The sequence below is a fragment of the Equus asinus genome, chromosome 2 (assembly GCF_041296235.1).
Source record: "Equus asinus isolate D_3611 breed Donkey chromosome 2, EquAss-T2T_v2, whole genome shotgun sequence".
Lineage (NCBI taxonomy): Eukaryota > Metazoa > Chordata > Mammalia > Perissodactyla > Equidae > Equus > Equus asinus.
In genome coordinates this window covers 51,467,547-51,611,725 of record NC_091791.1, presented here as the reverse complement: position 1 = coordinate 51,611,725, position 144,179 = coordinate 51,467,547, and the positions used below count along the sequence as shown (strand labels likewise).

General features: G+C 37.3%; 1 protein-coding gene and 2 long non-coding RNA genes across 9 annotated transcripts; 2 read left to right on the top strand and 1 right to left on the bottom strand.

Annotated features, from left to right (window-relative positions):
- Positions 1-38,737: 38,737 nt before the first annotated feature.
- Positions 38,738-87,610, top strand: LOC123279776 (uncharacterized). Of its 5 annotated transcripts, XR_011495254.1 has the most exons (6): positions 38,738-38,923; positions 49,765-49,880; positions 55,406-55,499; positions 72,983-73,083; positions 73,753-73,894; positions 84,224-87,610. It is a non-coding gene; the product is annotated as an uncharacterized lncRNA (long non-coding RNA). The 5 variants fall into 5 exon arrangements; XR_011495256.1 differs by lacking the exon at positions 49,765-49,880; XR_011495252.1 differs by having other exon boundaries at positions 55,406-73,083; positions 84,224-87,606.
- On the bottom strand, positions 73,788-115,093 carry LOC123279773 (uncharacterized). Of its 3 annotated transcripts, none has more exons than XR_006518043.2 (5): positions 99,668-115,093; positions 98,470-98,640; positions 92,412-92,577; positions 84,212-84,311; positions 73,788-73,926 (listed from the first exon to the last, which is right to left on the bottom strand). It is a non-coding gene; the product is annotated as an uncharacterized lncRNA (long non-coding RNA). The 3 variants fall into 3 exon arrangements; XR_011495259.1 differs by having other exon boundaries at positions 84,212-84,308; XR_011495261.1 differs by lacking the exon at positions 92,412-92,577.
- Positions 98,701-137,361, top strand: TMEM26 (transmembrane protein 26). The gene is made up of 6 exons (XM_014833407.3): positions 98,701-99,361; positions 115,102-115,180; positions 119,266-119,376; positions 121,378-121,598; positions 131,003-131,079; positions 134,059-137,361. The coding sequence occupies exons 1-6, from the start codon at positions 99,171-99,173 to the stop codon at positions 134,481-134,483; spliced, it is 1,104 nt and encodes a 367-aa protein (XP_014688893.3). The 5' UTR covers positions 98,701-99,170; the 3' UTR covers positions 134,484-137,361.
- The last annotated feature ends 6,818 nt before the right edge of the window (positions 137,362-144,179 follow it).

Below are 144,179 nucleotides of genomic sequence, written 5' to 3'. Positions count from 1 at the left end.
ACCAAACTCTGGAGCCAGCTCTGATGGCCTAGTGGCTAAAGTTCAGCACACTCAGCTTCAGCAGCCCGGGTTCTGTTCCCAGGCTTGAAACACCACTCATCTGGCAGTAGACATGCTGTGGTGGTGGCTCACATAGAAGAACTAGAAGGACTTACAACTAGAATATACAACTACATAATGGGGTTTTGGGGAGGGAAAAAAAAGAGAAAGGAAGATTGACAACAGATGTTAGCTCAGGACAAATCTTTCCGAGAAAAAAAGAAAAAGAAAAAAAAATCTAAAAAAAAAATCCAAAGAACCAAAATTTGGGCACAATGCCTGCTTGTGATATATATATATATATACACGTATATGTATATATGGACGCGTATATCTATATATATAAGATTTTTATTTTAACAGGATTTAGTACATAGTATGTAGTAAGCTAACAGGAATAAAGTTCTAATTATGGGATTTTTAGCATTAAGGGAACAAGTGGCAGAATTTTTAGGGTGTGGTCCTTGGAGCTAACTGTCGTCCTCAGTCACATTGTGAAAACAGTTACTTATTCATACTAGAACTTAATATTAACGTTTCTTTGAGCCACAAACCCCTTTTGAGATGCTGACAAAAAGTCAACAGACCTTTTGACCGAGAAAGAAATATATAAATAAACAAATATGAAGTTTAGTCCAGGACTCCTGAGGTTCATGAGCTCCTCGAAGTTCTGACTGATGGCATCAGTGACCCGTGGTTAGGGAACCTTGATGCTAGAGGAAGGGCCAGGAAGTCCACATGCCCTGTTGCTGCTTTTCTCAAGCCCCACTTCCATTGTGACCTCTTTCCTGGCCAAGAAAATGGTGTCATTTAGCAAAGAAATCAGAAAAATGTGATCCAATAATACGGTTTCTTCATCAGTTAATTACAAACATTTTATCTTAAGCTGCTCCCTTTTATGTGAAATCATGATGGAGTTGCTGGAGTTCTTTTTTGGTTACTATGATTTAAAGAAAAAATCAGACTTAATTTGCATGAGTTCCTTAATTCATATCTCCTTCAATTTTGTTTGTCACTTCCCCTTCGCATTAATGGTTCCTATTTAAAAATGGTACAGTGGGAAGGAAGGTGTATTTAGCATAATGTTGTGTCTGTGAAAACTGACTTAGGTGTAGGACTGAAAGAGTTAATTGAGTTAAATCTCAGTACATTTTTCTGAAGCTGTGTTTAACACTGATTATTTCAAGGTGGTTTTTATAATCACTTCCAAATGTTTTAATGATGCTGTTTTTCATTTTTCTAGAGACTTCTTTTTAAAAATTTTTTCCTTTCCATATTGATTTTCCAGCCACTTTCCTTGATGTCACCATTGGCAGGCCCAGTTATGCACTCTTACGGTTTGTTCCGGAAGCTCCCCTCCACCTCCCAGCCCCATCTCTCTTCTTGTCTCCTGGGTGCTCTTCATCTGAGGAGAAAGCTCTTCTGGTCTGATTGTTCTCAGTTTCTCTTGCAGCTCACACCCCAGGCCGGGTACAGTTTTTATTTCAATCTGCCAGTCTTTGTCATAGCTACCTCCTGTTGTCATCTTATTTCTTTAAGATCCTTCTGGAATAGAATCTGCAAGATTTTTTATGTTGTCAAATTCACTGATGATAAGCACTGGAAATCTGTTTAATTCAAGTTTGCGTTCCTTTGGTTTCAGACTCCACCTTAGAAGCACTTCCCTTTCCCCCTCTGGGTCTCTCCAGTCTGGAGGGGCCCCTTCCCTACTGTATCACGTAGTGATAGGCAATTAGGCTGCCCAAGGAAGGCAGGGCCATGACATTCGTCACCAGCCACAGCTTTCGGACAGCTCTGTGTAAACACACGTTACCAGCCAGCCCAGGTTGATGTCAGAGATTAGAGTCAGAATACGCCTGCCATTTCTCCAGGCAGAGGTCTTGTTAGGTCAGGACAAACAGCCACAAGATTTATGGCTTCCCAAAGAGGAAAACCAATTCCCTAGACTATTGCTGAGAGTGCTCTTGGTATGCCGGACCCTCTCTTTGCAAACATCATGACACAGAAACAAGATCACTCATCAAAAGTGCTCTTATATCTTGGTGTGAAGGGTGTTGGGTATTTTCTAAAAGGTAATGATAATAAATGGGCCTGTTTCCCCTATTTCCTTTGCCTTATTTGTCTATTTGAGTCCGGAAGCCTATTCTCAACTTAGCCCCATCGTTATAAATATGACTTTTCCCCCTGAACTATATTACTCACACAAGCTTACTGAGTGATTTTGCATTTCTATTTCAAAGTTGAAGTGGTCAGGGTACATCTGTTTTCAATGGAGAGAGAAGGTGTGTCCCAGGTTGATGTCAAGATCTCTGCCAAGGTTAACAGAATTGAAAGCATTAATATAGTGTCCCCTATGTATATGCTTGGATATTGAAGCTTGCTCATTGGCTATTCCTCCAGGACGAGGAAATATTTCTGCATGAATGATATTAAGGTAGCTCTAGCATTCAGTGGGGAGAAGGCAAATTAGGTAACTTGGTTGAGAAAAGCTTTTTAAAATTTGGATTGTGGTACAAAGCTAACATTAATTTTCAAGACTAAACTGCCATTTTTCAATGCAGTAATATTAAAATAATAAATTATGGACAAATAAGAACACATATTTTTCTAGGACCATTCAAATGGAATATTTTCAAGTGAAGATTGCCAAGTCATTTGGATAAACACTGTCCCAAAAACCCAGATGTGGGGCTGGCCCGGTGGCATAGTGGTTAATTCGTGCACTCTGCTTCGGCAGCCCGGGGTTCACAGGTTCAGATCCCAGACGTGGACCTACACACTGCTTATCAAACCATGCTGTGGCGGCATCCCACATACAAAATAGTGGAAGTTTGGCACAGATCTTAGCTCAGTGATAATCTTCCTCACAAAAACAAAAAACAAAAAACAAAAAAAACCCCAGATGTCTTCTCTACACATACCTAAACATCTGAGTATTTGGAAATGTCAGTTTGGGGCTAACATTTTCTCCTCTCAACCAGGGTTTGGCAGCCTTTGAAGAGGCCAGTGTATCTGGCTGTGAGTATTAAGCAAATTCATCAGCATCAGAAGTCGAAGGACAAAGGTCCTTGTGAGAAAATCTTTGGAAACTCATAGTATCAGGGTATCTGTAACATGAACTGAGTTCCCAGGCAACACCCTTTCCTGATATCTTCATTAATGTCTGTGGAAGTGATTGATTTGACTCTAGTCTTTGTCTGCTTGAGCTATTCCAAACCCAAGAAAAAAACGTTACTTGAATCTGGGATCTTTTATTATTAAGATTAATTGGCATAAAATTTAATAATTGAGAAAGAATACCAAAAAGGAAGATAAAGTAAAGGTTTTAATGAGAAACAGATATCCATCCTCAAGGAAATAAATGTGAGTACAGATGTACATTAATATAAAGAAAAGGAAAAAATATGTAGCTGCTGCATATAGTGGCAAGCTCCCTCCTAGGGCTACATACTGGCTTCCAATTCTGTTCCCCCTATTCTCCCCAACTCAGAAAAATTCTGCTTTTGGAGTTGAAATTCTCCATGCTTTGTTTTACCCTTAGGGAATGCATTCAGTTTTTCTGGAAGTTTTTATTTTGTGAAAGCTAAATCTCTTTTGCTTTTATCTACGCAATGATGTATTTTAACAAACAAAGGGCTGGCAGTCCCAGCAACAATTAGTCTAGTCCCTGCGTTGCCCCATGAGGAGACGGGAAACACCATCTCACTCCCACTGGCATTTGTATCCTTGTTCATGTTTTATCTTTCCTGGCATGCCTTTCCTTCTTTTTGTTTCTCTGACTGTGACCAATCGCAGGGTCATCCTGAGTTTCATTTGTCCGGTAAAGTCTGTTTCCCTTGATCTCCCTTTCCTTCAGTGCTGATTGACGCTGACTCATGATTTAGCCCTTGGTTATAGACTATCTTCTATTTCTCCCTCTCACTTGATGTGTTAGCCTCATCAGCTAGTCTCCTGAGCTGTTAGTCTCATCATGTTAGTCTCATCGGCTAGACTCTAATCTGCTTAAGAGACCAGATACATGTCCCACGAGGGTCTCTTCTAATAGCAAGTGTGATGCTGGGCATGCGGTGTTGTACTATACACTGCATCTCCACTTGGGGGTTTGATGGACTTGAGTAACCAGGAGAGTTCCTCCTTCATGAGAGGAAGGAGCACCCTGAAGAATATATTTGAAAATATTTTCTAATTACATTGTTAATGGATTATAAAACATAACTGAAGTTCCTCTTATAATAAGTTTATAAGAAAGTTGTCATAAGGTAATGATTGGCTACTTATTGTGAATAAATTTCAAAAATGCTTAAGGCCAATTATTTCAGACAAGCTATTCCTAACATCATTGTTGCAGCAAGGTATCTGACAAATGCTGTTTTTCATAATCTCTTGGGATGCTCAAACTGAATCAGATTAGCACTTTACAGATTGTTTTTCCATGTGTTAAAATCATTTATACCTGCATTTTAAACATATGACAAAGTTATTCATAGTGCTATTTTCCCAGTTGGGACAGATCCCATCTTGCACTAAACCAGTGTTTTTCTAGAAATGGTTCTCACATTTCTGGGGTAAGGTGGATAAAAAGTTTGAGGGAGGTATACCAATGGACATTTCAGATTTTAATAATATATTTTAGTATATAGTAGAAAATATATAGCAGGTATATCAAACCTCATTCACTGATATTATTGCTTAGAATAAAGTATGTAAATATTGTAAGCCAAGGTAAAGGAAAACTATCAATTATTTAAGTACTTACTCTTTGTATGTTGGTGCATGGATATGGCAAAGATTGTGAATTTGGTAGAGAGATCGAGTTAGAGGAAACACAGCTTCAAATTAAGACTCGACCTTCTACTAAGAGAGAAGAGAAGGCAAGAATTTATTAGCACTCATCCAGTGAGGCAGACATGTTCTTAACATGGCACGGCCCCCATTGCCCTCCATGCATTTCTAACGAGGTCACTCTGCATGAACGCACCCATAGTGCTTATTACAAGTTGAACAGAGCCTGAATCTGCTGATGAGTGAGCTGTCCACCTGGCAGTATGATTTGAAGAAGGAATGAACATGTTTCCAAGTCCTAAACCTTGGTGTTACCACACTCTGGTGTGTCCTATGAATGATAGCACAATCTGCTAATGAGAAGCATTTATACTACCAAAGTGGACAAGATTTTCTTTTGGTTATAAACTAAAGCAGATCTTATGTCATCTCTATAAATGTTATTACTTTCACATGCATCTAATACTTTTTCTAGAGTGGGAGAGAAAAGTTGGGGAGATACTGAAGAGAGTTGGAATTGCATCTATCTCTGGGTCCAACCTTGGGTTGGTGCCATACTTGGATGCATTGTCCATCCTATGTGGCCATCATTTTGAAGCATCTTATCATAAACCTTATCTCTTCCTCAGCTATGTCTAGAAGCATGACATATTTCTATACTTCAAACTAAAATGTATTTTTAGAAGTTGACAGCAGCTAAACCCTATCTTTGGCTTTTTTTCCAATGGTCATAAAATGTGGGAAATTAAAGGAATATCCCTTGCTCTTTCCAAGTATCACTTTGAATGGCTAAGAATTCAAGATGTTGATAAAGAGCAAGTCACACCCGGCAAGTGACTTGGCCACTGTGACACAAGGTAGCCATCTTTTCCAAGGGATAGAATTCAGTGGCCATTTTGTTGGAGACTAGAGATTCATTATAGATTTTGTTGTTTGTTTTCAGAATATCCTTTCAGAGTAGCTGTATGAAGAATTAAGGCCTGCTATTCTCTTGTTCTAATGAAACTGATTGTAAGGAATCGGTCCTTAGTGGGGATTGTCAACTCTCAGCTCCTCCAACGAAGTGCCGTATCTTATTCACAGAGCAATCCTTTGTACTTAACACTGAGTCTGGCCTACAGAAGTACATTGTTATTGTGACTGATGACTTGTATATTTTTCCATTCATGCACTTCTGAACTTATTATAGTCAATATTACCAAAGACTAATTTTATATTGATAGGTGGTCATGCTGGTAATTAAAAAGGGGGGGGGGAGGGGGGAGGAAGACGAATTTGAGGGGCAGAGAAAATTATGACAATCTAATTTATGCCTTATCTATTATATGATGCAAATATACTTTTTATTACTGAAAAGTAATCTCTAAGAATTAAACAAAAGTTAAAAAAGCTGTTTAATAATTGTTTAAAGTTGGTTTCTTTTTGCTGGCTTTAGTAGATTGTAATTATGTTCCATAACTCTGATGCTAAAGGGGAACATTTACGCAATATTTTAGAAACTTTTTAAGCAAAGAAAAACATTGATTGAGGCTGAAACAAGAATCCTTATCATTCCCATTCACTATGAGCTCTCCATTAAGCACAATTGGATAATAATGTAGTGTGACCACTGCTGATCTCTATCTCCCTTTGCTTCCACATCAAGACAGTAGTTCTCATGATTACAAACATGTTCATTTGAAATCAAGAATGCTACAGAATCACTAAAACTAACAGTTTTAAAGTTTACAGATCATTAATGTGACTGGAATTGATTTACTGGCGCCAATATTGCAATTATCCTCTAATAAACCCCTCAGTGGGGAATTTGAAAATATTGTAAACTAAAGTGCTGATTTAGCACTGGAACCCAACATGGTGATCTTCTTTTTCCTCCCTCCTTCCATTTATTCCTCTTTCCCTCCCCTCCTTCTCTGCTTCTTTCCTTTCATTCCCCTTTCCTCCCTCCTTTCCTTATATTTTTCTTTCTATCTTTCAGCTGAACTAGACTCAGCATTCCTCTCACCCACATTCTGCTCTGGCTTCAACATTGGAGGAAATGAAAACAATATTTCTGGCTACTGTTCTTCATAATAAAAGGACTGGGTATATAATGACAAACATTTCTTCTAATGAAAAACATTCTGCATTAAATGTTTATTAAATTACCTACGAGCTTTAAATCTTAATTTATATGTACAAAATTGAAACAATACAAAGGAAAAGCAAAGGAATTTGATTATGAAGATACATTTCAATTTATGAAAACTCCCAGAAACTAACCAATGATGTCTGTGTTAAAGGTTATTTTATTTACTACTGTATTACCTGAGTGAATTTAATGCATCAGTAATTCAGATACCTGGATTGCTCTAAGACTGTGATTTGGGGAGTTCTCATTACATGTAAAAGCATCCTGCAGAGCTCTTTGCTCAGGGGGTCCAACCTGCATCTATAAACCTGCACAAGGTTTTCTTGGTTCACCGCTGGGGGCTGAAACAAGAAAGCAGATGGGGATGTTTTAAAATGAAAAGGAAGAATAAAACATTCTGTCATAATGACAATTCTATATACTTCCAGGGAACAATGGTAATGATCAACACTGGCTATAGAGATGAGGATTTGGGGTGTGTGTGTGAGCGTGTGTACGTGTGTGTGTGTGTGTGTTTGTGTTATGTTTGCAAAGGCATTTAATAACTGTGCAGTAGTGACCTGAAAAAACAGAAATATTGAGATCAGTATGTAAAGTAATGCTTCTCCCCACCCTGGCTGGTTCTGGGGCAGCCTGGTGATGCAGACCTTCTGACATAGAATTGGCAGGGCTCACACCCACGGAGATTCTCTAGGGATGGTCAGGAACTCCCTACCCACAGCCTTCCACCTCACTGGTTTTTCTTTGTGTTTGTCTTTTTAAAATTTAAAATAATAGAACGCTCTTTCCCTTCTTAAATCTTATCCAAAATTCCAACATGAAAGCAAGAAAAAGTAGATCATCTGCTTTTGAAATGGTGGCAAGAGCGTTGGAGCTCTGGCCACTAAAGCTCTCTTTTGTTCAAGGCTCCATCTAAAATCAGTTCCTCTATGACTCTTACAGAGTATGGGGAATATTCTAGTGATTCATTCATTTGGGTTAAGACTCTGAAGACCTTAGCTACAAAGTAACCATCTGGGAAGGCTGTCACGCTCTGTCATTACTTGTCAGCCATTCCTACCTTCATTCTCTTTTGTTAGCTGGTAACTAGCAGATCCCAGAGTGGTCTGGACAAAGAAGAAGTGAGCTCTAATTTGAGGAGAGATTGAGGAGAAAAGTAAAACATATTGGGCCACGTCAGAGAGAACATTAAAAGGCTAAGGTAGTAAGAAGAGCTGAGCATTTGGGAAGGAGTCTTAGAACACTGGTTGTCTGGTAGAAGGACATAAGTAGGCCAAAGGGAGGGAAGTATTGTGGAAAGGGAGAAAATAGGTTATGAATGAAGACTGGTACCAGCCTTTATGTTTAGGCATTCCCTAAGCTTGCCAATCTGGTATAATGTTTGCTCCATTTGGTGAAAGGCCTCATTAAAACTGAAGATCGTCTAAGAGTTTATTTTGCCTGGGCAATAGCCTAGAAGACCAATAGAGTGTTTCAGAAAGGAAGAAAAATTGGCCCAAACTTCCCAATGTAGATCCCAGATGCAGATGTTGGCTTCAAGGGCACCTTTGCTTTGGGGTTCTAGTAGGCAATATTCTGGAGGTCAATCTGGTATCTGAATCCTTTCTTGGCTTAGTTCTCTATCCCTGAAGATGCCTCAGAGACAAAGAGGAGCAGGAAAGCCTTCTGTCTTCAATTTACTCGAATCTCTGCTGGATCTTCAAATTCTTTCCTTAGCTCATTGCATGAGTTGGATGAAAATTTTGAAAAGTTACTCCCTTTTGCCAAAGGTGGTGGTGAAGAAGGGTGGGATACGTGTAAAGGAATTCAAGGAAGGAAATCTGTAGTGAGCCAGTGATTGATTTTGCTTAGAATTTATGTATAAATTAAAAGGAATAGCAAATAAAGAGATTGAAAATCATAGTCAGCCAGTTTCCCCCACACCATCTACTAAATAATTTCTGTTTTCCCTTGTTTACTTGTCTTGTTTGTTTGACACATTTTTGAGTGACTCAGTAACCTCTAGGTGCATCCATTCTCCTTAAGGTATTTACCTTGAGTGCTTCTGTATATGATATCTTCAACTTGGTGTTTGTATGCAATTTTCACATATGGTTTGTATTTTGGGGGTTTAGTTTAAGACATAAAAATGTTTTTCAACACTATGTATCAACTTTTTCTTTAAATATTTTTTCTGTTCCATTTTCTCTCTCCTCTCCTTCTAAAACTCCAAATATACACCTATCAGACCATTTGATATTGTCCTACTAGTCCTTAATTTCTTTTCCCTAAATTTTTCTCTCCCCTTCAGATTGAACAATTTCTGTTTACCAATCTTTTCCTCTGTCATTTCCATTCCAATGCTAAGCCAGCCAGTGAAATTTTATTTTAGATATTATATTTTTCCTTTCCAGAATTTTCATTAATTTCTTTCTATAATTTCCATTTCTGTGCTGAGAATTTCTCTTTTCATTCATTGTGAGTATATTTTTCTTTACATCATTGAGCAAAGATATAATAGATATTTTTAAATCCTTCTCTGATAATTCTGAGTCATCTCAGGTTTGGTGTCCACTGATGATATTTTCTATTGAGAATTAGTAGCATTATTTTGTTTCTTTTTAAAGTGATTTTGAACTGTATCCTGGATATTGTGAATGATATGTTGTAGGGACTCTGGGTTCTGTTATATTCCTCCAAAGAAGGAATGTTCATGGACAAAAAGATTCAATATTGTCATATGTCAGTTCTTCCCAGCCTGATGTATAGATTCAATGCAATCACAATAAAAATCCCAGAAAATTATTTTATGGATATTGAAAAACTCTTTCTAAAATTTATGTGGAGAGGCAAAAGACCCAGAACAACCAACACAATGTTGAAAGAGAACAAAATTGGGTGACTGGCACTACCTGACTTCAAGACTTACTATAAAGCTACAGTAATCAAGACAGTGTGATATTGGAGAAAGAATGGACAAATAGATCATTGGAATAGAATAGGGAACCCAGAAATAGACCCACATAAATATAGTCAAGTAATCTTTGACAAAGGGGAAAAAGTAATGCAGTAGAGCAAAGATAATCTTTTCAACAAATTACGTTTGAACAACAGGACATCCATGTGAAAAAAAAAATCTAGACATTACATCTTTCATAGGAGAAAACCAAGATGACCTTGTATATGGCAAAGATTCTTTACATACAATATGATGGCACAGTCCATGAATGATAAGCTGGACTTTATTAAAACCAAAATCTTCTGTTGTGCAGGAAACACTGTTAAGAGAAGGAACAGACAAGCCGAAGTCCAGCAGAAAACTTTTACAAAGGCACATCTGAAAAAGGACGGTTAGCCAAAATACACAAAAAACTTTTAAAGCTCAACAGTAAGAAAACAACTTGATTAAGAAATGAGCCAAACGCCTTAACAAACATCTCACTAAAGGCAAACAAGCATACAAAGAGATGTTCCACATCATACATCATTAGGGAAAGATAAAGTCAAACAATAGTGGGATACCTCTGCACACGTATTAGAATGGCCAAAATCCAGGTTAGTGAAATCAACAAATGCTGGCAAGGATGTTACGTACCAGGAATTCTCATTCATTGCTTGTTGAAAGGCAAAATGGTACAGCCACTTTGGCACTTTCTTACAAAATGAAATGCCCCTTATCATATGATCCAGCAATCACGCTCCTTGTTATTCACCCAAATGAATGAAAACTTATGTTCACACTAAAACCCACAAGTTCCACTTGTTCATTGCTGGTATATGGGAAAGTAATTGACTTTTGTATCCTTTTTCATATTAACTTTATACTCTGCAACCTCACTATAATTGCTTTTTAGTTCCAGGAGGTCTTTTGGTCAATTCTTTTGGATTTTCTACATAGACAAACATGTCATCTAGGAACAAAGACAATTTTATTTCCACCTTCCAAGTCTGTATGCCTTTTATTTCCTTTTCTTATTGCATTACCTAAAACTTCCAGTACAACATTGAAAACAAGTGGTAAAAGGAAATATCCTTGCCTTGTACCTGATCTTAGTGGGAAAACTTTGAATTTCTCACCATTAAGTATGATGTTAACTTTATGTTTTTTGTAGATATTCTTTATCAAGTTGAGGAGGTTCCCCTCTATTCCTGGTTAACTGAGAGTTTTTATTACAAATGGGTGTTGGATTTTGTCAAATGCTTTTCCTGCATGTGATTTTTCTTCTTTAGCCTGTTGATATGATGGATTACATTAATTGATTTTTGAATGTTTAACAAGCCTTGCATACCCAGGACAAATCCCACTTGGATGTGTTGTGTAATTCTTTTTATACATTGTTGGATTTGACTTGCTAATATTTTGTTTGAGATTTTTACATCTATATTCATGAGAGATATTGGTGTGTAGTTTTCTTTTCTTGTAATATCTTTGTCAAATTTTGGTCTTAAGATAATGCTAGCCTCACAGAATAAGTTAGAAAGTATTCCCTCTGCTTTTATCTTCTGAAAGAGATTGTAGAGAACTGGTATCATTTCTTCCTTAAATCTTTGGTAGAATTTGCCAGTGGACCCATCTGGGCCTGTTCTTTCTGTTTTAGATTGTTATTATTTATTCAATTTTTAAAATAGATACAGGTCTATTCAGCTGGTCTATTTCTTCTTTCTGAGTTTTGGAAAATTGTGTCCTTTAAGGAATTGGTCCATTTAATCTAGGTTATCAAATTTGTGGGCAAGAGTTGTTCATAATATTCTTTTATTATGCTTTTAATGTCCATAGGATCTGTAGTGATGACCTTTCTTTCATTTCTGATGTTAGTAATTTGTGCCCTCTCTCTTTTTTTCTTAGGTAGTCTTAGCTAGAAGTTTATCAGTTTTATTAATATTTTCAAAGAACCACCTTTTTGTTTCATTGATTTTTCTCTATTGATTTCCTATTTTTAATTTTATTGATTTCTGCTCTAATTCTTATTATTTCTTTGCTCCTGCTTACTTTGGATTTAATTTGTTCTTCTTTGTCTAGGTTCCTAATGTAGAAACTTGGAAAAACTTAGAAACTACTGATTTTGGATCTTTCTTCTTTTGTAGTATATACATTCATTGCTATAAATTTCCCTCTAAGCACTGCTTTCACTGTGGCCCACAAATTTTGATAAATATATTTTCATTTTTGTTTAGTTCAAAATATTTAAATTTCTCTTGAGATTTCTTCTTTGATACATGTGTTATTTATAAATGTGTTGTTTAATCTCCACATATTTGGGGATTTTTCCAGTTGTCTTTCTGTTATTAATTTCTAGTTTAATTCCATTGTGGTCTGAGAGAAGACATTGTATGATTTCTATTTTTTTTTAATTTGTTAAGATGTGTTTTATGGGCCATAATGTGGTCTATCTTGATGAATGTTACATGTGAGCTTGAGAAGAAAGTGTATTCTGCTGTTGTCAGATGAACTGGTCGATAGACGTCAATTATATACAGTTGATTGATGGTATTGTTGAGTTCAACTATGTCCTTATTGATTTCCCGCCAGCTGGATCTGTCCATTTCTGAGAGAGGAGTGTTGAAGTCTCCTACTATAATAGTGGATTCATCTATTTCTCTTTGCAATTATATTAGTTTTTGCCTCTTGTAGCTTGATGCTCTGTTGTTATATGCACACATATTAAGGATTGTTGTTTTCTTAGAGAATTGACCCCTTTATCATTATGTAATACCCGTCTTTACAAGGATAAATTTCCTGGCCTTGAAGTCTACTCTGTCTGGAATTAATATAGCTACTCCTGCCTCTTTTGATTAGTGTTAGCATGTTTTACTTTTCCTCCATCCACTTATTTTTAATCTATATCTGTCTTACATTTAAAGTGGATTTCTTGTAGACAACATAAAATTGGGTCTTGTTTTTTTGATTCATTCTGACATCTGTCTTTTAATTGATACATTTAGATCATTGACTTTCAAAGTGTTTTTTTATATAGTTGGATTAATATCTACCATATTTGTTACTGTTTTCTATTTATCGTCTTTGTTCTTTTTTCCTATTTTTGTGTCCCATTCTTTTTTTAGCCTTTATGGTTTTAACTGAGAATTTTATATGGTTCCATTTTCTCTCCTTTCTTAGAATATTGATTATACTGCTCTTTTTTTTAACTTTTTTTAATTGCTTGCCATAGAGTTTGTAATATACATTTACAGATAATGCAAATCTACTTTCAAATAACATATATTGTTTCACAGGTAGTGTGAGTATCTTATAACAACAAAGTAGTCCTAATTCCTCCTTCCCATCTCTTGTATCATTGCTGTCATTCCCTTTACTTATATATAAGCAAACATAAAGCATATATATATATTTGAGTACAATATTGGAAATATTTTTTGAACAAACTGCTACCTTTAGATCAAGCAAGAATAATAACAAGTGAAAGATTTTATTTTTCCTTCACTTATTTCTTCTCTGATGCTCTTCCTTACTTTATGTAGATCAAGTTTCTGATCTTTATTATTTTCCTTTTCTCTAAAGAATGTCTGTCTCTTCAAATTGCATTTTTTGCCTTTTGGTATGCCTTGTTATTTTTTCTTGACTGCTGGACATCATGTGCCAGGTAAAAGGAACTGCTGTAAATAGGCTTTAGTAATGTGGTGGTGAGGTACGGGGGGAGAGGAAGTAGTCTGTAGTCCTCTGAATAGGTCTCAGATGTTCAGCTAACCTATGCCTCTGGACTGTGAACTTCCCATGAGTTTCTCAGGGTTTTTCACCCCTTAGGTAGGACAGGATGGCTAAAGTGGACTGGAGTTGAGTATTTCCCTTTGTTCAAGTCAGTTAAGCTCTGATAATATCCTAGGAAGTTAGGCTCTGGTTAACTAGTTTTCCTTAAGGACACGCCTTGTTAAGAATAACAGAGTGCTCTGGCATATTTCAAAATGGTTCCTTTTCCCTGCCTCCTACTAGAAGCATAAGGGGATTTTTCTCCCATATTTACCATGGGAACCTGGGTGAGCTCCTGAAGGTAAATCTCACAATATTGTGGAGGTCCCCATATGACCGAGTCCCCCAGAGCCTTTAACTCTCAGAGTTGTGCACACAGAGCCTCCAGGGATTTGTCAGTTACAGTTCCGGTTTTCCTACCATGGCACTGGTTCCTAAAGTGGTTTCCACTTGTAAGTCTCTGCTCTGGTAAGCCATTACTGCCTCTGTTTGCTTGTCTCTCCAACCTTGGGGGCAACTGTTTGCCCTGTGTCCCCCCCATCTTACAGATCCAAGAAGAGTTGTTGATTTTTCAGTCTGTTTAGCTTTTTGCTTGTTAGGACAGATGGTGACTTCCAAGCTTCTTATATGTGGACTCCGTTCCTTTGCTTTCCATTTTTAGATTTTATTTGGCTATTTGTTTACATTTGTTTTTCTATATGAATTATAAAGTAAATTTATCATCTCCTTCAAAAAAAATCAGGGAACCTGGATTTCTTTATATTAGTACGTTATTACAATGAAGGGTAGGGAATGTCTCCCCATGTATTCAAATCAATGTTTATGTCCTCTTACAATTTTAAAATTTTATCCTTAAAAGTCCTGTGTATTCTCTGTTAACTCTTAGAATTTTATAGCATTTTTTTTGGAACAGTGTGAATTCTGTCTTTCATTTATTCTATTTTCTATTACATTATTGCTTATGTAAAAAGATGTTACTGATCATTGTTACTCTTTAATGGGGGCCTAAGTTACAGATAGTAAATTATATAAATCTTAAAAGTACAGCCTGATGCATTTTTATTTTTGTATATAGCCATACAACTATCACTGAGATCAACATAAGGAATCTTTCCAGGATTCCAAAGGCTCCTTCGCATCTTCTACCATTTAGCTGAGTTTCATACAAGTGGAACTGTATGTTATGTAGTCCTTTATGTCTGCATTCTTTTGTTCAACATCGCGTCTTGAGATTTATCTATGATGGTTTATTCTTTTATTCTTGAGTATTATTTCAGTGCATAAATATGCCACAATTTGTTTCCTCATCTTCCTATTAATGAACACTTGGATTGGTTGATTTGGGGCCATTGAGAATAAAGTTGCTATGAACATTCTTAGACATGTTTTTGATGGACATAAATATCCCTGAAAAAATGCTTTAGATTTTCACAAATTGATCTTTTATCTAGTTAACCTTACTGAATTTTCTTATTAATTTTAAGATTTGTTAAATCTGTTCATGTTTTAGATGATTATATAATCTGAAAATAAAAAGAGGTTTAACTCTTTCCTTCCAATCCTTATGCTTTCTATTTATTTTTCTTTCCTTAAAACATTCATCAGGTCCTCTAGTACTTTGTTAAATAACAGAGGTAAAAGTGGTATCTATGTGGTTTTCCCAATCTGAAAGAGATCATACCTGAAGTTTTCCAATACAGTTATGTATTTCTCTATTAAGTATAAAATTGCTATAGACTTTTGGTATATGATCCTTGTCAAATAAAGATAGTTTTTGACTGTTCCTTGTAGGCCTACAGTATTTTTATAATGTTATAAAATTTTCTTTTTTCTGAAATGTTCTTTTCTTCTCTTCTTTTGTCTTCCCTTAGCTTCTCTTTTCTCTCCTCTTTTCCTTTTCCTATTTTGGAAAGGTTATGCTAGCCTCATAAAGTGAGTCAGACAGATTTATCTCTTGTTTAATTTTCTGGAATTTGTAGGAATTACTTGATTGCTGAAAGCTTGGTAGAATTTACCTCTATAACTGTGTGGGTGCAGGACATTTTGGGAAAAATCTTTTATTACAATTTCAGTTTCTTTAATGCTTATGTGTTTATTCATGTCTGATTTTTCTCATACAAATCTTTTTTATGATAACAGAAATTTATCAATTTTATATAAATTTTATAATTTATGCATGCATAGTTTTTTTCATAATACTTTAAAAATTTTCTCTTTTTTCACATTAGATTTTTTTGTAACAGCTTTCTCACTTTCCCTTTTTTCTCCATTGGGGGATATAATCTGTCCTTATCATTGTTATTTGATTTCTGTGGGTTAGCTCTGTTGCCTTTTCCCCCAACTTCTTAAAATAAATGCTTAGTTCATTTGTTCTCAACCTTTCTTGCTTTCTGATATATATATTTAAAGCTATATTTTTCCTCTAAATATTGTATTAGCTTTGTCCAACAAAACCTGACATGTGCTATTTAATTTTAACTTTGTAATACACCCTCTCATTTCTAATTATCCTGTCATAAATTAACATATTAATTTTCTTAAATTTGGTTTTTAGCAATGTTTTTCTTGATATTTTCTAATTTTATTGCATTATGGTCAGAAAACATAGCCTGTAAGGTATTGCTTCTTCAGATTTTTTTAGGCTTACTTTGTGGAAGAAATGTAAATATAAATGTTCTATATACCCATATGGAGGACAGTGTTCTCCCTCTCAAGTGTAGATTTTTCTGTATAGCTAATAACTGAAGCATAGAAATTGTATTATTCAATCAAATAGCTCAAGAAACTATCACGAAACCTACATACTTATTTTTTATCTGTTTATCTATCAATTTCTGAAAGAGATGTGTTAAAAATATCCAACTTCTAGCAATTGTCACTTTATATAATTTGAGGCTATATTTTAGGAGTATATTCTCTACTGTTTTCCTTTTTTCTCCAGCATCAAGAGATACTATTGTGCATTATGATCATTTTTGTCTTCACTTTATTTTAACAGAATTTGAGATTGCTGTCACAACTTCTAGTCCATACCATTTTCTGTGTAACTTTTCAATTGTTTAAATTTTGACTCTTTTTGATTCTTTTTGCTTAAATCTGTCTCCTGTAGGAAATATGTTACTGATTTTTTAAAAATCTGAGAATCTGACTTTAATTGGTGAGTTTGATCCACTTATTTGTGTTATATTAGGATTTCTTTCTGCTGTATTATGTAATGTTTTTTATTTCTTTTACTTTCATTTTTCTTCTTTCCTGTTTCCCATTGGACAGATCAGGTTTCCTGTTGCTGGTTTAAAGTTTAAGCTAGGCATTGTTTTTGTTTATTAACATGTTTGTTTGTTTTTACAGTGCTTGCTTTAACCTAAGAATCATACTTATGTTTATGTATCCCTAGTGATATTTATAAAACTCTTTTTATTGCATAAAATTTCCATCAAGTTAAAAACGGAGAAAATAATATAATAAAACCAATGCAGCACCATCCTACTTCAACTATTGGCAACACATTGCCAACACTGTGTCATCTCTAACTTCTTCACACCGTCACCCACAACTCCCAAGATCATTTTGAAGCAAATCTAGGATTTCATATCATTTTACCCATAAATATTTCAGAATGTATCTCTAAAAGATAAAGACTCAAAAAACACAAACACAATGCAATTATCAAAAGCTAAAAAATCAAATAATTATTTTATACAAATATTCAGTATTCACATTTTCCGAGTTGTCTACAAACTTTTTCTTGACAATATGTTTATTTGAATCGGAATCAAAATTATGCACTCACATTTGACAAGTTATTAGTCTCTTAATCCTTTTGGCCATTGTCCTTCGAGCAGCAGCAGGCTCAGTGTCATCTGGAAGTTAGCAGAATTGCAGAATCTTAGGCTCCACATAAGATCTACCAAATCTGATTCGGGGAGGTCCAGTTGTGGCAAATACATATTAAAATATGAGAAGCACAGTGTTATCAGTCCCTCTTGCCTCTCTCTCCCTCAATATTTTTTTAGTTGAAGTAACTGGGTCATCTGCCCCATAGATTTATTTTTAGTCTAGATTTTGATGATTGCTCCCTGTGGTATCCTTAATATGTCTTTCTGTAAACATTTCTGATCCCATTTTATGAAAATTGATAGTTATATCTGGGGTTTGGATTACATTAAGGTACATATTTCTTTTTAAATATTTTCATAAATGATGCTATATACTACCGTTAGGAGATACACAATGTCTGATTGTCTTTGTTTTTGTGATGTTTGTCAACTCTTTGTTATCCTGAGATCACATTGGAAAAATTAGAATAAATTCTTGATTCTATAACTTTATTTACCAGTTTTCAAAATAGTGAAATTGATCAATAGCATCCTCTGAAAAGGACCATGAAATTTTTGTTTTGTATTGTTTTCTTTGCTCTTATTTAATTCAATCATTTATTTATTCATACATTTTGGCATCATTGTAAATTCTTGGATTTAAAGACACGATGCATTTCAACAGATTTCCATTACTATACTTATTAATGCTCAAATTTTCCCACCTTAGAATAGATTGGCTTCTCAATCCTTTTGGCTTAAATTTATTAAGCTTTTGTAACTGCTCTGCTTTTTGCTATGATAAGCTTTCTGGTATGTTAATCTTGTATCCTCCCTATCCCAAACCACTAGCCATTTCTACAATGAATCTGGTTCCTTTCAGCGTAAGTGGGTTCAAGACTACAATCTGAGTATTAGAGAGACTCACTGATACTATCATTGTTGTCTAATGTAGGGAATCCCCATGAAACACAGGAAAGACCCACAAGATTTTTGAGACTGTTATACCAGCAGCTTAGTATTTCCAGCTTGGAATTAAAGAGACAAAGAGAAGACAAAATGAAAGGAAACTGTTGGACTGTTAAAATTCTACAGGCAGGAAACAGGCTGATAAAATTACTTAGCTGCAAACAGGTGTCACCCTTCATGAGAAAGGAAGGATGACCATGAGGGCAGAGCTGTGAGTTTGGAGGGTGGAGCTATGGGCCACAGAGGATAATTCCCAGGACTTAAAAACTAAAGGAGTTTGCCAAGTTGGAGTTCAAAATTGCTTGGGACCAATAACTCCCTTTTTGTCTATCATTTTCTCCCTTTTTAAATGGGAATATCTATTATCTAATGCCTGTACCACAACTGTATTTTGGGAGAGAATAGCTTGTTTCTTGAGCTTCACAGGTTCACAGAGAGGAATTTTGCTACAAGCTAGGCCATACCCAGAGTCTCACCCATACCTAATTTAGCTGATGAGATGTTTGACTTTTGAACTGATGAGACTTAGACAAGATTCTGGATTCTAGTTGATGCTGTAATAGGTTGAAACTTTTGGTGACCTTGGAATGGGGGTGTATGCATTTTGCATATGGGAGCGTTGTGAATCTTTAGGGGCTAGAGTGCAGACTATAACTGGCTGAGTAAAGGCCCCTTGAAGATAGCCACACCATAATCCCTGTAAATATATTATCTTAGATAGTAAAAGGAACTTTGCAGATGTAATTAAGTTAATGACCTTGAGATGATATGATCCTGGATTATGCACCTGGGCCCAATATAATCACAAGGGTCTTTATAAAAGGGAAGCAAGATGATCAGAATCAGTAGTAGATGTGATAATGAAAGCAAGAGGTTGGAATGATGCCAAGGAACCACAAACCTAATTATGCAGGCAGCCTCCAGAAGTGGGAAAAGGCCGGGAAATGGTTCCTCTCCTGAGCCTCTAGAAGGAACCAGCCTTGCTAACACTTTCAATTTAGCTCAGTCAAACTGATTTTGGACTTCTGACATCCAGAACTGTAAGAGAATACATTTGTGCTATTTTTAAGTCACTAAGTTTGCAGTAATTTGTTACAGCAGCAATTGGAATCTAAACTTGCTGATACTGGTCATTGTTTCCGGGACATTCCAAGGCTAGAGCAGGGAAATACATACATTTCAGGAAGACAAAGTACAATATATGTGTGTGCTCTTACTTCCAAGTCAAATTCAGAAGTACTGAGTATTTATTTCTCCTCATTAAACTTATATCAGAATCTATTTTCTCCTATGCTCAGAATATTGGTTCTCAGTAACATAATTACTCATTTACTCCATCCCAGATTACAAATACGCCAGTTTTAGAATGATAATACCACTACTGCCACCAAAAATATTACTACCAAAAACGATTTATTCTTAGATTATTTCCTACTGAGAGTGTAAAATGAAATTGCTCTGTCCTAAAGTCATTTGGAATAGATCTTCTCTGCGTGATCATGCCACCAACTGGAGTTAGAGTAGCTTCATTTGTTTCATTTTTAGATTTTTAACGACTTCTTTTTGATTGAATTTTATTTTATAATCATGTAAAATATTTTTATGGCTCCAATGGTAAATCTACAAATCAAGGAATTTTGGCTTCTCTGCCTGTCTTTTCCACTATTCTTTTCCTCTTTCATAAGTACATATATTTTTTAAATCACTGGACAAACGTTATTGATTTATTTTAAAAAATATCTCAGAGAACACTTGCTCTTTAGGATGCATTGGTAATATAAATAAAAATGTATGATCATGGAAATTTTAAAACATATTAAAAGCACACAGAACAAAATTTATGAAGTGCCCTGGAGTCACCACCAACCTTACAATTATTTGCTCATGGCTCCTGTCTTTGCATCTATACCCCCGACTCATTTTTCATCTTTTTGCATTATTTTGAAGTAAAACCCAAAATACTAAATCATTTTATCCATAAATATCTTAATAAGTATCTCTAAAAAATAAGGAATCTCAAAAAATAAACACAGTTATTATATCAGCAAATATAAGGAGTTTAAACTTGCAGATCATTATTTTTATAGTTCCCTTTTTTGAACTAGAATCCAAATAGGGTCCACCTATTGCAATTTTTTCTTTAAAAATCTTTTAAATTTATAGGTTCTCTTCTCTTAAATTTATATATATATATATATATATATATATATATACACATGAGAAAGAGAGCTTTTTGTTGGAAAAGCTATACTGGTTATCCTGTAGATTTTCTCATAGTTGTCATTTTACACATTGTATCCCTGTGATTCCATTTAATGTGTTTCTCTGGTCAATGGTCAATGTATCCTGTAGATTGATATTTGGATCTAGCATCTTTTTTTTTTTGAGGAAGATTAGCCCTGAGCTAACATCTGCCACCAATCCTCCTCCTTTTGCCGAGGAAGACTGGCCCTGAGCTAATGTCCGTGGCCATCTTCCTCTACTTTATATGTGGGACACTTGCCACAGCATGGCGTGCCAAGCAATGCCATGTCCACACCCGGAATCCGAACCAGTGAACCCGTGGCTGCCAAAGCGGAATGTGCGCACTTAACCACTAAGCCACCGGGCGGGCCCCTGGATCTAAGATCTTGATAAGACCTTTTTCAAAGGTGGTATTTTATTCTTCAAACAAGAGGCACATGCTACATGGCTCTTCTCTCTCTAGGGATCAATTCCTAGACCCATAAGTCATTAGGGAGTGCAAAATGATGATACTCTAATTCTATCATTATTTTATTCATGTTTAGCTGGAATTCTTTCATAAGTGAAACAAACTTCTCATCTGCTATTTGATTACACAGTGATGCCATTCATCTAGAAAAGCAGGCTAAATCTTTGATTCTTTCTTTTTATTTACAAGTTTTCAAAAAATAGTGAGATTGTTCCCTGGTGTCAGGGAATGTGTATCTATGTGTTTAAGAGATTTATTTTAAGGAGCTGGCTCATATGATTATGGAGGCAAAATCCCAAGATCTGCACACAGCAAGATGGAGACCCAGGAGTGTCAGTGTCAGTGGTGTAGTTCCAGTCTGAGTCTGAAGGCCTGGGAACCAAGAGAATTGATGGCGTAAATTCCAGTCCAAGGGCAGGAGAAGACTAATGTCTCAGGTCAGCAGTCAGACAGGTGAAGTTCCTTCTTATTCACGGGAGGGTGAGCCTTTTTGTTCCATTCAGGCCTTCAACTGATTGGATGAAGGTCATCCACATCAGGGAGGGCAATCTGCTTTAGTCAGTCTCCCAATTCAAATGTTAATCTCATCCAAAAATACCCTCTCAGGCACACCCACAAGAATGTTTGACCAAATATCAGGGAACTCCATGGCCCATTTAAGTTTGCCCATAAAACTAAACATAGCATCTGACATCCTCCAATAGCAATGGTTTCCTTTTTCCTTTTCATTCCTTTTTCAAAAAAGTCATCATAAACTCATGGATTCAAATATATTTGATGTGTTTCCAGCCATTGAAATTACTTTCATTATTGATACTCAAATTGTTCCATCCTAGGACTCTTCAGTTTGGCTCCTGAACCATTTTGACACTATTATAGTAGTTTTTTTATAGCTTCCTTCCTTTTGGTGTGATACTCACACTTATTATGTACATTTCTTGCCCTAACCTTGAATCAGTCATTTCTTGAAGGAGCCCTGCGTCTTTTTAAAAGAGCAAAATGCTATTTCAAGGCAATAATCTGGGTGCTAAGGGTGCACATTACTTACTACTGGGTTGATTATTATTTTTAAAAATCTTTTCCATAGATGAAGCTGGGAATATGCAATTAATTCTTATTATTCTAATTCAGAACCACAGAATGTTTTGCTTGGCTTTTACTAAACCTTTTTTATATTACATTATATGTTCCCACTGGCACTAAGAGAATCTCAGTTACCAATAACACTGGGCCTGATAGAATTAATATATTAAATAATGACTAGTTGCTGGATCCCACATTACACACACAACAGTATCATAAGAACAATATCCACATTACCACCAACAATATGATTATTAAAACAACTTAAGATTTTTTTGGCTGTTCTTTTATCCTTATGATTTCTTCACTAGGAATATGTAGTCAAATTACTATATTTTAAAGCCACTTGGAGCAGTGTCTCTATGTGTGATGATGCTGCTAGCTGGATACATATATACGTTTGTTTCATTTTATTTTATTTTTTAAAATAATTCATAAAAGTCCAACATGGTGAACTACCATATGCTGCAGCAATTCCACTTGTGGGTATACACCCAAAGGAAAAGAAATAGCCCTCCTGAAGAGATATCTGCACCCCATATTCGTTGCAGCATTATTTCCAATAGCCAAGGCGTGGAAACCACCTATGTCCATCAATGGATAAGTGGACTAATTCTATCAGGCCCAGTCTTATTTGTAACTGAGATTCTCTTAGTGTGAGAGAAAACAAATGGATGCAATATAAAAAAGGTTTAGTAGGAAACAAACAAAAATTTTGGCCATGAAAAAAAGGAAATCCTGTCATTTGTGACAACATGGAGGAACCTTGGAGCCTTACGCTAAGTGAAATAAGTCAGAGAAAGACAAATACTGTGAGATCTCACTTATATGTGGAATTTGAAAAAATCGAACTCTTATAAACATAGAACAGGTTGGTGGTTGCCATAGGCAGGGGCTAGGAGGTAGGGGATGTGGGGGAAGGTGGTCAAAAGGTAGAAACTTCCAGTTGTAAGGTAAATAAGTTCTGGGGGATGTAATGTACAGCATGGTGACTATAGTTAACTATACTGTATTGCATATTTGAAAATAGCTAGGAGAGTAGATCTTAAAAGTTCTTATCACAAGAAAAAGTTGTAAATGTGTGAGGTGATGGATGTTAACTAAACTTATTGTGGTAATCATTTTGTAATATACACATATATCAAATCATTGTGTTGTACTCCTTAAGCTTATATAACATGCCAATTATATCTCAAAACACTGGAAAAAATCATTAGATTTTTTTAGTACATTCTTGATTTACAGAATAATATAGCATATAGTACAGATTCCATATGCCCACCCACCCCCATTCTCACCCAGCTTCCACTATTATTAAGATCTTGCATTAGTGTGGTACGTTACAATTAAAGAAACAATATCGATATGTTATCATTCACTATATTCCATAATTTACATTAAGATTCACTCTTTGTGTTGTACAGTGCTATGACTTTTGACAAATGCATAATAACATATATTCACCATTAAAGTTTCATACAGAATAGTTTTACCACCTTAAAATCTCATGCTCTACCTTTCATCCCCTCTCTCTCCTCCAAACCCTGGCAACCACTGATCTGTGACTGTCCATATAGTTTTGCATTTTCCAAAATGTCATATTGTTGAAATCATACAGTATGTGGCCTTTTCAGGCTGGCTTCTTAACTATAGCAATACGCATTTCAGGTTCCTCCATTTCTTTTCACGACTTGATAGCTCGTTTCTTTTTATCACTGAATAATATTCCACTGTATCTATTATCAGTTTGCTTATCCATTCACTTACTGAAGGACACCTTGATTGCTTTCAGTTTTTGACAATTATGAATAAAGCTACCATAAACATTCATGTGCCAATTTTTGTGTGTACATAAACTTTCAACTCATTTGGGTAAATGAGTAGGAGTGCAATTGCTGGATTGCATGGTAAAACCAAGTTTAGTTAATTCATGTGAAAGGTGTGTGGATTGTGTTCAGATTCATCTGTTTGCATAAGGATGTCCAATTATACTGGCACCATTTGTTGAAAAGAGTATCTTTCCTCCATTGAATTGCATTTGCTTCTTTGTCAAAGATCACTTGCTTATATTTGTGTGGGTCTACTTTTTTATCTCTATCCCTCCATCCTGTTCCCTCAATTCTCTTGTAGTTAATTATTTTAAAAAATTATGTATCCACCCACTTTATTATATACAAGGCAGCATACTATACATACTGTCTCAGTCAGTTTAGGCTGTTAGAACAGGATACTACAGACTGGGTGGCATAAACAACAGAAATCTATTCTCACAGTTCTGGAGGCTGGGAAGTCCAAGATCAAGGTGCCAGTCAATTTGGTTCCTGTGAGGGCCCTCTTCCAGGTTATGTCCTCACATGGTGGAGAAAGAGAGGGCAAGCAACTCTCTTCTGCCCTTCTTATAAGGACACTAATCCCATCATGAGACATTAATCCTAAAGGCGCTTCACCTTCATGACTTAATTACCCCCCCAAAGGCCCCATCTTCACATATCACACTAGGGATTAGAACTTCAACATATGAATTTTGGGGGGACACATTCAGTCCATAGGGCATACTTAATCTTGTCCAGCTGCATTGGTCCATAACTCCAAGACAGTGTTTAATAGCAGAGGAACTAGAGGCTGGCCTTTTCTATTCCTGACTTTTGTAGGACAGCCTTTAATGTTTCCTTACTAAGTAAGATACCAGCTTAAGGACGGACAGATATATAGATAGGTAGTAGGTAGGCAGATAAAATCATGTTAAGAATTTCTCTATAAATTCTTATTTTATTGAGTACTTTTAAAATGAATAGATATTAAATTTTGCCAAGTGCCTTTCTTGTGTCTATGGAGATGATAATATAATTTTTTTCCTTTACTTGATTATAACGATGAGTTATATTAATTTCCTAATGTTGAAACACACATGTAGTCCTTGAAGGAACCCTACTTAGCCACAATAATCATGCTTTAATGTGTTGTTGGATTCTGTTTGCTAATATATCATTTCTATAAAAGTTCTGCAGCATTATTTATAAGTGAAATTAGTCTGTATTTTTCTGTGGCAATTTTTGTCAGATTTTGAGATTATGCTATAATTGTTTCATAAAAGTAGAGTTGGGACAATTCTCTTGTGAAATCTTCTGGGCCTAGTGCTTTTGTGTGGGGGATTCTCTTTAACTACTATTTTTATTTCTTCTATGGAAAGTGATCTGTTTAGATCCTCCATCTCCTCTGGAGTTATTTTTGGTAAGCTGTAGTTTTCTCAAAAACTATTCATTTTATATTGATTTCTTGAACATCTTTATCTTCCTTCCAGAAGATAAATATTCTCTCATGCATTGTTTCTTCTCTTGTTGATTTTTCTGGAATTTTAGTTCCAGATTGTTTAGACGTATTTTTATTTATGTTGTTTTTATTTTTTTTAGACAACACCACATTATAAAAAGTGATTTGACTACATTTACTTCCTGATGTCTTAAGTTATCCTCCTGGGTTTGGGTCTGTTGTATGAGTACTTTCCCTAAAGACGGGTTTGAAGGTCAGACTCTGTCTGGCAAAACTTGTGAGGTCTGTTAAGTTAAAGGATATTTTTTTCATCAGATTTAAATGACATATTGGCAAATATAAAATTTTACAATCACAGACTTTTTCCTTCCACAGCCTAGAAATAATACTATATTATCTTAATGCTTCTTCTTTTTCTTATATCTGTGCTTTCATTCTGGAAGCTTCTAGAATTTTCTTTTTTTGATGTTATTACATTTTACTACAGTGTGTCCAGGAGTAGAGTTTTATCTATTAAATTGTGCTCTATAAAGACCTTTTTTCAATTTTTTCATCTTTCTTTAAATTTGGCAAATTTATTTTCCTTATTTTATCAAATATTTCTTTATCTATATTTTTAAAACTATCCATCCATTATTTCCATTATCCATATGTTTTTGCTTATATTTCTAATCTCCACAAGACCTATTTTCTTTCTATGCCCCATTTTATTTTCCTGTTTCCTGTTTGGAAAGTTCCTCAATCTGACATTTCAGCTCACTAGTTTGCTTTACAAACTGGTGTTCTTTATGTCCCTGTCAGACTTTTCACACCTCATATCTCACCTTGTTCTTTTTTCTTTCTTGCTGGTACAACTTAATAACACTAAGATCCTCCAGTCTCTGTTTGAGAATATTTGCTTTGCTTATTTGGATTATCTGTTCCAACAGTTCTTCATCATATAGTTATGTACTGTTTTCAGTTTATTATCTTTATTTGGTAGTTTGCATCTCTCAGCTGACTGTGAAGTCATGTTTCCTTGGGGATAACAGACATGTAGAACTTTTTTGACCTTATTCTACACTAAGAAATACATTGTTACCTGGTGACCCACTTGATATCTGTTTATAAAATGGTATTTTTAAACATATTTTGTATATATTGCAAAATAATGTTTACTTTATGATGAGAAACGCACTCTGATATTTCCTAGTCATTTGATTTTGTTGAAAAATACTAGTCACTCTTCACTATGTTAATTTGATCATCCACTAATGAGTCAAGATTCACAATTTGAAAACTCTATGATATATGAGAGAAGGTCCGAAGGTCAGGTAATAGTTAAGAAGGAAGGATTAGAGGAATAAATTCTAGAACCCTAGGCACCACAGAATCCCTCAGATTAATCTAGTTTGCTTCACCCCATTGGGCAATAGCTCTGTTTGGGCATTCCCTTCTAAACTCTAAGACAGGAGCAGTGCTATGAGGTGGCTATCCCTCTGGGTTATACCTTACCTGCCATGGAAGTTTGATGAGGAGGGGTTGGATCGATGAATATCCAAGGGTGACTGGTCAGCTTACACCTGCATCAGCTCCTCACCCTCAAAAGGCTGCTCTAAGAATATCTATACCCAAGGGCCTTGGTAGTTCCTGCTGATTTCTGATGCAAAGGAGCAGGCAATGATGACCCCAAAGGAACGAGGCACCGGTGAGATAAGAGCAGAATTTACAAAATCTGCACCAATCTGTATACTTCGCTGCTGCTGTCAGGCTGCCTCCTTGTTCCTAACGGGATTCCCGAGTCCTCCCGGACCAATTCACCACAGCCTTTAGTCTCCCTGAGATTTCTCACTGTTTTTATATAATTTCCTTAATAATTCCTTCCACAGTTTCTGCAGAGTGGATTCCATTTGGGGAAACCCAGCAGCCCTGGGTTAAGTCTTTTCAGGAATCTTCAAAATATACAGGCTCAAAAATCATACTTTTTCATGGCAAAGACCTCAGTGATCAATCTGATATGAATCTGTCTCACAATAGGGATCAGGGTGATTGAAGGAAGATATAGAGCTTTACTTTTTTCAAGGCTGCCTTTGCATCTATTTCCTCCTGTGTTGCCCAGGTAGCATTCATTCTTACAAGTTCCTGGTTAGGCTTCAGTGGTGCATTTCGGCCGTGTCTGCACAACCAAAGCCAAGCAGGGGCCTTCAGTCACTAATGCACTGGGAGTGCAGTCAATCAGAATAGCTCAGGAAAAACAGTCTTTGCATTTGTGCTCATTAAAGATAATTCAGGTCACTGCTTTTTCCGCGGGTACATTATGGCCCATATGTGGGTATAAGTATACACTGGGGGGTATCCAACAAGTAGATGGGGTGGGTCTCTAACTCTGGAGTATGATAGGAGAGCTTCAAAAATCACCTCTCCCTCCAAAAGTACCTCCATACCTGCTCTGACCTTTTCTTTAGGTTGGTCTGAAATTTTCCATCCTGCTTTCGAATTTCTGTTATTTATATTTCCTTTGAGTTAGACAACAAAGAGCATAGAATTGTGACTAAGCCCCCCTGATAAAAGCTCTTTCAAGAATAGCACACATCATAGTGTTAGTGTTGATTGGTGAGCACTTCTCCGTTCCAGTGAAACAGGTAACCTCTTCTGTATCTGACTTCATCATCCTTCTCCACAAGATGCTTCCCCCCCATATTCCCCAGATCTGTATCTGCAGTACATCCATGCAGTTGCCCCTAGTGTTCCTCATCTCTTTCCTTGTTCTCCTCCACAACCAACTCCTGTTACTTTTAACTTTTATGTTTCTCTAGAATCCACGCATTTCTCTTCATCCCTGCTGCCACTGTCCTAGGCATCTCTCACTAGATGTTTCCTACAACGTTCAAGTTATCTCCTTCTCTTCAATCTTATTTTTGTCTAATCCTTTCTCAACATGGCAGCTGTAACATTTTGACCATGTCGGTACTTTCCTGAAACTCTTCAGTGTTGCCCAATTGCCCATAGAGTGGTTTGCAAATATTTTTCCCACTAAAACATAGCCAAGAAATACAATGCAGTTCCATTAGAATCAGCAACTAAGGCAGTTGAGTTCATGATCTTGTCACATGCCAAAGTGAGTAGAGGAAGATATATGGGGACATAGCTGAATCTCTGGAATGAGAACCATATTCCTATAACATTGTAGGTATTCAATGAACATTTCTTGACTGAGTAATGATGAATAAAACACAAGACAGGTAAATTTGGCAGCAAGAAGCAGTTGAAGAGAAGTTCAGAGCATAAAATTGTGTGAGTGGAGTGCAAGAGAAAGTACTGGGAGTCTGTAAAAACTTGGTCTTGTGAGTGTGTGTGTATGCACTGACACACGTGCACCCATATGAGATAACTAATGTTCTCTTCACATAGAAGGCCCTCTATCACTAGTTGTTGAATAGGAAAAAGGTTTTAAGGATAAAACTGTAAAACAGTTTTGCCTGTGTCAACCTAACTTCTTCCCTGGATTTTGGGGACAACTGTTAATAAGTGAATAATTCAATCCAATGCATAATTTAATACAATGATTTCTAATTTATTATTTGTGGGATGATTTTAAAGAAAAAAGTCTTTGATGGTATATTAGTTTTCTGTGGTTGATGTAACAAATTACCACAAATTTATTGGCCTAAAACAACACAAATTTATTAGTTAACCATTCTGGAGGTCAGAAATCTGATATGATATCACTGAGCTATAATCAACATGTGGGCAGGGCTGTATTCCCTCTGGAGGCCTGAAAGGAAAATCCCTTTCCTTTCCCTTCCTGTCTTTTAGAAGCTACCCACATTCCTTGGCTCAGGGTCCCCTTCCATCTTCAAAGCCAGCAATGGCCAGTTGAGTCTTTTTCATGCTGCGTCACTCTAACACTGACTCTCCTGCCTCCCTCTTCCATTTATAAGGACCCTTAGAATACATGGGCACAGCTGGATAATTCAGGATAATCTCCTCATTTTAAAGTCATCTGATTACCAATCTAAATTTAAATTACACCTGCAATGTTAATTCCCCTTTGCCATGTAACAGAACATACTCACAGATCTGGGGGATTAGGATGTAGACATCTTGCAGGGAAAACATTATTCTGCCTACCATATATGGTCACACTCCCTCATAGAGATTCTCAGAAATTACAATGCACATTAGCATAGCAAACCCTAAAGTACAACTGCCACATGTGATTGTTCTAATTGCACCCTACGTAAGGGTGCCCAGCAGGGGAGATGCAAGAAAAGAGACCAAGTCCTGGCTCAGCTCCATGTGATAACCTCTACTAGATATTAAAATTACAGTAATTAAAACACTGTGGTACGAGCACAGAGTAGATGGTGTAATGGGACATAATAGAAAGTCTGAAAATAGATCCATTTTTAAGAACTTAACATAGTCAGTTTTCAACTTTCATGCAACACATTTTTCTCTACTTTGTGCACTGACATCCCTAAGGTACTCTGCATCAGACAAATTTGGGTTTTTATGTATATGCTAATGACCAACTATTTTGATCTAGAGCTTACCTCTAGCTCATAGTATGATTTGGGAACACTGTCATCATATTTTCTTGTGAAACTTTTGGTATTCGAAATGTTTTAAAAAAATTTGTCCTTAGGTTATTATAATGAGGTAAAAAATAGAAAAACAGAAGTGCTGGTATTAGTGGTCGTATTTAAGGTATGATTGGTAATTATCAGACAAGCCAAAAGTGTTGCATCTTTATTTTCTATGGCATAATTATTGGGCTTAAGCTCATCAATTGTCCGTTTAGTTGTTGAGTTAATATAGTAAAATAATATAGTGAGTTATGGAACTATATTATAGAACGTGATTTTTTTCTTCTTAAAAACAAGGTATAATGGAGAAATGGAAAATAATAAGGAGATCTTTAAAATTATAAATTGGGTATCAAAAACTGTTTTCACTTCCATCTTTTTTCATATGACTTCTTATGCCAATACTTTTCCTGTACACCATATTAATTTCTAAATGAGTCAGAGATACAAATGAATAAATGTGGGAGAATCAAAAAGAAGGAGAACTATATAACATTACACATACTAGAAGAAAACATGAGTGAATTTCTCTATAACCTGGAATTTGGGAAAATAATTCTAAATATGACACAAAATCTAGAATCAATAAAAGAAAAGAGCAATAAATTCGATTCCAAAAAACTAAAAAAGTTTGCACGGCTAATTAAACACAGCCAAAAGACAAATTAAAAACTAGGAAAATATTTGCAATTTATCATAGACAAGGACTAATAATCCCTAAAATATAAAGAGTTTCTGAAAATAGAGAAAACTGCCCCATAGAAAAATATGCTAGCGATGTAAACAGAAACTTCAGAGAGATAGAAAATCAAGTGGCTCTTAAGCATATGGAAAGATACTTAACCTCATTTATAGTAAAAGAAATGCAAATTAAATGTACTGTTAGAAACATTTCTCACCCATCAGATGGGCAAAAATCCAAAGTCTGATAGCATCCTTGGTGGAAAAGGCTGTGGATAAACAGACACTTTTATATATTGCTGGTAAGAATTAAATGCTATAGCCCCTATGGAGGGAGATTTTCCAATATCTAGCAAAATTGCATATGTATTCACCCTTTGATCCAGCAATTACACTTGTAGGAATCTATTACAACCAAAACACTGGCAAACATTTGAAAAGATGCACAGGAATATTTACTACAGCATTAGGGATAATAAAATAACTAGAAACAATCGCGTGTCTATCAATAAGGGATTAGTTGAATAAACTACTCTACATCCATACAATGGACTACTGTAAAATAGAATGAGGAATATCTTTCTACACGATTAAAGAACCGTCTCCAGGATATATTGATGAGGACAAAAACAAGGTAGTAAAAGCATGCTAATATCTTAAAAAGAGGAGATATGGATGTTTATTAATAAAACAATGAAAGGATAACCATAAAATCAAAATTAAATAAATAAAGCTTACCTGTAGTGGGAGGGAGTAGAGTAGAGAGACAGACCTCTTCAAATATACCTTGTTTTGAAGGTATATTGAAGGTATACTTTGACTTTGGAAGTTTATACATTTTTATCTTATTATAAAAGAAAGTTAAATAAAAAAGCAATCTCTTAAAAATCTAAACAAAATGGAACAAATGAACAGAACTCTAAATCCAATTGACCTAATCTCATAGGGAGAACTTTCCAAGTGATTTTGCAACTCAGTAATTTGACCGTGTATCGCTAGTTGGGTGTACTCTAAGGAGAGAAAGAACTGTAAAAAATATTTTAAAACTATTTTCAATGATCCCAGTATTGGCGGCAGTGGTGCTATAGTTATTCTGAGAGTTTTATGTGTGGTGTGGGATAGAGCAAATAAGTCGTTCTATTGACATTGAAAACAGAGCTTTTCATCATGGAGGAAAGAAGATGCAGATGTAAACCTATGGTCCTGAATTTGAAATGGAATCACCAGTATGACCTAGGTATTTCCTAGGTGATCCTCTGAAAAAGTCAAGAACAATGGTCAACCCAGTTGAACCTCATCAGCACTCAGATTGGGACTTGAAATACCATTTTCAACCTAAAGAAACTAGGGTTTTTAGGGAAATGACTGAATTCTGAATGTGGATTAGGACACGTGCAGGGGAAATTGGCACATCTTGTACCAGATAGAAAGGAAGCTACCCATAGGCTCTGTTCAAAAAGACTCAACAGTTAACCTGAATTAGGTGGACAAAGGTGGGGCCATCAACTGGAATGGAAACATTTAAAATATAAAATATTCAAAAATCAGAATTCATTGTGATTTCTGGATGCTAGAGAATAGCTCCTTGTTTTAAAAACTAGTAAACAAAGAGAAAGAGACAAATATTTACCCTGACTTTTCAATATGATCTTTACGTCATGGTACCCAAATTATTGATGAAGCCAAGTTTCTCTTTATTTATGTATTCCAGCTAATAAAGGAAGAAGAAATGATAGAATTAGAAAATTACCAGAATTGAATTGGTAATGATCATCAATGGCTACTAACATTAAAAAATGAGAGAGAACAGATATCATGTATCTCCTGTTGGAAATAAGCAAAATCTTCTATAAAATAGTCCTGCCACACGAAAAATTTAAATCTGAATCTTATCATTTTTCTATATCTTATTGTGGAGATGCATCAAGAAAATTCAGACTGTGGGGGTATTCTGTATGGCTAAAAAGCCACTTTCTTTAGCAACCATGGAAAAAATACAAAGATAAAATCCAGGATATCAAAGGAGAATCTATAAAGAAACAAGACGTCCGTCTATCAATGAACTGTGATGTATGCACCTTATTTGAATTGCAAATAAAGCAGGCAAATTTTAGAAAGGGAAAAGAAGACAATTGAGGACCTGTGAAGAATGGTGAATGTTTAAAGTTTTAAGAAAGTGTTTTACATTATTTTGAGGTGATGGTGGTTTTGTGTTTAAGGTAAACACAAGAGCCCTAACCAAGAGTTTAAAATTTGTTGAGGCTGGGAGGTGGGTATATCAGGTTTATCATATTCTGTCTACTTCTGTTTATGTTTTTAATTTCCGTAATTAAAGGTTAAAAATGTTTCCATTAATTCAGATTTCTGTAGTTACTAACAGCAACAATGAAAACTGTTTTATCAAGAGAAGAAATTTGATGCTCGACTTTTCTTGATTAATATTTCAGGGAAGTTAATAAGATACTATTAAAGTTAGAAACTCAATTACCTGCTCAAGCTTAACACTGGCAAATTTTCTTCCCAATCAATTTTCTCTGCTTCATAAAAGTTGTTTCAAGAAAACTGAGGGAATTAGAAATTATAACTGAAAGATAAGAAATAACTTTGGAAATTTATTTTATGGTTTAATTTCAAATTTAATCTAGGCTTTTAGTAATTGCATATACATTGCCTAACACTCAGTTTTAGAAAAAATAAACCTATGCATCATATTTAGAGATCTTTCCAGTATTTTTAGCCTTCTGTTAAGGTATCCTTCCCTTTAATTCAGTCCTGTATTACTTCACTGAGTAGAACGTTTTCTATATAATAAAGTTGGAAAATCACGTCAGTGAACAAAGAATTGATTATTCTAATCAGTATGTTGTTCTAATTGGCTAACTATTTGACAAACAATCAGAGTCTATCTTTACCTTATACCAAACTTATGTGTATATGGATTAAATACTTAAATATTAAAAAAGGAAACATGAAAGTAATATAATAGAAAATATTAATGAATGCTTATATAGCTTGTGTTGAGAAATGACTGGCTCATGTGATATTTAGACAGAAGCTACATAAAAAGATTGATAGACTTAAAGATATAAAAAGTTAAACCAAAATATCACAAAAGACTCCCTCTCCCCCAGTTAATGACCAACTGATAAATATTTAAAACATGTGTTATTAGGAGTTAATATTCTTAATATATTAGAGCACTTATGGATGAGAAAAGGATGCTCTTTCTAAGAGAAAAATGGACTAAAGACTTGAATAAATGATGCACAAAGAAAGAAATACAAATCACCAATAAAAAGTTCACCCAGACATCCTAGTAATAAAATAAATACAAATTAATATGAAGATGAGAGGACGCTTTCTCATCTATCAAATTGGCAAAGACAAAGAGTTTGACGGGACAAGTGCGTGGGTTTTGGCATTCTAGTATCGTACACTGAGGAGAGAAGTAGAAGTCAGAACAATCTTTCCCAAAGCAGTTTGTCTGTATTAAGATGAACATTTGCATAACCTTTAACATGGACATTTTTTTCTCTAGAAATTTGTTCTTTTAAAAAAACAAAACAAGTGAGTAAACACTGACATGAATGTTTATTGCATTGCTGTTTATAACAGCAAAAGAGCTGTAAGCAATCTGAAATCCAGGGATTCAGAATTTACTCAACGGCTTGGTAAATATGTACCAATGCCAAAAAGTGCCTTATTAACAAAGATGGTGACAGCTATTGTAAAGAGGGAAAAGAAGAGTTCAAAGCAACTTATATTGTGTCATCCCATTTTATTTACTGATACATATTTAATCTATCTGCATTTTTCTAAGAAACCTATAACGTCTGTAATAAATTTTAAAAAGATGTTTTGTTTCCTATCTGTATTTGAAAAGTTTCTGGTGAGGAACTATGCTGTAAAATGCAACAGTAGGAAAGACCATTCAACACATTGTAGTGCTTGTTCTTGTTGAGGTACCGCGACTGACGGGTGGACCCTGGCTCTGGAGGCAGAGCCCAGAGTGATCAGGAAATCTGCGTGATGTAACCTCATGTCTGGTTTTAACACGTCACAAAGGAAAGAAATGCAATACCTTTTGTATTTGGTAAGTGGAACACGGATAGATTTTTTAGTCTAGAATACACACACATACACACAAATATACATATATAAACGGAGCAAAAAACTTAGTGCCAAGGAAGCTTGGGGCAGATGATAAGGCAAGACTAATACCTTCATACTGATAAATATTAGCACCCACTAACTAAGGGACTTTTAACTCAGTGATACATAATGATTGCAAGTTGAAACGATCTATTGGGTTAAATAAAACATAGCATTAAAATTAATTTTACCCATTTCTTTTTACCTTTTTTAAAAATAAAGATACTAGAAAATTTAATATCAGGTATGTGGCATGTATTGTCCTTCCATTGGACAGTACTGCTGCATACTGTAATAAAAATCTAATTATGTCATAGCCCTGCTTACAATCTTTAAGTGTCTTCCTGTTACTCTTGCTTAGGATAAAGACCAAAGTCCTTAACATGGCCCGTCCATCTCTGAAGAGCCTTACCCCTGCCTCCCTCATCATTTCTACCTCTTCCCAATCTTCCCCCTGGTTTCTGAGTGCCAATCTGCGGTCTTCTCTCAGGTCCTTCAGCACAGCAATTTTCCTATCTGCAGATTGAGACCCAAAAAGTGTTTCATGAAATAAATTTAGTGGATTGAGACCAGCATTGAAAGTAGAATGGAATAGAGTACACGACAAACAAAAGGGTAAATATTATCTTATGTAGATGCTTTTTATTTCGTGTGTTTGTTTACTAGGTTATGCTGTAAAATACATTTCTTACTGAAGTAAAAAATGTGTAAGAGGCAATGCTCTAACCTAAGGTTTCTCAACTTTGGCATAACTGACATTTTGATTGCACAATTCTTTATCATGGAGAGCTGTCCTGTCCTTTACAGAACATTTAGCAGCATCTCTGGCCTCTGCCTGCTAGATGCCAGCAGCACAGCCCTCCTCCATTATGACAACTCAAAACACCTCCAGCGTTTGCCAAATATTCCCAGTTGAAGACTATTTTTCTAACTCATCATGATTGATCTCACAACAAACCTTTTTCTCAAGCCGTTCTCCCTTACTAGAGGTGCTTCTCATCTCTCGTCTCCTGGTAACTCTTACCCTTCAGCTCCCAGCTCAGTTGCACTCTCTCTGGGAAGTCTTTCCTGGGTCTTCTAGGCAGGTCTCATCCTTCTGTATATGCTCTCATAAAATCATGTGCTCTATTTCAAGCACTTATCAATTTATAATTTTCATTTACCTCTGTGACTATTTGATTAATATCTGCCTCTCTCACTAGGCTGTTGGTTCCATGAAATCAGGAATCGTGTATTGCCTACAGTACAACAATAAACAAGTCCTTTGTGCAGTGTCTACTATGTATTGGCTCCATACTAGATGCTAGGTGTACAGTAGGTAGCCAAAGGAACAAAATTCCTGTCCTTGAGTGGCTGACAGTCTTGTTGAGGAGCCCTAAAATACAGGAACAGACCAATATTTAAGCACAAATTAAAAATGGAAATGATGCTAAAATAAAGATGTGTTCTGAGTTGGGAAGACCAATTTAGATAGAGTTTTCAGGAGAAGGATGCACTGAGGATGTGAACGTTAGGTAGAATTCGAAGTATTAGAAGGATACGGCAACATCAAAGCAGCGAAAGAACATTCCAAGAACAAATATCCTCTTACTTAAAGGCCTTATAACATGTTCCCAGTAGGTTTTAAACAATCATTCTTCTGTGAAGAAAATGCATCAGAGAAAATTAAAAGGAAGTAGGGGAAGCCACTTAGAAAGGTATTCAGTCCAAGGAGGAGGTCGTTGGTGTCTTGGACCAGGGGTTGTCCTAAGGGAAATGGAAAGAAGTGTGTGTAATACAAGTATTTACTAGGTATCTCGTGTGTCAATTTTCAGATTCAACACACTAGTTACTTAGTAAATATTTGCTGATGTATTATCTACTGAGTGAATTCATTCAACATTTACTAACACAATTAGATCAAAGCTTTAAGAAATTAAGATAACTTTGGAGTAAGTTTTGAATGATTGCCTTTTATTTTTGTCACCACATCTGCCTTTTAAAGTCCAGTTCAAATTCTATATTGTCTACGAAAAAGTCCCCTCTACTCTCAGACAAATCAATCTCCGTTTTCTCTCCTGGCAAATTTGGTCTAGCTCCACTGTAGCATTTATCACTGTCTACCTTAGATAAGATACTTGTGACATCAAGATATTGTGACTACTGTGATCACCTGCCCAACTATGTTATGGGTGCTGTGGAGGCTGATAATTTTCTTTTCTATCGTTTGAACTCTGATACGATAGACTGTACAGAGGAGACGTTAAATAATGTTGGTTGAATAGAATGAACCCCATGAAAAATTACTTGGGAAAAATTCAGTCTTTTAAAACTTTGCTTTGATGACTCTTTCAGTCAGAAATCTCCCAATGGGCGGGAAATTATTTACACTGCTTATTTCAAGCAAAATTTATTTTGAAAAAGGAGTGTTTTAAAAGGTGCTTCAATCTCAGACATACCAAAGGCAGGCTTCGTTAATACACACAGTTCTTGATGATGCATTTCACCAGGGGAGCTAAGGGAACATATGTTTTCACTTCTCTACGATGATTAGCTGGCAATGGAACTGCTGGGTCCCAGGGAAAGCGATGTTTAACTCTAATCTTTTTCCAAAGAGATTTATCATTTTATGTCCTCATCAGCTATGTATGAAGGTTCTGTTTCTCTATATCCTTGTCAGCTTTTGCTATGCCAGTCATTTTAACTTCAGCCATTTTACTGGGTGTGAAATAGTGTCTCATTGAAGTTTTAATTTGAGGTTTCCTGATGACTAATGATGTTGAACACTTCATCACATGCTTATTGGCCATTCATTTATCTTCCTTTTTGAAGTGTCTGTTTCAGTTCTTCGCTGAAATAAAAAAAAATTTTTTCCAGCTTTATTGAGATATAATTGACAATAACATTCTGTAAGTATAAGATGTACGACATGATGATTTGATACACTTATATATTGCAAAATGATTACCACAATAAGATTAGTTAAGACATCCTTCACCTCACATAGTTACCATTTTGTTGTTGATGTTGTGGTGAGGACATTTAAGATCTACTTTCTTGGTAACTTTCAAATATACAATACAATATGTTTAACTATAGTTACTGTGCTATAAATTAAATCTGTAGAACTTATTTATCTTAAAACTGGAAGTTTGTTCCCTTCGACATATGTCTCCTCATTTCCCCCATCCCATAGCCCCTGGCAACCACCAATCTATTTCTAGGAGTTCAGCATTTTTATTTTTTATTTTTGATGAGGAAGATTGGCTCTGGGCTAACATCTGTTGCCAATCTTCCTCTTTTTGCTTGGGGAAGATTGTCACTGAGCTAACATCCACACCAATCTTCCTCTGTTTTGTATGTGGGACACTGCCACAGCATGGTTTGATGAGCCATGTAGGTCCACGCCCTGGATCCAAACCCACCAACCCCGGGCCCCCAAAGCAAAGCACACACACTTAACCACTATGCCACCAGGCCGGCCCCCAAGTTCAGCTTTTATAGATTTCACATGTAAGTGAGATCAAAAAGTATTTACCTTTCTCTTTCTGACATTTTACTTTGTATAATCCCCTCAAGGTTCATCCATGTTGTCCAAATGGCTGAATTTCCTTCTTTTTTATGGCTGAATAATATTTCATTATGTATCTTTATCTATATTTATATTTATATGTATCACATTTTCTTTTTGCATTCATCTCTTGATAGACAGTTAGATTGTTTCCAGGTCTTGGCTGTGGTGAATAACGCGTCAGTGAACATGGGGGTGCAGATATCTCTGTGAGACAGTGTTTTCGTTTCCTTCGAATACATACCAGGAAGTGGAACTGCTGGATCATATGGCAGATCTATTTTTAATTTTGAGGAAAATCTGTATACTGTTCTCCATAGTGGCTGAACCAGTTTACAATCCCAACAACAGTGCACAATAGTTCCTTTCCTCCACATCCTCACCAACACCTGTTAGCTCTTGTCTTCTTATGACAGCCGTTCGTACAGGCATGAGGTGACAGCTCATTGTGGATTTGGTTTGCACTTCCCTGATGATTAGTGATGGTGAGTACCCTTTCAGGTACTTGTTGGACATTTGTATGTCTTCTTTGGAATAATGTCTATCCAGGTCCTTTGCTCTTTTTAAAAATTGGATTCTTTGTTTTTTTGCTATTGAATTGTATAAGCTTCCTATATATTTTGAATATTAACCCCTTATCTGATACATGATTTGCCAATATTTTCTCTCATTTGGTAGGTTGTCTTTTCATTTTATTGATTGTTTCTTTTGCTATACATCTTTTTAGTTTGATTTAGTCCCATTTGTTTATTTTTGCTTTTGTTTCTTGTGTTTTTGGCGTCGTATCCAAAAAATCATTGCCAGGACCAATGCCAAGGAGCTTTTTCCCTGTGTTTTCTTCCAGGAGTTGTATGGTTTCGGGTCTTATATTTACATCCTTAATCCATTTTGAGTTAATTTTTGTGAGTGGTATAAGATAGGGGTCCAGTTTCATTCTTTTACATGTGGATATCTTTTCACTAAATTTTTAAAAATTATGTTGCAATGCCTTTTTATTATTGAATTTTAGGTATTCTTTACATATTATAGATAGATGCATTTGTGAGATATATATTTTGTGACTACTTTTCCCCAGTATGTGATTTGCCTATTCACTTTCTTAATGGTCGTTTTTAATGAGCAGAAATTTTTAATTTTGATAAAGTTCAATTTCATAAGTATTTCTTTTTGTGGTTAATGTTTCTGTGACCTGTCTAAGAAATCTTTGCTGACTTCAACTCATGGAGATACTCTATGTTTACTTCTAAAACCTTTATGATTCTAGCTTTGATGTTTAAGTCTATGGTTCACCTGAAGTTAGTCTCTGTTTGTGATGTGACGTAGCGATAGTGGTTGATTTTTTTCCTTACGGACAACCAGGTTTCCCAAAACTGTTTGCTGAAAAGACTTTTTTTTTCTCCTATTCAATTGCTGTGCTGTTTTAAAAAAATGTTTATTTGACTACACATCGATAAGTGAATTTCTGGACTCTAGATTCCATTACTTTGATCGATTTGTCTATCTTTAAATCAGTACCACACTGACTTGATTACTGCGACGTTATCCTAAGTGTTGAAATCAAGACTATGTAATTCACTCAACTGCGTTCTTCTTATTAAAAATCACTTGGCTATTCTAGGTCTTTTACATTTTCATATACATTTTAGAATTTGCTTGACAATTTCTACAACAAATTTTTGCTAGGATTTTGAGTGAGACTGTGGGGAATCTTTAGATCAGTTTGGGGAAAATTAATATCTTAATGATATTGAGTCTTCTAATCCATGAACATGATATATCTTACCATTTATTCAGATCTGCTTTAATCTTTTTTTAACAACGTTATGTAGTTTTCAATGTTTCACAGTTTTCATGAAGACTTCATGTGTAGAGGTCTTACACATTTATTGTTAAATTTATGACTAAGCATTTTTAATGCTATATCCATTAAATTTTCCTATTATCTTTTAAAAAGTTATTTCTAGGGTCTGTAGTGACAGTCCTTCTTTTATTCCTGATATTGATAATTTGTGTGAACTTTCTCTCTCTCTCTCCTAATCATTCTAGTTAGAGTTTAATCAATTATATTAATTTTTTGGCAGAATCAACTTTTGTGCTTATTGATTATTGTTTTATTTATAATTTCCTTTATCTCTGCAAGCTTTATTATTTCCATTCTTTTGCTTGCTTTGTGTTTTATTTTGAAAAAAGTCCAATCAAACTTCTTTTCTCCTGTCCCTCCCCCATTAGATAAGAAGTTGATTGAAGGCAGGGACAATATCTAATACCTGCATGTAAAAACCTCAACAACTATTTGTTAAATCAACTGTGGGAAGCAGGTAGGGGAACATTCCAGTTCTCTAGCATGTCACTTGGTTAATATTTGTATTAGTTATGTATTGATGAATAATAAATTATCACAAAGATTCTTGGCTCATGGGGAAGGGGAAGAAATATAAGATAAAGATTAAAAATAAAAGTCCGGGGGGCGGCCTGGTGGCACAGCAGTTAAGTTCGCATGTTCTGCTTTGGCGGCCCGGGGTTTGCTGGTTCGGATCCTAGGTGCTCACATGGCACCACTTGTCAAGCCATGCTGTGGTAGTTGTCCCACATATAAAGTAGAGGAAGATGGGCACATATGTTAGCTCAGGGCCAGTCTTCCTCGGCAAAAAGAGGAGGATTGGTGGCAGATGTTAGCTCAGGGCTAATCTTCCTCGAGAAAAATAAATAAAAATAAAATAAATAAATAAAAATCTGGGGCCAGCCATGTGGCATAATAAGTTCATGCACTCCGCTTCAGCAGCCTGGGGTTCACCAGTTTGGATCCCTGGCACAGACCTACACACTGCTTATCAAGCCAGGCTGTGGCAGGTGTCCCATATATAAAATGGAGGAAGATGGGCACAGATGTTAGCTGAGGGCCAGTCTTCTTCAGCAAAAAGAGGAGGATTGGTGGTGGATGTTAGCTCAGAGCTAATCTTCCTCAAAAAAAAAAAAAAATTTTTAAAAATCCATCCTAAAATGCTGAAGGAATGCAGTAAGGGAGAAGGAACAGAGACATGAACCAGTCAGAGTGCGTTAAATTTGAGTTTCTAAATTTCAGGTAAATAACTTCTCTGAGCTTCAATTTCTTCATCTGAAAATATAGTAACACTACCACTCAAACGTTTGTCGGATTAGATGAAATATAATCCTGTAGCAATACCTGGCACATATTAGGGGCTCAATGAATGACATTTCTATGAGTCTCAGAGTCCTTATTTGTAAAGTATGCTCTCAGAGTAGGGTTGTTGGGTGTGTGGAAAAAGATTTGTAAATAACGTGCTTAGCACAGGGCACGATCCATTTTAGATGCACCCAGAATATAAACTCCTTTGGGTGTCTGTAGAAACTATAAATCATGTTATGGTTATAGGAGATGGAAAAGAATCTATGGACAACTTTTTGGGGTTCTAATTATTGCTTAAAATCTACATCTTGCTTCTCCAATTGAGGATTTAGTTTTTTCAAAAAGCCTAGGTGTGAGCCAGGGCAATATTAAAGAGAGATGGCAAAGAAGGACAAGGCTGGATACTTGAAACCGCCTTTTGACCGCCATTTTCAACAAAAGAGGGTGAAAGCTGGTACCTGGAGATGAGGAATTGTGAATTCTCCCTTTGTATCTGAGTGACCACCAAATGCAGGGATCAAATAGTTTCAGTCTCTCACGAATTTTATATATAAAGTAAATAAATGGTTCTCTAACATAATAAGTGATTACAGAACCCTCACAGCTCCATTACAACATCAAAGGTTAGTGTTCATTATGATTTTCCTAGGATTTGATGAGTACTTATAACCATTAATATTGGAAAGACCCACTATCACACCTGTCACCTCTGCTCACACATTGTTGGCCAAAACAGTCATGTCTGTGGGTAATGTCAAGTGGGTAGAGCAGTGCAATCCTCCTGTGAGTAGCAGTATCTACCACAAAATTTAAAAATCTATTTCGAGTAGAATACAGAAGCATAGGTACTAATCCTCCATTCTCTTTACTTACGGGCCATAAAAGAACTTCCAGCTCAGAATACAGGCTGAGAATCAGTTGATATGAATTCATTCAACACATACTTTCCTAACTATGTGCCAGTGTTTCTAAGCGCTTTACACATACTCATTCATTTATTTCTCAAGATAATCTTAAGAGGTTGATATTATTATCCCTACTTACAGATGAGGAAGTGAAGGTCAGAGCGGTCAAGCTGTTTGCCCAATGTCACGCAACTGGGATTCATCCCCAGACAGTCTGGCTCCAGAATCCATGCATGTAACCAGTGTACACGGCCTCTCAGAGTAGGCCAGAATGACTATTTTTGGGTAAGAACTAGGTGCCAGGCTTTGAGCTGGGTGTGTCCCACAAGTATTGTCAATCCTTGTGAATTGTTTGTGTCAGAATGCAGCCATCAGGCAGGATGACCACTGCTGGACTTCAGAAAATTCTTCATAATGCACAAGAATGTTTCAATACTGCACACATTAGAAAAGAGTGTTCTGTTCATTTTATGACTTTTTACCATGTTTCTACAGAGGGCACCAACATATAAGTAACTTCTGTTGCTCAGTGTTTGACCTTTGTCCAACAAAATTTGACTCAAAAACTCAAGAACGTATTATTTTCCTCTTTTGAGAAGAGCAAAATGTTAACTTTGTGTAGTTGCATGGGACAAGAAGAATGAAAATATACAAATTAGTTGCATATTTAGTTAACTGCTTTGTCCTATATATATAGCTTCCTAATTTTTGATCTTTTGCACCTTTACACTAATAGCAAATAAGAATTAATTTATAAAAAAGACAGAATGGGAAATCAAAAGTAATTTCTTATCTTCTGAAAATAATTTAACTTCCTCAATTTTATTTTTTCAGGAACCAATTCTATATCAGGTGTCATCTGCTAATTGAATGATTTGATCATCTCTGCTGGGGTTGGAAGATTATAGCTTGAAAGCCAATTTTAACGTGTTACCTATTTTTATAAATAAAGTTTTATTGAAGCACAGCCACACCCCTTCATTTATGTATTGTCTCTGGCTGCTTTTGCACAACAATGGCAGAGTTAAATAGTTGTGACTATTTAACTGCAGCCTAAATTATTTACTACGTGGCCCTTTCCAGGAAAAAAAATTACCAACCTCAGGCCTGTGAAGATGATATCAGTTGCTGAATCATTGATAATAAGTCGGTGATTTTGAATGTTCTTTATCCTGTGCCCGGTGTTTTGGTTCACCTTGCAAATCACTATCATGCGTGCTCAGAGAAGGGCCAACTGGAAAGACAGTGAACTGGGTGCCTAGCCCCATTAGATCATCAAAGCCCACATCCATGATATAATTGACCCGATTCTCAAACGATGACCATGAGTGTAAGACTTACTATTCAGGTTCTCTGTTTGATGGTGCTCTGCCAAGCACTAGTCTTATTTCTACGTATCCCTGCTCCAGACTAGGTCTCAATCTAAGACACAAAATACTGAGACAGTTCCAGGTTACAGTCAAAATGAGATTAATATTTAAACTTCTAATAACTAAAAAAAAAATCAGAATTCCTTTTCAGCTAGAAATTTCGATATCTCTTTGCTCTGAAAATTTTGATGGAAATTACAAATAGCGAAACTTTAAGGAAGAGAATTAAAGTGAAACTTGCTTACCAGGAAGTTGTGTTGAAGTGCTTGTTTTAAAAGACATCCTGTTTAATTTTGGGGGGGAGGGGTGAATAATTTTAGACATTCTTTTCTTAACAGTCACAAGACAAGCTTACTTAAGAAGACAAAATATCAGTTTGCAAAGGCAAATAGAATAGATGCCGGATGTTATCTTTTTTCTTTTTTGCTCTGAGTTCAACATACCAGCTGGCTTGAGCTGTGGATGACAAACACAATTAAGACTGAGTAAAAAACCAGAATCTTACTTATCTGGCTTCCTATTCCTTTTTATGCTGCCCAAATCATAACGCTGCCATCATTCCTGCATAATAAATCCAGAAGAAATTCCTGTTGATATGATTTTATTTTTTCAGATATGGCCATTGCTGTATCATCTACAAGTATAAGGGTAAATTAATGAAGCAAGTCACTAAAAATAGTGTGTCCTATTAACTAATTAGATGATCATAGAGAAAAGAAAATTCAGTATCTAAAGTTGGCATGCTATCATTTTAGCCATTTTGATGGAAGAGATCAATTTCCAATCAAGGCGATACTGTCAAACAACTGGATTGGTTTTCTTCTAACTTTTTCATTAGGAAAAATTTTAAACACACAGAAAAATCGAACAAAAATGAATATCCATCATCAAGATTCTGCAATGGATAATGACCATTTTTGTATTTGCTTGCTTTATCACTAGTTTTTTAAAATCTAGAATAGTCTCCTAGCTTTTCATTTGTTTGTGTATTTAATTAGATTGGCTTTCAAAAAAGACCAAGTCAATTTTCTCATAGATTGCCCCGCATTTTGAATGTGTCCGATTGTTTCCTGTTGGTGTTTTTACCTTTTTTCTCTATCCTCTATTTCCGAAAAACTGGAAGGTTAGTCTAAGGACTAGATTCACAGGAAACATGTTGGGAAACAATATTTCATAGGTGATCCTGTGTGCTTTGCTTTGCATCATATCAAAAGGCACACGATGTCAGGTTATCCCAATATTAGTGATGCTGAGTTTGGTCACTCAATTGCTTCGATGACCAGCAGCCCTCTCCATTGTCAGGGACGTATCCTTTTGGCAACATGTGTATATCTTATATTCCAGCAACATTTTACCTAATGCTTTTAACCTTTATTACAAAGGATCTTTGCCTGAATTACTGATTTTATAGGAGGGTCAGAAAACTATGATTTTATAATACTATTATCCTTTCTATGTTTGTTAACTGATGCTCTTTTGTGAAAAAAGTACTTTTCCTCCTAAAAATTGCTCACCTCCTTCCCTTTAGTTATCAGCTATCAGAATAAGGAATTAGTGCGATGGTAAGATCACTATACATTCAGTTTGTCCAAGACAGTCCTGGTTATGTCTCTTTCTGCAGCATAAATATTATTATTATTATTAAATAAATTTAACAGATTGGGCAATAAATTATAAGATTTTTCCATGTATTAATCACCTCAAATTTCTTTCTCTTTTCCTCTCTCTTTAATTTTCAGAATCCTAAGTGTTTATCTATTTAATGTTTCACAAGCAATTTATTATACCTTTTGATATCCAAATCTTTTATATGTAACCAATTGGAATAATTATCCATTTTGATACTCAAATCTCAATACTCATGTGCTCTAGTCTTAAAACTGGCTACCGTCGGTCCCTTAAAAAATGTCTCTGTGTCCTTTTGGTATATTTCCAATGGTTTTTGAATAAATTTTTGCTTTATAGCATAGTAAGATGTTACAGCTTCACCTTGTATTTTTTATGCACCAGATCCAAATTCAATCATTTCCTCAAAGACTTCTGATTTCTTTTAGTAGGAACTGGTAGTTAGAAACCAAGATCTGTATGTCAGGAATATTCATTTTTACTGAGGTATTATTGCTCCCAGAACATTTCAGATAAAACTAGGATCTATGTAAATATAAACACACTTAAATATTGAGTTTGTATTGTTATTTCCAATTCAAATTAAATATTACAGTGCTTTTCTTAATTTCTTTGATTTCATATTTCTGTTGTTTGTTCTATACTGAAATCCTTGGTTTCTAATTAGGACATTTACTTTATTCTATGATATGCATAAAATTGTTACAAAACAAAAAATTCCCATATGTCTACCAACAATAGAACTCCAAGTACGGTTTAAAGTTTTGTTTCAGTTCCTTTTTCCCTTTAGGATGTGGTCTAAGGATATACAGCCAGAATACTGCGTCAAAAGTAATCTAAATATTTGTCTGACAAACAACACCACAAACCAAATAGACGATTAACTTAAAAAAAAAAGTGCTTTCAGTTTTTATCACAGACAAATGGTTAACATCCCAGACACAAAGAGCTACTGAAAAAAGAACATATAAAAAAGAATAAAATCATAGTACAGATACAAACAGTTCACATAAAAAAGAAGAGCATGAAAATAACGTATGACTCGATGGCAAAAAGTTAAATATAAATTAAAACTCTGTTGAGGTACAAATTCTGACTTATGCACACTGACAAAAATCCAAACTTGGCTCTATTGACAAGGCTGTGGGGATAGACACAATCACATATATTGTTAGTGACAATGCAAAATAGTATAATTCTTTATGGAGAGGAATGGGCGATATCTAGCAGAAATCTACATGGATTTATACTTTCACACAAATAATCCAGAATCTCCTCATCTTGAGATTTTTAATTTAATCACCTCTGCAAAATCCCTTCTGCTCAGTAAGCTTCTGGGGATTCATAGGTGCTGGAGATTCTGATGTGGACATCTTGGGGGGCCATTTTCCATCTATCCCATTGGGGCATAAAAAAGTAGATAAATTTAATAATAAATTTGAAGGGATTGAAGTCACACAGAATATCCTCTTTAGTCATAATAGAATTTAGCAAAAGATCAATGAGTGAAAGGTAACTGGAAAATCCGCAAGTATTTAGAAAATAATTGGCACACTTCTATATTGTCCTTAGATCAAAGGAGAAATCACAAGGGAAATTAGAAAATGTTTGGAACTAAATGTAAAGAAAAAACTACATTTCAAAATTTGTGGGATACAGTTAAAGCACTGTTTAGAGAGAAATTCATATCTTATAAGGCTTATACTAATAAAGTGTAATAGTATAAACTCAATCATCTAAGCTTCCATCATAAGAAGCTAAAAATAGAGCAAATCTAAGTTAAATTAAACTTATAATGAAGATGAGAGCAAACATAAATAAAAGAGAAAACAGACAAAAAATAGAGATCAACAAAATTCAAAGCTGATTCTTTGCAAAGTTTTACAAAACTGATAAACTTTTAGCAGATGGATCAAGAAAACAAAAAGAGAAGACACAAGTTATCATTATCTGGAATGAAATTTAAAAAGTCACTATTGATCCAACAGTCATTAAAAGGATAATAAGAGAATATAATGAACTTTATTCAATAAATTTGAGGACTTAAATGAATTGGACAAATTTCTTGAAAGGCATAAATTATAAAACTGACCCTCCGAGAAACAGACACCTCAAAAGTTCTATATTTATTAAAGAAATTGAGTTCGTTACTTAAAAGCTCTCCCAAAAGAAAACTCTAGGCCCAGATGGCTTCACAGGAGAGTTATATTGACTATTTAAGGAAGAAATTATACCAATCCTACACAAATTCTTTTAGAAAATAGAGGAGGATTAAACATTTTCTAAAGCAATTTATGAGTCCAGCATTCACCTGATATCACATCCAGTCAAAGACATTATAAGAAAACAAAGCTAAAGAGCAATATCTCTCGTAAAACTGGATGCAAAATTCTTAAATGTTAGATGGGACCATACCTTTAATATTAGTTATAAGAATAACTAAAAATTGACTAAAGTAAAGGCTACCATTTTGAGGGCAGAAAAAAATTTTGAGTGTTTATTTTAACCTCCCACTTTAAAAATATTTGTACATTCACTGAACTTATACCCTAGGTAATAGTGTCTCAGCTTCTTCTTCATGATTGCATCTGAAGGCCAACTTCAGGTACTCTTACGTGGAAATTTGACATATTTTTTCAAGACAGGAAAAAATACAGAAGGAAAGCCTTGTTTTCTGTTAGTTTCCTCTGTTTCATTTTCCTCTATTTCTCTTTTTTACTTTCTATGGGTTATTAGAATAATGACAGAATAATTAATAGAATAGTTAATGGAATAATTTTTAAGGATTCCCTCTCATTTTTATAGATAGTATTTTTAGTTTTACTAGTGGTTGTCCTGAGTATAACCATATGCATATGTGATTTACCACAGTCTGATGTTAACTGAGTGAAGTTTAGAAAGTTTTCTTCCGTGGCTGGCCTGGTGGTGTAGTGGTTAAGTTCACACACTCCACTTCGGTGGCCTGGAGTTCATGGGCCTGGATCCTAAGTGCAGACCTACGCATCGCTCATCAAGCCATGCTGTGGCAGCATCCCACATACAACATAGAGGAAGATGGGCACAGATGTTAGCTCAGGGACAATCTTCCTCATCAAAAAAAAAAAAAGAACGTTTACTTCCATTTAAGTCCTTTTACCCTCCTCACCTTTTAAAGATAATAATCTTAAGTATTTACTCCACAGAGTTGCACATTGTGCTATACATGGTGCTATAATTTTGCTTTAATCATCGAAAATGATATAAGAACCTCAAGAGAAACAGAATTGCCTATTATATTCACCCCTATTTTTACCCATTCTGATATTTCCTTCTGAAATTCAAAGCCTTCTTCTAATATCATTTGCTTTCTGTTTAAAGAACTGCTTTTAGTCATTCTTTAACACTAGATTTGCTAACAAAAAATTGTCCAAGTTTTCTTTCTTCTGAGAATGTTTTTATTTCTCCTTGATTTTTAAAGGATATTTTCACCAAGTTGGAATTTGCATTTGAGTTCTTTTCTTCTAGTACTTGGAAAATGTTGTGTCACTTTCTTCTGTCCTCCGTGGTTTTAGATGAGAAAAGGGCTTTCATTCTACCTGTTGTTTTCCTGTAAGTAATGTGTCATTTCTCTCTGGCTGCTCTGAGGATTTCTTCTCTGTCTTCAGTTTTCAAATGTTTAATTATGATGTGTCTTGTGTCTTGGCATGGATTTCTTTGGTTTATTCTATTTGAATTTGTATGTTTACGTGGGTTACTATCCCACAGACCTGAGACTCTGTTTATTTTATTTTCAGTCGATTTCCTCACTGATCAGACTGGGTAAATTCCATTGATCTGTCCTCAAGTTCGCTGAGTCTATTCTCTATGGTCCTCATTCTACTATTGAGAACATTCGGTGAGGTTCTTAATTTCACCTATTGTATTTTTCAGTTCTGCAATTTCCATTTAGTTCATTTTCCTAAAATAGCTTCTATTTCTTTGCTGAGGTTTTTAATTTTTTCATTTGTTTCAAGAGAATTTGTAACTGCTCATTGAAACATTTTTATGGAGGTTGCTTTACAATCCTTTTCAAATTGTTCCAACATCTGATTAATCTTGGCGCTGGCATCTGTTGACTGCTTTTCTAATTCATGTCGGTGATGTTCTGGTTCTTGGTATGATGCATAATTTTCTATTGTGCCCTAGACATTTTGGGTATTATATTATGAGACTGTGGTTCCTATTTCATCACTTTATTTTGTGCAGACCATGACCGTGTTAAAGTGCACTTCAAGGTCTGGGTGATTTTATATGTTCAGCTTCTTGCAGGGCCTATTCTACCCGATGTGGCAAAAGTGGGCACCAACTCACGCTGCTTTGTTACTGCAGTGCATGGCTGGAAGCTTGGGTCTACACTGGGCCACCCTAACACCAGGTGAGGAGAAGCAGAGTTCCAATTATCCCCGATTCCCACTACCTCTCTGCCTCTTTGATGCCAGGTGAAGGTGGAGGCTCAGTTCCCCACTGAGTCTTGCTTACTCCAGGGGTGGCATGAAACCGGAGCACTTATTAGGTCCAACTGGTACCTCATTGTTCTGTCTCCTTGATGTTGGGTGGGGCAGTGGATGCTTAGCTCCCCAGTGGACCCCACTACCCTCATGGGGAAATTGGAGCACTGTCCACTTCCATCAGACAGAGGATGGAAGATCAGCTCCCTAGTCAGTCTCTCAGACATCAAACAATGACGGGGAAATTTGAGTCCTTCCTGTTTTTGCCTGGGCGGGGGACTGGGGTAGAAGGTCAACTTCCCACTCCACATCTGAACCTGTGGGACTGCAAAGAGTGATTTTTAAATTTTTTCCCCTTGATGTTTAGCTAAAGTAGGGCGGGTAGTGCTCAGAAGGTTTTTTAATATTAGGCCACATGTTTTCTGGCCCCTAGGCTTGGAATGAGCACGCTTTTCTTGGAGTTTCTGGTCTGTGCCTGTTAGAGGCTCTGCATTGCCTTATGTGGGATATGTAGGTAGAATAAGGAGATCCAGCAAACTCACCACCAGGTTGTTCCTCAAATCTTGAGGTCCCTTTGCAGCCAAGCTCCTTCTTTTCACCTTTCGGAGAATTCCTATGCTTGCTTGGTGTGTTACGTGCAGAGTTTCTTAATTGTGAAGGGGAGGGCCTGGGAGGAATGGGGCTACCCCACCTTGGAAGAACCAGAACTCCCTATCCTAGAAAAATTTAAAATTTGTGCAAACCACAATCAACTTTTATTATTTTTTACTTCACGTGTTGCATACTAACCTGGTCAGGGATTCATGTGGCTGCCCAATCCTCCTTGTCAAATCAGACCCTAGAAGATCAAGGGCAGGCCAGGTTTAAGCCATCATTAATCTGTTAAAAGAAAGTGAGGGGAGAAACCTTTTCCCTGAGTAACTAAGGCAGAATTTTTTAATATGTCTTTAGATGATAAATGATAAGTGAGAATATTTGATCTAGGACAAGTGTAATATTTCCCCTGGATTTATATCTACCATTTAGCACCACCAAGTTCAGTTCATGAACACATTTAATGATAAATATCCCTTTTAGGTTAATTTTTCTATACCTAAAATAGTGGCCCAGTGGGATGCAATGACCAATCCATTCCCCAGTGGCTCCAGGTAGGGAAATTACTGAGTTCATCATCAATCTTACCCTTCAGTTCTCCAGGGAAGATTATCTTCACAGAACATTGTAAAGCTAAATAAATTTAAAAGATTATCAAAGAGAGATTATAAATCTAAGCAGAAGTTCTCAATTCTGGGCACCCATTAGAATCACTTGAGGAATTAGAAAAAATAATACTAATGGATTGGCATTGCCCCAGAACAATTAAATAAGAATATCTTGAGTGAGGCTTGGGCATCAGTAGTTTTTAAAGCTGTCCAGGTGATTCTAATGTGCAGCCAAGATTGAAAATAACTCATATAGGCAGGTGTTGTTTTCCTTGACAAGAGAATTTATCTGTGATAACAAATTGCATCTCCCATACCAGATAAAAACTCACACTGAATAGATGTTATATGAGATAGGCAGCTGAAAAGCAGTCCCTTTAAGATTGCTCCTCCCAACTTTGCCAGCGGCTTATTTTGCTACCAGAAAGTCCTTTCAAATCATGAAAAAGGATGGACAATACTCTAAAAATACTTTTCCCCAACAGATAAACAATCAAATGCTATAGTTCTGGAGAGAAGGATGCTTTAAAGTTTAGATCTCTTGTACAGAAATTGAGTTAATAACCATCAAGTTCAGTTCACTGGATTCCTTAACTTTGGGACTCAGAACATTCTGACCTACATAAGAGAAGCTTTACCTGTCAAGAAGTACCTGCAGGGGCTGGCCCAGTGGTGTAGTGGTTGAGTTCGCAAGCTCTGCTTTGGCAGCCTGGGGTTCACGGGTTCGGATCCCTGATTCGACCTACTCCACTCATCAGCCATGCTGTGGAGGTGTCTCACATACAAAGTAGCAGATGATTGACACAGATGTTAGCTCAGGGCCAATCTTCCTTGCAAAAAAGCCCCAAAAAAACTGAAGTATGTGCAAGCAAGCCTACTGGGCAAAAAGTATTGAAACTGTTGGATTTACTGCATAACGAGCATTCCCTGAATCCACTGGTCCTGGTAGAGACCTCATCTTGGACCTAGCAAACCAATCTCATTTTGTCCATGCAGAATATTTCTAAGCAAGAGTTTTCATTTTGGAAACTTCAGGGCTTCTGGGATGGTTCCCTATCCTATACTGGTGTGTTAGTCACACCTGGAAAACGATGAAGGACTTTTACCCAGGGGAGTTGTGTTGGACTGCAAGGGATGACAGCAAAAATATCCAATTCCCCAATTTGGAAAAGAATAGGGAGGGTACCAGTTCCTGAATGTAGACATAGAATATACACAAAGGATTGGAGAACACCAGCCATAGCCATTTCCTTCTCCTAAGGGAGGGGAGTCTGTTGACTGTGATAAAATAGGTCTTTCCTCCTTAAGTTTTGATAGTCATGTTTCCCTGAGTGGCCCATCAGGGGCTCTGACAAATTAAGAGGGTCTCCACAACTGATCTCATTTACAAAATTATGCTAGGGTAGCCTTAGTTGTTATTAATACTGCTGAGGCACCTGCAGCATGGCCCTGGTGTCTTGGTATTTTTGAGAATACCATATTTATCTTGACTCGGGGTTTAAGATTTGGGATTTTCTATTTAAATAGGTCATTTTTGTAGGTTGAAGAAAAGAAATGGGAAGGCTCAAGGGTGGCACATGATTAACCAAACTAGCTCCTAGAAACTTCACAGGTAAATTTAGCAATCAGTTAGCAACCACGTAAGTAATCCATACAGTTAAACCTAGTTGTGCATGTAGATGCAAGTAGAAGATTCCTTGGAAGCTGTGCAATCCTTAGATTTTGGAGAATGACTAACAGCTGACAATATTCTGGAGACAAAGTTGGTTCAGTTAACAAAAATTCATTAAATACCTACTGCATGCTAACATATATAGAAATGGATAAAATAGGGTGTCTATCTTTTAGAAGTTTATAACTGATCACAATCTTTCTATTTTCAGCCAAACTTTGCCATGAGAAGTGCCTCCGGTTTTAGAAAGTGTTAGAAGAAAATTTAACTTCTGCTTCAATAGTTCAACAATGATTACATAACTCACTAAGTTCGTTCATTCTAGCCTTGAATAAATTACTGCTGGTTGACTTATCTTACTTTTTACATATTTATTATTAAAGCTTTTCTATATAAAGAACTCACAGACGTGCAAATTATGTGAAGATGGCTCACCAGACCAAAGGCATAATTATAGGTGGTGCTCTTTAAAGTCTTAGGAGGCAGCCACCCACATTTTCAATATTTATCGGCCACCTCTTACATGTTTGTAACCAAAAGGGATAAGAGACTCATTGTCTAAATCTATGAAGAGCTACTTCACGTAAGCAGCACATACAGCTTGCTGCATGATTAATTAGGTCTCCAAAAATATTGCGTGAAAGTAAAATGAAAATAAAAGTTTGTGATGGGTACATATAATACTTGAAAATATTGGATTCCTTTTCACTTAACGATAGTTGCAAAATTTCTCTAAAATGAAGACGATTACCTCAATGTATATTAGATGCTAAAGCAGAAATTGAGGAGAAGAAATTCCATTTGAACTGCATAAGCAAATGACTGGTGAAGGGATGTCAGCTGCATTACATTACTACTTCCCATATTGGCTAACTAAATTATGTGCTCATTAGTTTATTGGGTTAATAAATGAGGGGCTAAAAAATGTACACGCTCTTACAAGTGAAATATTTTCACAGAGCCGAAGGAAGCCTGACTAATTTGAGTTAGATTTAAATCTCCTGTCTTCTGTAATGATTAATACCATGAGACAATGAAAGAATAATCAGCTTCTAATTCTGACTTGGCCAGTGACTCACCAAGAGAACGTGAGAAATTCTCTTAACCCCGTAGGTCTGCATCTCTTTATCTGTAAAAGGATAAAATGAAACTGATTCTTGGGGCTCTACCTAGTTTCATGATTCTGTACCATCAGATAAAGATTCTAAGAGTTTTTATATTTGTAAGTTAATCTTATATATAATAAAATTGGTCTGGTGTTATTAAAGCATAGTCTTATAGGATCATGGTCATTTAAGGACTGAAGTACATCCTAGGCTGAGAAACACTCCAGGGCCAAGACCCATGATATAGCTGCAGTAATTAAATTGCTGAGCTCTCAGAGGAGAATGGGGCTGATGACATATTATCCTGAGATGTGATAATGTAAATGAAAACACTTTGCAAACTATTTGGGTCTATATAAATGCCAAGTATTAGGCATTATTATTATCTTCTCCATTTATTGAAGGACCAACTTACAGAAGTGACTTCAACAAGGCCATGTAATAAGTCAGGGACAGTTTGGAAGAAAATGCATTTTTTATTCTGACGTTCCTTCCATTCCTTCATCCCACCTATATTTATGGAGCTGCCTCTACTTCTAAAGTACCAATGGGGGAGTCAAAGAGCTGTCTAAAACACTCTTACTAGCCTCAACAAGTTTGCGATCTAGTAAATACGTATGAAACTGCATCATCTATTTTTCTTTAATGATCTAATGTGTAGAAGATTATTTTTCCTGACTAGGTTTTAAGTTCTTTGAGGCCCAAAGTAGACTTTTATTTCTTTTGACCTCCTTTGCTATGTTTAATGGACTACTGGGCATATTGATCCTAAAAAAATGATTTGGTGAAAAAATAAAAAATAACCTCTGTAATGGGGTTTAGACCCTCTAAAGGGCTAAACAAATGTAAGTTATTACCATTATTTATGTTTGAAAATTTCTCTAGTGCAACTCAAGAAGACAGCTAGGCTCTTAGGATTCCATAGCTTTAGAAATTATATTGGGCCAATAATAGCCAAAAATAATAGTACAAAAATAACAACTTGTATTGAGGATTAATTATATGCCAGACACTGTTTTATGTGTTTATATTTATTATCTTATTTACTCCCCACAATAATTATATTAAGTTGGAACTTATTATTATCTTCATTTTATAGATGAACAGACTAAGGTTTAGAGATGATAACCAAAGTCACACAGATAGTGAGAGTCAGAACTAAAAACTGAATCCAGGCAGTCTAGCTGCCGACATCTGAAAGCAGCCGTCATTACTGGGAGCTGATTTGCCGCATTAAAAAATGTCTAGAATTTTAGATGAGTCTAGACCAGTGGGTCTCAATGAAGGACAATTTTGCCACTCAGGAAATATTTGACAATGTCTGGAGACATCTGCGGAAGTCACGACTGCAGAGGTGCTAAAGAGGCCAGGGATGCTGCTTAACATCCTCCACTGCAGAGAGCCCCCCACAACAAAGAGGGATCCGGCGCAAAATGTGATAGAGAAACCCTCATCTATACCTGTCTTTCCAGGCCAGGACGGTTCTGTTGTAAACCAGTGACTTCCTTCTAATGGCTCAGACAGTCATGAGCAAACGTGACATGAAAGGCCAGCACAAGAGCTCAGGTAAGCATGCGGATGCAGTTCGTGATCCAAGAGCTTCTGTTGAAGGCGATACAACATGGGGTACTTTTTTCCCTGAAGGTAAGAAGAGCATTCTCCTTTGATATTTACGACTTTTTGGTTGAATTTGGAATTTGTGAAGGTTTGGTCTCAGGTTCATCTCCCCCTGCCAACTATCCCGCATACTTCTTGTTGATTTAGGACAATGTGCTACAGTTTTTGAAAATATAAAATACAGCTGAAGTCTTTCCTATATTTGAGACTCTTCCCATCTAACAGTTATATGGCTTTATCTTTGAGTAGCTAAGATAAATAGCTATAGTAATTTCATGGTACTTAAAGTCACATTTCTTGATAATCTCTGGATTTTCAGGGACCATTAGAGATCCCTGTGTGAATCTTGGAATAATGAAAAGTACATTCTGGCAAATACTTTAGGTACTCTGCTATCGCTGCATTGATTTAGAAACACATCTCCAAATCAATTTTTTTTTCAATTTTAACTTGTAATAAAATGAGTCTTAACAAAAATGCCCTTTGCAATCTAAATGGTTAGGTTGAGAACAACAGGCCAAATTGAGAATTAATTAACATTTCAAAGCCATAGTGCCATATTGCTTAATCCTAAATCGTACTTCAAGTGGAGATTGATTTCTACACCATAGCAAAACAACTTTTCCCTCTTCTCATACTATTTTTTAATAAAAAATACGGATGGTGTATATTTAGAGAATAAGATTAAGTAATGCAATCATTAAATGTTTTTGATGAAGCTGTAATAATATCCTATTACAGAATCCACATTCTCCAAGTCATCTTTAAAACTTTGATAAAACAATTATTACTGAATAAGGAAGACAGAAAACCAACCAATGCTGAACACATTAGTATAATTTATGTATTCATAAAACTGATAATAGACATTTATTTCTAAAAATCCTTAAAGCACAGGTAATAATGGAGCCAGTCAGCAATTTACCACTTGCAATTAATCACTCTCTTCATATTCACAACATTCAGTTTTTCTTGCTATTTGAGAGTAATGATTAATTGATAAAAGTTTAACAAGTGCACTAATAGCAGGTGCTCCTAATTGCGGTCTTCAGAATGATTCTCCCCAAACCTACTTTATGCTAATTTGTACAGCATTAGTCATAACACTTTATGATTTTACTTTTAAAATGACTTTTCTTCTAGTCATCCTAATTTAATTAAGGATTTTAACTAGTTACATGTATCAAGAACACCAATGAATTTTAAATTTGTGAGTTTGATTACCATAAGAGATTAACAAGAAGACTCATAAAAATGCACGGCTGCCAATTAGAAGCATCAACACTGCGTAAATTAGAATTTGTTAATTGGTTTAGCAAATGTAAATTCAATTTTTTGAAATTTTATGAACTGAAAAATTGATTATATTTTTGTGAGCCTCCAGAAATCTCTTATTAGGGATGAAATTTGTTTCAGTGGTTCCTGAGATGATCCTTGTATTTTAGCCCCGAATATTTGTATTTCATTTATTTCAAAAATATCTCATTCTAGCTGTCATTTTTCAACCACACGTTTGCCCCTTACCATCCACACTATTAAATGAATAGTTAAGTACACATTTTTCTTTCATCTGTCTTTCCTCTTAGCAGGGAAGATAAAATATGCATTCTAGGTAAGGTTTGTTATTTTGTATTTTCAATATTAAAGTGCATGCAATTCATTTAGTTTCCTATACATTTATGACAAAAAGTACAGACGATTTTGCAAAGATGAACATTGAAACAGCATCTCAGGTAGGCAGATTAATACTGTTTGCCTCTAGGAAATAGACCCAGCAATCTTACAATTTATAATTATAAGAGGAGCAGAAGCTATGTTTCAGAATGCATTGTGGAATGGGGAGGTCTCTTAGCAATGTACGATCAAACTCTATTCCCAGCAAAGTACCTATACAGTCTGAGCACTAACCTTCCATTGGTTATTCCCATGCTGAGTTGCAGTCAAGAAACCAAGGGCAGAATTGCGAACAGGCCTAAAATGTTCTTATGGCTTCGTCTGCATACTGTAAACGAGGAGCTGGGGAAATGGGATATTGGACTGGATTGTTCCATGAACTCAACACTCTTCTTTCCAGCTAATGTGACTCATTCGATAGTATCCATGAACACCCTTACTCTGCCCTCTGACTTCTCTGCCCCTCCCGGAACTGCTTTTCAAAATCACAGAGCTTGATAATCTCTCCTAAAGGCTCAAAATTCAGCAGATAATTATTTGGCCATTCAAAAACCTCTTGCATTAATGCATTATTCTGAACTAGTGTAGTTAGATTACTCTGTCCATAATTAGCTCCCAAAGGGATGTCTTATCAAAGGGATAAGACACAGGTAAGACCACAGGGTAAAGGAATCTTGAACTTAGCGGCTTCCCCTTTGATCAGTGGGGCTAGGAAGGAACTTGACATTTATAGAGAACATGCTTCATGCATATAGCTCCTCCATACCTCGTCATCTTTAAGCAGGAACTGGGGCCCAGACAACTAGTCTTGGACACCAAGTAGCAGCAGGAAGGCGTCTGATCTGCAAGGGTTGCTGCAGGAACTCAGGGTTGAAAGTCACTAGCAATTGGCTGGGTCACAGGAAGCAGAGTATCCTCTGACTACCAAGAAACAGTGGCTTTGTTTCTTCACCCTGATCCCTTCCTCCTTATTACACTCTCCCCTTCCTAACGTGATCTTCATGCTATACTAGTTTAAAAGAAAAAATGTGGAAACAACCTCAATTTCCAAAACCAAAGGATTGTTCAGTAAATACAGACATTAGTGAAATATTCTGCAACTATGAATATAATAATGAAGGTATATATAAACATCAGCATGGAAATATGTTCACAATTTACTAATTCACTGATTCACTGAATATTGTTGCCTGCCTGTTATTTGTCAGACTCTGATCTAAGTGCTTCAGCAGTAAGTAAAACAGACCTGTCCTCATGAAGTTTGCATTCTAGCAAGAAAGTCAGAAAATTAAAACTTAACTAAATAAATAGATAATGTAATTTCAGGAGTGATCATTGCTATGAAGAAATATAAAGCAGAGTAAGGGATGGGATGGGAATGACGTCTGAGTAGATACAGGGATGAGATCAAGGAATAAGAACATTCCCAGCAGAGAAAAAGTCGGTGTAAAAGTTCTCAATTGAGAGTCAGAAGACCAGACACAGGGGTGGAAAGAAGGGCCAAGGCTAAAAAGGAAGGAAAATAAGAGTTGAGATATAGAATGGAGGGAAAAGATTGTAACGATGGCAGCAAATTGGAGATGCTCCAGTGCCCTCACGCAGCTATCCTTTCCGAGGATGGCCCCAAAGAAGGAAGCATCATCTGCCTGGAGCTGCTGGTAGTTCTGCGTGAAGAAGACAAATGGCGTATTCTACACGTGTTAATAACCAGCGGGGTCGAATGTATTGTCTCGTATCCAATGGAGAGAGTACAAGCGTGCCTGCACCCTAAATATGTTTAATTAAAAATGAAATACTACAGGTTTGGAATCTGTGGGCTGTATGTGGCCTTTGGGCTGGAAGCTTTTGCTCCCATTATAAACCCATTTAGTGAACACTCCAGAAATGACTGTGCTGGAGGAATTGAGAAAACATGCATTGTGGTCCTAGGAAACTCCTTGAGCAGAAGACTTTCTCCGGGAGCACACCAAATTTCTGATTCGTTACCCCTTTTCCTCTTTTCTAGACGTAACCTAGGACATTTTCTCTAGTAACAGAAGCCCTATGTAAGTTTCACCACTTTGAACCTCCTCACACAATGTGGTACTCATAACCTTTATGGTCTGCTCCTAGTCAGCACAGGGACTCTAATTCTCTAGTATCTAGTTGGAATACTTTGGGGAAGTTCTGGGCAAAACCATACCACTTGAAGCCACAATTTCTTAGGCTATTAATGAAGAGAATAATATTTATCTTCCCAAAGTGTGGTGTGATGGTTGATTAATAAATGCTTAGAGGAAGGGGCCAGCCTGGTGGCATAGTGGTTAAGTTCATGCACTCCACTTCAGCTGGCCCAGGGTTCTCAGGTTCAGATTCTGGGCATGGACCTGCACACCACTCATCAAGCCATGCTGTGATGGCATCCCACATAAAATAGAGGAAGATTGGCACAGATATTAGCTTAGCAACAATCTTCCTCAAGCAAAAAGAGGAAAATTGGCAACAGATGTTAGCTCAGGGCCAATCTTCTTCAACAAAAATAAATTAAAAAATGCTTAAAGGATGTTTTGAAGATTAGAGGCATCAGTTATTATTGTGATTATTATGAGTTGGTCCTACAATCCAGAATTAGAATGAGCACCAGCTTACGGCTGACTCTTTCATCTTCTGTATATACATTCTACCCACTGGAGGTATTAAATTTAAGCCTGGTATAATTAATTAATGTTTACCAAGCATGTTGTGAGTTTCAACCACTCCAAGTGCCAAGTACAGTTATGAGAAAGACCAGAGCTTTGGTTGAACCTTGTAGTAATATCACATTCTGATTGGCTTCATTTACATCACAGATCAAGCGCTCAGGGTCTCATTTCTATGTTCTGCGTCGTGCCCAGTAGCCTGTTGACATATCATAACAATCCAATAAAAGCAGTAATAAAGTTGTAATCTCCTTTCCTTTTCCCTTGATTTGCCTCCATATTTTTTTTTAAAAAGTTGACTAGACAGGAAGAAAAATGCGCTCTTATTTTTGGCAAAAGATGATTCAAAATCTCTGCTAATGGGAATATGAAATCTTCTTGCTTCTTCTTATCAATCAGGAAAATAAAAACTATTTGCTCTGGGAAATCTGCTTGCATTACTCTTAAATCATTTATAGTCCACTAAGAGCTTTGAATAATGGAGAAGCTAGGAGGGCCCCTGATTTAATTTTGTCTCCTGTGTTTCTTTAGTATCTTTGTGCTTTCTTGCATTTAGGGGAATGGCACAGAAGAGAGAGTTAAGGATGATTTTTTTTTAGAGAAAGCTATTAAAAGCTTTTACAAGGGACTTGAGCTTTAATAAAAGCTCTCTGTATGCAGGAAGGCCAAATCTCCAGGGATTTCGAAAGAGGCAACCTCAAAGTTAAACATTGGAAGAGCAAACTAAATTCATGACTTTAACATCACTTCCTTTCTTCTCGAATCCATATCCTCCTAATAACAGATAAAACCCGAAATCTCTAATAGACCACAGTATCAAATTATAAGAGCACATATTTGCCTGACATTTAAGTTTATAAAATGCTAAATTACATGTGTGTTAGTTTTCTATTGCTGCCGTAATAAATGACCATATGTTTCGTGACTTAGTAGCTATTTGTTATTTCACAGCTCTCTAGGACAAAAGTATAGGCACAGGTTGGATCAGCTGGTTCTCTGCTCTGGGTTTCACAGGCCAAAATGAAGATGTCTGCAGGACTGTAGCTCTTCCTTAAGCCTCTGGGGCTGTGTTCACTTCCAAGCTCTTTCATATTGTTCACAGAATTCAGTTCCATGTGGTTGTAGGACTGTAGTCCCCATTGCTTTGTGGCTGCTGGCCAGGGGTTATTTCAACTTCTACAGGCTGCCCACATTCCTTCATTATGACTTCTTTTCTCCATCTACAAAGCCAGAAATGGTGGATCAAGTCCTTTTCAAGCTTTGAACCTTTCTGATTTCCCCTTCTGCCTCTTCTCTGCTTCCCACCTGAGGAAATTCTCCTTTTTAAGAGTTCATGTGGTTAAATTGGGCCCAGCTGGATAAACCAGAATCTCACTGTATCAAGGTCTATAACTTTCATTATATCTGCAAAGTCTCTTTTACCACGTAACATAACATATTCGCAGATTCCAGGGATTAAGGCATAGGCATCTTTTGGGAGAGGTCATTTTTCTGTCTATTATTCTGTGGAACCACCCTAATAGGCAAGGAGGACACTATCACCCCAGTTTTATAGATGAGGAGATACAGAATCTCAGTAGCATAAGTGATTTAACCCAGGTCGCAGAGCAAATAAACGGCAGAGTCCAAGAGTAATGACTAAAATCCTTTTGTTATTTTCAGTTATTCTTTGCTTTTAATAGACATTTACAGAGTGCTTAGCAAGGGTCAGGTTCTGTACCAAGCCTGGAAATAGAGGGATAAAATTCTGCATTCAAGAGCTTCACAATCTTACAGGCTAAATTGACAAAATCTGCAAGTAATTTTAATATGGCTTGTGAAGTTTGGTAAGGAACACAGAAGGAATACAATCTCAAGGAAAGAAATGAGTGGGCATTAGAAAAGACTTCTCAAAGAAGTGATCTTTGAAAAGGCTTTTAGAGAACAAGTAGGACATCATCAGTTAGATCTCCAGGGTCTGGTGGGCACAACATGTACAGAGCCTTGGTGGCAAGAAAGAGTAGCACTCCTTCAAGAACCAGCAAATAGGATAAAGGGCTCTGATGGAGAAGAATTGACAGATGAAACTGTAAGGGTGGATAGAGCTATATTGCGAAAAGCTTTTTAAACATACTCTGCTCCCCGCCACGGTAAGGAACAGTTGAAGCATTTGAGCCAAGTTTGATATAATCTAATGTACATTTCAGAAAGACGTAAAATGAGGAGAGTCAATTAAATGGGACTGAGATGGTGAACAATAGTGGCCATTGTATTCAAGGCACTTGCTAGATATTTTTTTTTAAAGATTGGCACCTGAGCTAACAACTGTTGCCAATGTTTTTTTTTTCTGATTTTTTCTCCCCAAATCCCCCCAGTACATGGCTGTATATTTTAGTTGTGGGTCCTTCTGGTTGTGGCATGTGGGATGCCGCCTCAACATGGCCTTGCGAGTGGTGCCATGTCCGTGCCCAGGACCCAAACCAGCGAAATCCTGGTCCACCAAAGTGGCGTGCACGAATTTAACCACTCAGCCAGGGGGCCAGCCCCATTGCTAGATATTTTGAGGGTTACAAAAATATAAGTTATACATTTTATCCTTACAGGTTTTTTCATCTTATGTCAGAATTCTCGGTTGCAAGGAGTAGAAACCTAACTGAAACTAACTTTGGCCAAAGAAACATACTCTATTGATTCATACTACTGAAAATCATGAGGATGTATGATTTCAAGTCAAGCTGGATCCAGGAGCTCAAATGATGTCATCAAACGTCTATCTTTCTACATCTCTGACTTCTGACTTCCTCTTTTGGAATCATTTCAGAGATCTTTCCTTCACGTTGCACCAAAGATGGCCAGCAACAATTCTAGGTTTACATTGACTTTATAGCTAATAATCTCAGAGAAAAGAGCATTTCCTTTCTCCCAGAATCCATATGATTCTGAAAAAGGACTCTGATTGGTCTGGCTTACACATGCCCACCCATGGACCAAGCACAATGTTCACAGGGATGGAATACTCTAAATAGCCTACCTGAGTTATACATCCACCTCTGTGGTAGGAAAAGTGGAGTCAACCTCATGTGTTGGAGTTAGGGTAGTTTTTGAAATACAGAAATGATAGACTTTCTGAAATAGAGAATGATAGGCAAATATGCCTCATCTCCATGATGCCAGTGTATACAAATCACCTGAGGATCTTGTTAAAATGCAGGTTGTGATTCTGTAATACTGGGGCAAGATCTGAAATTCCTCATTTTTAACAAGCTGCTGGGTAATGCAGGTGCTGCTGGTCCGTGGATCACCTTTTGAGTAGCAAGGTGCTATACTACCTATTGAGGGAGCCAAGCAGAGATGTAGAAAGCTAACCGTAATAACGAATAGTGGAAACAGTAATTGAAGATGATGACAGAGGAGATGTGAAAGGAGGGAATGTCAAACAAGTTGTAAAGGCAGTAGGTACCACAGGAATTCAAAGAAGAGAAAATTTCCTTAAGCGAGGTCAGCAGTTCCCAAACTGTGGTCTGCAGTTTAACCTGGGAGCTTTTCAAGGGGTCCATGAGGTTGAAACTGTTTTAATAACAATACTAAGATGTTCCTTGACTTTTTGTCCTGTGTCTACATGTAGTGATGGTGCCAAAGCAATGATGAATCAAACAGCTGGCACCCTGGCATGATTCAAGACACAAGATTCAAATTGTACAGTAGTCATAGTATTCATCATGAGTAAGCCCTCACAGGAAAAAAAAAAAAAAGAAAAAAGAAAAGACAGTGCCAGTCTTACTTAAGAATGACTTTGACAAAGCAGTAAAATTTACTAATTTTATTAAATCCCAACAATGGATTTTATTAGATCTTTTTAATAGTCTGTGTATTGAAATAGGAATTATTCATAAGACATTTCTGTGGTATCCCACAGTCTAGAGATTGTCAGGAGGAAAAGCACTTGTGTGATTGTTTGAGTTACAAGGTAAAGTAGCCACTTTTTTCATGTAACACAGTTCTTACTTGAATGAATGGCTGACACACAAACTATAGTTATTCTGACTTGGCTATTTGAACATTTTCTTAAAAATGAACAAGCGAGCCTCCTACTTCAAGGAAAACAAATGACAGCATTCATTCTTAATGACAAAATTTGAGCGCTCAAACAAAAATTAGAACTTCAGGAAATAAGCTTCATAGCATCTCCATTTTTAAAGGCTTTTCCGATAAGATTACTGGTATATTAATAAATGTGATTTTTGACATTGCTATGTCATCATTTGGACAATTTACATAATTCAATGAGTTGAATTTTCCACAAGACCAATGCATGATGTTACAAAAGTATGCATGGGTAAAAAATCCACTGAAAGTGCAAGATGGACCTATAGATATAACATGTGCAAAAATCTCATTGATGTGGTTTCAGGTGCCATATTGCAAGCAACCTTTAAGAAACTACCACTTGTCAGGTTTGAGTGTAGTATCATAGAAGAATATCCAAAATTGTCTAAAAAGGCTATTAAAATAATCTTCCCATTTCAAAATACATATCTGTGAGGGCCAGATCATCTTGGTATCCTTCAAACAAAACGCAAATTGCAGCAGATTGAGTGTAGCAGGTCACGTGAGAATTCAGCTGTATTCTCTGAACTCAGACAATAACGGGATTTGTAAAAATGCGAAACAATGCCACTCTTGTCACTAAAGGTTTTATTTATTTATTTTTGGCTTTGGAAAATATAGTTATTTTTTTCATAAACGTATTTCACTTATTTTAGTGTGCATTTAATTTAATGTTATCTTTAATAGCATTAAAATAGAAATATATAAAACTTTTCTGTTTAAAATGTTCTAATTCTGCAAATTTTTATTGATATAATCTGCATAAACAGAAGTTCTTTGGGGTCCTTAATAGTTTATAAGAGTATAAAGTATCCTGAAGCCAGAAAGTTTGAGGATTACTAGGCTAGCCTTATCAGAAAAAAACTGAGATTCCCAGGTTTTTATTGCCATTTAATTATGAAGTATATTACAATAGAGCAAAAAGATGAGTTCTTACTCTTAGAATAAGCTTCTGTTATCTGGTTGGGTATAATTAACCTTTTGGATACAGTATTTGGAATAGAATATATGCTTTTAGAATCTTTCAGACATAAAACCAAAATAAATACCCCAACAACACCCCCTAGTAAATATAGTTGGTCTTAGGTGTCATTGAGTAGAATAGGGCATTAAATATTTACCCCTGTGTTTAAAATGTGATTCTTTAAAATAAAATTTAGAGATCAAGTCTCTCACATTTCTGAAATAAATGCTATTTGGCAAGGCTTCCATTTGTCCTAGTTTTTCTATTTCTACTTGGGATGTCAAAACACACTTAAATAGCTGTTTGGAGTTAGAAGTTCTCATTTGTTGGCACTTTGCCTTCCCTTCTACTGCTGCTAAAGGTTGGATCACTAGAGAGTTGACTGACAGATATATTGCACCCAAGGTTATCCCCTCAGATGAGGTCATGAAACTTCTTATATGAGTAGCCATGTTTCTTCTACCTGAACATAAAACTTTAGCGCTCCCCACAAGGTTTGTATTACTTATTATATTCCAAGCACTTTTGTAGATGCTTTACAAATATCGACACATTTAAATCTTGTAATAATCTTATGAAGGACCGATGCAATTGAAGACCATAGAGGTTAAGTCACTCTTTCAAGATCACACATCTACTGTGTGGTAGATGAGCCCACGCAATTGACTCCAGAGATGCGTCCTTAACCAAGGCCGTGTGTTGAAATGGTGCTTTAATTGGAGATAATTTTTAAAATAACATTTCAAGGGAAGAGCTGCTTAATTTTGATGGGAATTATCTTAATTAGGATTTACTTGTGCTTTGGACACATTCACCTTTGCTTGTAAGACTTCCGAGAAGAGATTCAGGACAGGCTGAGGCCACAAGGGACACAAGTTGCAATGATTTGGAGTTGGCAGAAATCTAGTAATAATACTTCTCAAACTCTGCCAACAAAATACCCACCAATGGCAGTAGTGTGAACCCTGGCTTTCCGTTACTAGTGACAAATGTCTTTGAAATTTCATGCTTTATCTTGTAAATGTTCTTGAATTCCTCATAATATAATACTATATTTTAATATAAAAATCACATTTTAAATTACTCCTCATTGAATAAAAATGACGCTCCAAAAAGATCCAGTTACTACAGTTCTTTGTGGCTTGAAGTGGCTCCTACCACACTGTCCCAATCTTAGAGAAGGCTGGCTCCGTGGAATTCTTTTGGAAGACCATGGAGAATTATCTCCTTTTTGTCTCTCCTCTCCATGCACCATAGCCCAGGGGCTCTATAGTAGTATGAACCTGGTTGTATAGCTCTAAATAAAATGATAGCAAGAGGGTGCCAGGAGTCAACTCTCTAAGCTAGCTAGGTTTGGCAAAGTCACTGAATGGTCCTCTTTCATTGCTCCTTTTAATTTATGCCTGGGGTTACAGAGCCAAATGTCTAAAGAGACTTGGCAGGCAGCAAGAATGAGTGAAACAGACCAGGAATGACAACCGTAGGAAATGCTGGTGATCGGGCACAGCAGAAGGCACATGTGCTATTTAATACGGGCTGCACCACACATCTCCAGCCCAGGTGGAGTGGGGCCAGCCCTGCCAGGTATTTTGATTTTTTAAAAAAGTACAGAAATAAGAGATTTCTATTATTACCTAAAATAAAAATATTTGAATTTTGGTAAGTAATTCAATTTTTATAAAATATGTGGCCAACCAAAAGAGTTTCAGACCGCTGGCCTGTGCTGTGCATTCTTCCAGGAAAGGGGACATTCATGTTCACAATTGTTTATGTCTTTGGTTGGTGGATGAATACTTTCTGGCTGTGAGTGTGTCAGGCAAGAAGTGAGAAGAGAAACTTTTGTCCTCTGACCATCTTAAAGTTTTAGTCTCTGTCTACCTACAAATCCCAAGAGGGAGAATTAAGATGACTCTTTTTAAATAGGATAAAGAATGATCTCTTTGTCACTTTTATGCTATTATCCTCTAAGGAACACACATTTCTTTTGTTCTCTTTTTAGTGTCAAGGGGGAAAACTATTTTCCATCCTCTGAAAAATTCTTTTTGTAATTTGAAATAGTCATTAAGGCTCTCTATACTCACGTCTTTGCTTTCTTCAGACAAAATAATTCTAAATCCTTAAATATTTCCTCAAGGATTTCTTTCCTTCTTACATTTTAATTATTTTCATTATAGACCTCTGGACCCTCTCTGAGTATCCCATATCTTGCTTGTAATGTGGTCACACTGGAGCACCTGGTTCTCATAAAAGTTCAGCCCAAACGAAATACAGATAGAAGATTATTTGCGGTTGTTACACATTATGTCTTTGTGTTGTTTTCAAACAGCATTCATTTCTACTGATATGTTAACTTGTAATTTGCTACAAGCCCCATATCATTTCCACCCTATTTATGCATAGCCAGTCCTTTCTTATTCTTGTGCCATAATTTGTGACTTTCGCTGCCTTATATTTCATCCTACATAATTTCCTTCCCTTTTGCTTTTCTTTTCTATATCCAGAATGCTGGAAATTGGCTGATGCCCAATTTGTCTATAGTGTCCAATACACAATAGGTGCTTAAGATTTGCTTACTGATGAAATAACTCAAATAAGATTTAAGCAATGTGTCCCACAAAAAAATTTTATTGAATCTAGTAGAAGCTTCTGGTACCTTTTTCCAATCTTGTCTAAAGATTCAGATTCTATCTAGAGAAAGATTTGCATCTAAGACTTGGCTCTTGCTGCTTATTAGCTATTTGATTTGGATGCGTTATTTAAATTCTCTAAGCCTTTGTTTTTAATCTATAAAATGTACATAATAATATTTATTTTTAAAGTTAATGTGACATTCATACAAGATATTGCATTTAAATGCTTGGAAACATTCTTGGTATATAATGAATCCCCCCAAATATGATAGGTTAGTAAAAAATATAATATCCAAAACATAGAGCACTCTATCTGAATAAACAGTGGGATATTCTCTCATATCATGTTTTCCCTTTTAAAAAGTCTTATCCTGGAAACTATTTTGGACTCTAAGAATTCTTGTTCATACTATTCTCTTTTGCTTGTGCTATTTCTCATCTTTCTGCTCAAATTAAATGCACAGCATAAATGGTTAGTCCCGGTAAAATAGCATCAGTTTCATCTTTTCTAATATCTTCATGAGATAAGAATCTAAATGGAAAATATACCCCACTGGTGCAAAAAAGAAATGTATAACTTCTACTGAAGTACTTTAAAGAAGAAGAAAATATTTGAGCATTCAAAGAAGAGGCATAGTCCTTCTGCAAGGAAAGAATCAGATCTTACGCAGACTGTGCTCCAAAGGGGGTGCTGGGCAAGTGCCTCCTAATTGACGGTGGTGGTGACGGTGGTGGTGGTGGTGGTGGCAGTGGTCTGGACGAGTTCCCATGTCATAGAAAAGACGGCTTGGCCACTAGAGAAACATCAGAGTATGAAGTATTCCAGTGAGTATCAGACTATGGCAAAGCTTTAGGAATGACAGGAAAAGTAAGAGGAAATGACAATTCAGAAGTGATTCACAGCAACATGAAAATAACAAACTGGCAGACTTCATGGGTGCTAAAATTCACAATTCTAAAACGGTCACCAAGTTAAGTCCTGAAGCGTGTGTCTCAGCAGAAATTGTAGTTGAAAGTGAAGATTTATAGTTTCTTTAGCAGGAGGTGAGCTGCACAGGAACAAAACTTTTATAACGCTTATTAATGGTCATCATACAATAGTACTTAGGAGTGGCATCTGTTAGCACAAGGTACCATAAGGTGATAACTCACAGAAAGTTTACATTAAGCTTAGAATTCATTAGAATAATTTATGAAATCCAGACGACCTTGCAAGTAATTTTCATTTTCAGCCACTATAGCAGATCATTTCATACTCAGAACTACTTCAAAATTAAAATGCGTCCCAAGGACATGCTGAACTTTATTTTTATACCTGTCCAGTTCTACCTTCTCTGGGAAAAAGTTCATTGAAAATGAGATAAATAAAGCAGAAGATCCTATAGTCATCACTATTACTATTAGGCTTACTGATTGGGATAAAACAATTAAATAGTTAAAAATTATTAGATTATTTTTTTATACTGACAAATACAACATCCTTGAAATTATAATATACTACTCGCCCAACTATTTGTGCCAATTTGTTGTGTGTATTGACGGGATGAGTGAATATGAAAGTGCCTGGAAAAATGGTGAAACTAACACAGGTCTAGGAATCAAATGACAGAATTTTGTATTAGTTCTACCATTTGTTTGCTGTACACGATTTGTTAGGCAAAAATTTTGAGCCTCATTTTTCCTTTTAGTTAAATGGGGATGATTTCACAATGACTTCACAATGCTGTTTAATAGGACAAAGATGATAACGAAGGTCATTTAAAACCCACAAGAGCTGAACAAACATATGCAAGCTTCTACTGCTAGTACACTAACTACTGATGCTCCTTCTCCTAAGACTACTGCTCTTATAGCTGCAACCACCGTCACTGACAGCATCACTCTTTTCTTGGTTTGCTTCAAGCAGCTATTTCTCATCTTGGATTTGAATACGATTAACATATAGATAAACTATATATATATACATTCCTCCCACACCTATATAATTAAAAACAGTGAAAGATTAGGTAAAATAGTAATATATTTTATGTATTTATTTTTAATAAAATTAATACGTATCAATTACAAAAAATATCAAAAATAATACAAAATTGTAATGTAAAGAGTGAGGTATTTGAATAAGTGAAAGAATGACTGCCTTCTATTATCCTCTCCCAATCTCTTTCTCCAGAGATTACTCAGCCTATGCTTTTTCTAGAATAATAGAAATTATTTTACCTCCCTCAAGGCTAGCTGTTTTAGGAATAGAATAAATACGTGTGAATATAAACTGTTCAACACTTTGCAAGTTTCTACACAAGTCAGTTAGCAGGTAAGGGCTTTGGCCTTCAAATATTTTACCTTCTAGTGGGAAAACAAAACTAACTCAAATCACTGTCATTAACAGATAGGTTTTGGTGCCTGTTAGGCTCACGGCAGAGTACTGGATACCTGACAAGTATGAATTCTCAGCTCTACTTTTGCTAACCTTCATGGAAGCCGTTCTCTTCTATCTATGCTGCCCATTATAACATCCCTCTTTTTATTTTTAATAGATTTTCAGATTATCTCACAGTTCTGACTTTATAGTTTATTTCCTCTGGAATCTTTTCTTTATTACATATATAAAGTCAATTTGATTACAGCAGTCGAGTTTACTTGAATCCTATTGCAGGGTTCCTGAAGATGGCAAATGCCATCCATCTTAAATGGAGTGGCTGGAGATCTGAGAGACAAGATGAGGTAGACAGGGATGTAAACAGGTCTGCCAAGGATTACCCAAGGTTGAAATGGAGTGACTACATTGAGGTGAAATCTGGTTGCTGATATTGGTAGGACTAAGGTCTGCACAGGCAGGGGCCATAGAAGGGTAGTGCATCAAGCAAACATAAAAACATGCTTTCACTCAAAATTATAGCTTAAGTATGCTTCCATACAAATTTAAATGACTATATGATAGTCATGGATATATCATTTACCATTATTGTGCATTATATCATTTCCAGTGTTGTATTATGACTAATGGCTGCATGGAATGCATGAAGATCTCTTCATATTTTTGCTCATTTCATTAGAATAGAGTCCCTAAGGTAAAAGTTCAAGTCAAAGAACATGAAAATTGTAATGACATATATACAACATTGCCTAACTGACTTGGACGAATTTAACTTACAGCATTAATGCTTGAGACGCCCCATCTCACTGCTTCCTCCACCTCCCCTCTGACTCCTCACCCCCAGTTCGGTTAATACCCAAAATATATAAAGAACTCTTACAAATCAATAGCAAAAAAGGCAAAGAAAGTTATTAAAAGATGGACAGAGAAAGAGAATAGACTTTTTCCCAAAGAAGACATACAAATGTCGGGTACATGAAAAGGTGCTTGACATCACTAATCATCAGGAAAATGCAAACCCAAACCCCAACAAGACATCACCTCACATCTGTTAGAACGGCTGTTATCAAAGAACACGAGATGAGTGTTGGCAAGGATGTGGAGAAAAGGGAACAATTTTGCGTTGTTGGTGGGGATGTAAATTGGTAAAGCGACTATGGAAAACAGTATGGAGGATCCTCAAAGATTAAAAAAATAACTACCATATGATTCAGCAATCCATCTTCTGAGTACATATCCAAAGGAAACGAAAATAAGATCTCGAAGAGATATCTGCACTCCCATGTTCGTTGCAGTGTTATTCACAATTACCAAGATATGGAAACAACCTACGAGTCTGTCAACAGATGAATGAATAAAGAAGTCATGGTATGTATGTGTACAATGGAATATTATTTAGCCATGAGAAAGAAGGAAATTCTGCCACTTGCTACAACATGGATGGAACTTGAGGGCATTGTGCTAAGTGAAAGAAGTCAGATGGGGAAAGACAGATACTGTATGATAGCACTTATATGCAGATTATAAAAAAGCTAGAATGGCAGTTACCAGGGGCTGGGGAATGGGGGAAAGGGGACAGGTTGGTCAAAGGGTACAAACTTCCAGTTATAACATGAATAAGCTCTGAGAATTTAACGTACAGCATAGTGACTATAGTTAATAATACTGTGTTACATACTTGAAAGTTGCTAAGAGAATAGATCTTAAATGTTGCTAAGAAAGTAGATCTCAAATGTTCTCCCACAAAAAAGAAATAGCAATTATGTGATGTGATGAAGGTGTTAGCTAGATCTATGGCAGTAATCATTTTGCATTATATAAGTGTATCAAATCAACACATTGTATACCTTAAACTTACGCAATGTCGTATGTCCACTATATCTGAATAAAGCTAGAGAAAAATTTCTATTTCGTTTTTTGTGAATTGCTGATTAGTACGGAAAACCTCATACAAACCTTAATAATTTCTCTGAGCTTTTTACGTAGAAATCATCTCAACCCATTGTCATACTTGTTGTAATATTGCTTCCAGTTTTATTTTTTGCCTTTTCATTTGGATTATATTATCTTCCATTTATAGAATAGAAATTATTTTATGAAATCAAGTTAATTACCATTTTCTTTATTATTTATTTCTATTAATTAATATTAATGCAATCTATGAGCGCAATTAATCACAGGTAAAAATGCAAGGTCATTTAAATAACTCTAAGCTACTACCACTACCATTGCCATCACCGCCACTACCGTTTTACCTTGGAGTATACAGGACAAAGATTGAGAATCTGTCTTCATCCTCCCCCATCATCCACACACAAAGCAGGGATAAGAGCCAGCAGTTTGATGCCTACCCTTCAAAGTTTTGCATTTACATGAATTTACAATCCTCTTTCCCCTCACCCTTCTCTTCCTATCAGTCATTGAGCTCAGTAGATGCAACTTTCAAACTGCATTTTGAACTCTCCATTTCTTTTTGTTTCCAACCCACGTTTTTGGTCCAGGTCATCCCTATCTCTTACAATAGCTTAGTAAGTTGCGTCCCAACTTCTACTCTAGCATCCCAACAATCCACTGTCTTCACAGTGGCCCATGAGGATCATTTAAAAATGTACTTTCTTTTACAACTAAGTGGTTTTCCATCACAGTTAGATTAAAATCTACATTTTTAACCAGCTTATCATGCCCTCCAGGGGTTGACTGCTGCCTGTTTCTCCAGGCTCCTGCATTGCCTCTTTTCTGCTTACCAACACTGGTTTTAGTTTTCAGGTTGTTGCAGCTGCTCCCCAACTCAAGCCACATACTATTCCCTCTCCTTGGGATGCTCTTCCCTTCCACTCTCTTTCCCTGGCTAACTCCTACTCATTCTTCATGTTAAATGTAACTTCTTCTGATTTGTCTTCCCTCAGTTTCCCCAATCTGAATAGTGTTTCTCTTTTCATACTTTTAATTTTCCATTGTAATATTGATATCAATTGTTAATAAATAATCATTTGTGCAATTATTTACTTAATATTTGTCTCCCCCAGGACCATAAGCTCCATCAGTGGACATGGTCTGTCTGATGCACTTACCAGGAGGGGAATACTATCCAGGATGGAACACCAAGGAAACCTCTGAATTGCTGAAAGTATTTCATATCTTGATTTGGGTGGTGGTTATTTGATTGTATATATTTATTTTTACATGTGCACAAGTGTATAAATTTGTAAAAACTCAAGATTCATGAAGCTTATCATATAGACATATTATTTTAATATTTTATATTATTGTTCAATTTAAAAGTTTAATAAATTAAATCAAAGATATACATTTAAAAAAATTCTTCATAGTAAATATCAGATTGTCCTTCAAAAGCTGTAACAATTTACATTTCCACCAACATTATATGTCCTCAGTACACTCTTTCCGCCAATATGACAAGCAAAAATATTATATCATCGATGTTTAAATTTGCTTCCTTGATTGTTAGTGAAATTGGACTAGCAGTTTTAATCCATCTGAGATTTATTTCAATACATCACATAAGAATTAAATTTATTTTTCCCATCCTGTTGTTCCAGCATCATTTATTGAATAATCTTTCCTTTCCTCTTTGATTTGTTACTCCATTAATCTTTATCATATTTTTGTGATGTCAATGGCCTTGATAATACAATAAATTCTTGTGTATAGTAAGATCTATTTCTGAGATATCTATTCTCATCTATTCATTATCTCTTTATTGTCACACCAGAGCCATGCTGATTAAATTAACATAACTTAAAAAAAAGTCATCCTCATTAATCTTCTTTTCCAGATGTAAAAAGAATCCTGATACTTTAAATGATGTCTAAAATGGTTTTGTTAAGTCGAAAAACACCAGCTGAGATTTTGATTTGCAACTCATCTTGGGTTGGGCTCCTCAGGAAATGGACATCGAGATGAAGATTTGCAGGCAGGTAGGTTATTTGGGAGTGCTTGTTAATAACACCTGTAGGGGAGTAAGAAATGCAAACGAGAAGTTGAACTGCAATGAAGTTGCAACAGAGGCTTCAGCTGAATCCTCAGGGAGCTGGGGAGTTGGGATGATTCTTTTGAATTGACCAGAATTCAAACAAAGGGGCCACATCAACTAGTTAATGGATACAGGCTGCCTACAACGAGGAGATGTGGTGGGCAAGGCAAAGGACAGTTTCTGGAAAAGGACTCAGCTATGAGCTGTCAGTTGCCAACACTTTCAACCTCTGGAAGTGAGAACTTTGATCCTGAGTGGGGATATGGACGGTTCACCACAGAGTGCATACACAAGTTTTACAGTACTGCTGCCTCTTCCAGGAAACTGATTAGCCTTTCCTTTTATTCAATTATTTTATATCTGAACTTTCTCAGGCTAAAAATACAAAAGAAGACAATTGGAAAAACTGAGTAACTTTTCTGTGCAATGACTAGTAGTGAAAAAATAAACTCAGTAGACTGGAATAATGAGCCCAAATTAACAAGTGAACTTAGCAGAAATAAATGACCATCTTTTACTCAATATTAGCTAAAGGCATAATGTGATTTAAAAAAAGACTAACCCTGGGGCTGGCATGGTGGTGCAATGGTTAAGTTTGCATGCTCTGCTTCAGCGGCCTGGGGTTCACCAGTTTGGATCCCAGGCGTGGACCTACATACTGCTTGTCAAGCCATGCTGTGGCAGGCATCCCCCACACGTAAAGTAGAAGACGGGCACGGACATTAGCTCAGGGCCAGTCTTCCTCAGCAAAAAAAGGAGGATTGGTGGCAGATGCTAGCCAAGTGCTAATATTCCTCAAAAAAAAAAAAAAGTATAATTCTTTCCTTTGTTTCACTTTGGTTTTCCCAAACTCTTTCATCTTCCTTGAGCTACCAGTAAACTTCACGAGCCTCCTCACATTCTTCTTTCTGCTCAAACCCTGCTTCTTCTGACTTGGATGATCACCAACACCTGGCATTTGCATGTCCAAATGTCTGCTGAGCATCTCTTTCATGTCAGTATATCTTCCTTCCTCAAACTCGATCCTCCTTTATTCCATTGGAACCATCCCCAACTCTTCTATCTCGTAGCCTACTTTTTTGTGGTCAGGACCTACCGCATCTACCTGTGAGATGTGCTTGAACCTGCCTCTTGTTTTTATTCTCGATGCTGGGAACAAAGTTCACATCAATATCATTTGTTACGCAGGCTAATGTAAATTCCTAACTGATTTCTATGTCTCTAATTATCCCATCCTAACCAATTATGTCACTGACATAATTGTGTCACCATCATCACCATCCAAGCTCCAACACTTTGATGACTCACTATCCCTCAAAGAATAATAAACTCTGGATGAATATGGAACTCAAAGCTCTCTGTATTCTCCACCTCACCTGGAATTTTGTTCTGCAGCCCCGCTTTATTGTACAGCTTGCATTTTCATTCTCCTTGTTTGTACTGCTTCCCTACGTCTCTTTTCTCTATCCATCCATAAATAGAATTTTCCCTCTGTCCCTCTGTAAAGACACTATATTCATCTTCAAGACTCAGCTCAAATGTTCCCTCAGTGAAGTATTCTTGGATTCCCACAGCTGAAATTAGTCATGCGTCCTTTTATTTCCCATAGTGCTTTGTTTATACCATTCTTGCAACATGCATCCTGCTATTATATATTTATGTGTATGCGTGTTTCTCTGACTAGATTGACTTTTGGGAGGCAGAAGCTATTATTTTATTTGTCTTTGCATTCTTCACAAAGCCTGGCCTAGTACCACTTATTGTGCAAAATATATGGCTGTGGAATATAATTCTGATGTTTTAAAAACAGGGATGCAATTCTTCCATTCACTCAGTCCTCATTGCAATACATATACAACTGCACTGTCCAATATGGCAGCTACCAGCAACATGTGGCTATGTAAATTTAAATTAATTAAAATTAAGTTAATAAAAAATTTCGTTCTTTGTTCACATTGGCCACATTTCACATACTCTATAGCCACAGGTGACTAACGGCTACCATACTGGACCACACAGATATGGAACATCTCTACCATTGCAGAAAGTTCTGTGGACAGTCCTACTCTAGCACATTCCCATTAGAATGCTTTCAGCCGGAGGGAACAGACTACCCAATTTGTCTTGATTCGGATTCCTCAAGAACAGACTCCAAGACAAAGTCTTGGGCACATGAAATTTATCTGATGTGATCCTAAGGTCAAGGAAAGCAAATCTGAGGGGAAAAAAGTGAGACAAGGAAGGGAAACAAGCCAGCAAAGGGTGTGTTAATAAGTGGGTTTCTGTCACGGGCAACTGGGACTCTGGTGGAGTCCTCTGAGAAACTGTGTGGAACGCATTTCAGAATGTTCCAGCAGGGTGTGGGGAGGTTTAGCCTCCAACTCCACTAAATCCCACTCTGTTGACTGAGGCTTAGTGAGCAGGGCCTCAAACTCCTCCTCCCCCGCCTCAGCATCTCATCTTCAGGAAGAGAAGAGGTGCAGGCCCTTCAGGTAGAAAACTATCAGAGTGCTGGCAACGAGCTATTACAGCAGCAGATCACCTCAGGTGGGCAAAAGGGATGGTTTGGGGCATCAACAGACTCTGCTTCACATCTAAATGGGGCTTAAGCAGTAACCAAAATTGATTTCCTTGTGTAGAAAAAGTCTGATAAAGGGAAAAATTACTATTTGCTAATTCAGTGGCTTCATGATGAAGGAGCTCTGGGTTGGTGGTTCTGTAATAATCTTGGCTTTCCTCCAAGCATCATCTCAAGTTGTCTGCAGCACATCCAAACATCACAGCTTCAGAAGTGAGCATCCCATAGGCAGGAAAGGGTAAATCCTGGTCTTGGTCTTTTCTAAAGAGTGAGGAGAACTTTTCTAGAAGGCCCCTGAAGGCTTCCTTTTGTATCTCAGTGGCCACGAAGGCATCTATTCCCTTGAAGGCGGCAGGATAATAAGATTCCCATGACTGGCTTAAACTAATCAATATTCTCCTCTTGGGTCGAGAGGGGGCCTGCCTTTCTTGAGCACACTACCTTGCAATATCTGAACAAAATGGGCCTCTGCTGGCAAGGAGAAGGAGCAACTGGAGTGAGGATATGTATGGGCCAGGCAAGCAAGAGTCTGTCATAAGTATAGGCTCCAACTTTCAGGAAGGATATTAACAAACTGCAGGGGATCAGAAGCAAATTTCTGGGATTTCCAGGGCCTGGAAATAGTATTGTATTTTGAACAGATAATAGAACCAGGTATAACCCATAGCTCTGATGTCATTAAATGACTGAATTAACCATCCCTTGAATTTTTCTCTCTAATACACGGAATAAAAAACTTAAAGGGTATCATGATAGCTATCATTAAATATTTGAAGAAATACCATTGGATAGTAGATTAAGCTTAATTCTGATGTACCAGGGCATATAGCTAGGACTAGTGTGGGAGTTTGATTTTTTATTTTCATATATTGGACAGACATTTCTTTTTAGCAATTAGAGCTGTTCATAAATAATATGATAAAGTAGTGATATCCTCACCAATGGAAATCAAGCAAAAGCTGAATGATATTAACAATTTACATTCCAATAGCGCTTTATGTTTCAAAGTCCAATTTCATTTGACTGTTCTTAAAACCCTATAAAGTGGTAGCGTGTAGATACTATTATTTCTATTTCCCTTAGGGAAAGAATGAAGCTTGGCAAGCTTAATGATTGCTTAAGATCATACAGCTAATTAATGGTATATATTTGACTCATACCCAAATTTTCTGACTCAAAAATATTGGCAATCCCTAAAACTTTATAACTGTTAAGCCATTTAAAATGTTTTATATAATTGAAAATAATTTTGTAACAGACTTAGATTTGATTCTGGTTCTACTGCTTTATTTCTTATTACTGGCAATCTTGTTCCCAGGAATGCCCATCATTAGCCACTTTATTCCCTTCTCCCCTTGATAACTTAAAGCTACATTTCTTCTAGCCCCCACTGCTGTATTTCTATGTCTTGCCGATTCTGCCTGTGTTCTCCTTTAGCTGAAGATGCCTTGGTTGGTATTAGTCATTATGTAGATTTTCACTCTTTCTCAGTATTCTGTTGGGTCCAGTTTGTGAATAAATGAAAACATAGCTACAGAAAGTCCATCTTGTTTCTCTCCTTGGTCAGTCTGAATTTTCTTTCTTTCTTTCATTGAGCGTTTTGGTTTATTTCACGATCACTGGGACAGAATCTCTCTCCTTTCCTTTGTATTAGGTACTGGGAGGATTAGAATTGTTGTTCCAGTTACCTGCTATTCTGTTCCTAACTCCCTTACTGGGAGGAGGTCGCTACCTTCCACACAGCCAGCACTCAGTGGATTCTATTCAAATCAAGTAGGGAATTCTAATCTAACTGGCGGGCTCTTTTGATCTAGTTCTGGCTGCGGCTTTATGGTTCTGGTTTTTGCATTTGTGCAACCATGCTATTTCTCTAGTCCTTGAGTTGGAATTTTTAACAACCACCAGAGCTTCAAGCTTTGCAGGATTTGAAGCAGCTCACTATCTTCAGGTCCAAAAACAAGACTTTGCTTCTCAAATACGCTTGATGCAAGATTTTCCTTCCACTCCTCGTATGGGTTACTTTTGAGCTTGGCAGAGTGATTGTTGATACTGTACTGGTGACTTCAATCTGTGTTTTTTGGGGGCTGCTCCAAAGACTACCCAAGAATTTTTAACTCCAGAAAAATAGCAAAAGACATATCAAAAGATATAGATTAGATAAATGACTTTACAATCATTACAGTGATGCTGGTTTGTTTCTTAATGTTCACTTTGATCTGCTATTTCCTACTAATTGGTGGTTTATTTTACAGTAGCAAAAACAAAATAGTAGTAAGCAACAATATCTAACAGTTATTGAGAGTTCACTCTGTCCGAGGCATGATTCTAAGCATTTTTCATGTATCAGCACAACAAATGTGCCAACAGGGTACTAGTACTATTGTTATCTTCATTTTACATATTTAAAAACTGACACACAGAGAGGTTAAGTAAGTTGTTCAAAGTCACACAGCTATAAAGTAGTGAAGCCAAGATTGCCAGCCAGACCATCTAGCTCCAGAACCCATACCCTTAATCACTATGCTTTATTATTATTATTATTACTAAATTTGTTCACCAAGTTGGAATTTTTAGAGGGCTGGCAGGGAAGCACATAAGAAATTCATTTCTTAGAATGTATTAATGTATTTCTTTACTCCCTTTAAACAACCCTGTGGTGTTTCAACTTGCATGTTTAAGTGCTGGCCAACTTTAAATTTCTACTCTTTGCTACCTACCTAAAGAATATACACATGTAAAATAAATTGTTAAAGTAGGTATTCCTTAAGTCATCTGTTCATATCTCTAAAACTCTTTGAGGTTAGAGATTATTCCACGTGCATTTTCTGAAGGGCTGACTTGACCTGTCTTTGAAGGAAGCCCAAACTAGGAAGTAAAAGCAGAGAGTGAGAGAAACAAAACTAACAGGGTAGTGATGGGAAGGATTCTCAGTAGCTGTAAGGACAATAAAAGACATGTGACTAAAGGAGATAAAAGGTTTAAATCACAAGTACTAAAAGAAAAACGTAGTTTAAGTAGTATAAATATTTTTATACAGGGAGAAAAAATTAGGAACGTTTGGGAATAAAAGCTAGTCTATAGGATCAGAAATTTAGGATTAATTTTTGTAAATCAAAGAAAAAGAAAAATTAAATTTCTGCAAAGAGATATAGATGCATCAGGAAAGAAACTGGAATCAGTACTACAGAGCCTCAGAAAAATGAAGGAAAAAAAGAAAGAAAAAGTCAAGGAGATAGATAGGGAAAAAAACGTGGCAAGGCAGCTAAAGAAAAACAGGAGTTAAATTATTGAGGGGGCAATATTTTCAGAAATTCCCATGATTTTTAATGACGAAAAGCCACAGATACATAAAATATGAGAGAAAGGCAGAGCTGAGTCATTCCCACAGCTGGCTGCTGCAGTAAAGGCTGCAATGTTTCTTTATTATGACAACTGACCGGCCAGATAAATTATGATTCAGTAAGTTACAGGTGTGGGAAATGGAGTGGAAACATACAAGGGACTCAGCAAACTGTAAAACTGCATTGAGTTTATCAGCGGACTCATGTTGAGTCCGTCTAGTTGATGAACATCCTTATCAGCCAGCAAATATAAATGACTTATGGGAATAATATTTCAAGGCATAATGACACAGATATATCTAGTATTCTTCTAAGATCTAGGTTATTAAATATTAAATATCAAAGCTGTAAATTATAGTAGCAGCTTTATATAACTAAATTAAATTCAAACAAAACCTAATTTCCTTAATCATTGGCTGTAATCCTCCAGGAACATATGCTATTAACTCAACTACAAATGGCACAGAAATTGTATGACTTCAGTTAAGTTATTTGATATCAAATTCTAATCCAGGGCAGCCTTCTCTGTAAATCTCCTACAGGGGTTTTAATACTTCTACAATCATATTGGCTTTTTACAGAGTAACTAATCTTTTCATACTCTTCTCACTCCTTTATCCAATTTCTTTTCTCTCTCTCTCTCTTTTTTTTCTCAGAGCATATTCTAGGTCAATTTTTAAAAATAAACCTCCTGTGGAATTAAAAATATATACCTGAAGTTATAACCAGAGATATCATAACCTGAGATTCTGCACAGAGAACTAATTAAACTTAACTGGGAGTATTTATAGATCCAATTAACTGTCTACGGCCGTGACTGTCAGGGCAAACTCAAAATAGTAAAAAAGAAATGATCAGTATAATTTGGCCCATTCTCCCCATAGCCAAATGTTTATCATGGAGTTTGTTCAATGATGAAGTGTATTATGTCTATTGTAATTATGAACAAATGGCTTAAGTGAATTTACTTTGTGCTATTGTTGGACAAATGTTAGCCACTTTTTGAATAGTCCATTATGGGCACAGACTAAATAACATATGATTAAGAATTTAAAATTGTTTAAAGTATAAGAGTTTGAAACAGAGAGAAGAATTAATTCACATTATGGGGATGTATACAGCAGTAAGGAGATGAGAGTCCTGGTGAAAATGGATGCCTGGGAAGTCTGGGTTTCTGTTCATCACCCAGGTAAACAGTGATGTGAGGCATGGGGAGATTGGTCTTGAGGGACATTTAGAAGAAGGAGCGTAATTAGTTCATGGTGTAATCCTAGATGTCAGGCTTCCTGAGTGTGAGGATGGGGCAGTCCAGGACTGCCTTGAATCCAACAAGATGGAAATTCAAAATGGCACGCAGGTCAGCAAGAGGAGGTCATAACTATTCCCTTCACATCTATATGCTGAAGACTCTTCAATGTTATTCTCTCCAGCCCAGACTTTCCCAGCCTCAGGGTTTCTCCAGACTCATTTTTGCTTGCCTATGTATATCTTCACTTGGATGTCTGACAGGAAGATCAACATGGAGTCGCCTCTATCACAGTAGGAGTCTCATCATGGGACAGCTGGCACCCTTAAAATGTTAACCGAGGGGTCAGCACCATGGCGAGTGGTTAAGTTCACGTGCTCTGCTTCAGTGGCCCAGGGTTTCGCCAGTTCGGATCCTGGGCATGGACATGGCACCGCTCGTCAGGCTATGCTGAGGTGGCATCCCACACAGCACAGCCAGAGGCACTCACAACTAGAAATATGCAACTATGCACTGGGGGGCTTTTGTGAGAAGAAGAAGAAGAAAAGTAAAGGAAGACGATTGGCAACAGATGTTAGCTCAGGTGATAATCTTTAAAAAAAAAAGTTAACTGAGACCAGTTTAATGAGAAACAGTTCACAAAGGTAGAGGTAGAATTAAAGGAGCCAGTACAGGGTGCTGAAGCACCCAGGGATTGGTAACATTGGGAAACCGGTAGCTTCTACAGCCAACATGCAAGGACAAGGGCAAGGAGCACCAAGAAAGCTTTGAGCCATGGAAGAGAGTGATCCCATTAAAGCAACTATCCCAGAATGCAACCATGACAGAAATGAGGTGTGACAAGAAGGGATCAGAAGGAATAAATTCTTCCACATTTTCTTCTCCTGCCTCCTGCTGTTGCCTCACATATGTACATCTATGATACATGTGCATCTATATATGCACACACATCTATTAACTATCCATCTATTTATCTCTCTCTATAAATAGAGAGAAAAATTCCTCATTCATATGTATTTATATAAGCATGTATATATGCATGTATAAGTCAACTTTGTTCTGCATGTAAAATAAAACATAGGAATCAATGTTTTTACTAGTTACTATAGACATCTAGACTGGTTGATCTTTGAAAGAGGCAACTGGCTTTGAACTCTAGCTTCTCCTAGGATCCCTCCACTGTCTAACAGCTGGCATCCCCAAAGGCTGAGTCCTCAACGCTCTACTCTTTCTTCTTGCAGTCTATTCCCAGAATTCAACTGTGGCCTTTATGCTACTGTGGGTTCTGACCTCAAGGCACAAGTCATAATTCACAGGGACAGTATCTGATTAGGAGTGCAGGATTTAAAACGAGGTCTCCTTTTTGCTATGAAAAGGTGCGGAATTAAAAATTAAATAGACTCACTTTTGCACTTTCTTGGTTAAAAATGAAGCAACTCAAACAAGACAAATGAAAAAGATAAAGGGAGCATGTGGTCCATCAAGCTAGCAGTAAAGGTCTAAATTACATTCCCAGTACTTGATTTGCTCTGTAATCATAAACAAGTCTTGATCTAATGTGGTTTAAGATGTAAGTAACTCAAACATCCCCAGGTCTCTCCAGCTTGTAGATGAAGTCACCAAAAGGGTCTTCCTCAAGTCTCTGAGGGCAGATGTTTGTCTCGCATATAACTGATACTCCCTCTGCCCTATTTGAGGGTCAGTGCTCTTGCTTCAGATGATCATCTCTGGAAGTGCCAGGATTGTACTTTGGGGGCTCTTGCTCTAGCTACTCCCGTGGTGGGGTTGATCCACCATTGACACTCCCCTCTGGAGCATCATCACGTCCACACTGCGCTTAGCGCTCCATCACCATTGCTTTTGGCTCTTTGGTTCTCTTCTGTAAGACAGAAACCTTTCCCTTCTCACACCTTCCGCTTACAGAGGATGTCCCATGGTGAGTGGCCTGGGTCCCTGGTGAGAGCTGGTTGTCATACTCACCTAAGCATATAGGTGATTCAGGGCTAGAGGCATTACACCATGGCTCTTTCCTCACTTACTCAGGCTGCTCACCTGAGTTTGAGTCACAGAGCCAGAATCCTTCAATTTTGGTAAGTGGTGTCCCCCAGGGGCCCTCCTTGCAGTGGCCCTCCTGCAATTGGTCTCCCATTTTACACTCACGCCCCCATCAGTCTACATCCCTGCTGTGGATGGAATTCAAGATCTTTGAGACCTATGGGCCCCACAGAAGCCTGGGGCATGGCTGGGTGTGCTAGTTTGGAATGTGAATGTGAAGAGTGTGGGGGGTGAGTAGTAAGGGAAGAATAAACAGCCTCTTTCTCTCTGTAGGCAGGAGAACAAGTTTCAGTAGCTCCATTCAGGGTGAGACTGGAAGTGTGTGTGCGGGAGGCAAAGGCGTAGAAAGGGAGTTTGAAGGGTGGGGAAAAAGGAACTGTCATCTGCATTCAATGCGATCAAGTACAAGCCTCATCTCTGACCTCAAAATTCCTTGATAGGTTGATGTGGTCAGTCATACCAAGACTTTCATTTATTTTAATCAATTTTTAGCTAATTGTGTTAATGATATTTTCATCTGTGATTAAATTTTCAACTCTTAGTAGTTTTAGAAAATGATAAAAATTGTCTTGAATGCCCTTGACTCAAAATTGGATTGAGTTGATTCATCACAGTATTTTTGAAGTTTCTTGAATTTCTGGTAAAAAGTAGCACTGTCTATTAACCTATTCCCTCCTGCTTCCATTCATCGTTCATCACTCCTTTTACCACCACAGCTTTAGGAGTTTGCTGTTGTTAGAAGGGCATCAACCTGATGGAAGCTTGTAACTTAGCAGAAGCTATGTTGATACACGATTTTTCTTAAGGCTCTATGAGAAACAAAGGCAGAGTTGGTGTAATTCTTGGGTCTTGAGCTTGTTAAAAAAATTCAATTTTTTTTCCTACTTTGGGGGTTTTGAAAAGATGAAGCAGTTAAGAATTACAGTCAATTTCATGCTCAATACAAAATATTATGAGCTGAAAAGTTCTGTACCAGAGGCTTCAAAGAAAAAAAAAAAATATATATATATATATGGTTCATTTTAAAGACATAAAGCTTACTTGTTCCATTAGGTAACGTTTGGAGAGTTGAAATAGCTTCAGCCATTGCTGTGAAGTCTCCACAATTCTTTGAAGAAAGTTACTCTTCAAACCGCAACTGCTGTTCAATAAAAAGAAAAGATGCTGTGGTCATGGTGTTTGTGCAATATTTCTGCAGTATCAACTTTTGATTCAGGAAGAGGGGGGAAAAACCTTTAGTTTCCCCAAGGAAAGTCTGTACCAATCTATTAAATGAATTGAACTTTGTACCTATTGGAGAGTTCATAAATTGTTTCACAGAAAAAGTGTATTGCTTTTATTTACAGCTTCATGGGTCATCTCCCAAATCTACAAATGCAGTACGGTGAAAAACTGAAACACCTGGCGTTGCTACAGACCACCCTTTGTCAGGCTTTTCTTTAGGACTTATAGCATAAAGGTGGTATATTAACCTTGAAAATATTTCAAGAGCTCTCTCCAACTTTGTCAAAAAATAGTCCTGCTCAAAGAATGAAAACTGCTCCCTTACAAACATAGGAGCCTTGCAACAAGTTAGAGGCCTAGCAGTTGGTTGTGTAGCATGATTTAAAACGCACCACACACACACACACATACGTACACCCCGGGCACTGCCTCTGTTGGTCTAGTTTATCTTCTAGGCATGCTTTGATTGCAAACTCATCAGACCTAAATGAAATCTTCTAGACCCAGCTGCTGGCACAATGTCAGGATCACCAGGCCCTGGAATCCACTACCCCTGCTGATAGCCAAAGATGATAAGTCAAAGTGCGAAGACTTTCCCCAGTCAGGGAGGAGTGACCTCCAGTTTGAGTCTAGATGCACAGCTGGGCTTTCTACTAGAACCTCCAAAGACATTTTTTAAAACCAATTTTTTCTCATTACAACCTTAAAGATTCAGAGGAAGAAATTCTCTACCCCGTCCTATGGCTTAGGTAAGAAACCGAATGAGGGTAGGGGCTGTGTATGTCTTTTCCCCATAGTTTCTCCAAGGCTCAGCCTATGGTAAGAACTCAATAAAATTGATTGACTGTCTCCTCTCTTTCTCCCTACTATTGGCAACTTCTCCACAATGCTTTTGAAACAGCGTGGAAAGATTTAGCAGTTTATAATTTATAATCCAGCCCTCAAAATACCAGGAAAGTGTGTCTTCTGATTTCCTTTAAAAAGGAGACTCATTTAGGGTCTATGCCCAGCCTGGAAGTCTGACAGAATGGTTTAGCACATGCAGACAATTATTGGACTGATATACTTTAGATAAGTTGTCTCTTCTGTGATAGTAACAAATACCTAAGGTAAGGCTTTGATCATCGTATTAGTTTGGGCTGCCGTGACAAGATACCACACACTGCATGGCTTAAACCACAGACATTTATTTTCTCACAGTTCTGGAGACTGGAAGTCCAAGATGAAGGAGCCCCAGCGTTGGCTTATGGTGAGATCTCTCTTTTTGGCTTGTGGACGGCCACCTTCTCGCTGTGTCCTCACATGGCCTTTCCTCTGTGCTTGTACAGATTGAGAGAGAGATCTCTGGTGTCTTCCTCTTTGTACAAGGACACCAGTCCTGTCTGATTCGGGCCCCACTCTTATGACCTCATTTAATCCTAATTACCTCTTTAAAAGCCCTGTCTCCAAGCACAGTCACATTGGGGCTTAGGGCTTCAATATATGCATCTTGAAGGGACACAATTCAGTCCCTTACATTCCCTCCTCATAGTATTTAAGTTATGAGATATCAAGGAGAATAAATGTCCCTCAAGGACTTCCCATTCTCTTCTGGGAAAAGAGTTAGTGTGTTTTTGATTGTACACAGGATAGTTCTATCGTGTTAGGTAGAAGGATAATCTTATTTGCCTTATTTGGAGATTAAGTATGGCTTAAGGAGAAGTGTATGGGTAACAAGTTGACAAGGGGTGAATTTGTGATGATTAATTCTATGTGTCAACTTGGCTGGGCCACAGGGTGCTCAGATATTTGGTCAAACATCATTCTAGATTTTTCTGTAAGGGTGTTTTTATATGAGATTAACATTTAAATTGGTAGACTGAGTATAGCAGATTGCCCTCCATAATGTGGGTGAGCCTTGTCCAATCAGTTGAAGGCCTGACTAGAACAAAAAGCTGACCCTCCCCTGAGTACGAGAGAATTCTCCTGCCTGATGGCCTTTAAACTGGGATATCTGCTCTTTCTGGTTCTACAACAACTTGTCATTCTTCACACTTCAACTGGGACACGGACTCTGCAGATTTTGAACTTGCCAGCCTCCACAATCACATGAACCAATTCTTCATAATAGATCTCTTTATATGCGTATAAAAATATTATGTTCTTTTGGAGAACTCTGACTAATACAGTTATTCACGCATTTCAAAGCCCAGCTATTTCCCACTTGTCACTTAATCATGTGTACACGTTTATTGTAACTGTTTCCTGTGTAGTTATGTTTATATTTGTTGTTAGAAAATTCAGGAATCAGAAAAGCCCAGCCATAGTTCCTAGCCACAGTTTTCTGACTCCCAATTTGAGTCAAAAATTTGAGTGATTACAAAATATTCAAATGACTACAAAATGTCTCCTAAATGTTCTGACTTACTAGCTGCGTGACCCAGGATGAATCACTTGTCTGTTCTGAAATCCACTTCCTCATTTGGAAGTGGGGACAAAAATATGCCCCCGTTCCCTCATGTGATCATTTTAGAATCTCATGAGATGATACATGTAAAAGTTCTTTTAAAGATGAAAAGCATCCTCATATGATTGGACTTATTACTATTACTGCATAATATACATATGCATTTGTTACTGTGGGTTTATCCGGAATTAAAAATTCCCAAACCTTAGGAAACAGATCCTATCATGGCAAACTCCTTTGATCAAATCAGGGATGGTAACTAAGTAGCTCAAGTGGTGTTACTCTGCCTGCCCAGCGCCCTGGCAGACACCCAGAATCTACCAAGAAGGCACTTTCCCACTGAGCTTGTGAAGAGCTTTAGAATTCTAATGCCTGGTATTCCTGGCAGCCACTGCCAGTGGACCGGAGTAGGCACACCAGTGGATACCTTGTTGTCATCTCTGAATTAGTCACTAATTGATCAATTCTGTGGGCCAGACTGTTCTGTCAAAGGAATGTCTAGATAACTGCTAATTTATATAATGCAACTTGGATCCACAGATGGGGTGGAGAACATATGTCTAATCTTAATTGCTGATTAACAATGGGAATCATAACTTCTTCATCAGCTTTGCAGCGTGTCCCTCAGCATTTTTAACCTTTTGTGGTCAGAAAGACAGACAAGTCTGCTCTCTGCAAATGTCCTTACAAATTCTGCAATACGTGGGAGTTGTCTTTGCAGAAGGGAGTTGTTGGAAAGGGAGTAAGAAATCAGACAGACTGTGTGCCAAGGGAAGAAAATAGGCTATATTATCCATCTTCCTTTCTCGCCTTCTTCCCCCACTATAGGAACAACTAGTCCTTCTGGGGATATTTTCTCAATTCTTCTCGAGATTACATAGAAGAAACCAGAGTTCTGTGATTAAAGTATGCAGAAGGTTTTATGTTTCTTTTGTCACTGAGTCATAGAAGAGAAACAAAACAAAACACATTCAGCTCAATCGAAATCTAACCAATCACATAGCTTTATTAAACATAGCATCGACAGAAAGAAAATATGAAGTCCTTGCCCAGGAAGGATGGATGCCAAGAACAGAGTAATTTTCTGGCTTTGTCTCTGCTATCTATAAATTTTATTCTTTGTGCAAGTCACTATGTTCCTGAATAGCTGTTGATATTAAACATTGGGGGAAACTTACAAATGGACAGTGAAATGCATTAGGGATTACCAGATGTTAGCTAGCCACACTCCATGAGAACTCTGCTCACATCTGTTTTTGACCTCTAAAGTACGTAAAACACTTTCTTTTCTCTTCTATTATTCGATCTCCTTATTTTTGTGGCCAAGTATATATTGGATGCAAAAACTTTTTCAGACCAAAACTTGGCATGTGAACTCTTGATTTGGCTGCAGTTGGGTTACCACCAATTTGCAAAATAAAGTATGAATAATAATCCAAGCTGTAAGAGTGCAAAGTAAAATAAATCTTTACCATCTTATCAGGGAATATAAATCAATCTGGCACATACGTCAACCTTAATTTCTGTGTAAAACTTCCAGATGTAGTTACGATTCTATTTTATAAATATAACCAACATGTTAGATATAATGAAAATTAAAGACCCCATGGATCTCATGAATGGCCCTTTCGTCATAAACACAACCCAAGCCCAGAGCCATGGAATTCAACTGAGTTCACTCAACAACGTCGCCTCTATGCAGGTTTTCATCATCTCTTTGTTCCTGTCCTCTACTCAACTCAACTGCTTCCCCCTCTCCTTATTTTCTGCCATGCGTATGCCTCCTGTCTAGCTACAGGTGACAGATTAGCCCTTTGGGGAGCGCCTGGAGCCAAAAAGGGAATTGTTTTTAGAAGACATATCTGCGGGAGTGATTTGGGATGTTGACCTCCACCAATTTTTGTATCTCAGGGTAGGCGTCAATATTAAACTCTTGCTACTGGAAGCTCTTAGTCATATCAGACTCCCAGTGCGACTCTGCCTGCCTGCACTAGGGCATCGCCGCTGCCCTGTCCACTGTGTGCGGGCCTTGCATAGACTGGCCAGATGACCCAGAACTCTCAGCCACAGCGAAGGTTGAGAAAAAATCCACCGGCTCTCATGTATTATGTACCACTTACCATGCCACAGGTGCATTACCTTCTTTACAGCTTGTTAGAGCAGTATTCTTACAAATGAGGAAAGGCAGGCTTAGAGAGATTAATGTACTTGGCTGTAGTTACATAGTTAGGTTGGCCTGATACCAAAGCCTATGCCTTCACCATGAGCTGCTTCTCTCCTGACCATATTAGAAGCAGTCTATTCCAACCATTCTTGCCATTTTTGCATCCTTGGTCATCTCTACCCCATCTCCTCTCTTTGGTGTGTTTTCATCCCTTAATGCTTTGCAATTCTGCACCCCCGACAACTCCACCACCCCAGGATGCACTCTCCTGAAGCACCATTGAGCTTCTACCCTCTTGTGTCACCCTCTGTTGAAGTCAATGTCATCTGGGTTTAATGTCCTCTGTCTCTTAATCCTCTTGGCATCTTCTTTTTTTTAATCAGAAGCTTATCACATGGATTAGTTTTCTTTTCTACCAAATCAATTTTTGAGAGATTTTTACTTTCCCTTTTCCTTCTAGAGACATCAAATTTTGCACTGCCTTTATTTTCTTCCAGTCTGTTGACTTTCTCTGTTTCCTTTTGTGCCCTACCCATACTGGACTTTACAGCTGATATCTGAGCAGTTGATACTAGCCATCGTTGGTTCCTGTGTATCCCTGCCTGGGAAAACTGAACCCAGGATGAATGCTACAACCCACTTTCTCTGTACTTTCTCTGAACTTGGACAGCTGAAGGCTGCCAGAGGAAATTGCATACTCCTATTTGTTGGTGCTAATACCAGCCCAGAATTGTTCATTAACCCTTTATTTACCTTGCTTAGAGTCTACTCTCTTTTCCCTCAGATACAGGCCCAAATCTTTACCACTCTCCTCACATTCCCCACTCAGCACCCATCCCTCACTGTCAGCACACGGCTTCACATCCTGCTTCACTGTGATGACTGAGGTCCTCAGCCCTGATCTCTGTCGACTTCCTGTCTCCCTTCAGCGCTGGCCTTATCTAAACCCACACCCTTCTTTCCTTCCTTCCTTGCAATCTCAGAAGACAAAAAGTCCTTTCTCCTGCCTGGAATCCCTTCCCCCTTTCTTCTCCATTTGGCCAACTCCTCACTCATCTTTTAAGGCATCTCAGGTGGTTACTCTTCCAAGAAGTTTTTCTTAAAGCTGGTGCCATACTTGGGTCAGGTGATTCTCCTCAGAGCTTTCCAGCACACACATCTATCCTTATGCTTATGGGTTTTATTATAAAACTTTGTTTTAGTTTGCTTCCTAGACGGTCCTGTGAGGTCCTCAAGGTCAGGGACCAGATCTGGCTCACCTTTAAATCCTCAATACCTTGTGCATGCCTGTCACAGAAAAGGGACACAGCTTTATTTATTTGTTTTTGATATCAAGCTTCCTTCCTTAACTAAGCTAGCTGTGTTTCCTTAGCAGTGTAGACAAAAAACCCCACCAGACTAACAGACCCACTAAGACACTGTCCTATGCCTTTACATCTTATTTCTATTAAAAGAAAGATTATATATGTAATGCAATATATAATATATACTATGTGTGTATGTACATTTTATACACAAACATATACACACCCATATATTCATATTTTTTCTAGTACTTTATGTGCAATAAAAAATATCTTTCGTTTCACAGTTTTAACACCACCAAAAACTAAATAAGTTGTGACTCTGGACAAGTCACTTGCCCATTTTGGGCCTCAGTTTGCAAAGAGAGGAGGCTGGACCAGGTAAACTCCACAGACCCCTTAGCATTAAGATGATTTTGCTGATGACAATGATAATAAAACAGAGACTCTATTCTGGGAGACAGCAAAAAGCTTATTGACTCAGCTATTCTAAAAGTATTCTCAAAATAACATACAATAATTCCTTTATCCGACATTTCTAAAATGAGTTTTGAATTTACAAACTGCTTTCAAATAAATTGGAATAACCAAATAAAAACCTCATATTTTTATATCAATTTAATTTTTTAAAAAACTGTTTATTTTATAATAGTTTTAGATTTACGTAAAATTTGCAAAGATAGTGCAGAGAGTTCCTGCACACCCCTCATCCAGTTTCATTCTTGTTAACATCTTCCGTTACCTTGTTACATTTGTCACAACTGCAGAACCACCATTGCTGTATTACCGCCAACCAAACTCTAGACCTTACTTGGATTTCACTACTTTGTCCACTGACGCCCTTTTTGTGTTCCAGGATCCCATCCAAGATACCGCATTGCATTTAGTCATCCTGCCTCCTTCATTTCTTCTGGGCTGTGAGTTTCTCAGTCTTTGCTTGTTCTTTATAACCTTGACAGTTTTGAGGAGTGCTGCTAGGGTATACTGCAAAATGTTCCTCAGTTTGGGTTTGTCTGATATTTTTCTCATGGTCAGACTGGAGTTATGGGTTTGGGGGAGGAAGACCACAGAGATAAAGTACCATTCTCATCACATCGTACCGAGGGTACATATTACCAGCATAACCTCACTATAATGTTAACCTTGACCTCAACGTACATTTACAGAGCATTTTCATATTCATTACCTCATGCGATTCTTTGAATGATCATGGGGTGTACAAGGTTGGCATCCTCAGCTCCATGTTACAAAGGAAGATCCTGAGACGGGAGCTGGAACTAAGGCATTATGACTGCCACCCCAGCATAACACCCTTATCACCTCCTCTAAATTGCACCTACAACAAGCATTTATAAGAAGCAACATTGTACAATGCTTTCCAGTGTAAATTCATTTTAGTGCTTCTGTGGTTAAGAATGTTCATGATTAAATGATAAATGGTATCTTCATCCTATAGCTCTAACCCTAGGCTCATTTGAACAAACTCTAAATGGATCAAAATGTCCAATCAACTAATCTAGTAACAACCAATGAACTACATGAACTAAACATCATGATTTAAATTCACATTTTGAATAAACTTTCTTTTTCCAAACTGATTCTTTTGTGTTTTATAGTCATATTCTATTTTCTTAAAGATTCAAGCCTTATCAGACCCCAAAAATCATTTAAAAGAAGATTGTTTCCTCATCTGTGAAACAAGATTGTGATTAGAAAAAGATGCAACATTTTGGTGTATAACAATGTTGCTCACTTTTCAATCAGTTAGGGAGGGGCTCTGACACTGTCCCTCTGGAGATAGTAATAATAACAATAATAGTTACCATTATTATAATTATAGTACTACTAATAATAGCCAACATATTTAAGTCTTCTATGAGGCTGGCTCTGTGCTAAGTGATAATCTCATTTCACCCTCAAAACCTACGGGTTAAGTCCTACTAATGTCCTCATTCTGCAAATGAGGAAACTGAGGCTCAGAGAGACAAAGAAACTCACCCAAGTTTACACAGCTCATATGCTGAAAGCATTTAATTTGCTAGGGCTGCCATAACGAAACATCACAGACTTAGAGGCTTAAACAACAGAAATTTACTTTCTCACCGTTCTAGATCACAGAAAGTCCGAGATCAAAGTGTTGGCAGGTTTGGTTTCTTCTGAGGCCTCTCTCCTTGGCTTGGAGATGGCCACCTTCTCACTGTGCCCTCACATGGTCTTTCCTCCATGCATGTGCATCCCTGGAGTCTCTTTGTGTGCCTACATTTCCTTCCTTTATAAAGACACAAGTCAAATTAGATTAGGACCCATGCTAATGGCTGTGTTTTAACGTAATCACCTCTTTAAAGACCTTACCTTGAAATCTGGTTACATTCTGAGGTACTGGGGGTTAGGACAAAACATATGGAATTGGAGAGAACACAATTCATCCCATAACAGAAGCTGTGATTCAAACCCAAGCTGTATGACTACAAAGCCAAAATCTTAACTACGTGGCCATCCTGGGAGATAAGTCTCACAATATTCAGGGTAGTAAAACCACCAGCATTTTCAGACTTGCTTATCATCACAGCCAATCAAGCAGTGTTCCCACTGATCTGTGATCTCCTTTCACATGACAGAATGAGGCATTGAGCTCATACCAAAGACATTTAGTAGCTTTATTATTTACCCCATCATTTACAAGCAGCTGGCCTTAGAAGAAGACTCAGCTATGCGACCAGCTGGGGAATAACACACTGCTGTTTTGGGGTGTTGTTTATTCAATCCTCATTCATGTCTTAATTTATTCATTCCACAAATATTTACTGAGTGCCTGCTGTATTCCAGGCATTTTCTAAGCACTTTTGAAATATCAAGCAATTTAATTCTTACAATACATGAAGGTACTATCATTATTCTTATTCTTGTTTTATGGATGAGAAACCAAGGCTTAAAGAGATTAAGTAACTTGCCAACAATCGCATCACTGAAAAGATAGAGCCAAGGCTTGAAGAAGGCAACTTGAAGGCAGCCTACTCCAGATCCTTCACCTGCACTTCAGATTTCTCTTCTCACTGGCTGTTGAAGTGTCTGAAGATTGATAATTACCACTGGCCTTTACTTTGTTTTTTAAAAGAAGAGCAATTATTACAGCTATTGCTAACTTAACGAAGTTCTGATTTTCCTCCACTAGTGTATATAATATGAAATAGTTGCAGTTACAGTTCTCATTTAATCCACACATTTCAGGACAGTAAATATATCTGTGAGTTTTTTAGTTCGAATTTGTGAACTAGGAATTAAGCCTTTACCTTTGAAATGATAGAAATGGTTCTTAAAGCCAAAATAATGCAGTAAAAACAATGCCAGAAAGTTTGAGGGGGTGGACCAGAATTTTTGAGGAATTTCAGGAAGGTAGAATACAGACAGGATTGGGTCAATGGAGAAACCAGAGCAGAAGAAAACAGGCTAAGACAGCAGAGGTGGACACGGTTCTTTCTATGAGAGCCCTGAAGAACCTGAAGTCATACCAGCAAGTACAAAGCACAGTTGTGTTCAAGATATTTGTTCAATAACTATATTCACAACAGTAGAAATGATTGGAGTTCATCTCTGCTTCCTTATCTAGTCATCAATGATCTCAAGCTAAAATCTGAGAAATGTTCTTCAAAGAAAGATGAGATGGGGGTGAGACTCCTAGTAAAGGTGTGAAGAGAATCAGAGCATCCTTAGGGGTGGATATGGATCTTCAAAGCAGTCAGAGCTGGGGAATGGGGTAGAGGAGAGAAGTCAAGGCAGCCCTACCAGGACTGAATGAGATGCGCTAGGCACCAGCTCTCAGAGGAACCCTCCTCACCTGGAAACCACTGCCTGCCTCTCCCCACTGCACCCCACAGGGAAGCTGACCTGACAGTGTCTCCTCCCAAGTACCTAGGACCATAGCCAGCTCTCCTATTCAACGGACAAACAGCAACTCAGAACATCTATACCAAATACGTCTCCTAGCCAGCCCAGTTCTTTATTTGTAAAGATGAATGGAAAACAAAGGATTATTAGATTATTTGAGGATCACCAGATTAAAAAACCTGAAAGTGATGGAAGGAATGGAATAAATTGAACAATCGACAAGGTAAAAACAGAAATAATTCAGGGAAGGCAAAATAATTCAAAATTTATAAGTAATATTCTTAAAGAAATTTAAAAAGATATTGCATCTATCAAACAAGAACAAGCTGCTGTGAAAAAACAAGGTATCAATTAATAAAGCTTGTTGCAAAATTAGTTGGCCAAAAGAACCATTGCTAGAGTGGAACAATAAAATGAAATCATCTGAAGATTAAGCTAGACATCTAGAAGATGAAGTTATGAAATTCCACCAGAACTTAGATCAAAAAGAAAAAGACAGCAAATATAAGTCATTCTAGAAAGAGAAAACAGAAACAATAGAAAAGAAATTATCAAAAAAAATAACAGAAGAAGATTTCACTTACCTAAATAAAGATACACAATTACTGTGTGGGGTAGAGTACATGAAAAAAAGTCCAATATCTAGACACATTCAAATGATAAAGCATTCCAGGGATTAAAAAAAAAGACCTAAAAAATTCCAGAGACTAAAAAAATACTTAAAGAGTATTTACAAAGAGAAGGCAATGAAATGTACGTGAGACTTCTTATCAGTAACAGTGGACTCTAGAAAATAATGAATGTCTTCAAAGTTCAGGGGAAACAAACATTACGTCTGAAAAATACATTGAATAATAATTACATATTTTAAAAATTTTGTTGATTTCCAATTTTTAGGATCAACCCATTGACAAGGCACAGTAGACTTAACTATAACCAGAGAACAGAATGTTGTTGTTATAGACAAAATCATTAACAGAATTTGGTTAATAGAGGTGGAGTGAGGAAGAAAAAAAGTATTGAGAGACTATTGGACTCTCCAACATTCAAACCGAGAACTCAACCATTTTATAACTTGGTAAATTGAGAAATGGAGGAATATAAAGTATATATTTGTAACTGTAAGATGTAATTGTAAAAATGGAAAGTGTCAATTGTGAATAATTCCTCTGGGGAATAGGATTGTATTTTCCTATAGTGTATGATTTTTTCGTGCCATATAGTATACACATAGGCACACATGTATATAATGTGTGCATGTATAAGAGTGACGTCTGAATATGATCAAAATGGAGCCAAGGGGAGAATGAACACTACTAGGAGGCTGTGGCCTTTGAGACCAACCTGCAGCATTGGTGGCCTCTGTATGCAGATGATTTGGGATTGCATCGCTGTTGTGAGGCCATAGATGAGCCTATAATTGCATGCACAATGTTTAGATAGGACCAGGCAGGGACATCTCAAACATTGTAAGTATAGAATGTGTTCATGTCAGCCCAGGGCTGGATGGTACTAGGCATGTCAGCCAATGTGCTTCCCTTGCCCTCTTTCTCCCCTGCTCAAACTGCCCTGCCCAGAACTCTACCTGGAAGGATGAAAAAAACAGTACTAAATTGGTCTTTGCATAGGGATGGCCAATGACTGTTCTACAGTCAATCAGTAGCGCACTCACTGGTCCATGGTGTGACCTGGTACCTAGAGTTGAAAGAATTCAATCGAATTTCTTTTTCCAGGAATTTTAACTGAGAATTTGGAGTGATTTGGCTGGAAGCCAACAGTGTCAGAGAGTTGCTTTGAAAAGGTCCACAGACTGTAACCTTGAGATCTCTGGAGCCACTCGACTCCACAGCTGTCCTCCAGCTCCAGTTGCCCAAGGTTCTATTGTACCTCCTGTACTTGAATTCCAAGGGATTCTATCTCCCTTGTTAGACTACGTACCCTTCCAATAACTACTCCTTTACTTGAGATGGCCTGAGACACTCTTTTATGCAACCAAAATCACTCTAATTGAGAGAGAAACCTGACAACTGTGTTTGCTTTACATTCCGAAGGGAAGAGAGGCCTGGTGACTGCTGTGCCCTGGGATGATAGGATGTGCTGGTATTGCTTTATTGCAACCCCAGCCTGCACAAGAACTGGGTGCATGAGGCTGAGATTGCTTTTTCAGGAAGAGTAGATTTTTTTTTTAATTACTTAATTCTTTTCTCTTTTTTTAAAGATTATTAGGCTATTGGATTGGAGGTCTCAAGACATTTCTCAAAGCCTCCAGTCTTCTGAAATGAGCTTAGGAGGAAATTAAAAAGACATAATCTTAGAGTTCTTTTTAATGAGTTTTGTTTTTCAGATCCAGAGACAACAGAATCTCTGAGTTGAAACATTCAAAATAGAGAACAACAAAGAAGTTTGGAAGATGTCAGACTGACCACCCTCCTTTTTTGTTAAACTCTTCTCCTGGGGAGCCCTTCCTAGGAAGCCTAAGAAAGAGAAAAGCAACCCTTGGCAGCAGGCAGCTGGCCGACACCATCAACCAGGCCTCAGTACCTTCCTGTTGAACACAACAATTTCAAAGGACATCAAGATCAAGCAAGGCCACTCTGTGAGTGTGATGGATCAAGGCAAAAATAGGACCACTCTGCAATCATATCTGAACACAAACAAAACATCAACATTGTCCAAACCACAAAAATGACCAAACATTCCCCTATCTAAATAGGCTTTATTAAGACACCCAGTCATAGAATTAGCCCCAGTTCCTGACAGGATCCAATTTAGAGTAAAGCCCCACTTTATTCATCCCTCCCTAAATTTCTTCATCCCACCCTAAAATCACCTACCACAAGCCCAGATCCTTACTAACTTTCTAACACCTTCTTACTGGGACGCCCCACAGTTCCCCATGAGGTATGTTCTCTCTCCCTTAGAAAGTAATAAACTCAACTTGCTCAGCAACAGATGAGTTCCTGGTGGTGTTTGGCCGGAGGGCTTTGACCAGCCTAAGGAATGTTATGTTTCTCTGCTCCTCTCCTATTATTACTTGCCTCAGATCAGCAGAGTGCTTCCCCTGGCCAAACTTTCTTGGTCCAGGTAATAATTGCCAACTTTTACAAAGCACTGGTTACCTGTCAGGTGCTTTGTATGGACAATCTCATTTGATCCCCACAATGGCCCTATGAGTACATAGGCTTACTACCCCATTTACAGATGAAAAAACTGAGGTACAAAGGTTACAACACTATTAAATGGCTGAGCGAGGAGTCCAAGGCAGCCAGCTGGCCCGGCCCTATGGCTCCAATGTCCATGCCACACGGCCCCCTGCTGCTTTGGTCTACAGTGCTCTCATGCATCACCGCATAGTGGGCTGCCCCAGGTCACTATGCCATCAGCCCACATTGAAGGGCACTACGATAAGCAGTCCCAGGAAATCACTGCTGAGTTTCCTGCAAGACGTGGGAGAACGCAGACCCACAGCAAAAACAAGACTTCTCCCTACTCACAGTACCAGAAATAACTGAGCTGCTTCTTGGCAGTTGGATTTTTTTCAACTAATTAAGACAATGATGTAATCAGAGTTTTTCAACCTAATTTAACAAAGATATGGGATGATTTTAATTTGAATAAACCTAACCAAGAAAGATATTCCCTTTGAGTGTTTCTTTCAGTTTTATTAAAGTGATCAAAAGAGCATTCTTGCTTGATTGGGGTATGACTAGCATTTCTTTTTCTCTCCAGAAAGAGGGAGGCTGAGGCACAGAGTCTTGGAAGGCGACAATTAATAACTAGCGAGATTTCAGTAACTTCACTTTATTTTATTTATTTTTGTAATTACCTTCCATCTATAGGCATTTATAAGTGACCTAAAGTTTCCTTTTAAAAATTATTTCAGGAAAAATTTGAGTTCGTCTAAAGAAAAATGTTAAGTAAATAGTGGTACAGCTGGTAGGAAACCTAACAAGGAAACGAAAATCATGAGGGTGTTTTGGGAAAGCCTGACTTCAGTTGCGTCTTTGCCTCGGATGCCGGAAAGACTAGAGAGTGGTTCAATGGTCATTGATTTCCAGGGTGCAGTTCCAGGCTCCATGATTCCACCTTCTAATCTAACTCCTGGCTTTATCTTGTCTTCCCACACTCCCCCGTCTGCCTTCTTGTCTTGCTACCCTATATCCTTTCAGAAAAAAACCGGGGGCGGGGGTGGGGGGGGGGAGGAGGATGCCATGATAAAGAACATCTCTTTGCGTTAACAACACCTTTGTCCAGAGAGTAGAAGTGACGGGGCTACCTGTTCGCTATGTAAAGTGCTCGGAGCTCTCAGAAAGCCCAGCACGTCTGGTTTCCTCTAGTCCTGGGAAGTTTCAGTTCTTCAAACTGGGCAGGAACTGCGCTTCTAAAACTGCTTGGACAGCAGATTCTTTGGCCGTCCTCGGTCCCAGCTTCGAGTCGCTCTCAGAGCCTGTCTCAGTAAGAAGTGTGAATGAATGAAAGTCCTTTAGTGGGAAAGCAAGGAGGAGGTGCCACAGATGCGTGCCCCTCCCCCTTGCTGATTATGCAGCACCTTGACCTTCCGTCCACCTCCTTCCTCTTTCAATCCCTCGGAGTGGGGAAGTTCTTGGGGACCCCACTGGAGGCATGGGGTGCAGTGAGGGTAGAGGGCAGGGAGGGAGACTGGCTCCCGGGATTGGGAGGGGGATGGGCAGCGCTGGAGAATAACGCGCAGGAGTGCGGGCAGCACAGCCCCAGACTCCCTGGAAAGCTCAGCAGTCTAGAAAAGCGGGGTTTAGATTCTCCCCCAAGAGTTCTCAGGAAGTTTGGGGGAGGGGCGAGCCGCTCTCTCCTATCTACAGGCGCGGGAGAGTGCAGAGGGACGCTTGCAGCAGCTGGTCTCGGAGCTGTCGCGTTCCCGCCCACGGGCGGGCTGGGGTGCTCCCGGCGGGGTCTGCGGGGCGCAGGCGGGGGGGCCGCGGGCAGCGCGCGCCGGCCGGCATGGAGGGACTGGTGCTGCTCAACGCCCTGGTCACCCGGCTGCTGTTCGTGCTGCACTCGCTGGTTGGGGTCTGGCGAGTGACCGAGGTGAAGAAGGAGCCGTGGTACTGGCTGCTGGCGCTGCTCAACCTCCTGCTCTTTCTGGAGACTGTGCTCACCCTCAAGTTCAAGCACGGCAGAGGCTACAAATGGTGAGCGCACCCCGGGAAAAGGGGAGGCGCGCGGGGTCCTCGGGTACTGTTCCCCACGGCACTCACGGGCAGCCCAAGAGCCCACCTCCCCGCTGCCCGCCGATTCTTTACTCGGATTAGGACCCCCTTTGTCCTCGCTGCGAGCTTCGAAGGAGCGAGAGATGCTTGCGCGTCTCTCTGGCAGCCGGGGGTACCTCGGGGTCCCAGGGCAACACTGGGACGGCTCAAGCCGTGAACGCGGCCACGCGTCACCCAGTCCCAGGTTTGGGAACTTGGAAGATGAGGAAAAAGAAAGAAAGCGCTTACCTGCTGTACAGATAGTGCTCCAAAGTGGGGGAGTGGCGGGGCAAGGAGGGCGGCATGTGCCTTGTTTTCTGAATTTTGGGTGTGCGGGTGTGCATGGGTTAGTCTGCGTGCGTGCCAGTGTGGGAATGCCCTTCACTGGGCTTCAGTGTCTTCTGCTTGAGCTTGTGGGCTTCCGGCAGCCTCCCAGGGCGAGAAGCCCCTCGCAGCACGTCTGTGGTTTCGGACTCTTCGCTTCCTTGGAGCCTCGGGCGCCCTGGCGTGACACTGGCCTCAGGTGTCCCGGGTTAGCAGCTTCGGAGCTTAGTTAATGGGCAGCCTGTCTTGTCAAAGACGGGTTGCGACTCTGGTGGAGGGACCAGTAGGTAGTGCTTCAGACTTAACCTCAACGTGCAAGAACTAGAGGCTCTGCGTGGTGCTGTATTTCTTCCCCAAAGACTTGCACGGCAATAGAAGACTCGAGAAAAAGAGTCTCTTGCCGTTTACCAAGAGCCTCCACCTCCATCCGTCCACTCCCAGATTTTCATCCCAAACTTCTCCAAGTTAGGCCTCTTCCTGTATCAATTTTTTAAAACAGTGAGGCTATGTCTTATATTTCTTATATGTCGATACTTTTAAAAATACCTAATGCTACGAGAAAGAAGAAAATCGTATTAGCCAATTCAAGAATTACATATACTATGGCATTATAGCTGGCCACCATATTCAGGGGGAAAAAAAAACCCAAACCCTCTCTACTGTTTTACATATTAAACTACAAGAGGTGGTGCATTTCATGACAGTCCAAGGAAGAGAATGTGTTATCTCTTAAAATGATGTGAATCTTGTTTAAATTGAGAAATTTCTAGAATTATCAAGGAAAAAAATTGTTCAAGTAGAATCCTAATTTAATACAATGAGGACTGGAATGTTACTGCTCTCCACCCTCAGCCTCCCCAGAACAGCTTACTAAGCAACAGAGAATCAAGGTACTTTCCAGTGTGTCTTCTGGAAATGTCAAAGAAAAATGGTATTAGCTTCCTAAGTAAGCCTTAGGGTTAAAGAAACAAAATGGGAGAAAAGTGTTCACCCAGCATGTCGTATGACATTGATTTAGTTTTTACCAAGTAGCTTTAATATGCTAGGGTAGAAATATCTTCAGTAACAGGAGGATGCAGTCTGAAGGTGAAAAATGTTCCATGTAAAGCAGTCTGGCTACCAACATCAGAGCTTCTGGGAGAAATGTCAACCTCATAAGAGGGACTAGCTCAACAGGACCTAAAATATTCCATCTCCTGCTCCAAGAGTAGACCACAGGCCTTAGTTTAGGTTAAGTCAAAATTCCACTGCAGTTGTGAAGAAATACTATAGCCAATGGAACTTTACCTCCACGTCTGTATCATCACTGACAGCTGGTTCAGACTGACATGCAATTTACAAACAAGAGAGGGAAAAAGATTGGGGCAAAATAGGTAATGGTCAGTGCATGGAGTTAAATTAGGTACTGGGGAGGTCTTCATGTTTAGAGTGTGGCCTCAAAATCAGACATAAAATGGGGTAAAATCTGGGCTTTCCTACTTACTTCCTGTGAGGCACTGAGCAAGTTACTTAACATTTTTGAGCCTCATGTTCCTCATCTATAAATACTTATCTCATAGGTTATTACAATGAAATATATGTTGATGGCCAACAAATAAAAAAGGAGTAGTCTTTTCTAGATCTTAAGGTTTTTCTTTCTTTTCTTCTTATTAAAAAAATAGTCTGTGTCAACTGGACGTATTTTCTGTCTGTACAAGTCAAACAAATTCACTTGAGAGACTGGCCAATAAACCTTTAGTTCAGAGCCAAAAAGTAGAAAAAACAATCCTCATCATTGTTTCAGAACAGACCCATGATGTACATTATAGCACTAATTTAAAAAAAGTCTTGCTAGTTCAGTATCTAGACTAATATCTGAAAATAAGCAAAGAAACAAAGTTGATAGATTTGGCTTGTTACAAAATTTCAGGAACAAATGAGTCTTTGTAACTGATCTAAATAGAAATGTGATGCAGTGCTGTGTTCTACTGATGTTACCAAATACAACTAAGTCTGCAGATATGACCATTTTTATGGTGGACAAAGCCCACACACCACTGTGTCATAAGTTTGAAAAAACATTAGAAGATGGAGTGCTAAAAAAAAAAAAATAGAAAATTCTCCTTGAAATAACGTGGTGGCAGTTAAAAAGGGTTTGATTTGGGGCATATTTCATTTCTGGGTCAAAGTTTTCTGAGTAAAGCAAGGCATAATTTTTTGTTGTTTTTGAGTGTTAAAAAATGTTTCCATCAGAAAATCTAGGCTGATGGAGCAAAAACAAGACAAAGTAAATATTATGGAAGTATCTATACTCTACATAGGAAAATATTAATATGTATAGATCTATATAGATCTACCTCTTGATCCATTGGTCTTACATTTTGGAATCTACCTTATAGAACCCAAAGTACTGATGTGTCAAGACATATGTACAAATATATTGAGGTCCATCTTGTTAGTGGAAACTAAGCCAAAAGTAACCTGATTATCCATCAATAGAATGGTTGAAAAGTTGTATCATACCCACACTATAGAATATTTTGCTGGTATTAAAAATAATGAACTAGATTCTTAGCTACTGACTTAGAGGGATGTCCATGATGTGCTGTCAGGAGATGAAAGTTACAATGATGTATATTACAGTCTCATGTTTTTTTAAAAGAAGGACTTGTCAAAGAATTCCCTTTGTATCAGCTGAGTACATTATCTATTAAATCAAGAAAAAGAAGAAGGAGAAATCCTCCCATACTGAAAATCAACGAACCAATCAATCAATCAAGTAATGCTTGAATGGTGGACAAAACTCCGTACACAAATGAAGTGAAAATTTCTTTTCTGGAACATCAGACCCATGAACCTCCTTTAGACTATTCTGGGCTAGTTTGAACATTGTTCTTTTTACTAAAATTTGCACCTGGCCCAAAGAAATAAAATCTACAGAACTCATGGAACAATAAACAGAGCTATAGAGGAAAATGTGAACAAAATTTCTTGAAATGTAGCAAACATATTACACTTGTCCAAAGAATGCTTCTTTAGCTATCCTTTGGAAAGGAAAAATGGAACTGAAGCTGCTGAACTCAGCTGTCCAGGGACAGGCAACATTACGTCAACACTAATAACTTGCCAGTTGGAGAAGTTTAATTTGTTGAAATCCTATAGGATACAGAGAGTGAGCCAATGACACATCCCTTGTTAAACCCAATAACCGTGTGCTAGAGGAATTTGCTCCTTTTCACTTAGTATCTATTTATTTCACCTGCATTTTCACTTACATTTCTAGAAGATGGAAATTAGTATCACTTTGCTTTATTTTTTCATGATTTTATTTTCTATTGACTGGGCAACGATCCGATGGGTCTGTGAATCATCATTTAGGTAAAGTCAAATAGAAGACAATATTTTAGTTGCTTTCCAGCCAATACTGATAAAATATTCCTTAGGGGATAGAAAAATTGCCAAGAATGTGACAAGTTTGAAGCATGTTCACTTGAAAGCAGGAGGTATCCGAGAATAAGTAGAAATCTAAGTTGAATTTATTGGCAAAAGGACAGAATTTTAAGCACTGAGTTTTCTTCATCAGAATTGCAAGAATACGAGGGAAATATAATGGAGTCAATAGAAATACCTCACCTATGTGGTCACCTTTCTCTCTCTCTCCTTCCCCTTTCCTTTGTTCAGTCAGACATCTATTTGTTGAATTGCCTACTAAGTAAGCATGACACTGCGCTAGACACTGCCTGACAAGGCAGAAGAAACAGAAAACAAGCATACTTGAAAATTTAAAATAAAAGATAGCATTTTGGTTAAGTGCTCACATGTGTGGGAATAAGAATAATTATGAACATTTAGCATTTACTGTGTTCAGGCTCTTTCACATGTTCTACACAGATGATCCCATTCGATCGTGACAGCAGTTGTAATTATTTTCTGTTTCTCTGTTTCCTCCCATTTTTAGCTGAGGAAACTGAGGCACAGAGCTGTTAAGTCATTTTACCTATGATCACTTAGCTGGCAATTGAGAGAGCAGGGATGTTAAGACTCCAAGCTTATGCTCTGACCACTGCTGTCTTTAACAATTTGGAGAAAGGATACAAAGAGGAGTACTTTGAGGGGAGAGGGAGAGAGGACCTTACAGCATCCGAACTGTTGCAGGAAAAATGGGTAAGATGCACATGTGGAGAGAGGAGTGCAAAGGCTGTGTAGGTAAGGGGCATCCTGAGGGCAGAGAGTGTGGGGAAACAGGAGCACAGAGCCTTATCATTCTTCATTCAACAAAAATATCTGGAACATATGATATGTGTTAGACCTTGTTTGAGTGTCAAGAATATGGACGCGAATAGAACAGGTAAGATCGTGCCCTTAAAAAACTCATGCTTTAGTTAGGGGACTCAGAAAATAAAGAAGCAAATAACAAACAAGGGAGCTAATAAGTAACAATAAGCAAGTAAACAAATGAGTGGTCAGAGCTATGGAGGTCTATGTGGTGGTGTGGGTTATAGAAGGATGGAGTACCAGGGGAAGTTTTCACTGGGTGGTCAGGGCGGCCTCACTGGGGAGGTGACATCTGAATTGGGTCTATTAGAGAAGAAAAGGAGCCAGGCATGGGAAGAGCCAAGTGTGCCTTGGGACATTCTGACATACTCCCAGAAGACAGACGAATACTGACTTTCTTTTCTACTCTCCTTGTCTCTTCTCCTCCCCATCTCTCCTGCCTCCAAGTGAAAAATGCCATGTAAATTTTGTATCTTTACCATATCTCACTTGAAACACTGTATGTTAGAAAATGTCTGGGTTGCTCCCAACTGAAAACAAGAAAGTTAAATTAGAAATCACAAGAGGTGCCAGCCCGGTAGCTCAGCAGTTAAGTTCACACGTTCCACTTTGGCGGCCTGGGGTTGGATGGCTTGGATCCCTGGTGTGGTCCTACACACCGCTTATCAAGCCATGCTGTGGCAGGCGTACCATATGTAAAGTAGAGGAAATGGGCATGAATGTTAGCTCAGGGCCAGTCTTCCTCAGCAAAAAGAGGCGGATTGGCGGCAGATGTTAGCTCAGGGCTAATCTTCCTCAAAAACAATAAATAAATAAATAAATAAAAACTCACAAGAGATTCTATGCTAAATTAATTTCAAATTCAAACCAACTTTGTAAAACAGTTGATGAAATCTGTTTTGAGTGGTCAGTTGTATTTAGAAGCCTCAACAGTAGAAATGAAAGACCTAGACTTGACAGATAACTTATGAAGTCTGACCTAGAACAAGTTTCGAGCAGTGTAGAAGAACTTCTTTGTATGATGTAATTCTGTAGGATTTGATAATATGTATCTTCCTCCACCAAACTGTTTACAAAAATGCCAGAGAGAAAGCTGGGGAATAAAAGCGCTCTTCTCCTGCGGATCTTTTTAGATATCAGAGAGGATGAAATGGAGGGATTTGGAAGCAGAGCCTGTGATTTCCATATAGCCAACCTGGGCACTAGAAATTCTCCCAGCAGATAGATTACTTCTCTTGCTGTTCACACTTGCTGTCCAGATTTCCCAAAATCTCTCCTTACCTTTTTAGTTATTCCAATAGCACTTTACACTGTGCAATGGATTTATCAGCCCTGTCTGCAGTGTGTATACAGTTTTATTATGTTCATTATCTTCACATGTGTGCATGTTTTCTATATTTATTTATTTTTTTGGTGAGGAAGATTGGCCCTGAGCAAACATCTGTTGCCAAACTTCCTCTTTTTTTGCTTGAGGAAGATTGTCCCTGAGCTAACATCTGTGCCAATCTTTTTCTATTTTGTATGTGGGACTCTGCCACAGCATGGCTTGATGAGAAAAGCGTAGGTCTGCACCCAGGCTCTGAACACATGAGCCCTGGGCTGCCGAAGCAGAGCTGGTGAACTTAACCACTACACCACCAGGTGGGCCCCGTGCATGCATTTTATATCCTCAGCCTTGGGATCAGTGCAAAGGGTGACTTAAATTTGCATCCTTTTTGGAAAGGCACACTGAATGTTATCAGCAAATGACTGCTTTAGTTGATCTGAGTCACGTTTAGGAAGAAGAGTCTTATCCTATCTTGAATTAGTACTATGCTTCACCCCCACAAAAAAGTCATATGTTCTTTTATTTTACAACGGACTTGGGATCAAAGCAATAATTATGTTTGCAGTTAGAATGGGACCCCCAGGAAACCAAACCATTGAATGCTGTCCATGGTTTCTCCATGAGTATGTTCAATTGAGACATTTAGAGCTGAAAATTAAGGTTAAAATATTTTGTAACTTCTTGTACTTGATTGGGAGAAAAAACAGTTCGTGTGGACAGCTGCCATGAGTCAGTTTAAATATATCCCTACTTCTAAATTTCATGCACTTCTCCTTCTCATGGCAGTGGCATTATTATGCATACAGCAACAGGACAAATCTGAATAGTTTAACTTCTTTTCCAACAATGGAGAATTCACCTTTATGTCCAGGTTCATTCTCCCCATGGGCCTGTCCTTTACTATGCCAGAAGTTCCTCTGAGGCTCTGCTATCAGGAGAGCTAGACCCTGGGTGTAGAAATCATTTTATTAAAGAAAACCGGTGGGTTTTTTTAATAAAATAATTTTTTTATATGCAGGTATCAGAAAATGAACTTTCTTTGAAAGTCACACTGAAATAACATCAAGGGCATATGGGTCATTAATATAAAATGCCAGGCTCGGGACTGATTTTGTTTGCTTTCTCTGCATATAAACCTACCACCCACAGTTGTTCAGGGAGGGGGGTTATGCTTTATCTTTAGCTTGTCTGGCTGACCTCTGGGAGGTAGCTGGAGTACAACTGACTTAATGTTGTAATCTTACTAGAATAAAAATTACTAATTCTTAGGAAAAAAGAAGTCCTCTCTACCATCAGTGCTGCTGCCAGCCCTGGGCATGTCCTCGGAAGGATTTTGCTTTCTTATTTCCCTGATTGAGCCTCCTGTCCCACACACCTGTTTTGATCCACCTGGCATAGCTTCCTAAGTTGGCTGTGCCATTTTCTGACAGTCTTTTGCTAATAATAATGAGAATGATGATGAAGGTGATGGTGATAATGGAGGTGGCAAGAGTTATCAAGTCTTGAGCGCTGACAATGCTCCAAGCCTGCTGTACATCCATTGTCTCATGTAATCCTCACAATGACCCTATGAATTCGTTTTCATCTTTATCACCATCTTATGATGAAGACACTGCTGCACAGTAAGGCTAGATCACTTATCTAAGGTCACAACTAATAATAAATTGCAAAAACAATTCCCAGCATCTGGTGAACACCCAAAGCTACTGAGCCAGGCGTTTGCATTGCATGCTTTACCTCATTCACCCCTCACAATAGCCCTGGTGGTCCTATTCTTGCTCCTACTTAAAAATGAGGAAGCCAAAGTTTAGACAAGGATTTCCCAGCCAAGGATTGAACTCCATCAGCCTATTTGTTGTGCTCTGCATTCAATAAACAAATTGGGTTTTGCCTGTGAACGGTACAATGATATCAACTTTTAGGGTCAAGAATTCCTTATAGTGGAGAAAGGTTCAAAATGTTTTTTCTTTTTTAAAATTGAGTAAGTAAATCCCAGGGAACCTGTTAACGAGCACTGAGATGGTTTTGCATAGAACAGAATGTAGAAAACTTCAGACTACACGTGGACATGGCTCAGAGATACTCTTGTACAAGCCAACATCCTTGTAAAACCAAACAGGATATAAAAGAAAACAGAAGGGGAAAACTTCTAGATCATCTTTATTTTTGGTCCTAAAGTGAAGAACAATCTCTTCTAAGAACAGAAATAAATACCATTGTCTTTTATAGAATGAAATAAATTAAAACATTACATAAATAATTCCACAATGCATTTATCCTGTCTGAGACCATTAAAATTCCTGTAGTCATTAGTGCTTGAGTCCACTTATTCATTAAACAATCATTTATTGTACTAGGTACTATGATGGTGTTCTTGAAGGAATATAAAATATATGCAATTATATGAGAACAGTACAAAACAACATTCTGAGAAGCAAATAATGTTCCACAAATTAGGCCCAAGAGTGCAGAAAGGCTGCAGGATAAAGATAGAATCAGTACGGTAGGCTTGTTAGACAAGGAAAATTTCTCAGGTAAGTGGTTTATGTACTGCCCTTTGAGGTAGCTGATGGTTTTACCAGAGTGGGGAAAAGAGAGGGACGCGTCTCAGGTCAAGGGAATATCGTGATGGCGAGAGTTAGGATTTCTCTCAGAACCAATTCATTTAGGAAGATGTCGTGATTTTCTTTGCCTCAGAAATTTTATGAGAAAACTAGGATGTAGATCCTAAAATTGATGCATATTTTATTCCTAGAATTAGTTTAGTCATCCTGAAGCATACTGCTGAGGTTTGAATATGAGCAACTTGAATTTTAATAAAGCTTGTTCTTGCTTTAGATATACTCTTGGAAAATTGTAAGTTAAGTGAGATATATAATACTAATATTCCTACTGGTTTATATCATAATTTGGGAATATGACTTTATTAAAAAAAACTGGCAACAAGCAATACAAATTATAATTAAGACCCCTAATATTCACCCTCACAAGTGTTCTCCTCTTTGCAAAACCTAAATGTGGGCATTCCTCAAAGGCTTTGGAAGTATAAAGAATGATTCCATTGCAATGGATAGTCCCAACCCATTTGAAATTTCTCTCTGTCTCTCCTGTTCTTGTTACTAGTCTGCTCTCCCATAAGATCAAGGACAAAACCTATCGTTTCCTCTTAGCACCTATGAAAATATACACACTCCATATTCAATTTTCCATTTGGGGGGAAGTTCTCATGCACTTATGACCATTTAGTTGTGGGCTTCCTCTACCCCTGCTGGGCAGATACACACAAAGGGCTCTGGGAGGGAGGTGGTTGGGAAGGGAATGCTAGTTAAGAAGACAAATGGGTGGTGGCTGGGGTCAGATTACTGACTTCTCAGGCATTCAGGGGTTGTGTGTTCTGCAAAAGAATTGGGTGGATTTTGAGGGGCTGCAAAGTGGTGGCTGATATATTGAGGCTGTCGTTTTGGCCACTCTTTCTGCCTGTGCACTAATAGAAAGCCCTTGCAGGGCAGCCAGGTAGAAACCATGGGTGTTAAGGCCCATTTAGAGAAAGCAGTCTACGTGTAAGGAGGACAGACAATCTTTAAATCATTAGACAAGGTTTAGAGCCTCACAAAAGGGTGTCTTGACCTAGTTTCTTGATTTCCATGAAAGTAGGCCTATTATTATAAAGTGCTCCAGAAATTTGATTTCATGTGAGATTTTGAAACTCTGGTTTAGTATCCTTACAATTCCACTCCACGTCTGTAGAGGGGGACCAGCCTGGTGGCGTAGTAGTTAAGTTCGCATGCGCTGCTTTGGCGGCCTGGGGTTCTCAGGTTTGTGGGCCCAAATCCCAGGCTCAGACCTACACACTGCTCATCAAGCCATGCTGTGGTGGTGTCTCACATGTGAAATAGAAGAAAATTGGCACAGATTGGCAATAGATGTTAGCTCAGGGCCAATCTTCCTCACCAAAGGAAATATTGAGACATGAAATACAACTTAAATTGCGATTCACATTGAAGTAATTTTGGAACATTATTTTTGGTTCACCTAAATATTATCTACTTTTAGATTTATGCATATGATTAGAAGACTAGAATCCTCATTGTTTGTAGAGAGCAAAGCTAAGCAGGGTAGTGGGTGATATTATGGTTAATTTTTCTTCTATTTGCTTATTTATACTGTTATATGTTTCTAAAATGAATGTACATTACTTTTTCAATAAGAAAACAACAATAACTGTCATTTTTAGAAAGAGAAAAATGGAATCTAATGCTAGACTAATGGTGAGATGAAGTAAATATAATGCATTGCAAGGCTAAATTGCTAAATGTCATGACATAATCATTTTGTGGAAAACATCATAATTTGTTGAAATGACAACTTTGTATGATAAATAATATTTTATTTTTGCATGAAATGAACTGAAAAAAAGCACAATGAGTAGAGCTCTTTAAAAGCTCAGTGTGGTATCTAGCAGGTAGCAAGACCTATAAGCATATTTGATTAGTAAACAAATAAGTACAGAAACAAAGAAAGAAAAACATCCTTTAAGATGATGCTCCTGCTGTGTACTTGAGAGAGAATTGGTATGGTCTCTAAAGGCTGTGAAATAAAAAACAAACAAACAAAACTTTCTGTGGAGAGAAAGAATATCTTTAGGAAGGTTTTAATTTAGAAAAAATAGATAAACAAAGGCAAAGTAATTTGGCACTAATGTTGAGCCCCTTCTGTATTCTGGTACGATGGTGGTAATTGGTACTGTAATAAATCTGAGTCTCTAAAGGCAGATAGTTCATTAGCAATAGAGTGTTATCAATTTTGTAAAAATTTCCCACCTAGAAATGTCTTACTTATTTAATCATATATTTTTTCATATATATTTAATCATATATTTTAATCAAAAAGTCAATCACTTTTTGTTAGTCTATGAATAGTATATCTTATTTTTACAAACAAGTATCCAGAAAGCTGATTTAAGCTATTTCTGAGTTGGCTAGACCCCTCCATGGTATTAGTCTTCCTACGAGGTACTTGGCATCTATTTACTTCTGATGCCATTAAGACATGAAGACTGGAATAAAATGATTTGCTGGCTAGCTCCTAGGAAAGGACATACAATTTGATTAATTACACAGAAAAGGGTGGGATCACGCCTACTTTTTAATTTTTAAAATTCATGTTCTCCTTGGTTCCAAAAATGAATTGCACTGACAATGCACGGTCAAGAATACGGCAGACCTTCAAAATAATAAGTAGTGGCTAAAATGTCACCTTGAAATATTAAATCTTTCATAGTAGTAAAACAATATTAAATTCATACAAGAACAGAATAGTTAGTTTCCTTCAGTAAAACTTCTGATAAGAATCAATTTATAAAGATATTTCAGAAGAGATTTCTAGTCAAACCAGCCACAGAGCGTCAAGAAAGAAGGAACCATGAATCAACTAAGGCCTTATCAAATCACTGAATATTTACGGGAGCCCACCATGTGCCAGGCACTGCGGAAGTTGTTGAAGGCATAATGATGAGCAGACAGACACAGTTCGTGTGCTGTACTACCTAGAGTTGCTGGGAGACAATTAAGTGACAATAGACACAAACACACAAGCATTTGCACATATGCTATTACAAATTTTGAAAATCTATGGTATAGGGTAAAAGTGAAGAGTGCTATATGACAAGCATAATAAAGAGATCTAATTTAGCCTGGAGAGACAAGAAAAGTTTTTCTGTGGAGCCCCGTGCAGCTGATGTGAACAATGAGAAGGAGATAAGTGAAAAGTGAGGGAGAGCGGTATTTCGAGGGAGAGAAACACATGGGTGAAGGCCTGAGTTAGGAAGGCACTTAGCTTTTTTCCAGAACTGGAAGAAAAATACTGTTGCAGGAGCACAGTGACGAAGAATGGCAAGCAACAGAGCCCACGAGATAGGCAAGGCCCTGATTGTGCAGCATTTTATAGGTCATGATGGGCAAACGGTCCTTGCAAACCATGACTGCATGACAGCAATTGCTTTAACATTGAATGAGAACTTAGCTGTAATGACATCCTCAGAGGTATAAACAACTTCCCTTGATTGGAGAAGTCTTAAATAGGTTTAGTTTTGAGAATCACAGTTTAAAAATAGGATTGATTGTAAGTTATTTGAAGAAACAGTCTTCTAAACTGGTATCCTCTGAGTCCTCTTTAAGTGTAGGTACCGACTATGAGGCTGTGAGTTTATTTGCAGAGCTGAGCCTAGAAACGGCAGCTACTCACAGGCACTGAGCGTGTAAACTATCAGACCCGTGGCACACACTGCCTCATTTAATCTTCACAACCACCATATGAGGTAGATATTAGTATGTCCATTTTATAGATAAGAACATTGAGTCTCAGGGAAGGTAGTGAATTTCCACAACCCTGGAAGAGGAAAGAATCAAATTTGGCTCTCGCAGGTTTGTGAAATTTCTACTGCAGTGTAACAATTCCTCAGGGACACAAGGAGCATACTTGCTCCTGAAATGAGAATAAAATGGCCTTGCAGAGGCCAGTAGCCTCCATTCACTCCTTTGCTCAGTCCTTCCTTTATTCATAAATTCAGGCATTCAAGCATTTAAGCATTTGCTTAGTAAGCATCAATTAAAGACTTAGTAAGACAGCTGATATCACTGAGGAGAGGAAAAGATGAAGGAAAGGGAAGAGACGCAAGACTCAGGATCTGCCTTCGAAGAACTTACGTTAGGAAAGCTAGGTCTTATATACATATAACTATAAAACAGTGGAGGATGTGCCAGGTCATAGGTAAACACAAGTTAAGATTAATTCCTGCTGTGCCATTCAAATACAGGCAGGATTTTCATGGTTAGAGATGTAAGAGGAGGGCATTCCAAAACAAGCAGTCATAATTTGGGGGGACATTTGCTCTGAAGCCATTTCAGAACCTCTTTTCTCAGATTAACCAGGCTGAAGGAACATGGGGCACTTCATTCTTAACAGGAATCTGTGGTTAGTTAAATAACATATGTGCTATATATGACTGAAATTTATTCATCATGTCCAAAATAAAATCTATTCATACATGTTTTAATGCTTGCCTAAATAATGGAGATTTTACTTTCTCCATAAGCTTTTTAAAAATTTCAGTTGCACAACTACCACACCCTGCTACTGGGCATTAGAGAGAGAGGAAGGAGAGATGGAAGCGCCTGGTTCTCGTCACCTTGTGGTACTATGCATTTCATGCTAACTCTCGCTGGAGGCCATTTGCAATTCCAGCAAATCCTCTTAGGTGTAGAGCTAAGAGGTGGGAAATATGGGGAGAAAGGCTATGGATTAATTCTTGGGCCTTCAATGTGATTCTTTCTTTGAACTTTCTTTTCATTTAGATCAAATAAATTTAATAAAGAGAGATTGAAGTGAGGGAAACTTTCCAAAACATTTCATTTCTTTTTGTTTTTTGAATACACAGTAGATTGCAACTACTGAGTTGCTCAGCTTGTAGGACTTGCTAAGGGAAGTGGAAGGGGAAGTGGTGATAAGACTACACAATGGAGGCTTCGAGTATCAGATTATGGAATTTAAATTTTCTGTAATAGGCAACCCAGAAAATCTTGAATCTTGAAGTTTTTTTGTTTTTGTTTTTGATATAATCAGATACGTTGAAATAGAATGGTAATTTGTTTTCCAACTATAGAAATAAATCTTATGCATAGAAGATGTTAATGGTTATTGTTTGTTTTATTTTTAACCTCTTTCAAGAGCTAGTGTATGTTCAGTCTATGATTTCCCTAGATTATTATTCTATCAGTACTGTTAGGGGAGTTAATCCCAAAATTAATCCCAAAAGAGTCAACAAAATTGAGTCCAGCCAATATTTGCCATATCCAAACAGACATTTACGTATTCCAACTGTTCCTCTGACTAGAATTCATTTCCTTTCCCGATTTCATAAAGCAAATATTCTCTCCTGATATTTCCCTTGACATGTAAGTTCAAAGAATTAATTGTTCCTTTTCTTTTTAAGAACATGCTCAACATGGGGGCTTTCGATATCTCTCTGCACCCCACCCATCTTCCAAGTCAGATTTTAATAATATCACAACCCGTAACCTTTTCTTTCAAAATTTATTTTTGCAGGAAATTAAAGGGGGGGTGGTGTCTATATTAAATATTCATTTTTTTGAAAGACCTCTCTTTTTCCTGCCCTTTCTCTCTCCCTCTCCCCCAGAAGTTGAAAGGAGACATGAGTGAAAGGGTTAATAGACTTTAAAAAGTCCATTCTAAATGTTCTCTTCCATTTAGGTTGGTTCACTTTTCTCTCCTTGCTTATAATAATATGGTTTAGTACTATTTCATCTCAAATAACTCTATATGTTGAACAATTAGCATTTCTATTTTTCAGGCCATTTTAAACCATCATGTGCATACTAAAAGTATTTTAATAAGATTAGATTGACTTACAATTTTGATTTTGCCATGGTCTATAAAGCAGGAGTCCAGCCTAAAATAAAATAAAATTTAAAGAGATAAATTTGGAAATTATATTATTTTTATCTTATTTCAAATTTGTAAGGACATGTTTTCATTTCACTATGTCCCATAATAATACTAATAATAGTGATCTGTTATGGAATGCCCACCTCTGCAAGGCACTGCTTTATAGAAAGTGTAATAAAAACCCCTGTGAGGTAAATGCTGACTGCTGTGGACTGAACAGTGCTCCCCCCAAATTCATATGGCGAAGCTGTAACCCCCAATGTGACTGTATTCAGAGATAGAGCTTGTAGGAAGTTATTAAGGGTAAATGAGGTCATAAGGTTGGTGTCCTAATCCAATAAGATTGGTGGCCTTATAAGAAGAGAAGAGAGAGATCTCTCTTTCTCCTTGTGATGTGAATACGGTGAGGAAGGACGCAGTGAGAAGGTGGTTGTCTACAAACCAGGAAGAGAGCCCTCGCCAAACTCCAACCATACCATACTGGAATCCTGATCTTGGACTTCCAACTTCTACAACTGTGAGAAAACTAATTTCTGTTGTTTAAGTCACCCAATCTGCAGTGTTTCATTATGGCAGCCCAAGCCAACTCATACTGTGACTGTCCCCGTTTTTTGGATTAGGGAGCAAAGAAAGGTCAATGGCAAAACTGGCATTTGAACCTGAGTGTGTCTGACAACAAAAGCCCACTGTTTGGATTGCCCTCTGAATTTTGAGTCAGAAAATAATGAATATAGGTAGCTTTTTAAAGAAATACCAAACCTGTCTTCTGTTGTTGTTTGTTGGTATTTTTATTTTTAGTGGCTTTAGCAGATACACATAAAGCCAGTTGATTTTGCTTATTCCTATTCATTATCATCCGATTTTTGTTGCCCTAGCAGGAGTCATTATTTGAGCTCTCAGAATTCCAGGTTAATATTAAAAAATGTAGCCAATCTTTCTGAAATTGCAATGTTGAAAGTCCAAGATTTACTGTTGCTGTATTTGCTTTTTGTAAACCATATTAAATACAAAATATCCAGTTTTGTGCCTGAAACTAATTGGCAGTGTCCCATTAAACCATATTAAAATTAACATCTATTAATTGGATTAGAAATTCAGTGAGAATGACAGCTGCTAGTGCCTTTTACAGTTACTTTGTTTCTCTATAATCCATATGGCAGAAATCACATAGTGCTTTTCTCTCCATTGAAATAAACACTTGAGATAAAAAGGCTTGACACAATGTGGTCAGGGCACGTGCATTTGTTTCTCTTTCTTCCTTTTAAAAAATTTTTTGTAAAAGCTAAATTATCTTTTTTTCCCTCCTCTTTCACAGGTTCTCACCAGCCATATTTTTATATCTGATTAGCATCGTTCCATCATTATGGCTTCTTGAAATGCACCATGAGACCCAGGTACGTCCTTTTGGAAAGCAGGAAAGTGGAATATTCCAGCAATAAACTACTTTCCTATTAAAATCCAATTTGTGTCAGAAATCTACTTTTCTAAGGGACTGGAGTTATCAAGCATTGAATAAATAAGTGTCCATCAGCAAAAGGAAGTGAATCCATGATCTGTCAAAACCAATAAAAATATTATATTTGTTTAAGACTTAAGATTATATAATTAATTAACAATTTGCCTTAGAGAGCTTGTTCCTAAGACCCCTCTCCAATATACTAGAGTTTATTTACATGAGGGGGCTAAAAATTTGGTTTTAATTCTTGCGGCTTCAATGAGTTTCTATATTGTGCTAAGAATGGGCAGGCTTCAATAATCTAACATCCCATAAAATGACATTTTTAGGAACAACAAAAGGAAGCCCCATCATCTGTGTTCTGCTATATAAATAGAATCAAACTTGGAGGGGCTATTTGAAATGGTCTGTCTTAAAATACAGGCTTCGCAGATTACAGGAGATTCACTTTTGAGGGTCCCATGAGCTGACTTAATGAAAGAAGAATTCTACTCTAGAGCCCAAAAATAAGGGTAAAGGGTCCCAATGGGACCCACCATTGGGAAAGGTGAGATCTATGTATTAGGACCACATTGACCTAGAAACTAAACCGTGGCTTCCAGTAAAAGTCTCTAATCTATGTATAGAGAGAGGTACTGACTTTTAAGTGAGCTGCCTCTTACATGGGCAACCCTAGGTAGCAGGTTCTGGGCTGGATTAATGCTCCTGAACAACCCTGGGAAGGCGGTTCGTAAAGTCCATCCAACTCCAGCCTGGACTTCACCTCTTCAGGGTTCAGATACAGGACCATGTTTTATGGATAAATTGTGGCTATGATATCATATTATCTTATTACCTTCATTGATAAAACGCTTTGGCAAGATCTGTGAGAATATGCCCCTATACAGGTTTCTTTGCTACAGTTAATCATTCTGTAGCAAAGTGAAGCTTCTGATATGTTTCAGATATTCAAAACTTATCTGGAAAGTACTTGCTCCAAATTTTAGGCACACAGAGGGGAATTTCGCTCTGTGCACTATTTTTGAAGAATTCCACAAATATGTACCAGTAAGATAGGCATGAAGAAAACATTTGTCTGCCTTAAATCTCCTGCTTAAACAATATTAAGGCCATATAGGCTATATCTATGCCTGTGGCAAAAGTATTTTTTTAACAGCAGGTTGGTTGGTTCAAGTTACCAGGGCTTTTAAAAACTGTACCATAAGGAATTAGGGAACTGTTTCAATTTCCTTACTGCTTCCTCCTTTCAGCGGTATGGAAATCAGCTCTGGTGATTTGAAACCTTTTTTTCCTCCTGATACAATTCTATGACATGGCTATCCTCCACAATAACAATTCATTTCCGCAAATGCCTTTATAATACAAATGTGTTGCACAGTTAATTGATATACAGGTCAAATCCCATTACAACAAATAGCATGCAACCAAAAGCTCTCTTTTTAATAAAAAAAGATTTTTGAGCCCCGGGCAGTACCTCCCTAATTTTCATACTACAAAAGAAATTGGACTTTTAGCAGTAATGGATTTGACTCGTTTTGACACCGAGAATTAAAATGAATGCCCAGAGACTGGACTGGGCAGAGTGGGCAGAGACGGAAGTAGAAAAACGAGAGAAAGAGAGGCAAAAACGTACTGGTATTGTGTTTAAAGAGATAAGAAATGGCAGAATAAAGGGAGGTTTAGCAATTCTCTTAGTCCATTCATTCGGGAAATTTTGGTTGGGATAATAAGCACTTTTCTTCATATAGTCCCTTTGTTTCAAAGCATTTTCAGAAACATTTTCTCATTTTTGAACCCAACGACTCCACAAATTAGCCATGGTTTATATATTTCTATTTTATAGAAGAGGAGCTGGAGACTCAGAAAGGTTAAGTAATTTTCTCAAGGCCACACAGCTGATCAACATTTCTGGAGCTTAGAACCTAGGGCTTGATCTCTACTCCGTTAAGCCACACTGCCTTTCTCAATTATGTCTTCTGTGTTTTAGAGGAGTTTGCGTCAAAATCATCTGAATTTTTCATGACAGGAAAGAGTAATTTATTTTCCTTTCACATTTTCCATTTATTCTGCATCCTAAATGTTCTACCCTATGACTTGGCATTAGGAAAACATCCTGAAGACGCTTCTCTTAGATGATCAATTCCTGAACCTGGCTAGCTCTACATGAAATGGAAACAAATGGATATGACGACAGTTAGGACCTTAACTCTTAGGTCCATTGATGGAGTGGCGTAACTAAAGCAATGGAAACTTTCTGGTCTTGTTGGTCTCACAGTCTGGTTTGATTCAAAGGAATATTTTTAAAGCTAATAAGAGTTTTTAAGACAGAGTTCATGAAAAGGTGGCTTGTTGGCACCCGCATTGTCTAGATGAACTCACCTTTACAATGCTGAATGTAAACAGTATTACCACGAAAACAACACAAGTGAGGTTAAGCGTTAGGTTTTAGGAGTCAAACCAGTTGTTCTTTGCGGTCTTAATGCAGCTGCCACTTGAAGGAAAGTCTCATCAGTTAATAACAAACAGAATTACAAGAGTGGAGAGGGACTCAGGTCGTAATGTCATAATGTGGACTACAAAGCTGTTTGCTACCAAGTTATCTCATACTACAGTACAGATAACTTTGTTTTTAAATAACAAGATGGCTACAGATTTTTAGTGTTAACGATGTAAAAAACATATCAAGGTCATCACTTTTAATAGACGATCTGCTTTCATGCCTGCGAACAAAGTGGTCAAAGTTTGTTTCCTGTTGACCATTTGGTTCTTAGATTGTCACAAAATTACTCTGCAATGAGGTTTGTTGCTTGGTTCAAAGATTTAATTTTTTATCTTCATTATCTTTTCTTGGAACCTTAGTCATACCAAAAAAAAAAAAGTGCAAACAGCTGTATTTTTGCTCTTAGAGATATGGCACATGGCCATTTTTCTTAATTATTCTTGTCATTCCACCCATAACACTAGTTGTTTTGATGAAGGGTAGAAAAAATAGTTTCTTGACAGGCTTTCTTTTCTCCTTTTTCAAGTAGTTCATAGAATGACCGACGAAATATCTAGAATAATTAAGAAAAATACACTTCTTACAGCTGTGACATTAAAAAAAATGTTTCTCTCTAAATCCAAATGTGTGCTCATGGATGTGTGGTGGTGGTGGTGGGGTGTGTGTGTATATGTGTGTGTGTGTGTTTGTGTTTCAAAGGTATGTTAGCCCTGCAGATGTTTAAAAAAATCTTCAAATTTTTTTTTACACATTTTTTTTTTTACCCAATTGTAGCCAATAATCATTGGCTACAGTTACATTTTCAAGTGCTGCCCCTTTTCTCTTTCATATACTTTTTTCTTCTCTTTCTCTTCCTCAGATTCCCAGCAACTGGCTGGATAAAAATCTTGCACAGTTTACTCACAGAAATGTACATGCAAAATGAAGGAACAAGAAGGGAAAAAACATCATTTATTAGGCCTATGGTCAAATTTTCTATAACTTGAAGTGACTTCTAAATACAATAAAATGTATCTTTTGGTGGATGAACATGTTAATTTATTTAGTTGTTACAGTGCTTACCAGGGTAGATTTAAAAGTAATTGGATTATCTGCTTAAGCAAGATGGTATTTTAGATTAAGAGGCTTCAGGACAAGAAACAAACTCAGAGTGAAAGCTTTGCTCAGGATCATACATGTTTTAATACTGTCATCTGTTGTTGGTTTGTTTTACAATTGTTTCAGGGTTCAAGAAAGGAGCCCCAATTATCAATCCATAAATTCTACAGCTCTCCACAATGAGCTCAGAGAGTCTGCATCCTCATAGACTTGTGGAAAAATAAGATATGTATAGTTGACTCTCTTCTCTTATTAATTGAAAAGTGCTTTTCTATCTCATGCCTATAATCTGATTTTTGGAAATGTTTATGCATCCTGTTGAAACTCCATATATCTGCTTATAATCTCTTAGCTACACTGAAGCCATTTTAAACTCTTCCTATTATGGTATTTTTTGACATATTGCTTTTTTACAAAATTCTTAGTATTGCAGTAGCCAATCTGAAGGAATGTCACAGAATACCAGCAGCAAAGAAGACTTCAATCAAACTCTGATGTCGAGCGAGCAAACCAATGCAGCGGATCTCATTAGGACGGTAAGAGCTTTTCCCATGTATACTCGAGGAGCTAGCCAATCACCTTTTCATGTGTTGAGGACAACGTTCTCTACAGCTTTCAGCTCACTCTTTCCTAAGGAAATTTGCCAATTGTTTGTTTGGCTCAGGAATTTGCAAAATATTGTATTTTTTATATTTATTAAACTTATTTAACATGCCTAATAGGCATATATATCTTGTATATATTAATAGATATATTTAGCTTGCAGGTTTAAGGAACCTTGATCACTTAGGACAGACAATATATGCATAAAGAGAGAGAAAGGTTTGTGAAGGAATAATATAACTAAAAGATCCGGATCTGCCCTATATATGTTTTTAGGTGTTTATATTAACAAAATAGAGAAGGTTTCCAGCCAAAATAGAATCACTTCTTTGTTCTTCACATGCCTGATATTTGGCAAACTAACCATGGCCTCTCAGAAAGTGATACACAAGAGAGACTCAAGACCAAGACGCCCACCATGGAACTGTGTTTGTGACAGTAAGATAGGTTATTGATTCTATGAGGTTTAATAGAAGTAGCCTTGGGTTCTAGTTCAATTTCCAATCACAGTTTGTGAATACCGCTTTGAACAAATCACTTAATCCCTCTGTGTCTCAGTTAGTTATCTGACAATTGAAAATATTATTTGCTCTGCTAGCATGCTCCCTGTAAGAATTAAATAAGATGTATGTAAAGTCTCCTAGAAGAAATATAAAGAAGTGTGCAAATGAAAGCTTATTGATCTTCATGCATGGCTCCAATCAAGTCAGCATCCTGCCTCGCCTTTTATCTGCCCTTCACCTTTACATTTGACATTAGCAAGTGATCAAGAGGAGTCAATAGATTTTGCACAAACGTAGTTAGATTTTGTGTATAAATCAGTTGGAATCACTATCCAATCCACTTGCACCATATGCCCTTGTAGTCTTTAAAAGATCATAACCTTTAAGGCCCAATAATGTACTTTAAAATTTATTTAGAAGTTAAGTGGTCAAGAGATATCATCCAGAATACATGAATGGATGTAAATTTTTCTGAGAGTCCAAGAATAAGGACAGAATAAAATTTGAATTCTAGCTTTTTTTTTTTTTTTTTGCCTTTTATTTTTTTAAGGTATGCTTTTTTTGGTGAGGAAGATTGACCCTAAACTAACATCTGTTGAAAATCTTCCTCTTTTTTTTCCTCCCAAATCCCCCCTACATAGTTGTATATCATAGTTGTAAGTCCTTCTAGCTCTTCTGTTTGGGATGCTGCCACAGCGTGGCTTGATGAGTGACGTGTAGGTCTGTGTCCAGGAACCAAACCAGTGAACCCTGGACCACTGGGGATGGAGCACACAAACTTAACCACTACACAACTGGGCCAGCCCCTAGCTTATGCGTTTTTGAACAATACGTTTAATATTCAGAATAAAAATAATAACTTTATAGTTATTCTCTTTCTTTACATTTAGGTAATGAATAAACATTTTATATATTTTCTTATTTGCTATAGTAGAGTTTTAAAGCAATAAAAAACAAAAGAGAAGATTTGTACCACACTAAAATATTCCCAGATGAGGAAATTCAGACTTGAAATCTCTGAAAGAAAAATATGGGAATTTTTAGTGATTTTGATATGGGATTTAACAATATTTGCTATGTGTTATACTTTGTTACAGAGTATAATAAAATGAGAAATGATCTTTGAAACACTGTAAAATTGACTCTTTAAATATCATATGGCACAATCCCGCTAGCAAATGTAAGGTTTAAATTACTTCTAGTTACAGAGCTTCCCCATTTTAAGGACCACGTTAGTTGTTCTATGCTTTTTGGTTTTCTTCAGTGTTCAGTTGAAAAGAGTTTTACTTTCTTTAGTAAGTGAAGAATCATTTTCTGAAAATGACCTTCCACAAAATCTAACTCTTGATTGAAAGGCATGGTGAAGAAGGCCTTTCTCTCCAAGGTGGCAACTCACAATCCTTTTGTCTGTATGACGTTTCTCTTCAACAGGCCACAGTTTTTGTAAATAACTTATCTACCGTATGTGAGAAAGTTTGGACTTTGGGACTCCATCAGACATTCTTGTTAATGCTAATAATTGGAAGATGGCTTCTACCCATTGGAGGCGGGATCACTCGGGACCAACTCTCTCAACTTCTCCTTATGTTTGTGGGGACAGCTGCGGACATTCTGGAATTCACAAGTGAGACCCTAGAAGAACAAAATGTGAGGTAAGCAGGCCCTGCAATGACAGACCTTCTTTTCAAGGACAGGCCCACACACTCGTCTCTTCATTCTATCATTTACGTTCTGCATAAATAAGGATTTTCAGTATATCATATGTCCAGTGGTAGAATCATAGAATTTGCGCTGTTCAGATATACATTACGTACAAGCCCAGTTTACACACATATATATATTATGTAACAGTTTACATATACAGTTTATATATAAATAGCCCAGTTTATACACACACACACACACACACACAAAGAAAATTTCTGCTAAAGAAAAGGGGCAAATAATATTTCTCATGGGTCAGGACGGAAAAGCTCTGCATGTCTGTGTGACCACAGGTTAGGTGGGGCCATGGTTATCTGAAAACCTTCTAGAGGCGGAATGACTATCCCTAGGTCCTCTTTCACATTCTCCAGTGTCGAGGAATGTAGCCAGTCAGATGATTTCTCTTCCAGAGCAGAGCAGGGCTACAATTCCAGGAAAGCACCTAGAGGAGTCGTGGAGAAATCTCTCCAATACCTAGCTGGGGAATTACATTCCCTGGTGTGAATGGCAAATTGGGCAGATTAGGTTTTATTTTACTAAACTTTATTTTTTTAGTCAGTTTTGTTCAAAGTGCCCAAAGGCTTTCCTGTGTAGATGCCTATAAATTAAAACTTATTGAGTTGGTACTTTTATTTTTGCCACAAGCAAATAAGCTCAGAATCCATGATCACATCTGTTTATGGAACTACTTTCTTACCTTTAGGGATTTAAGTCTCAGTGCCCGAATGTACTTTCAGCTTGGCTTGTTTTGCGCTGTGCTGTAAAAATAAATTGCAATGAGGCTGGCTTTTAATACTACAATTTACTTTGTGTTATGTTTCTCAAAGAGTGAAACATAAAGCTGAACCAAATACACTAGCTTACTCAGTAAACTTAACATCCCAATTATAGCACAAAGTATATCTGTAACCATAGGTTACCTTTACATGATAATTTTCTGCCTCATTTATACTCACTTTTCTTATACCTTATTAAGTAGACATAGAATTTTTAAAAGAATCCAATCTAAGTTGATTCATTGTCCTCAAAATAATTGATTTTAGTTTTGTAGCTTTAATACCTGACATTTGGTCAGTGCTTTACACTGTATAACAAATGTTCAGATACTTTAGGACACTTATAATATGATGCAGTTACAAGAAAAACATGAAGAAATCATAACCAAGCACATAAAAACAATAAACAACTACAGACACAGTGATGGGGACATGAGAATATAAAGATGACTAACTATACCTACACAGAAATAAACACTTTCATGCTAAATATCTAGAGAGATGGGAGGGGTATAGGGCAGGAAATGGGGTATTCAGGAGGGACATATCATGTGGACCTGGTAATAGAACGTGAGAAATGCCAAACTCAGCTATTTGACTGTATGCTTGTTAGGTCCATCCACAAGTGACACCAAGGGGCATTTTATAGATCCCTGTTTGCCCATAGGTATTGAATATTAAATAAGTTAATGACTAGAATCTTGATTGCCCAGCAAAAAAAAAAGCCTTTGTAAATACCGAGGTATTCATTCATTCACCAACTATTGATTGATTGTCTAGTACGTGCCAGGCAATGTGTTGGTCAGAGACTGGGGAGCAAATGGTGAGCAAGTGATGAGCAAAAGGACACACAGTCCTATCCCGGCCCAGGCAATTTCCATTCAGCAGTTTCCCCTGCCACCTACAAATTAATCCAAATGTTGCATAAATCTTTTTTTTTCTTATTTTAAAGTATTTCTCATTTAACATATCATGTTCCAAGAATGAGATTGAATAAATTATGCCATGGTTTTTGTTTTTCAATTTCTTTTCAAGTTCCATGATCTCAGACTGAAGCCATTTTATTTTTAATATAACTACACTGTGCCAGTGACCTACTGTCATCTCTACTCCACTCCTGCTTGTGTCCATCTCTCTCAAAGACCCCAAAATCAAGGCCCAGAAAGAACTTAGAGATTTTTCTCTCTCCTAAAACCCACCTCCCAAGCTCTGATCTCCTGTCTTCTCTTTTCCTCTCTCATTTCCTTTCCTATCTCCCGTCTATACTGCAAGAATTGACACTACAAATGTCCTTGTTTTCAAAGGTGACACTTAAACTCACCTCCCCTTTGACTTCAAAGAGACCATCAGTCATGAAGAATGAATTTAATATACATGTAAAAGATGTATACATCTAATAGAAAAAAGAGTTACTTCCTTGTAACCCACTTAGCATTGCCTAGTTTTACCACATTTTATTTTCTGTTTTATTTTATTCCATAAGTTTGGCTGATAAATTTAGGAGAAAGCCTGCAATGATGGCTATATCACAGGATGTTTGCCTCTCCTTCTTGCATCCTGGCTAATATCTCAAATCTATTTTTTTTAACCTAAATAAATTTTCTTCCTTATGCTCACATCGAAGTTCATTTGCCTAATTCTTAGGAATTTACATGGACTTGTGAGATGCTGTAAATTTGTCTTAATGCCTTGACTTTACACACCATAAAATTCAACTGCTGTGATTCCATGGTTCAATTATATTTAGTGAATTCATAGATTTGTGTAACCATCACCGGAATCCAGATACCCGTGGCTGTTTGCAGTCAATTTTCATTTACACTACAAACCCTAGGCAACCACTGATATCCTTTCTGTCTCTATAGATTTTCCTTTTCTAGAAATTTATTTCTGCTAAGGTACATCTTCTAGCAACAAATTCTCCTAGTCTTTATCCAGAAATGTTAAACACACGTTTGTTTTTCATGTTTGAAAAATAGTTTTGTTATATATAGAATTCTTGGTTGACAGTTTTTACTTTGGCATTAGACATATATCTCATTTTACTGCCTTCTGGCCTTCACCATTTGTGGAGACATTAGCCATTGTTTTGTTGTTACCCTGTACACAAGGAGTCATTTTTCTCATGCTGTTTTCAAGATTTTGTCTTTCTCTTTGGCTTTCAGTAGTTTGACTGTGATGTGTCTAGGTGGGGATCTCTTTGTCTTTAATCTTACTAGGACTTTGTTGTCCTTCCTGGTCTGTGAATTAATGTTTTTCCTCAGATTTATAAATTTTCAGTCACTATTTCTTCAACCATTTTTTCCTCTTTTTCCATTCTCTCTTTCTTCTTCTGGGATTCCTATTACAAATATGTATGCTTATTTGTGTTCCGTAAGTGTCTGAGGCTCTGTTCATTTTTCTCCCGTCTGTTTTACTCCCTGTGGTTCAAATTTAATCGTTTCCATTGATCTATCTTTCAGGTCATGGATTTTTTTTTCTTTTACTCTCTCAAATCCATATGTAGAGTCAAATTTCCCATAGTTTCAGTTCTAGAATTTCTATTTAATTCTTTTTTGTAGTTTATGTTTGTTTCTCCAGATTATCTATTTGTTGAGTCATTGTCATCTTATTTTTTTTAATTTATGAAACATTGTTTTCTTTCATTCTTTGAACATATTTTTAATAGTTGCTTTGATGTCTTTGCTAAATCTAACATCTGGACCCCTTTGGAGTCCGTTTCTATTGATTTTTGTTTTCCTGAGTCACACATTCCTGTTTCTTTGCAAGTCTCATACTATTTTGCGGAAAACTGGACACTTGGATTACAATTTGTAGCAATATATTGTCTCCTGGCTTCCCCCCCAACCCTCGAGCTTCTTCTTCTTGCTGTTTTTTTGTCTCAATAAATTGCTTGAACTTAATCTGAGTAATCTATCTCCCCTTGGATTGCAGCCACTGATGTCTCTGCTCTGTTTTTGTATTTGTTTTTTAATTCCTATTTTTGTTTTTAGATTGGAGTCATACCTATAACTGCATAGGTCATGGTCAGCCAATGATTTGGGCAGTGTTTGTGATCAAACACACTCTGAGCCTTGATCACTTTCACCCTCTGCTAATGGATATGTGTATGGGTTGGATAGCATATTCAAAGTTCATAAAGCTTTTATATATACCTCAGTTTTTAATTTCCACTTGGCCTTCTTGGGTCTTCCCTGCACATGTCTGACATACATCGAAACCTTATCTAGCCCTTCTACAGTTCTCTTAGTTTTGGACTCTCTCCATTAAATTTCAAGTTAGTCCAACCACTCATCCCAACTGGAACTGCCACCTCAAAGTAACAAAGCTGTGGGCTTTCCCATTTGTTTCCAACCAAACTCGTTACTTTTACTGACCATACCCCTAAGCATGGGATTTCACACTCCACTGCAAATCAAGTCAGCATGCTAAGGGGTTTCTGGTTTTCATAGCCATGTCTTCCTAGTAAAACTACCACTCTGGCTGACCAAGATGACCTTAACATTGCCCTTAGCTTAAGTAAACTTTAGAAAGGTTTACTCCCTAGTAAGGCCTCTGATCTGCTTTTCCTTAGAGTATTTACTTCAGAAAATTTGAAAATGTAAATTCTTTTCTGCCCCTTTGAAAAGTAAGTCTTCTCACAGACTCTCTCCAGTTTTACCATCCAAGAAGGTCTTTCTTAAGGACCTAGGAGCCATCCCTTTGAAATGTGATCATCAAGAAAGATGGCACCCCTATCTCCCAGTCTCTTTGGGAGGATGAGAGCCTAATGTAGATCAATATCAATTAGCAAACATGGATGGCCTAATCACATTGACCAACCTTTCTCCTTAACTGTCCTCCAGACTCTCCCACTAGCTCACCCCAGTGCTTAATTCTCCTGCCTTTCGTTTCAGTGGGGATGAATTCAATCTCACTGTCTATTGCAATAGTCTTATATAAAGCTTTCCTTGCCTGTTTAGCTCTGACTGGTGCAATTTTTCTTCGACATAGCCAGCCTGGTTGGATATGAGAACAAACATCCCATGGGCAAGAATGTCTCAGACTCCCATTCTTTATAACTGAAGTTCTATCAGCTTCTCATAAATAATTGTTACTCAACTTGTTATTTGCCTGTGGTTGATTTCCAGAGACCTGAAGTAGTTGTTTTGGACAATTTGTCCAGTGTTATGTATGCTTTTTGGGGAGGGGATTTGCTGATCTTTTCATTCGATGACAGCTACCCTCCAACATTTTAAGAGATTTGAATTTCAGTGTCTGTGCCAGGAAGAGTTAAATGATTATTTACACCTTTGGAGCTCACTCTATGCAGTCTTTTTGTGAACACAGACCATTTATTAAAAGGAAAAAATTCTGTTCCTGTAGTGTTACTGATCCTCCACTCTGAGTATTTGACCACACAAAGGAGAATTTTCCTGTTTAGCCTGTGTTTTCTTTTTACTTAGCTCCTTTTGCTTGGTGGAACGTTTCTTCCAGGCTAGATTAATACTTCATTTTCTTTCTTTCTTTTTCTCATTCTCCTTTGTTTTTTTCTCTTCTCTGAAGGGGTTTGTTGGATGCTCTTTTAAAAGCTAGATGAATTCTATCCACTGATTATCTCTTATCTACAGGAACATTTACACTTCCAAAAAGAAATACTTAAGCAAATTAGCAATGTATGACTTTATTTTTACTTTTCACCCAACAGATTTGGTGCACTGAGCTACCAAATGCCAGTCTTTTATCCTCCCAGTTTTTCAAGTAGAGAAGTGTTACTCACATCTATAATTATTCTCCTCAAGATCTTTTGTCTCTTTATAAATAGAGTCCATTGTCTGCTTACATGCTTCTCAGTTGACATTTATGAAGACAGATTACACGTGAGAAAATGGGGAGAGACAATTGGGGAGATAGTTACACAATGGAGAGAATGTTGGATAAATTCACTCCAAAATTCCTTCACAAATTTTGAGGGTTTGCCATTTAAGCTTAGTGATTTACATTCTAACGTTTAACTTTCCTAAGTAACTTTTACCATCTGATTTAATAATACAAATTGTTTCTGCTTCAAAATTTTTCTGCCCTTTTTTCCAAAGTTATTTTTGACAGCTCTACTAATATGTTTCTCAACAGCCCCATTCTCCCCTATTTTGTGTGTGCCCAGATAATACTTGGATATGCAAAAGACATACATTCATTATTCTAGGGTTAGAATTTGGCTTATTTAGGGCTAGGGTTAGTTTATTATTTATCTCTATTTTATACAATGATGAAATTAAAACACAAGGAATTTAAGAAGTATGTTCATATAATAATAACAAAAATACTACTAGTAGATAAATATTTATTTATCACTTGCTGTATTCCAAGCAGTGTTCTAAGGGTTTTAATTATGATAAGTTATTTAGTCTTTACAGTAACACAATGAGGTAGATACTTACATTGTTACCATTTTGTATACTGAACAGTGGCAGTCAGGAGAAATTGAGAAAGTCTCAAGTTACATGGTAATAAAAATAATAACTAACGTATAGTGATCTACCATACTTAGTCTGTATCAAGTGCCTTTCTAAGAGCTTTGTATGTTTAATATATTTAAACGTACTTAATAAAATTATATAAAATCCAACAGTTATTATTATTGTCATCCTCATATTGAAGATGGGTAAAACAAAGCGTAATTACTTATTCATATTTGTGTAGCTAGTAAAGGATCCACTTGGGATTGGAGGCCCACATCCTATCTCTCTGGAGAGGACCGGAGCTGGTATTTGAACTCCAATAACCTAGGACCAGAATTCATGCTTTACCACTGCTTTCTGCTGCCTTGCAGACAAATTGCACATGAGTTTTTGGTAGAATTATTGAAGTTTGAGATGAGAAGAAACTTCAAAAGTGACCATCTATTGAAAAATCTATTTTACATCTGTTGCAAAATCCTATCCAAAATTTTCTTACCAAGTTTTTGTCCTGACTTTCTTTGAAAATTTTCACTAATAGAGAATGTAATAACCCCAGGGGCAACTCATTCTATTTTGAGTTCACGTTATTAGAAAGTACTTTCCTCTATTGTGATGAAATTTGGATTCTTATAGGTGCAACTAAAATCCTTTGAACCTGAATTGGTCCTCTGAAGTCACAAGAAATAAGTTTAATTCCTTTTCTACATGATAACTCTTTAAATGTAGGAAATAAGACTTTTAAGGAATCTTCTCTAGTTTTCAGTTTCTTGGACTGTCCTACATATAACATGGCTCTGAGTTCTCTCATCATCCTAGTCTCTCTCTTTTGGACCAAAAACTTTATAAATGTTTCTCCTAAAACATGAAGCACAACACATAATATTTCAGATATTTTCTGAACTTCATAGAATAGAGCAGGGCTAAAACTTTCCATTTCCTTTATGGAAATAGTATAATGTCGTGGTCAAAAGTGTGGATACTGTAATCAGCTATCTCGTTTTGATTTCTGCTCCCAACACTTATAATCACATTGCTTTGGACAAGTATCTTCAACTCTCTAAGTTTCAGTTTCTTCACTGGCCAAATAGGGATAAGTGTACCTACTTTGAAGAGTCGGTATGAGAATGAAGTGTGATCGTGGAGTTAAACACAGAAAACCGCTTGGCACATAGTATGAGCTCAGAAACCGTAGGTAAAATTATTTAAAAATTCAGGCACTTATTTAAGATCTACTATATATAGACATTGATATTGCAAAGAGGGAAAGTTACAGACTGCGTTCCCTAGGCATTTCCACTTAAAATTCTAGATTTTATACTTCTTGTGAAGCAACTCATGATTACATTTGATTTTGGAAATTCATAAATCATGTCACACTGTGGACTCATAATTAGATAACAGTAAGGGAAAATCCCGAGCCATTTTTATGGCTGCTGCTGCGAAATGCTACCTCTCCTATTCTAAGCCACCCAGTTACATCCTGTCAAGATCTTTTGGGATCCTGATTGTGTCTTTGGGGGTATTGGTTTCCTAGCCCAGCTCCATGTCATATGTGCATATGAGAAGTCTTCCATCAGTGTCGGCGACCAAGTCATTGATGAAATGTGAAGTAGAACGGAATCAAAGTCAGAGCCTGAAGCATCCCATTAGAGAGCTCCCTTTGGGGAGTCATTTCGCAGTTAGGAATTCATCTAACAGTACTCAAACTCAGAACATTTCTTAATCTTGTTAATAAGAACACTATGGGAGGCTTTTTCATAAGCCTTGTTTAAATCCAAATGTCTATTCCTAATTTATATATCATTACCTGCCTGGTAATCCCAGCTCTATTTTGAAAAAAAAAAGGAAAGAGAGAGAAAATAATCTTAGTGGAATGCAATTGTTCTTAGGGAACTTCTGCTGATTCCTAGCAATTACTGTCTTCTTCTGTAAGGGTTCTCAGAAGTCTTTTAAATAATCATTTATATAGTCTAACTAGGGATTAATAGTTAATGTGCCTTTTGTAGTTTAAGATATATTTCTGCCTCCTTTTGAAAGTTAAGACTTCCTTTTTTTTCTCACCAGCCTTGTCTCCACCAGTAACTGCCAAGACAGATAATGATGGCTTAGAAATCTCATTTACAAATTCTCTTGGAGTTTTCAGATCAATTTTTTCAGGGCCCCAACACTTGAAGCACTTAAAGATATCCCTTACAATCGCGCCATTTGGTTTGGTTTCAGTTATTCTTCCCTGATGCTTTTCTATTCCTTCCCAATCTGAAAATCCCTCTTGACAAAGAAGTTGGCAACAAAACCTGTTATTACACCACTAACCTCAAATTGATAACTTCCTTTATATTTTTGCTAGAAAAAAATAAAGTGACTTTGATGCTTTTTTAATATCCTCTGTATTTTTGTAACCCCTATTCTTTCTCACTTTAGTCTTTGAGACCATTCTCCTGGGTCTATGATGTTTGTATATTTGCGAAGTATGGGCCCTTCTTTTGTACACTCAACGGTTCCTTCCACAAATATTTTTGGAGTGCCAGGCACTGTTCTTGGCACTGGGGATACAGCGGTGAATGAAACAGACGTATTCCTTTCCTGACATCCTAGTATCTAGTGTAAATCTGTGTTTTGCATTTATCTCTCCATTTCTGTTCCAACCAAGGATAGTTTTCTTTTACTTGCTGGGCTTTTAATTTTTAAGCATCATCTAGCCCTTTTGAGATGGCTCTTTAAAGAGTCTCAGGATCTTTGAACAATTTTCACTTTTTCTCCTTGAAATTTCTCGAAACTAGCCCTCTGAATGTCCAGGTCAATGTCTAACTTATTTCCCAGCGTTTCTCTCCTACAATGTTTCTATGATTTTATAAAACTAAAAACAGCAAAATGGGCTTTGCCATAATTCACACAGATGTTGGCACATGTGCGGTTGGGTTTTAAGTCTCAGATTTCTTGTTTTTCACTTCTTTTTCATTTTTCCATTGTAATCATGCATGGATTTTTCATGGATCTCTTCTATCACCAAGATATTTTGACAACTCTCAAGAGTTTTATTAGGGTATACTCAAATATAAGCAAAAGAAAATATTTCTCTTTTCTGCACGTTATTGTATTTTTTATTACTAATTTAAAATGTTGTCTGCATTCTAGGAATAGCCCTGCACTGGTCTATGCCATCCTTGTTATTTGGACCTGGAGCATGCTGCAGTTTCCACTTGACCTGGCAGGTAAGGATGTTGATGTTTGCTCAAAGAAACAGAAAATTACAGCTCTTGATTATAAACTGTGTTAAAGTTAAGGAGGCATTTGAGAGGATATCATTTTCATCATTTTGAATTCTTGGTGTTAGTTCCAGTTCAGCTTAGAAGAAAAGTAGATTGAAACTTAGGAAAGCCACGAGCAGCCCCACTCTGGTACATGGTGAGCCTGAGATAGTTGGGTGGATAAGAGCACAGCTGTACTTTCGCAGCATACAGTGCTTCCATCACTTATGAATTATAAAACCTCTTGCAAATTAGATAATGCATCTGCACCCCGGTTTTTCATCCATGAAATGAAATGATAATCATAGTAGCTAGGGTAGAGGGCCCTTGAGATAGCTAGATAAGACATAGTTTGGAAAGTACTCAGCACAGTTGCTGGCATATGAATGTTATGTCTTGATATTTTTAAGAAGTCATTTTCATTTCTTTGTCAGACCCATGCATTAGAACATCAGAGGGAGTAAGAGCAGTTTCAGTGCCACATGGAAAATTAAAGTTTTCCTCATACTGGCCCTTGAAATCCCATTGGTCTTATTTATTTATTTATTTATTGCTTAGGAAGATTTCCTCTGAGATAACATTTGTGCCAACCTTCCTCGATTTTGTATGTGGGTCACTGCCACAGCATGGCCACCAACAAGTGGTGTAGGTCCGTGCCCAGGAACTGAACCTGGGTTGCCAAAGTGGAGTGCGCTGAACTTAACCACTAGGCCATGGGGCTGGCCCCAGGTCTTACTTTAATAAAGACACAAACCTGTAGGACTTTGTGAGAAGTAAACTGTTTTCCAGGAATTTCATACTAGTGATGATCTAGAGCTGCATTGTCCAATATGGTGCCCACTGGCCACATGTGGCTATTTAAATTTAAATTAATAGAAATTAAATAAAATTAAAAGTTCAGTTTCTCAGTCACACTAGCCACATTTCAAGTGCTCCATTGCCACATATGGCTACCATATTAGACAGCACAGATAGAGAACATTTTTACCATCACAGAAGATTCTACTGGACAGCATTGATCTGGAGTCATCCCATACCTTCTAGATACCCTGGAATTTTGATTTGGCAATTCTCCTAGATGCCACTTTACTCTGAAGAAATTCTAGGATTTAATCATTACATTTTCCTAAGTCTGCCTTCTTTTTTATGGCTTCCTTCCTGATGGCCTCAGGATTAGAATTAACCCTAGGACAGGGATATTTAAGTTTTTATGCCACTTTTTGGCTCACTTTGATAGGCCCAGAGGTTTCAGAGGGCATTTTAGACCTCAGCATCTACTTTCTGAAACAAAATTGTCACCAGAATAGATTGAAAGAGTAGCTGTGGCTTTTTCAGAAATACCAAAAACCCAATTACTAGTTAATAATTGCAAACAAATATATGCCAATAGCACACACACACACACACACACACACACACAGAGTTTGTCATAATATGCCCTAGAAGATACTCTATACCCATTGATCAGCTGATGTCTTCTGACAGAATATTAGGCACCATCCCTTTAGATGTCAAATAAGAGTCCCCTGGGAGTCATTTCCTGACCCTCACTTCTTAGGAAAGGCTATTATCAATCTTATGTTAGTTTTTCTTTTGTCATTCACTCTGCTGGTCCTCAGCCTTCCATATCTTGTGGTTTATAGCCTTGCTAAGAAAATTTTTATTTAAGAAAGAAATTCTATAAACTTTCAGGGGTGATAATATTATGCAGCTGTTTGTAAAACAAAGACCAAATGTTACTTCTGACTAAATCACTATTGTATTTTCCAACAAACAGTACATTATGTTCACCCATTTCAAAGCAGCTTCATAATATTTGCAGACTCCAGTAGACGAAGGCATTCTTTGTTTGAAAACTCTAAATGGAAGCCTTCATTATTATAAAAGGATTATTTTCTGCCCTTAACCTTGAATTAAGTTAACGTTTTAGAAATTAAAACAGAAAGGTTCATCTATTGATTGGATCGCCTTTTGTTTAACTGGAAAATCCGTAATTATATCCAGTCTTTCTTGTAAACTGTGAAACAAAACCATAAGGAATTACACAAAACAAAATAACAATGGCATTTATTTGGCCTTTTTTCCCCCCACCATTAGAAAAATATGTTTAACATGAAATGAGTTTGAATTTGAATATAAGCGCTTGAATTTTTGCAACACAGTTTTCACATGTGGCTGAGTGAGTCAACCAGTAAATAGGTAAATCCCAAAGAGAGGATCCAGAAGGATCTGGGCCACGTATACTCTGTTCTGTCTCCCAAAATTAGTAGTCAGGTAAGTCATTTATTATTCCAAGGGAAAGAGGGAGTGAGAAAGCAGAGAAGAGCCAGGCGTCTTACTCTGAAGGAAGCAAAGAGAGCCGGTGAATATGGGCTTCTCTCCTCACAGATATCATTGTTATCTCAGTTTTCAACTGAGGAAACTGAAGCCCAGGCAGGTTAAGTAAGTTGGCCAGCATCTTGCTGCTAGAAAATGAGGGAGCCAGGAGAGGCAGCCATGCTCCTTGACTTGAGGCCTAGCGCGTCCATCTGTGCTGCCTGCCGTCACTGCAGACCCCAAGGGCAGACATGCTACTTTCTTTTATTCTTTATTTTCTCTAGTCTAGTTAATTGTGCTTTCCCCAGTGTGAGGACTAGAAGGTGAATTTTTTGACGTGGATATAAATTAGAGGACTGGCTTTCTTTGATGTGTTTTATTGGAATTATAAATTATTACCAATTTTGAATATAAAATGACCAATTATGTTAAATGGTTAAGCGTGGTTAAGGGTGATGTGAAATCTTAAGGATGGCTTCGCCTGTTCCACCCAGAATTCCATTACAGAATCACTCCCAGTCGTTGACTAGTGTAGCAGCCATTGTTGATGACTTGTCGTCATTTCATTCTGTCTTACTTTCCCACATTTCAGAGAGATATGTTAACTGGTCTGTCTTGTGTTTTCAGTAAAGTACGTCATGTGCCCCTTGTCTGTGACATCAAGGGGATTCCCCAGCCTGTTCTTTTGCCAATACAGTGCCGATCTCTGGAACATTGGAATCAGCGTCTTCATACAAGACGGTCCCTTCCTAGTCGTGCGCCTCATACTGATGATCTATTTCAAAGTGATAAACCAGATGCTGGTGTTCTTTGCGGCGAAGAATTTCCTTGTCGTGGTGTTACAACTCTACCGCTTGGTGGTGCTGGCGATGGATGTCCGTGCTTCCTTTCGAAGTCAGCGAGAAGGCCTGAAAGCACAGCACAGTCGCCCAAGTGGCCCAGCCGAGAGCGGGGCCTCACCCGGAGACTGGGAGAGTGTTTCTAAGGAGGGCTTGGCCTTGCCTTTGCGGGCCTTGCCAGACACCTCCGAAGACTCTCACCCCACACCGTAGTTATTTATTGACAGCGGCATGCAACTAGAACATTCGACTTTCTGGTTCTTCCTACAGACAGAATCTCCCTCTCTCTCTTTTCTTTTTATAACCTTGGCATATAATAATGTTCAAAAGAACAACATAAAAGGTGATCTTAAACCAAAGCCAAGGAATTTTCTTTTTTCAACTGAATGTAAAGAACTTTGATTAGTGGCTATGGCTACAACTTCTGTATGTTGCTATCAGATGTTACAGTTGTTCAACGACTAAGTGATTTGTTTGTCTTGAACTGTTTGAAAAGCTGTGGACAGGGTTACGGTGACATGCCCTCCAAAGGTTTAGTGCAGACAAACCGTCGCGGCCGTTACCTGAAAATGGAGAAGCTTTGAACTTCGGCTCTATTGTCAGACTATTCTCATCTGATCTTTTCTGCAATGTCCCTCTGACATCAAAAAATGTACATTCCTTGAATGCAGAACAAATGAAGGGAAAAGTGCCTTTAAAATTACCTCACTGTGGGCTGGAAGCAGTGAAAATCTCTGCTCAGCTTCCATAGCATGGCGAGCCTTGTTCCTCGCTGCACAGATCTTGCCAGGAAAATCATTTTTCTGGGCTGATGTGGTATGCTGTCATGGCGCATATGCTCTTACAGAAATTTTATTGCTTTTGGCTTGGGTACTGCAAAATTCACAGCAAGCCATTTCGGTTACAGATCTACTGGTTGTGAGGCAGGAAATACTGGTAATGCTAGGAAAGTCACAGTTTCCACTCCGAACGTGATTTGCGGTATTCGTCAGTGTTTTTCTCCACTCCGCTTTGCCGTCTTCTGTATTGCCAAGTTGAACTCCGTGGGTTGATGTAAGGAAGCGCTGAAGCAGTGAAGAAAGGTGTTTCAGGCCCTTTAAGTGTTACCATAGTTTCTGGGGTCTGCTGGCGGTCTTGGAGCTCCTCTGAACTGCCACTGCCGGAGATGGCCTTCGGTCTCAGGGACGATGTTGGTAATGGCGGCTCGCATCAGCCCTGTCCATGGCCAACAGCCCTTGATTGGTGACGGCGGTTAGAATATGCCACAGCATTGTGGAAATCAGGAAATTGGCTTTTCTTCCCTGCATTAAGATTTCATTTCCCCAGAATTGAAATAGCCATCTTTTCCCTTTATATAGCTCTGTACTTTCCAGATGGAGGTGATTCAGAGCCTTTTAAAATGATTTTTGCTTTTAAAGATACAATGTGAAAATTTCCCTGGCCATCTAGCAGTAATGACACGAGGCAAATGCTTTCAAAACTGTTCTTTTAGAGTTCAAAGCATAGTTCCTCCTTGTTATTATGCTCAAGAATTCAAGGGAACTTTAACAATAAGGCAGGGTATGACCTTAAATTGGATGTGACCTATAGACAACCAATTGGAACAATTTTATCAATAAATCTGTGCGACATGATATCTGTTCAAAACATGTGATAAGAAGTTTCATGGGCAAATTCTGTTTTTATACAGAGAAATTACTATTTTCCAACTAATGGCTTCTTCAGTGCCTGATATCATGTTTCTATTTCTTTCTTGTCTTCCTTGCCTTTCTAATTTTAACAATATGATGATGGTAAAATTACACGTGAAACTAATGGCATACATTTATAATTTGCCATAATAATTTTATGAAAGTTAAGATCAGAACATTATATTTATATAAAGAACTTGACAACTTTTAAAAGCTTGTTATTTAAAATGCTTAGCAATTGAAAGCAAAGTAATAACTGCTATTTATAAAACCGCCTCAGCAGAATCTGTTTTTATGTTGACTGTTTTACGTTGACTGTTTTCCCCCACAACATGTATGTGCCGCTTATTATTACAGATTTGCTCATGGCATACTTTTCATGTTTTAATTTTTTTCTTCCAGGAAAACAAACATTGAGCCTCTAAAAATAGAGGAAGTATAAAGTAGTACGGCTGTTGCAAGGATATTTTTAAATGCTTTCAAATCTGAGACTTGGCTTGGCTTCGAGAATGAGCTTCTAGTGTTTAAGTATTTTGTAATTAGCACTCCTCCAACCGCTTGGGAAATAAAAAGTCCAGAGTCTAGCTTTCCTCCGAGTGCCAGAAAGGCAAAGAGAGCCCAGGACCAGCTCAGCAACTAATTGTGGCAAAAATAGACACACGCTCTGCAAGGTTTTCCAGGAAAGTCCGCTAAGCGCAGCATTTGCGACCCTGACTGCCCCTACTCCCACTCCCTGGGACTCACTGTTTTTAGAGCAGAAAAAAATCTATATTCGTTTAGTTTATTTAAAAGTAAAACCCAAGTCCAAGCGGCATCCCTAGGACCCCTGATGAAAAGTTCAAACTGTATTCAGTTAATTGTATGTTTTTATTGTCGATTGTTCGCGTTGTAATGTTTGAAAACATCCAAGGGTTCGCTCTACAGTGGCTAGAACAGCAGTTACCTCCCAAATGCTGACATCCTGGGATTTGCTTCCATTTTATTTGTAATGAGATAACTGACCCAGATCATCTGTGTAATGTGATGTAAACCATACCTCTCTCCTACCCTCCACGGACACACAACACGCCAATCCCCAACCAGTGAAGAATGGGGCTTATTGGTGGTTGTTGGTGCTGTTGTTATTTGTTGTTGTTGTTATTTAATTGCTTAGTTAAAGCTCAATCAAATGTCCTTCCTAAAATCACATCATTCCACTGGTGAGAAAACACAGTATATATACGTGTTTTAACGATGCTGTGTAGAAACACACCTCAGAGAACCATCTTGTGGGTTTTCTTTACTCTTATTGACCGAATCTCAGAGGACATGACGACAGTGCAACATTAATAAACTATCTTTGCCTTTGATTATTCTGTTAATTTTTATTTAAGCTATAAAGGATCATATAAGAAAATAAACATTTGTGTTGGCCAATAACATTCTTTCTCATCTTACAAGAAGAAGATTCTTTCATAAATTTATCGGTTGACTCTGTTTGGTTCTACTAACATGTAGCAACACTTCAGGCCTTTTAAGACCAGAAAGATTTGGCCGAGAAATATCAAGATTCAGTATTGTAATGTTAATTGTTAAATCACTATTTAATAGAAACTCTTCGAAGTCCTGGGAGGGCATGCATTGTAGGTGCACATGCTTTAGGATTTCCACCCAGGTTTCAGAGTTCAACACTGACCCTGTTTATCTTTGGCATTTAATCTCAATGATTCTTTATCAACTTTCCTGCTAAAAGAGAGAAAGAATTGCAAGGCCAAGCCTCTCTCCACCTTCATTGTACTCCAGTGCCAGAAAAGTGAGGTTGCTGAAATATATTGCAGACCCTCAGAGATGGAAGTGAAAAACCAAACAGTCTTGAATTATAAGAAAAGAAGAGACTGTTGTTCTAATTTCGGACTTTGCTTTTTACTTGGTGGACATTCTGATCCACTCTCAGAAACATCTGATTTGGGGTTACACCAGGCAGCTGGAGGATGTTTATAACTCTGAGGCTTCAAATAACTTTCCATATCATGAGAGTAACTCTAAACAATGTTTGAATAATCAACTGCTACAGCCATATATTTTATGGGTGTCCATCCTCCGGATCTTTCTTTCTAGATGATTTTATAAGAATATTTTCTCTGAACTATTTATATTTATACTATTTTGCTGTGAATGACCTTTGTATTTTATTATAAACATTAAATTGTGTACAACTTTATCTTAATGCCTGTTTTTTTTTGCCTGCATTTCTCATCTTTGTTCTTTACTGTAATTCATCTCATTTAGTTTTTAAGCTCTGGTTTAAAAAAAAAACTGATCTATTTAGAATATGACTAAAGTGGCATTTCAAACTGGTGAGGAAAGACTGACCAGCTTTATAAATGATGTTGAGAAATTTTGCAAACCATCTGGAAAAAATAAAGTTAGATTTTTATCTCACGCAATATATAGAAATAAATTCCAGATGGATTAAAGATCTAAATGTAAAAGTGAAAACTATAAAATATTAGGAGAAAACATGGAATGTATCTTTAGCATTTGGGGAATGGGAAAGATTTTCCAAAGCAAGACATGAAACCCAGAAACTATGAAAACAAGATTGACAGATTTTCCTTGAAAAAGTTTAAAATTTCTGAATGGCCAAAGGTATCATGGATACATCCCTATTATTTTCTTTCCTGGAGAAAGATGTCAGTGCATTTGGACATGAAAAATGAGAGGTATGGAAATTAGAAAGGAGGACTCAAATTTATTATTTATTTGTAAAAGATTGAGTCTGGAACATCCAAGAAAAGTATTTAAAAAAACCTAAGAAGCTATTAAAAGTAATCTGAAATCATGCAAAAACCAATAGCTTTTCTATATATAAACAAACGTCACACAGAATATATATTTGAAGAAGATATCTCTGTTATAATATAAACTAGAACCATAAAATACATAGGAATAAACTTAACAGGAAATGTACAAGATCCATGTAAAGAAAACTCTAAAATGATTTTGAGGACTGTCAATGAATAATTTCACAAATATAAAGATATATTCTATCAGGGAGTGGGAAGAAACCCTGCTATTTTAAAAAGTATCAATTTCTCCTAAAGTGATCTATAAGTTTAACACAAGCTCCATGATGATATCAATAATTTTTAATGACTACACGAGCTGATTCTAAAGATTTATGATAAAATAAGCAGGAAAGAACAGCTAGAAAATACTAAAAAGAAGAGAAAAAGGAGAGAGAATTTCCAGTGTCTTTACTTTATACAGCTCCAAAAGCCAAGATAATTTGATTCTGTCAGGCGGAAAAATGAAACAGAATAAGGTCAAGAAATAGACTAAAATACATAACGATTTTGATATGTGATAAATTATGGCTTGGGAGGAGATAAAATATTATAAGTGGTTTAGGGTTTGGAAAATATTAATTTGGATCCTTACCGCAATCCTTACGTCCAAAACATTTCCAGATGGATCAAAGAATTAAACATTAAAAATAAAAACCAGTGAATTTTGCTTTTATAGTTACAATGGTGAGAATGTTTTCTAAGTAAGATACAAAATTATAAACCATAAACAATTTGTAAACACCGACTCATAAAATTAAAAATTTCAGCATTGTAAAATTACCGTAAGCAAATTCAAAAGTTGAACAACAAATTGGTAAATATTTTTGCAACGTGTATAACAAAGCATTAGTTTTTTTAATGAGCCAACAGTTCCTACAAATAAAAAAAAAGTAAACACCCATTGGAAAAATGAGCAAAAGATTGAAGTACATGAATCACTGCAAAAAGAATAATTAAAGAAATGAGAATCAAACCACAATGAAACACTATTTTTCAAATGCAGACTAAACCACAAGATACCATCTTTCCATTATTGGGTTGGAAAAGATTCAAAAATTTTTCAAAATGCTGTATTAGAGGGGATCAAAGGAAGCAGACATTCTTATTCATTGCCAGTGAGGATGTAAACTGGTACAATTCCTTTGGAAGACAATTTGGCAATATCAGTCAGAATTAAAAATATATTTATCATCTGACCTAGCAACTCAGCTTCTAAGAATGTATCCTATAGATAAATGCGGGCAAAATTTTTTGTATAAAGCTGTTCAGGCAGTATTTTCTATAGTAGCAGCATAGTGTCCATCATTAAGGTGGTTATTAAGCTGTGGAACATCCACACTACATAGTACCATAGTTAGGGAAAAGTAAGGGAGCCACCATGAGTATGTCACTCTTTTTGTAAATGTTATCCAGACCTTTACAGGTGGCTAATAAATGTATGAAATGTGTCTCAAGTTTCCAATGATCATGGATATTCTCACCTTTTCTTTTCCTTTACTTTAATGCCTTTTACAGTTTGAAGGTTATCAGCACGCGTTACTTCTGTAATTTTAGAAACAATTACTAATAAAAAGAAGCCTCACCAGCTTAGAGAGGCTGCTGCCATGTAGAGATACTCTGATGTCGTTTTCCAAATAAAGCAAACCTACACCCATCACAAGAAAATAAAGACTTTGCCATTATAACTAAGGATGATCTTTAGATACTTTAGATAAACTGAAGGTTTAAACCATGTCAAATTCGGCTTGCCTTATGAAGCATCAAACCTTGGGAAATGAAATAATGAATAGATCTATAAGACCACAGAAAAATCAAACTGACCAAAACAATTCATCAGTTCTTGATGAGTACCATGGAGACTACTTTGCAACAGCCAGTGTGACACTTTCACACTCCCTGACATTTATGGAACCATCAAAACAAACCATAGAGGAATTTCACATTGAATTACATAGTCAAGCTGATTTCCCCTGGAGATAGAGAGAACTGAAGGAACCCTGAAAGAGAAAACTTCAGAAAAAATCTGTGCATCTGTTTCCAAGTCCATGTTCATAGCCCATCTGACTTGTGTATGTAAGCTTTTTTGATTTTTGTCAAATATTTACTAAATTTACAATTGATTGTGGTAAGCGATCAAATGAATTGTATGCAAATTTGATCAAATTATTGAAGAAAACAAAATGTCTTAACCCAATCGTATGTCAGATATCATATAGTCTTTGTATCCAAACAGAATTTTGGGCAAGGAAAATTGGATCTACAAGACAAAATATGTTTTCTCTGCGGATGCTGTTGTTCAGCTTCTGCCAAGTGCATAGCTAGAGAATTCAGATGGTTGTGGTTCTGGGATCTTGGGGGTTGTTTCTACCTTCTGGCAATGAATGTTCTTCCCTATTATTCAAGAGTTCCCATATGACCTGAATGACAGCTAACAGCTGGGTCAAAAGCTATAATTATTCCATCAGCTTTCTTGGTTTCAAGTAACTTCTATAACTAGTGGTTTCATTGGTCTCTAACCTCAATGTCTTTCCTGGACTCCATGTCTGGATTTGCATCTCCCCCTGGATATTCTGCAAGCACAACACAATATGTATAGAATACGTATCTTACCACACCCAACTCCCTATATACTCCCCTCCTTGCATTCCAAATCATGGCTAACCGTGTTGCCAGGCACTCATGCTAAAACTGGAGATATCCTCGACCTTGGTTCTTCTTTCTTATCCCTCCTTACTAAGTAATCTACAAATTCTTTTGGTCGTGCTGCTTATAATTCCTTTTAATCTTTGCCCTACCCTCTCTATTCCAACTGCTACTATCTTAATTTAGCATCTCATCATTTCTTGCCTCACTGACTGTGGTCATTTCTCAACTGGTTGTCCAACCTCCTGGTTGAATGTCCCATAATAATATCCTAAACTGCATTCAGAGCTGTTCTAAAACGAATACTGCATCATGTGTCTCTTCTATTTAAAACACTTTGGTGATGCCTCACTGCCAGCAAGATCAAAAGTCCTTTCGCAAGCTGGAAATCATTTAAGACCTTTCATAATCTGGCCTTACCCTGACTTTTCAACTTTGTTTCCCATAGCTGCACACATACACACACACACACACCCAACTGCCACCGTAACATACTCCTTGTCCTCCTCTAACTTGCCGTTGTCACTTACTTCACTATATGTTTGCATGCACTGTTTCTTTTTTCAGTGATCCTCCCTCCGTTGCCACCACTCCATTACTGATTCTTTGTCTACTCACCCCTCACCTTTCCTGGGTGGCCCATTTCCATCCAGAGTTGATGGCTATGGGAGGAAGAATAATCGCATCAGCCAAGATTGCTCTGCACCCTATGGGATCTCCAGGAGAGTGAGCATAGACATCCTCTGAGAGCAGAGACATCCTCCAGCCCTGGGTCCCTGATGTCAAAGAAGCAATGCTGATGAGGACGCCAGGTAGGATAATGTGGGTGTGAGGCTATGTGACTTGTCACTTACAGTGGTCCCAGACTAGAGTTTGCAGGAGTATCAATGGGATGGTGGTCCTCAGAAGTTTTTCTCTCTTCTTCTCAGGTCTAGCTGAATTATGCAATTTCTCCCATATTTTCTAATCAAACCACCTCTATTTATATTGCCTTAATATTGTCTTCCCTGGCTCCTTACGAAGATTCCCCCTTCTAGCAGTATTTTCCACTCAGCGGTCACCAACCTTGACAAAAATCCACATAAAATCTTCAGAAGGCTTAGTTCAAAGATCACCTCTGACTTCTTCCAGAATGGAGACACTCTTCTCCTTTACTGTATATTCATAACACTTTGTACTTGTCTCCATCCCAGTGTTCATCAGAATAAATGTAATGATTTGTTTATGGGACTGTCTCTCCCAAGTCTGTGAGCTGTCTGAGGGCATGGGTCATTTCTCGTACTCTATATAATAACAATACAGCTCCAGACACACTGAAATTTTGTCTGTTCCCAGAATTCACCAAGCTTCTTTCTGTCTTGGGGACTTTTTTATTGCTGATGCTTCTTCCTGGGACAACCCCCAACCCACTTCCCATTTTCCCAGTGCTGGCTCCTTGTCTGCATTTGGATTCTAGATTAAATGCAAGATCCTCAGAGAGGCCATCACTTTATCCCTTCCTCAATAACCTCCATCACCTCGATCTTTATTTTATTCCTAGCATTTATCACCAGTTGAAATTATCTTTATATATCTATTTATTTATTCTCTATCTTACCTACAATGAAAATGTAAAGGTCAAGGGTATCTGTCTTGTTCATCTCTGTGACCCCAGTGGCTAGCACATAGTAGCCGCTCAAAAACTACTGTTGAGTGCATTATTTTTTCTATGCTTATTTATCCCTATAATACTTTTACAAAACTAAAGTCATGCTACATATTTATGTATACACCTGCTTTGCTCACTCATTATCATTTCTTGAGCATTTCCTAATGTTGAGTATTTTTTTGAGAACATAACACCTACTGACTCCTCTATGTGAATGTAGAAAAAGACCTAATCATCAAATACCATGGGCTTTCCCAGCCATCATCTTCCTTGACACTCTGCCTTCAGTATGGTGGAATGCCTTTTCTTGGTGGCCTCCTCCACTCCCATAGTGATGTGAGGTTCTCATATTCCCTCATTATCGGTTCTTTCTATACCCACGGGTCTGTTTACTCCTTCGCTCTCTAAATGTACAAGTCCTACCTTTTCCATCCAGGCTAATGTCTCCCTTTGCAATTTCACTACCATCCATCACTCCTTCAGTCTACATCGCTAGCTTTTTCCCAAGCTTCTCTTCCACATTTCCATGTAGATGCTCTTCGGGCACTTCCAGCTCAACATGTCCACAATTGGCTTCAAAACATGTCCTCTCCTAAATCAGTTTCTTTTCTTGAACCCTCAATTTCTGTTAACAGAATCACCATCCTTCCAGTCATTTTGGTTCAAACTAAGTTGTCATCTTTGACAGACTCTTTTCTTCACACATTTGCTGAATCCTATTTCTTGTTTTACATAATGAATATAATTTTGTTGCTTTTCTCTGATTATTTAAGCCATATTTCCTCAATGTAATGATTTCAAACAGGCAAAAATGTATAAGAGGGTAAAAATCACGTGGAGTCCCATCTTACTACATTGTTCGTCATTAACAATTTGGAGGTCATTCCTTTGTGAACCTTTTATTTTATATAGAAAAAGCATGGATAGGTAGATAGATAGGTAAGTTTACATAAATGTGACAATATGCTAATTAAATCTTTACAGATTAAAAAAATCAAGAGTTGCAAAAATTGTGACAATTTAAATTTCTATGCAAATTTGTATTTTTAAACTTCAGCTCTCAATCTTATCAGAGTTATCTCTGTGAAGGCATACATAA

What these genes read in the sequence shown, in the direction of transcription:
- TMEM26 (XM_014833407.3), top strand. Translation starts at nt 99,171, where the DNA reads ATGGAGGGACTGGTGCTGCTCAACGCCCTGGTCACCCGGCTGCTGTTC. An exon ending in AAATGCACCATGAGACCCAG is followed by an intron (nt 115,181 to 119,265) that starts GTACGTCCTTTT and finishes CAAAATTCTTAG; the next exon opens with TATTGCAGTAGCCAATCTGA. An exon ending in CTAGAAGAACAAAATGTGAG is followed by an intron (nt 121,599 to 131,002) that starts GTAAGCAGGCCC and finishes TCTGCATTCTAG; the next exon opens with GAATAGCCCTGCACTGGTCT.